The sequence below is a fragment of the Stegodyphus dumicola genome, chromosome 7 (assembly GCF_044657685.1).
Source record: "Stegodyphus dumicola isolate Sdum_Otavi_A_Nest chromosome 7, ASM4465768v1".
NCBI classification, from domain to species: domain Eukaryota; kingdom Metazoa; phylum Arthropoda; class Arachnida; order Araneae; family Eresidae; genus Stegodyphus; species Stegodyphus dumicola.
Window position 1 is genome coordinate 14,698,091 of NC_140774.1, and position 144,179 is coordinate 14,842,269.

A 144,179-nucleotide genomic window follows, 5' to 3' on the forward strand; every position below is an offset into this window, starting at 1 on the left:
AGCATACAGCCAAAAATAGCATAGAAATTTCTTTTCAAACAATTCCTTTTATACCCTAAAAAAATCTGGAGGGTTTCTTTGAAAAATGAGGGTCTTAAAAAACTAAACATGGCTAAAATATATGGACTGGTTTGTGTTGAGCTGCCATCTACTATAAATAAAGAAGGTTCAGAATAACCTATAGTAACCTATAAATCCTTTTTCATTCAATTTTTCAGTGAGTACAGAAGGAAATTTTTAGGTGTGCCCAGACCGTACACACTGTTCCGCAAAAGGTTAAACAACTTTTAAATTATTGATAATTCTATAAATATGGCATGCTAATTTACTAAAGGCATAAAAACCTCAACCGGAAGATAAGAACGTCATAATCATTCTTAAAGCAAAAAATGCACAATTTACAAACATACAAGAATAATGAAACTGAGATTATTGAGCCAAGTAACAGAGTGGATATAATATACATACATATATTTATATACTTTTGCTGCGGCCGATTGCAACTAAAATAGGAGGTGCACATCTACGTGCTATGGCGGTTCTATATACAAAATTTCAACGTTCCGAGGCTACTCGTTTTTGAGTTAGGCGAGATACGTACGTACGTACTCATAGACGCCACGAAAAATTCTCTTCAGAATTCATTTTAATTTAGTTATAGAATTTCTTTTTTTTTTTTTTTTTTTTTTTTTTTTTAGAGAGAGAAATCAGTTATATAATTTTTTTTTGGGGGGGGGGGGGGAAATAGAGTCCTTCATTCAGTTCTAACTGTTATTAAACGTTCTTCTACAAACACAAACGCCGGCTAGCTCTAAAAGCATTTATTAGCAGAGCACAGGAACAGTTACAAATAAAATATACATCAGAACAGCATATACACTGAAACGCAACAGCTTATACTTTTGGATTAATGCTTGTTCAGCGTGTTTATTGTATCTTAATTACTGCAAGTTATTCTCGTCGCCACTAGATGGCGTTCGATAAAAATAGTTCGAATTTCAGCCAAGTAGTTTTGTTACACATTTTTTCGTGAAAGAATGTTCATTCCTGCGTAAGAACTGGTTTGAGTAGAGCTTTTCGAAGGAATATCATATTTTCCTTATTTTTAATTCTTTTTTTAATTTACTCGATAGGATTTAAGTTCGGAGTGTTGGCAATTTTAGGATATTTTTATAATAATCACAAGCGAATATTTAGGGCTGTATGTTAAGGACCATTAGCTTGATAGAACTTGAATCTATTTGCAGTCCAAGTTTTCTTGAAGATGCTTTGTCGTTTTCATTAAGATTATTTATAGATTTATACTAATGCATATTATTTTCGATAAACAGGAGATTTCTAATTCCAAAGACAGCCACAGACATAACCACAAACCATTACATTTCTGGCCTCCGTGCTTAACAGGTGTCTCCAAATCCATTCTTAATTCAGCTTTTGTTGTACATTATTTCATCTGTCTGACCCAAATGTATTAAAATTTTGTTCCAATAATATAAATTTTTGCTTGCTGTAGATTTTGCAAAAGCTAGGAGTATTTTCCCGTTTTTAGTCCGAAGGGGCAATTTGCTCAGAAGGACTGTTAATTCGGTTATGATATTTTAAGGTTATAATTTTGGTTATGATAAGCGTTGTTTCACTTTTCAAATTGTTGCCGCCAAATATTATCGCTCTGTGTTATATCTACAGCAATTAAATAATGAAGAATCTGCATAAATGTATGTATGTTTATCGCATTGTGATAAAACAACGGTATCGAGAGCCATCAAAATTTGAATGACGGGTAATCTTCCATAGAATATGGGTATGTGGAAGCCCTAATTTGAATTTGTAATTTATTTTTTATCAATTTCATATTTTGTAAGATTAACAAACTCGACGATTTGAAAGCGAGCAATAGCAACACTGTACGAGAAAAAAAAAAATTATCTCCAGTACGCGAAATTCTGTATCGAAAATTCTAAAGATATGCTCATTTAAAAATTATTTTGCGATATTGCTGTTGAACTGAATTTTATGGTTTGAGCACGTAGAACATAATACTTAATAAATAAAGGTAACAAACAAAATTAAAAAACAAAAGTTAAAAAACGCCCCTTTGGGCGTATTTTAAAATTTGAAACCTTTCAGATCTTTTTTTTAGGGGGGGGGCAAAGAATTTTCTTTTTGTTGATCGCGAAGTGTATACATATGCCCTAAATGACTCTTCTAACATTTTTTAAGTTAACTTTTACTACAAATAGTTCTTCTAAATCTACTGAACGCTTTACAGTATAAATTCTTAGGTTTTATTTGATTTCTCAATGCATTTTTAAAGGTTTCCATCGTTTTATAACATTAAAGATAGTTAAACATTTTACATGAATGATATGATGGATATTTCGTATATTTTTACTACATTAAAAAAGATGTATAACTAAATTTCTGATATAATTAATAGTTAATTTGCAGCCTTTTCCTATTTTCATTTGAGATACGGAAATATTAAAATATTTTGCTAAAAATGTACCGTTCGTTATGTATAACGTTCAACTCATCATTTTTTGTATTCTTAATTTGCACTATTGCATTAAATGTAAATATCTTTATTTTCAGATAGCAAATTGTGTTTTCATTTGTGTTTTTTAATCTTTTAATACTTTGTTTGCCGAATATCGATGATTTGGCGATATTTAAAAACAAAAGCGCTGAAATCGCCAACTAGCCCCTTACAAATAACTTTAGCTTTTAAACTTAGTTGAATAAAGAAACTAGCATTTACTTATCGTATTTATTTCCATATTTAAAAACAGCTTTTCAGTGGCACCATCTACGAAATAAACTAACTAAATAAAGCGATAGATTCCATACTATATGAATGCCCAGTTATTATATCTAACAATATATATCTAATAGTTTACATTTGCAAATTTGGAAACAGCAAATTAGTAGCAATTTAGTTAAATTAACATATCATAAAGAAGTAATAAAAGTACCATATAAAAATTCAGGGCTATTCTCATAACTCAGTTGTTTCTAGTTTTAATGCAATCTAAATGAATACGTAGCTTCTATTTCACAAATGCTCATGAAATGAAGATGCTCATGTTTAACTGCTTTTTTAAACAAAGAGAAAAATCTTAGATCTATTTCCGATGCTGGTAGTGCTAGCTGGAGGAAGCTTTAATGACAATTAGCATCTAAAATATTCTTAGCGTATGTTCGAAAACTGGATACGAAAAGACTAAATTATATTCAGAAGTAATCATTACATGGTTGCAATGAGCGGGAATTGTACTCTAAGACTTAAAAAAAATTTTAAAAAAATAATAAAAATAAAAAAATAAATAAATAAAATTGCTAATTTTAATTAAAAGAAATTCTGGCACTAAATTGTAATTATTATAAGAAATTCCGGTCCTGGACTTTTATTGGCATATTTACGTTACTATTACGCGGGAGAAAATAAAAATAGGCCAGATTTTACTATCAGTTAACAGACAACCGAAATCTCTTCATTAAAACGGTGATCTAAAGAATTTGGCGGCAAATATTAGATATTTTTACATATTTATTAAAAATTTTATATGTTTTTATTTTGCTGTAACTTGATTGCACAATTAGTATTTATTTACAATTTTGTATGATGTACAACAAAATTAAACTGGAAAGGAATTTCTGATTTATTGCAGAAATAATATTCAAGTAAGATTTCAACTGTTGGTCAATGGAAGCTTTCGTTTTAACAAAGCAGACCGCGTAAATCACACGTAGAATGTCTCTGCTTTTTCTAATATGATAGAAAACATTTTCGGTATTAAATCTAATATGATAGAATATTTCTAATATGATAGAAAACATTATTGGAATTACACTGGTATTAAATCTGAATTAGCTGTTATGAAAAGTTAATTCTTAAAATTTAAGCACTCTGTATTTTCTGCCAAGAAAGTCCTCTTTTGCATCAATTTAATGCTTTTACGTTTAAAATTTTTAGTTAAATTTTAATTTTCACTGCCGCCATCTATGGTCAATACGATGAACTAAATGTTTCACTAATCTTCAAAACCAATTACTTTGTTAGTGTCGCCATCTGTGCGCATAAATATGTATTATTTTAAACAACTTAAATTTCAAATCATTCCAAAACGTTTTGTCCCCGAAAGTCATTCCTTTTATAAACATGCATATTTTATATATAATAGATTAACAACAGCTTTACGTTAGTTACTTGATATTAAATTATTACATATTTGTCAAAAGCAAACACTTATTATTAGCCACTATATGGATATTACTGTATACCAACGTATGCTTTGCACAAAAAAGGGGGGGGAACTGTTCTACATCTATGTATCTTCCATTGTACTAGGCCGACTGACGAAATTGTGCTTTTAATGTCTGGAAAGTGCGAATTAGGCTATATATTAGATTTATATATATCATTGTTCTAACATAAGTATTTTGACATGAAATCGACTTAAAAGTTCATACCGATTTTTTTTTTCCGTATTTCGATTTTAAGCCTCAAATTATGCCAAAGCGCCAAGTTTTGTAAAAATCACGCAAGTAGTTTTTAAAAAGCAAGCTCTCAAAATTTGAACTCCTCAATGCTAACTCAATTTGGAATATATTTGTTAAACTCTCTTTTTTGTTAAACTTATTTGTTTCCTTCTTTCGGAATTCGAAATTATATTAAACCCAAATAAATTTCGCAGAAATTTTCTCATTGATTTCTTAAAATTTTAATCCCAAGAGGCAATTTTTACAGCAGGACTATTAATTTCGTTTTGGCATTTTGCGTCGATTCACGATAACCGTTGTTTCACTTTTCAAATTGTTGCCACTCAATACTATCGCCCTATATTATATTTAAAAGAAATTAAATAATGAAGAATCTGCATGAATGCATGCATTTTTCTCGCACTGGGATATATCAACGGTATCTAAAGCCATCAAAATTTGAATAACGTAATATTCCAAAGAATATGGGCATGTGGAAGCCTTTATTTAAAATTGAAATTTGTTTTATTATTGATTTCATATTTTGTAACACTTCAACGAATTTTTCATTAACAAACTGAACGATTTCAAAGCGAGCAATGACAACACTGTAGGGAAAAAAAAAAAAAAATATCTCCAGCGCGAAAGATATACTCATTTTAAATTTATTTTGCGATATTCTTGTTGAACTGAATTTTATGGTTTAAGTGTGAAGATCATGATATTTAATAAATAAAGGTAACACACACACACACGTAAAAAAAAAAAAAAAAAAAAAAAAAAAAAAAAAAAATCGCCCCTTTGGACGTAATTTAAAATCTAAAATCCTTCAAATTTTTCAGTATATTTTTATGCATAAATAATTTTTATAAAGTATTCAAAACAATTTTTGAATTATAATCCATTAAAATTTTTCCATCTTAAAGTATATATATTTAAAAGCCTACCTGCAAAAAAGTTAGAGCATTTTATTCAAATTTCCTAAGTTCGTGAGTTTACATATTGGCGCGTTCTGAAATCGGACATCTTTGTTTTAAGCAATAATAACGCCAAATGTGGCTTGCGTAACAACTATGATTAAAAATTATATTATGAAGGAAATTATTAGAAAGAATGAACGATGCACACTTTTTTTTTTTTTTTTTTTTTTTTTTTTTTTTTTACCGTTCGTGCACAGTGAAAGAGAAAGGAAAGTACGTTGCCATAAATTAAGAATTTCTCCAAGTGAATTATTCTTAACGCAAACTGAGAAAAGTCCTCCACGATAATTTTTTTAAATTTTTGAATTTCGGGGCAAGTTTTCCACGATATTTTATAAAATTTTGTATTTGGTCGTAATTTGAGTGGTAGAATGGAAGTAAGAAAAACAAATCGGTGCGTCATTTCAGAAAAAGGCCGATTTTGTGTCAATTATATTAGAATAATGCTATATATAAATCTAATATATATCCAAACCCCGTTTTTGAGGCATGAAAAATGCAGGTTAAATTTATTCAATAGGCCCAGTAACGCGGAAGACATGAACCTGTACCTTTTTTTTATTATTATTTTTGTGTGTGTATGTGCAGAGTGTGCGTAAATAATCAGTGAGGTAAATTTTAAATTACATTATTTACGAATATTTTTAAATTATAATAATAACGTATATAAATTGTTATGTATATATATTGATTTTAAATGGTTGAAATTAGGTTATTCACATCGCTAATTGGAAAGATTAATCAAATATCTCATAGAGCGCTGAATGTAGATTCCATGGAAGAAAAATGGTCATTTTCCCACCTGTCGCGTATAAGATTAATGCAGTGTTGGCCCGCATAACTTAACAGCGGCAAAGGAAAATTAAATAAATTATTTAAAAAAACCTGGAACGTTTCAGATTTTAACACTCTCCCAAAAAGGGTTTTTAAGGTTTTATATGCTCTTGCAGTCAATCTACCAGTCTGCTCTTGCAATCAAGCTAGCTAAACGTTTTTTTTTTTTTTTTTTTTTGGGGGGGGGGTCTTCTTAGTTTTATTATTCTTCTCACTTACGTCACATTGAGTTCAACAACAAAATCACAAAAATTTAAAATTCCTAGAGTATGTGTTTAGACTTCCTGATGTACTGTTAAGTGCTGGCATGCAATCTTGTATTTTTTTAGTCCTTTCTCAGTTCATCACGTCACCGTTCAGTTTTCCTAGTAAGGGAGTTAGCAAAAAGGAAAAACTTTTTTGTCTTTTTATTATCAACTGTTTACGTGTCAACTTTATTTAAAAAGTATCACATCTTTCCATTTACGCCACATACAACATATTTCAGCAGTAAATATCAAAATATTTAAAAACAGCATATTTTTCAAATTCCGAGTAGCATTTCAGAGGTTGCCATACATTCTATACATTTGCTATATTATTTCTTTCAACATTAGGCGCTCGCTTGGCAGTCATCTAAAATAGACATCATAAACATTAAAATGTATATAATGATTTCAGTGAGTCTACTTAGTGTAATATCATAAAATAATTGAATATTCCTGATTCGTCATCTCATGATTTTAATTTAGTCACATTATGTAGAAAATATATTCTTAAGAACTATGTTTATTGCTTTTGAATCGGTTAGTTTACCACTAATAAACTTCCAGATTAGATTTTAAAATACCTTAGGCTCTACTGAATGGGCAGATGCTGGACGAAAGATCAAAGTGTTTTATTTCCGGCCGCGGCAACACATTGCGAGTTTGTTAATTAAAATTAAAAGAAAAATTATCTCACATTTTTCGAAAGACAGCACATTCGCGAGCTGAAGGTAAAAATGTTTTATTTCGAACGGTGCTGCCATTGCTCGCTTTCAGATCATTGAGTTTGTTAATCAAAAATTCACTAAAAATTTACAAAATATGAAATAAATAATAAAGCAAATTCTAAATTAAAAATTCAGGGTTCCAAGTGCTCATGTTCAGGTGAAGGAATACGAGGGCATTTCGAAAAGTAAAGATACACCGTACGCCAGAGGAAAAGGAAAGTTTTGGTGAGCAAGTTGGCAACACAGGTGTTAACCTCGAACCGTTAGCTTTCTTCTCGCGGACGTTCGGAATTTCAACGTTGATTCTGGTTGGAGTAGGTCGTGTTTAAAATGGCTGCGCCGATTCAGAATCCCGCCAAATGCGAAGCACGCTCCGTCATACATTTTCTTCATGCAAAAGGTCAGCGACTAGCTGATATTCACAAAGAAATTGTTTCTGTTTATGGGAACATTATGAATCGACAAAATGTAACGAAATGGTGTCGTCATTTCTCTGAAGGTAGGACCGATGTTCATGACGAACAAAGAACAGGTCGGCCATCTGCGATCTCTGATGCCCTTCTTCAGAGAACAGAGGAAGCAATTCGTGCGAATAGACGTCTCAAATTGAAAGAATTGCATCAGATCATACCGGAAATGTCAATGACTACTCTTTATGAAGTTGTGACTGTCAAGTTAGGGTACAGGAAATTGTGTGCGCGCTGGGTTCCAACAGGTGGCAACCTTCTATGACTGTGGGATACAAAAGCTTGTGCACCGACTTAACAAATGTTCCGATTGTTTGGATGTTTGGACTTAACAAATGTTTGGACTCAAATTGGATGGCTGTAGGTACCGTTGTTTTTGCACAGTGAGAAGAGCATACATACATGTATGTAAACGCTTTCTTAGTTAAATTCTTTAGAAATAATAACAGAGCGATGGTATCTGGTGGCAAAAATTGGCAATGTGATATGCCGTTTATCGTGAACCAGCACAAAAAGCCGTTTCGAGAGTAAAACCCCTTTTGGTCTAAAAAAAAAAAAAAAAAAAAAAAAAAAAAAAAAAAAAAAAGAAAACTATAAAGGAAAGGCTATAGGAATTTAAAATGCAATAAAATTAGAATATTAGTACATGAGGGACACATTTCAGTATTACGTAAATATCTATAGCTTGGATGAAATTTAAAGTTTAAATAGCTTTCATTCATCGGCTCAATTTCAGCTTTCATTCATCGGCTTTGCTCACTAGTGCTGTGTGCTTGTGCTACGAAACTTCTGCCTCGAATGGAAAATACTGTTTTCCGTTAAAAATGGAAATCAGTGTAAAAGATTCTGAAGGATTGAACATTTCTTCTTTTATAGGCTGATCAAAAATACGTGTGAAATAATTAATATGATAAAAGCATAGTTATTAACCATAATAATACTTGATGCAATCATGACAGCGTTTTTATTTCTTAACAAAAACAATACTTTTGTTGTAGATAATCACTTACTGGCACCGCTAAATTGGCGTTAAAGGCGTCTGTTCTTTATGCACTTTTTTTATTTTCAACAACAGTTCATTTCGATGGAGGAAAGAGCAGCAGGCAATAAATAAGTTGGCATGAAAGAAGCGAAAATGACTCTGTCGCCCTGTATAATGTTTAATGAAATTAAATAATGAAGAATCTGTATGAATATATGTATGTTTCTCGCATCGTGGAAAAACAACGGTACGAATTTTGAATAACGCAATCCTCCAGTCGAACATGGGCACATGGTGGCCCAAACTTTGAATTTTGAACTTGTTTTATTAGTTTCATATTTAGCAAAACTTTAACGAATTTTTGATTAACAAACTCAAGGATTTCAGGCAAAGGATTCAAAGCGAGCAGTGATAAGAATGTACAGAAAAAATCATTTTTATCTCCAGCGTATGAGACTATCCATCGGAAATTCTAAAGATATGTTGTTTTAAACATTTTGTTGAATTTACTGTTGAATTGAATTTTATGTGGCGTAAGCATCATGAACATGATGTTCAATATACAAACATACAAAACGTTAACACGTTGAGCGCGGCGCCGGTTTTTTGGAACCGGCAGTGAACTTTCCGTGTAGCCGGCGACGGTCCCTGGGGACCGGCAGTGAGCTTTCCGTGTGGCCGGCGTCGGTCCCCGGAATTTTCGTTTGGCTGGCATCAGTCCACAGGACCGACAGTATTAAGGTTAAAAAATAAATATAGTCTGAATGAAATGTGAACAAATTTAGTTTTAATGAAATGTATTGAAACATTCTAAAGAAATATACGGCTTAGCTCGCTGCCAGCTGAACGGAAAGGACAGCAAATTCGGCGCCGTACTCAACGTGTTAATAATAAAAAGACAAGAAAAAAGGTTTGTAAAGCGGTCTTATTAAAAAGCAGAGCTTTGATACCACGAACTGAGGAAAAACTAAAAAAAAATCAGAAAAATGCATGCCAAGACTTAGAAATTGATGCTTAATAATAATGCTAAAAAGACAAAAAAGAAATGGGTTAGTAAGAGTGAGTGTAACAGCGGATTGGTAGACTGCGAGCTTAGCGAAAGCGTAAAAAACCGAAAGCGTAATTTCTAGCTACACTTCAGGAATGATTTTCTGAAGAGAATGAATGCCTGAAGATATTTAAAACCCTCTAACCGACAAGGCCGTATATATACGGCATAAAATATTTTTTGTGACTGTAAGAACGTATATATACGTGCATATTAAGATATGTCAAGGAAATTAAGTCAATGTATTAAAAGCACACAAATCCAAAAATTTTACGAGAAAATAAGAAAATATTTTTTTCTCATATGAGTTTTGGGAAATTTGTGCTTTTTTAGCGAAAACCCTGGCCGGTCAGAGGGTTAAATCCCAATTTCATGTATTTAGATTTTGACTGACAGAAAATATACTTAATATTAGTAATAACATTTCACAATACACATAAATAATAAAATATTTAATATTATGTACATGAAACATAAATATATGAGAATAATAAATACATATTTTCTTTCTTATAATTCAAAATCATATATTAATTCAATAAATAATTGCATCTTTATTGCATTTTCTTATTTGTATCAGTCTTATTTGATATATAAGTAAAATAAATATATAAATCACAAATTTATAATTGACCTTTATAAATTTTAAGCACATATTCGAAAGTTCTGTGTCCACAACAAAGCGTCTAGTATCCAGTTAGGGTGAAATACTGAAAATTCTCGTTATATGTTCCCTTTCTGTCCCCATCTCTCTACGTATACTTTTAAAAATTGTATACAGGGTATTTTTGTTGTTTCACTTGCATGTATGTGTCTCGCTTTCGTTTTATCTTTATAAATATCTAAAAATGCATCTAAAGTAAAGCTTATGGTAGTTAAAAATGAGGTGCCACGTAATACATTTTTCTGGAAGTATTAAAACGCTTGCACAATGGAAATCATGTCTTGCAGTTGAAGAATCCATTTAAAGTTGCTTTCATTTTATCCAAACTGTAGAATCCATTTAAAGTCGTTTAGTTTCTTTTAAAATAAGTGAAAATCCAGAATACGTTATTGGGAACTCGGCTTCGCCGCCGTCATCTGGTGGCAAAGTCTTTTAAGGGCTTATCGCATATCGCGACAGATCCTGCTAGAAGGGAATTTTCTGAAAAACGAGATTCTGGTAGCACCGGTTTAAACGGGAGGATTCCTGGAAAAAAGAGCCCCACTGGAAGCGAAGTCATACCTAGCCACGGAAACGATGTAGCAGGTACGCAGGATATTTTCAAACCTCACCGAAAATGTCTCGGCTGGAGCTCTGTCCCTGGAAGAGATCAACCAATCAGGCGAAACCACTGCTTCTTAAGGATCACGTGATCTCAGTCTGAGCGATAATCGATTACTGTTTGTCGTTCAAGTCTGTTTAGTAAGTGAAAATGGTAACCTAGCTACGTGGTTTTCTTGGAAAGTGTTGGTTCTGAGAATTGTCCCTTTCGACGTCAAGTCCCGCGTAGCCCAAACATAATGTGGTACATTAAAGAGGATGGTGTATATTTGCGCGACAAATGCCTCAATGTACTTGTAAGAGGCTTAGGCTAGAAACGAGATCTGTGGTACAGATACAAAACATCGCACCGCCAAAGGAAAAGTGCACTTTGGCCTTTGTCTCCAGTAATTGGATCTTTTACATATGTGAGCTCTGTTTGATTGCCGATTGGAGCAACATCATAAATAAACAGCAATAAATTCTAAAGTAGAGGTAATATAAGTAACATTTATCACAAATAGCAATAACAAATTCTCTCGACTTGCGTTTCTTCAAGTATTGAAAGCTCTAAATAAATCACCAATAAGTCTAAATACATCACCAACAGAACATCATACATGAAAGCAATGTTTCATCCCAGTAACATATCACCAGCAGTTCATCCGTTACAGTCACTGCAATAAAGTTTGAAGTTTTACAGTGGCAAAGCTCAAGATGTGCAGAACGGTAACATTTATTCATGAGTCAGACATGAGGCATTCAGTTGGATATGAGAGTGTTGCGATGCTTTATTCTGGAACTCTGTGTTATATAGGAAATCTCCAGATGAGTTCACCATTTTCAGAATTTCTGCATTTGAGTTTAGCCAGCATAATGTGAAGGATATTTCCACAAACATTTAAAATACGGCGCTACTTCATGCGCCCTTTTCTGCTGCGCGTGCGCGGAATGTCAGGCGTTAAGTCGTAGCAAATGCAAACACAACAAGATGGAAACCGAAACCAGTCCGAAAATATTCCCCTACATTCATTCTTTGGGTCGAACGCCAGTAAGCGGTGCAAACGGTACTGTTGCTCACAGCGACAGCCCTCGCGGCACAGCATCTGATGGTTCTCGAACCTGAAATAAAATTACAGCAAATAAATAATAATCTTAATTATCTTCATGTAATGCAAAAGAGGTGTAATTTTAGTCACATTTACGAGAGTAAATAAGCCATGCATTTTGCAAATGATGCTTCTGGAAAAAACTGAAGTCCAATTATTGAGACACGTTTAAAGAGGATGTTAAACGATTTGAGATTCTAGCTTTAATGTTGCCAACTCATACTGAGATAAAATTGTGAAAGAAATGATTGTTGATGAGCCAGTTAATGTTTGTTGGAATACAAATTCTGCCTGGGAATATACGAATTCTTGATATGCTTTTTTAAAATTTCTCTGGCCGCTAATTTCCTTGTCCGTCAGACGTTTCTTCAAAAAAACATTTTGTGACTTTAATGAAAATAATCGCATATAGAGCAGCTGCTAAATCAAGCTTACATAAGCTAGGAAAATATTTATAGTAAGAAGTAGTTTAACAAACTTTAAGGATACTGTTGAAGGAGTTAGAAATTTGATTTGGGTAACTATCCTAATTATGAAGATGGTGAAATCTGCTAAGAAAAAGAGTTGCATTTGATATTTATTAATATTCTAAATGTTTTGAATTCTATTCCAAATATAAACTTTAATAATTCTACGTACAAGAACATTACCCGATTGTTCCTGAGGCTGTTCGCACACTTTTTAGACGAATTCGATTCTGTAAAAAAAAAAATCTGCTTGGAGCTTTTTGTTTTAACTGCAGCTATATTTTCGAAAGCATAAATTATCATCTCTTACTTGAGATAGTTTTGTTTTCATGCAAAATGTCTCTTTTAAAGAAGCAAAGAATGGAAAGCTATGTTCGTGTTTTTTCTAAAAGAATTATTCGTATTTAGATATTAAAAAACGCTGTGAAAGCCATGTTTTTTCGATATCTAGAGCTATAATAGGTAATGTTATCAATTGCAAAGTAATAAAACGTCAACATTTAGCTTCAAGTGATAAAAGTGTTCCAGATACGTATACAACGAAAAAATAAATTATTTACAATGTTGAAAAAGTAAGACTTTTAATGTTAAAATAAAAACCATCAAGTCGAAGGACAGTTTCAATATAATTAAAACGATGAGTGTCAACCGTTAACAAAGTGACTAATGCTGATTTGAATCTTAAAAAGGCGAAAAAGCATAATGCGCATCGTTTTTCTCCATGACATACCGCCGAATGCACAATTCCTGCACAATTCTTTATGAGAAACATTTATCTAGACCAAGGTTTCTTAAAATTTTTCCAGTCGAGACGCTCTTTTATTAATGAGATATTTTCGCGACCCCCCAGGACCCCATAATATTTACAAAAATTTTGTGAGACCCCATAAATATTGCGCAACTCCGACACACAAGTGAGTAAAACTGTCAATATTTTCACTTGTACTGTAATATACTATTGCAGTTTTAGGTCATTAACTTTGATTTCTAATTTTAAGCCATAAAACAATGTGAAAATTTTAAATAAGTAACAGACGAAATGACAGCGTCATGTGCAAGGCAAGGAAAATTAACGTTTATATTATAAAAGGAATGCGTCGAAACGCTTTCGTTTTTTAATTTGTCTGTATTGTCTTATCTTTATCTATTTTCAGATACATTGTGTGAAAATGTGAAAACATTTGGTAATTGTAAAATTATTGTATCTTAAAGAATTATCAAAACTGCTAAAAGTTTTGGCGACCCCCTGCTACAGGGCCCGCAACACCCTTGGAGGTCGCGACCCACAGTTTAAGAAAACCTGACCTAGACAAAAACGGAAAAATGTTGTCACAATAGATGATTCTTTGGTGTACTTAAATGACTGCAATAAACAGAGACCCATTTATTTTCATAAAAGAGGAGAAATAAATCTTAAACCACGTTTCATTGAATCTAAAGAAAGTTGTTCTAAAGGATTTATGATAGTTTCAGGTTTTTCAGATAACAGCAAATTAAAAATAAACAGAGTGGAGAAAAATGTCCAGATCGAATCCACATGTTGTCAAAAACATAGTTTTTACCCAATTTGCAAATGTGAAATACCCTCTCTCTTTACACACACTGGGATCAATTAGTAGAACTGCATCCACACGCAGCAGGCAGCGACACGCCAAACTGTACTGTTAATTTCTAAAAGGAATGGAAGAAGAAACGGGTATCTAAGTTTCACTCATACCCCTACGAAATCTCACTCATACCTCTACGAAATCTCCTGATCTATCGCCAATGCATTTTTGCGCTTATGGATTGTCCGCGGGTTGTCCAAACATCGTTCTGCAATCTCCTTAGACTCTGAAAATCTGTTCGAGAGCAATTGGATAAAATACCTCTTCCGATACTACAAAAGTGTTTATTGTTTTGGAAACTGCGGTATAGAAAGATACTTAAGAATAAGGGTTACAAACAAAAACTTTAAAACAGAAAAACTTCAGGTAAAATATTTCTGTAATTGCAATGAAAGTCGTCTAAATATGTGCGAACAGCATTTGTATATTCTACGCTTTTATTAATTTCAACTACAGATTTTTACTTCCTTATACGAAGTAAAAAAGAAGTATTGTAATTGCGAAATATTTCAGGCAGCATATTTCAAAGAAAATATCCATTTTGACCGCTATCGAATGCAATTTAACGATGTTTTTGAGTGGCATCTGAACATAAGGACAGAGTAAAAGACTCTTTTCCTCCCAACAAATTATAAAACTGCTTTAAGATGAATTCTGAAGAGAATTTTTCGTGGCATTTGTGCGTATGTACGCATCTCGCATAATTCAAAAACAAGTAGCCTCAGAAGGTTGAATTTTGTATGCAGGACTGCTATAACATGTAGATGTGCACCTCGTATTTTGGTTGCAATCGACCGCACCAAACGTATATATATATTTCCACTCTGTTACCTGGCTCTCAGTTTCTTTACTCTTATATGTTTATAAATTGTGCATTTTTTGCTTTAAAAATGATTGAATTATGCTGTTCTTATCTTCCGGTTAAGGTTTTTATGCCTTTAGTAAGTCTGCAACCAAATATTTGTACAATTATCAACGATTTAAAATCTGTTTAAGTGCGGTTAAGCCTAATTTTTAAATAACATGGAGAACATATTTGTTTACATTTTTAATATAGATATTTTGAGTTTTTATGTACTATTTTTGCCTTGAAGCGAAGTGAGGACTGTATTAATTGAATGAGAAATACTGAATCGTCTGTGAAAAACTATTTCTTTTTTTTTTTTTTTTTTTTTCTTTGCTTAATTTTTTTTAAACATTATTCTAGATTTATTATAGTATTTAAATAGAACATGTGGCAACGATTAGATAATTCTTCAAATGATATAAATTTTGTGTATTCCGAGTTATAATATGAACGAAATATAACGCTGTTAAGTGAACCTAGCGTTCTAGTGCCGCTATGGTAAAAAAAATGTAGTAAATTTTAAAGAGAGTATTTTTTCTATTGTGGTTTATGCGCTATTGACGAAGTGGATTTAATTCAATCCAATAAGTTTAAATGAAATGCAAGAAAAAAAATGCGTATAATTTAATATTCCGTACAAGGAAGTCATGTGGTGTACACATCAGATTGTTTTTATTACTGTTGCATTTATAATGTTCAGTGTTTAAGTGTAATATACGTTTCTTAATTCATTTTTCAATTAAAACAGCACATGTATTGATATTATTTTGAAAATAGTTGTTTTTCTGCATCTGCTATACCAAAGAGTTGATTAAAACTTTAATGAAACGCAGCATCACATGATAGATAATTATTCATGTCATTAAAGTCAGTTTCGCAATTACGTTTCACTAGGCTTTCTTAAATATTTGATTTTAATATATTGTTATTCTACTTCCATCCTAATACCTGATTCTCACATTTTGTTGCTTTAAATTTGTGATACATTTTCTTATTAATATACGTATAAGGTATTTCTCCCACCTTATTAGCATGCCTTCGTGGTGTGATGGTCTGCACGCTAGGCCGGTATTCCAGAGGTCCGTGGTTCGTTTCCCAGCGAAGGCGGTTGCATGTTTTTCATCTTTCCTGCTTCCAAAATACCTAATGTCTCTACATATATATATATTTGCATGAGATACACTGTCAAACTCTTCTCTGATGAATTTCAGTGGACCGAAAGCTTGATTTGCTATACCCGGTGGTTTGGTGTATCAGATCGGATAAGAAAAAAATCTTATATGCACACTAACATGGCAAATTGTAAATGACATCAAAAATTGCAGATTTTGAAATTAAACACAAATCAATTTTTGTTGTTCCGGATTCAGACGTCTTGTAATTTCATTTTTTCATAACGAGTATAAAAATTTCTCAAATATAAACATAAGAGCCGGTAGAAGGCATTAAAAGATATATTTCACTATTTGTTCAAAATTAGTATTTTAAAAAAGTACGATACTGCCAATTTTCGTGATTAAAACATTTCTGTATTTTTGTTGCGCTCTTAATTTATCAAATGTTTCTAACTTAATTTACAATTTTTTCAAGGCAAGTTGAAAAGGACATCAAAATTTGAAAATTTGGAAATTGAATATTCCGATTAATTTCATCATTTAAAACGCTTCTGTAGCTGGAAGCATATGTTTACTACCAAGGATTGTAAAAATAAAGGTCGTCCTTGGAATTTTAAGCAGGGCAAAGGAATGCATATACTATATATGTATGTGCTTGGCACTGCCGACTGCAATAAAAAAGAGAGGTGCACAACCACATGACATAGCAGTCCCATATACAAAATTTCAGTGCTCTAAAACTAATAGTTTTTAGTCATGAGAGAGACATATATATTATACGTACGTTGGTGCGTACATTCGTATAGGCGTCACGAAAAAAACCCTTTTGAATCCATTTTAAATCCGTTTTACAATCCGCTGTCGAAAACAAGAATTCGGGAACGGTCAAAACGGATATTTTTGTTGAAATATGATACTCGAAATTTTTCACGACTACGTACTCACATTTTACTCCATACATGGAAGCAAAAGTGAGTTAGTAGTTCACATTACAGTGAAAAACTGATTGATGAATCTCAAAAGAAGGCTTGTTACCAATGTAACATTTCCCAATATATTATGGGTTAATTACAGGTTTTACAGTCCTCGCAAAATGACTTACCTACAAATAACAGTTGATCTAAAAATACATCATGCAATAATTTTAAAAAAAATTATTACATGATGAAAATTAAAAACTTTATTGCATGATACGTACATTAAAAAGTTTATTACAGGATTTATTTGTTTTGTAAAATTTTTTTAAAAAAATTATACAAAACACTCGTAATTTTTGTACTTCAAATTTCTTCAAAACTTTAATAAATTATTTATTCTCCAAAGGGGAAAAAGGAATACTTACGCGCATTTCTCAAAATGGACGTACTGTTCGAATGGATGAACATTCAGGAGTGCTAGAGTTTCTCCTCTGGTGTTGTTGGCCCAGTACGGAGCAATGACTTCGTTTTTGACAGGACATGCATTTCTGTAAAAGGGAAAATTAGTAAAAGGTTAACAAAAATGTATGAAAATGAAGTATGCACGTTTATCATATAGAATGGATCTGATTTTAAATTACTCTTGGTGTGACAAGAATGTAATATCGGTCTGCACAAAAGATAGCGTTATATTCGTTTCGTATTCTTCTGTCTATATTAGAATTTTGTTTTCTTTTGAGATTTGGTAGCTGACTCGTTTAGGATGCCATAGAGGAAAATTCCGTGTACATTTGTTTATATCTATTAGTTTACGGTCAATTTCAACATGGGCTGCAAAAATAAACATTTTCGACATATTTTACATTCCCCCCCCATAAAGTCAAAATAGTGGCTGAGGCTCACAAAGAGTATGTGAAGTTCATGGTGTTGATTGCTTAACAGATCGCGTGGGTCAGAATTGGTTTAAAAGTTTTCGGTCTGGAGATTTTTCACTTGAAGATGAACAATGTTCTGGCCCTCCTTCTGGAATTGATGATGGCAAAATTAAAGCCACAATAGAATCGAAGGACCATATTATAAAGTATTTTCTCCTCTTTCCAGCATGCCTTCATGATGTAACGGTTGGCCCGCTGGGCGCATATTCGAGAGGTCCAGGTTCGAGTCCCGGCAGGGGCATTGGTTATTTTTCATGCCGTTTGTTTCAAAATAACCTAATGACTCTACAATATAACTGTGCGAGAGATTTGAAAAAGGTTAAATGTAACACACACAAAATCACTTAAGATGTCGTGAACTCGTTATAAAGCTCGATATTTTGGTTGCACGTGGATTGAAAGAAATTCACTTAACAAATCAATATTTGCGATAGGCACAATGGAGTGCAGTCGATGCAGTCGATTGGTTCATCTAGTTGTAATAAGCTCGTATGATATAATATTAAGAAGTGTAAAAACATGTCAAAGATTCATTTAGACTAAACGCGCACCTGATAAGAAATGAGAAAACTACAGTGAATATATTAATTAGCCATTAAATCTAAATATGCAGTATTTCCAAATTTCCATAGCAGCAGCAATACATTTCCTTTAACGTAACGGCAGTTTCAGTTAAACGCTATAAATTTTATAAAATGACAACCTTAGTTAAAGACTATTAAGACATAAAGAAGGCCTTTTTAAAATTGTAGTGCCAAAAGAACACTATTTGAAGGTTAGAAAAATAGTCAAAAGAACCAAAAACAACGATTTGTTGTGTTATAAAATACTATAAAGGAGCATATCAAATAAAATTTTAAAATTAGTGTCCTAGAAAGAAACAAATAAAAGATGAAAATGCTTTAATGAAAATTTGGTAAAAAAACTGGATATTTTTATTCCTCAAATTGAATAGAATTATTTGAAATAGAAAAACAAAGATTTAGAATTACGAAGAAAGAATTTCTCTAAATTTTATTAGCAATTAATTCCATTCGTAAGTGGATGGAAACGACTATTCGCTGAACACTAGTAGTTTGGTCAGCGGTTAGAAATTCCTGCGAACGGAATGGCTGCATGATTGGGTTTCGAGGTTTTACCTATGTTTTAAGTGTATAGCTAGTTTCTCTTAGAAATTCCTCTACGAAGACATCTCTCCGCTAAGGCAGATAGCACTCGAGTGCTTTACCCTAAGGAGATAAACCAAATAAGCCTACCAATTTCATCTTTGTCGATCAATCGGCGGCTATAAATGGTTCCACCCATTTAAATCAGTGAATTAAAAATATTCCATTTCTTTCATCAAATACCATTATCAGATTTAAGATATTTTTTAAGCTCATCGAACTCAGCTGCCGACCATTGTACGAAAGATGCTATCAAGTAAATGTATTTAAAAAACTGGAATTTTGGGTCTAAATGAAATAATGCTCTCTCCTCATAACTTAAGCTATCAAAAGAATTTGGTGCATTCTTAAAAGCAATGTATTCTAACGAAAAAGGGAACTAAAAAATTGGACTCATATCAAGATAATTTACCTTGAATGTGTCAATCAGTTCCCCCCCCCTAAAAAGAGTGCAGGCGTGCATGAGAAGAACCAGAGCAAAGTTTCTAAGATAGACAAGAAGTATTGATATTTAGCAACATAAACACAGACATCGAAGATCAGTTAATTGATTAGTATTCTGACGTAATCTTAAATTATGTGAACTTAGTATGAATTTAAAAAGTAACAAATCTTAACATCCTCTTTATTTAGTAAAAAAGTATTTTATGTAGACTCCACACAACTTTCGTGTACGGCTTATTAAATTATACACATTTTTTATTTATATGCTTCAAAATATGTATATATTGTATTTTGTTTAATAGAACTACAAATGTTTTATTCTTTTTTATCGCATACGTCGCCATAAAAATTGGCCAATTACGTTATAAAAAAAGAGAGCTACATGCTGTGTGTTCTAATAATAAATGCTTTGTTTTTATTTTAAGTTATTTTGTTTTGAACTTACATTCCCCTTCGAGGTACCTCCTCTTCCTTTTCTTCCTCTTCTTCCAAATCTGCCTCGTTTTCTTCGCGTGACTCTTCTTCTTCTGTTGAATCTATAACTAGATCCCCATCGATTTTAGCGTCATTACTTAATTTTGAAGTATCTGTCCTTTTAGCATTCGAAATGCCGCTTTCATCTTTGTCAACGATTTTCTCTTCCACACTATTCTCGAGAACGGCGGAATCCAGCTTCCTTCTAGGTTCAAACCCATAGTCTTCGCCATAGTCTGGATAGCCAATACGTTCCATAGCTACAGGATTATCTGGTTCACTGACTTTCTCACTGACGTCAACGAAAGGTGTCGTAGTACTGTTTTCTGCTGTGGTTGGTGTCTCCGTGGAAAATCGAGTCTCAAAAGTAGATTCAGTGGTCGTTGTTGCGGTCGTTGTAGTACCATCTGTCATAGTGGTGGCTGTTTGTGTGGTACTAGAAATGCTGTCAGTAGTAGGGGTTTCAAACTCAGAAGCTGGCTCATAAGAGACAACGGTTTCTTGAGAAGTCATTCGCTGTTCTTCGGCTTTCATAGCTTGGGTGATGGCTTCCCCCACTTTGATGGAAGTCTCTGTGACGACTCTGAAAATTGTGGCAGGTTCTCTAGAGTTAGATGGATTCAAATCTTCTTCCTCTTCTGGATCGTCAGGAAAGATTTGGGGTCTAGGTTGGCGACGTGTCGGTCTTTGTCTGCTCCTGGCAGAACGACCATACTCTGTCCTACTATAAGGAGCATTAAAGGCAGCTTGAAGCATATCAAACTTCATTCTGAAACCATCAATTTCATGCATCAGGACCGAACTGTGTCTTTCATCACCATACATGCGACGCACGAGGCCTTGATTATCGTTGATGTAACGCTTTACGGAACTCCTGAAAGAAAAAGAGTTGCATGAGTTACATGACAATTTAAGGAATTATACAGCACTTTCATTGCAAATAAATATTATATATAATTAGACAGTGGAGTGTCTATTACCTACCCTCTCTCTTAGACGACTATGTCTAAAAGTGATCTTTATTTCTTAAAATATAAATAAATATAGATACTAAACAGCACTTCTATAAAGTGGTCTCTTCCAAAGAAGACAAAACAGAGGTGGTCTAAAGTAAACTTCACTATATACAAGATGAGCACACACACACACACACACACACAAAAAAAAAAAAAAAAAAAAAAACAGCTCCTGATTTTAAGATATCATAAAATAGTTACTTGAATAAGTTCATAGATAACAGATAAAGCCACATGCCATGTAGATTAAATTGGTTGTCCTTCTTCATCAGATGCTATGGAGACATCGCCTAGATCATGGAAGTAGGAAAGAAATATTACTTAACCGCTGTCAAGATAACATACTGTGGGCGTAAACAAAAGTACTACACCTCCTTCGGCTACCAAGATTCGGCAATGCTGCATTTGCCATAGTGGGAGGAAAGCGACTTCTATGCCTGCTCCATGAGGAATCGGTTCGCGTTGGTTGATGTATGAACCTGCAGTAACTGACCCTCAAGTGAGACAATAGGACTTGCTCTTTGCAACTTTTCAGCCACTTCCAGTTCTCCACTTCGAATTTGACTGAGTTTGTTACCAATTTGTGTATCCCATATATGTCGCCATTTCATCTTTCTTAATGAAACGTTCCGAAAAGGAATGTGGGAGTCAGAAGTCATTTGTAATGTTATGATATCTACGCTCTAGAATCAATAAAGAGTTCATCTAAATATGATGGTTGGTTACTTTTAGTCAAAATTATGCTTGGTTTTTCTTACCATGGATATGCGCTTCCTGGAGCACTGCAATAGCCAGTTTTACTCATGTCACATGGAATCTCGGCGAGAAGCCGAGCACTTACTCTGGGCCCACAGCTCTGACCGTTCGTCTTCTCTAATAACATCTGCAAAAAAGACGAGTTATGTGAGATCCTAGAATAATTATTTGAACATTGAACTATTAGAACTATTTGCTTGTAGGGTTCTGCTTTATCTAGTAGTTTATGTTAATGTCGTGCAAACCCTTCAAGACTGGAAGTGACTGATAGCTCAGTCTTAAACAAATCATCAGGTATAAAGAAGGTTAAAATAACATTTTTTACTCAAATCTTAAATGGGCAGAAAGGACGGAAATAAACGTAGGCAGAGCCTGCAATAATACGCAACAGCAAACTGAAGCTGCTAGAAATTATAATGCTAAACATTCAAACTCTCAGCTTAAACACACAAACAAATAATTTGCATTCTGAGGACTACGGGAAGGTTCAAATCATAATAGGTAATGGTTCAGATCATAAAGCTGGTTAATTAACATAAAATGTTATATATATAAAATGTTATGTAACTTTAGTTTATGAAAAGGGATTCCTTCGTGAAGAACGTTTGAAGAGAAATTGACTCGTATTTATACTTACACTAGAAAAACCACACAAATCGATAATGGAGCCAGTCCGTTACTGAGTTTAAACCCAAGTGAGACAACTAATATTCAATTCCATATTTAAATGTAGATTACGTTTGAAATATTAACCCAAACTGGTACTGAAAGTTCAGGGGTAAATCCTCCTGGGAGAATTTCACAGCTTTAAGGAGGAACGCGGGCGGCCTTATACTTATCTGTAAACTATTTAACTTTAGTTTATGAAGATAAAAAAACTACTTTTATTCAAGTTTTGTTACTTGACAACATTTTATATAATTTTTCTTTCTTAATTTATAAAACACATTAAAAAGTAATCTAAATTTTATAAGGTATTTTCTTTCTCTTTTCTGCATGCCTTCGTGATATAACGGTAACACTCTCGGTGCGTATTCGAGAGGTCCAGGTTCGATTCTCGGGGAGGCCATTGCTAATTTTTTTGGTGTTTTCTTCTTAAAAATGCTAATGTCTTTACAGTGGCGCTGAACTAAAAGGTGCTGGATGATGATTCTTCACTACCAGGATTTGGCGATTGGGTACCCTAATCTCCAGTCGCTCGTTAGAAAGTGGCCTTCTCGGTGTAAGGGTAGCACACTCGGCCCGTATTCGAGGAATCCAGGTTCGGGTCTCGACAAAGGTATTGCTTATTTTTCCTGTTTCCTACTTTAAAACTCTTAATGTCTGTACAATTTAATTAAATGTATATGCATTTTTTGAGTTTTAGAATTGAATGGGGAATGATCATCTAGCAATGGTGAAACGGGTGCATGTGGGCGAAAATGGTTAAGAACCACCGTGCTAGTTGGAAGACAATTAAAAAAATTTCAATTAGAGATATTTCAATTAATTTTGTTGGTCTTTTATGATGGAAAGTCTTTCGCTTTGAGACATGTGAAGTATTAGATATCATAATTTTTCCTACAAGTATCCCTTTCGCATTTCTGAAATTAATCTTCTGCCATCTAAACGATATGAATCTTTTGAAATTCGATCTGTTGGAAAGGGCACATAAACTCAGGCACGATTACTAGTCTCAAGGAGCATTCGTGAAAGGAATATTCAAATGATGTCATTTCAGTCCCTTTTATTTACGATTCAGTACTCAGCATCTTATTTGCTTTTACAAGAATTCCAGTCTTAGTACTGAAAGCGCAATAACGAAGAGATTCTGCATTGCTTTAGACAGCGGAAATATTTTTTGGAAACGCTGGCATGCACAGCAAAAAGGAAGAAATCTGAATGAAAGAAACTGTTGCTATTAAATTCTTCTATGACTGCGGCGCAGTAATATGAAACAAAAAACAAAACAAAACAAAAAATCCAACTTTAATCCTTTTTTAAACGTTGTCTTCAGAACTTACTTTATTTTTTGAGTACTTTAAATATTTTAAAGTATTTTAAAGTACGGAGATTTTGGTAGTATGTTTGTAAGAAAATGTGCTTTTTTAATCGGAACACTTGTCGCGCAACTGTTTCAAAATTTCAATATTCAAATGGTTATGAAATATATTTTAAATAGCCGGGATTTTCTGTAAGCATTGGAATTCCTTTGCAAATACGAAACCGTTTACTAATACGAAACCCTATTTACTTACCGTTGCAAATACGAAACCCTATTTACTTAATTCAAGGAGTCTTTTTGAGAGATTTTGAAGAATTTTAAAACTGAGGATGAAAAACGTATTATAGATTGAAGACATGATTTGTCTTCAATCTATAATACTGAATGTATATCTATAATACAATGATGTTTCCTGAAATTACATCATTCTAGTTATACAGCTTTTCAATGGATCGTGATTTTGGATTTTCCGTCGGTGGTTTTAAACAGATAATTAAATTGTAAAAACATTTGATATTTTTCATTGGAGAACTTAAAGTGCAACGCAGGTTTACATTTGGCCCAATATCCGGCATTATATGTGGGTATGTTATGATGGTCGACCCATTAAAACAATGTATTCAATTTTTAAGGTAACGGACAGTAACGAGTATGCAGTACGCCTGAATGCTGACTGGAGATAAGCAACACTGTAATTTTTATGGGATCAGAACAAAACCATTCGCTCACTGAACTGAATTGGCCTTTTTTACTTTCTTGTATCATAATCTCGAAACATTTTGGATATCATATCCAATAGAAATATTTATTATGATTATTCCCGAATTCATTTTGACGGTCCTTTTGGGTGATATCTGTACATACAGACAGAATAAAGGATTCTGTTCTCCAAAACGAATCGTAAAATGGATTTGAAAAGAGATTTTTGAGACCTAAACGTTCGTACGTATGCTTATATAGTTTGGTTATCTTTATTTAATTACGGCAAAGCAGGCGAAGGCTATCTGCCTAAAGGGAGGGATGTCTTCGTGGGAGACATTTAAAGGGAAACTGGTTCGTATAGATGTTAAACATGGGATGCTTTGTGGAAGAAAGCTGTAGAAAGGATTTCAGACTTTCATAAAATTTGACAAGCAATGCTCATCTCTGGCAGCAAATGTTCTGAAGCTTCATTTTATACGCATGAAAAGTTTAAAACTCTGGAGACAGTCTTATAAGTAGACAGACATTCAAAGTCAAACACCACCATTCTAAGAACTGCGTACGTGTCATGTGATGATATGTATAATAATATAAAATGCTGTTCAATTTTGTGTTAAATGATGTTTAATGTGGTAATTTAAAATGTTTAATATTTTAAGGATTATGTTAATTTTATTAACAATTAAATTTTCAGTTCCTTTCCCGTCGATTCTTAACTTCAACTTACTACTTCCGGCCAGAACGTAGTTTTAGAATCACGTCTGTATACATAATGAGGAGGATCAGTATTTAAACCGCGAAGTTACTTACAGAGGCAAAGAGAATCAGAGTTTCTGATTTACGTGCGTCTGCCTTTTTGGCCACTCTCTCTCTCAAAGCTGTTATTGCGCTCGGCCGTACTTAGGCCCTTGTTAAGCTTCGTAGTCAAGTAAGTTAAGGGGCCAACTCGGTTAGAATCTTGATAGCTTCGGCTATATCTCTTTAGATTAGTTTTAGTTTACTTCTTAGCCTCTTAAGTTCAAGCCCAAGTATCGGCTTTTATTGTACACTCCAAGACAGAGTTCTGTTAAATCTTATTTGAATAATAAAGGGTTATTTACCCTTCCATCTTGTTGTTTCTTGTCACACGAACTCAAGCGATTATTCGCTTATCAGTTCTTAAGATTCTTCACGTTCAACTGTAACTTAGCATTTACAAAATGAGGAACTCTACAACATGATAGACAGGAAAGAATGTCTAGCGTCAATGAAGTTATTTTATTAAAATGGTAGCAATACTCCAGATGCATTGTAAGAAGATCGCTATGTGAAACGCTTAACAAAAGGGCCTATGTTAGAAAAAAAGAACTAAGATAAAGAATGTTACGTTAGGTTACCTACATATGAAAAGTATTCTACGGTTTTATGCTTAAGAGAGATGCCTTCGTGAAGAATTAAGGGAAACTGGCTCGTATTTTCGTTACAAATAGAGTAAATAAAGAAAACCAGTCATGCAGCCAATCCATCTGCTTGGGCTCGAACCCAAGTCGATAATTACTATTATTCAAACAAGGTAAAGAAATTTTAAGTAATGTCACCAGGACAGCAGGAATAGGAAGGCATCTTTTTTAAAAGGCAGTCCATTTTAAAACACACGGCATAACAGCGATTAAAAAAGTGCAACGGATGCAATACCAAGATTCCCATAAATGCATTGATTTTATTCTGCTTTGTTACTGAAATGGAAATGTTTAGCACATGCATCCTCATCTATTCTCGTAAAAATTCAGTTTTTACGCATGGGTCAACGAGTGTCTTTTAAGTCCCAATCACATTACGTTTCAACTACGAGGGACTTGACGTCGAAAAGGACAATCTCAGAACCCGCACATTCCCAGAAAACCCACATAGCTAACCACATACCATTTACCCTTACTAAAAAGAGTAAACGCCAAACAGTAATCGATTATCGCTCAGATTGTGATCACGTGATCGTTCAGAAGCAGAACTTTCGTCTGCTTGGTTGATCTCTACGCGGGACAGAGTTGCAGCTGAAACATTTTCGACGAGGTTTAAAAATTTCCGCGCGTAGCCGGTACATCGTTTCTGTAGCTACGCTTCCAGCGGGGCTCTTTTTTCTAGGAATCCTCCCGTTTAAACCACTGCTACCAGAAATCCCGAGAATCCCATTTATCAGATAAGTCCCGTCTAGCAGGGACCGTCGCTAGATGTGATAGCCTCTTTACACAGGTGAGGTGCAGTTTCAATTACAAGGATAAACCAGAATTCAAAATTGTCTTATGAGGGATTTTTCACATCAAGTTGTAGTTCAACAAAAGCTTTTACATTGTGATTATATTATTGCATAACGTGAACTGATTTTCATTTCCTCAGAGGCATCGGGAAACCCACATTTGAAGGCCTTATGTGGTGTACCATGAGCGAGAGTTACAGCATGCTGCCTATTTTGCGCAGTTGATAATTTCTTATACTTAAATAAGAACCAAGATGTTAATCTCTACAGATTTAGGGGGAAGGGGTTAGACACAGTTTCCTCTGCTTCAGGAACAAAGAGCTTTTGAACAAAATGACAGTCTTCAAGTTCTCTTGCAAATATTTCTTATTTCTTTTTTAATGCCATTTGCAGCTCAGTTTCTTCATTTGTTACTCAAATTTATTTTCTCGTTATTTACAGTGTGTTCTTGTTTTGAATACTGCTTAATTTATGTAATCAACGGAAATTATTCTCCAGAATAAGCTGCTTAAAAATACAGGCAAACTTTTAATAATACGTTTCTGTTCATTATAATATGGATTGTTTCTCTTTTGAATGTTATTAAGCTGCCTCGAATTAAAAGTGGTTTTGGGTTAACCATAGCCAACTTTGGGAAATCGAAAGCCGGCTATATTAAACCGTATAAGTATCTTAACACTTGAACATGCATACAACTCACCAACAACCGAATGTTAAAATTGATTGATACTAGCAATCTGACCCAGATTCAAATCTCGGGAAATGGACTGGCTACATGGGCATTGATTTCGCCATATGTAAGGTGGATACAAGCCAAATTCCTTTTTTTAAATAAAATCCTTTCTGCTAGGCAGATAACTTTCAAGTGTTTTGTAATAATCAAATAAATCTAAGTCTAAACATACACATAAAGTGTAGCAATAAGATTCCAGTTCTGCTGTTGTTGTCTTGTCTATGTAATGAGATACATTCTGCAGGAGAAGAAGAGGAAGAATGGTCTTGCTTGTTTACATTAGCTGTATATAATTCACGTGATCTCTGAGGTCATCTGCATTGTTCCTTTACAAAAGGCTATACATAAGTCACGTGATCTATGAGGTCTTCGGAATGTATCTCATTCATGAAAGAATGGTTGCCAGAGCCTCATAGAGGCTGGACTTCTATTTACACTCCAGTTTTAAGGGAGAGCACCCCTGGGGGTGGTCCGAGGATCTCCTCTACCGCCAAACCACGCCAGAGGACATTCGTCTAGTCATTCATTTAGAGTGTCCCCATGCCGCAAAGACATTGTACATTTACAAAACAGTTATGCCTTATCCGGGACTCGAACCCAGGCTCTTCGGTACCGCAGCAGGCTTACCTAACCATTATACTGCTTAGATTGCTGCCGTTATGGCATTAATACTAATGTAAAATATGTTGTGTAGTGTCATATTGTAGTTATGCCCTTCTTCTCGTGCAGTACACATAAAGTTTGGGAATAAGAAAGATACAGTCAGCTCTGATGATAGGCGATTTGAAGCATCCTAATTACGTTGTCATGGGTGTCCACAATAAAATACGAACATCAAATTTAGCTACAATTTAGGAAGGCACTTCTAGTGGCATTGAAAGACAAAATTTCTTGAATGCTGAGGACGCCGAAGAAGTCAGATGCTCAAAAGCTATCAGCTATATCATCGATAGTTCGTTTTCCATAAGCCGTTCAAAAACAATTTTGGACAGCTGGAATGATCAAAATAGTGCATCTGGAAGAAAACTGATTATTTTGAATTACCAAAAAATTATACGTACTGGTAGTTACAATATGATGCATTATGTAATATGAATTTGTTAATACATGAACTGAAGTGAAATGTCTATGTTATCCTACAACAGCAAAATCGTACATTCATCGACCAATAGTGCATCTGGAAGTGCAACTGCATTTTGAAAATCGACAATATTTGGCAACTTCTTCCGGATATCACCAAATCGACTCATACTACGAAACATTGTCAAATTCTGAAGAAACATTTCATGACGATTTGTGTTCTGCCATTAGTAGTCTGAATCGGGATGCAACAACGGCCGAGCCAGTTGTAACACTGGTAGTTCGGTTCGGAGTTCGAATTCCGGCAAAAGGGCCGGCTGCATGGGCGTTATCGTGTTTTTCCCCATGTGTAACGTGTATAGGAGACAGTTTTCCTTAGAAAGTCCTCCGCGAAGGCACCCTCCCCTTAGGCAGGTAACCCCCAAGACTTTGCCATAATTCAATATATCTAACCAAACTTTCCGGGTCAGTGCTGTTAACGGGAAAGTACCATTTTTGTTATTATTTCTAATTTGAATAGTGTTTGGAAATTATAAACAAAATTCGTTTATTTCTATTCGTAAAAATCTTTTAAAATTGTTTTTTGGAAAGTGAAACATGTATCCTAATTCTTAAACTTTTTAAATTAGAAACTACTATTTTTGGAAATAAATGGATAGAATATTAAAATAGTGAAAAGATTTTAAAAACGCGCAAATGAGAACATGATCTGCTTTTTAGAGCGCTGTCTTGTTAAAAATATCTTTTACGTAGGCGAACTAAGTTTATTGTGCTATAAGCATTTTTAATCGTTGACTGCTCTAAACATATCCATGAAAAATAGTAGAAAAGAAATTTTAAAAAAGAAATTAAAATTAGTGATTTTATAGAAGAAAAAATTATTTCAAATTTTTAGTTACAGAATTCCTGTAGTCTTTCAAATTTTCTATAAATATTTACACACTAATGAATAGATGCTATTTGTTTGAAGATACATCTTAATAGCCTGAGAGATTTTTTTATGAAGTCCTCCTTCCAATTATAAAGTTATTTGTCCGTATTATCATTATCTTAAAAATCCCGGCGACTTCCAGAACAAGGATCACAAATTATGTGTCAATAATTTGGCATTAAACTTGAAAAGGTTCGTTTTACTGGCGTTTAATAGTATGCAAAAATAGCTGTTGTTAAAGAAGATTAAATAATATTACTATAACTATAAAAATATCTCAATAAAATTGTAATACATAATTCAACTGAATCTACTCTCAAATGAGTATTATGATTTGGCTCCTTGTTATAATGAGAAGAAATCACGTTATAATGCATTGTGCATTTCGTGTATGGTAATTCATAATAATGCATAAAACTGGAAATTTTTCGTGAAATAACTTATTCTGTGTAAAATTAATCATAATTTCAAACAATAGTGGAGCTTCAAAAAACGTATATATAAAATTTCATTATAAATCACTAATACTCCTGGGTCAAAATAATTCGCGATTAAACTATTTCAAGCGCATGAAAGTTGCATAGGGCGTTAGAGTATTCTTTACGGAAGTGAAATCATCCTGAACAGCGGGATTCGTGTGGTAGTACAAAAGCATCTTTCAATATTTAATTTTGATGCCGTCTTTTAAGCAAAGGGTGTATAAGCAAAATAAATTGGATTTCTTTTATCACATCGAGATCTCATGTATCAGTCATCTTATTCCAGATTTCTCGTTTTTATCTCAACTGTTCTCTCTTATCTACATAGTTCGATGTGTTTGATGTTGTGACGTCGTGGATGCTTCAGTGGGAACGGAATCAACACTGGTATTGGTGATGCATGACTTTAATTACACAACATTACACAGATACAACATTTAATTAATACATTTAGAAAACTTTAGTAGATATCCGAGCTGGTGACACGATCAGAGACGTTAACGAAGATGGTACTCGTCATCACTCGACAAACAAAGTCTCCACACCTCAGCTCGCTGGCGGAGCTTCCCAAAAACTCTCTCACTGACAGGCGTCTCAACAGAAGTCTCATCTCTTTACGCATGCGTATTAGTCAGTTAAGTCGTTGCCATTCACAGATCTTTACATAAGGTGTTAAAATGAATTATAGTACTCGTAGTGTGAGGAGTTTGCTAACGACGTTCTCTCTAGTCAAGAGCATCATAGGTCTTTCTAGTAGAGTTCAGGAGCGTTCTTTACAGACTAACTCCTTCCGCCTCCAGATTTTGTTTCCTCGGACACAGAGGAAACAAAACTTTGCAGGATAAAATAGAAGTTCAGGCAGGCGTTCGCTACAAACAAAGACCTTCCGCCTCCAGTTTTTGTTTCTCCGGACACAGGAGAAGTAAACCTTCACAGTTCACAGTTTCTGGTTTCAATACAGATTGTTCAACATTTTACCAGTTAATTTTAAACTACACTGTTACAAAGGCTCTCCACTCTCATAACCAGGCCATCATAAAAAAACACATATAACAATACGTATACAATATATGAAAAACCAAAACAAAAAGTTTTCTCTGTAAGAATAAAGCTAACAATTTACTATATAGTATGAATTTAAAAAAAAAATACAATATACATAATCAAATAACAAGACAACTTAAAAGAAATGATAACTAGTCTATTTAACTGGCATGTACAGAGTTTCTACTTAAGCAGTCTACATTTAAGTTGTCACTTCCCTTTTTATGATGTATCATAAAATTATAAGATTGCAAGGCTAAGGCCCAGCGTAATAATCGACCATTTCTACCTGCATTATTTTTTAGCCATACTAGGGGATTATGGTCCGTTTGAATTGAAAATTTAGTCTGCCCATCTATATACCCTTTCAATTTTTTTATTCCATACAGAATCGCAGCACACTCTTTTTCAGTGGTGGAATACTTCCGCTCACTATCAGTAAATTTTTTACTGAGATACAATATGGGATGTTCTTTTCCTTTATCATCCTTCTGGGCTAAAACAACACCATATCTTTGATCTGACGCATCTGTCTGTAATATAAATGGTTTAGAAAAATCGGGTGCATGTAGCACAGGCCTACTAGATAGCTTTTCTTTTAAGGATTTGAATGATTCATTACATTCATCATTCCAAACAATTTTACCCTTTTAACAAATCTGTCAAAGGTGCGGCTATAGCAGAAAACATGGGTATATATTGTCTGTAGTATCCAGCTAACCCTAAGAAAGCTCTAATCTCAGTTTTAGTTGTGGGAACAGGAGAATTTTGAACCGCCTCGATTTTTAGTTCTGCTGGAGAACGTTTTCCTCGACCTACTATGTGACCGAGATATTGCACTTCTTGTGCAAACTTGCACTTAGAGGGTTTAATAGTTAAATTGGCTTTTCTTATTCTTTCTAAAATTTCATGTAAATGTTGTAAATGTTCCTCCCACGTTTCAGAAAAAATAGCAATATCATCTAAATAAGGGGTCGCATATTTCTCACATCCGCACAATATTTCGCTCATCATTTTACTAAAATAATAAGGAGCATTTTTAAGCCCAAATGGCATTCGCAATGGCCTATATACGCCAAAATTTGTAGCAAATGCAGCGATTTTCTGAGCCCTAGGGGTCAGCGGAATTTGCCAATAACCTTTAGTTAAGTCTATCAAGGTGATAAATTTGGCTGCTGCAACAGTTTCAACACGTTGCTCTATATTGGGGATTGGGTAGAACTCAGTACGCGTTATTTCGTTTAACTTTCTGTAATCAATACACGGCCTAGGATCCCTACCTGGTGCTTCAACAAGGATCATGGGTGAAGTATACTCAGAGGGTCCTGGTTCAATAATCTTGTATTTTAACATTTTTTCGATCTCGACTTTAAGAAATTCGTTCTGTCGATTTGTCATTCTATAAGGCTTATGCTGTACGCGTTTGTCACTGATTAGTTCGATATCATGTTCGACTAAATTTGTTTTCCCTGGAATATTCGAAAATATAGCAGAAAACTTTACCAACAACTTTCCCAACTGCAGGATTTGTTCATCACTAAGTCTTTCTTTAAGATTATCTTTTGCTATTATTTCATTAAAATCAAACACATTGGGGTCAGTTAACATATAAGGAAAATCCTCCTCTAATTCCGAGGGTTCAACTATATCCTCGTTGTCAAGGAGCACCATATTCAAAAGTTCAGGTCTCTTATGATAAGGTTTTAACATATTGATGTAATACACTTTATTTCCTTCCTGATTCCCTTCAAAACTAACCACATAGTTTGTTTCTGATAATCTTTTCTCTATTTTCCCCGGCCCTTTCCATTGAGGAGCGAGTTTATGGGGTTGGTTCACTGCTAATACTAATACAGAATCTCCTTGCTGGAATTCCCTTTTCACGGCATTTTTGTCATACCATTTCTTCCTTTTGTCTCTCACCTCTTCCATTTTCTCTGTAGCTAATTCTCTACTTTTCTTTAACCTATTGATTAATTCGAAAACATATTCTATTACGGTATCTTCTTTTTCCTGAGGATCTAACCATTTCTCATACAATAATGCGACAGGTGTTCTGAGGTTGGTCCCGTACACTAATTCAGCTGGACTAAATCCTGTACTATCATGCGTTACTGTTAGCAGGGCAAAGAGAGCGGCAGGTAATTGTACTTCCCAATTTGGAACAGCTTCAATACATAATACCTTTAAGACCCTTTTTATTAACCTATGGAACCGTTCTACAGGATTGCTCTGGGGGTGATAAACCGAACTTCTGGAAATTTTTATACCAAACCTCTTCAAAAATTCAACGGTTAAGCGACTCATGAAAGATTTTCCTTGATCAGTTTGAACCTCCCTTGGAAAACCCATCCGACTAAATACCTGCAAGAGTGCACTTACAACAGATTTCGACGTTATATCAGGTACCGGGACGGCGTCAGGATATTTAGATGCTAAGCACATAACTGTAATAAGATATTTATTACCTTCAGTAGATGTAGGCATAGGTCCGCAAGCATCTACATTAACCTTACTAAAGACTTCAGATATCACAGGTACCATTACCAACGGTGCTTTCTTTTTGTCACTTGCTTTTCCTACGCGTTGACAGGAGTCGCATGTTTTAACGAATTCCTCAATGTCTTTATAACAATTTGGCCAGAAAAAATGTCTTAGTAACCGGTCTTTTGTTTTCAGAACTCCTAAGTGACCTGAAGTTCCTTCATGACAAATTGCTTTAATTTTCTCTCTGAGGTTTTCTGGAACAACAATTAAATGTTCTTCTCCTCCTAACTTATTTACCTTCTTTTTTACTAAAACCCCATTTTTAATCCCATAACTTGTTTTACTTCCACTTTTTACTAGTTCTAATAAAGGCGCAAGTTCTTTACTTTTTTGTTGTTCATCAATAAAAGTACTTGAGTCTATTTGAATCGCAGGACTTGTGGGGACACAAAGGTTGACAGGAGGTAATATCTCTCTGTTTTCAGACCTCTCATGAGCATCGCCCTCCTCTTCCAATTCTAACTCATTCTGCTCAGAATTTTGATTCGTCTCACTTAAATTTTCCGCTTCCTTAAATTGTCGTGCTTGAGATCGAGTAACGACCGCATTAACATTACCGACATACGACGAATAAGTTTTCTCAGTTCCTCTGAGAAGAGCCGCTGTCTGGTTGCCTAATATATATCGTCCTTGGTCTAAGTGGTCTCCTATAACAGCTGCTTTGGTGGTTACTGTACCCAAATCGCATTCAATATCTACTTCAGCAACAGGTAAACAAGTCATATGATCATACAACAAATGTCGAACCCACACATGTTCCCCCTTCATTCTATCTCTGTCTACATATTTCTGACAAATAATATCTACCGTTGCTCCTGTATCTCTTAGAATAGGTACTTCAAAACCATTTACTCTTCCATTTAACGTATAGGGATCTAACAGATTCTTCTCTGATCTCCCGCTTATCCGATACAAATCTGCCTTTTGGGTTTTAAAATTAGGGCACTGAGGACGTAAATGGTCAAAAGATCCACATTCATAGCACTGGAGTCTTTTTCTCCTATCAAAATTCGAGTCTGACTTTTTCCCAACATTGCGTGCATCATCATCTTTTTTAAATTGTGTACCTTGAGGGTTTTTTCTATTTTTGAAAACGTTACCAGTGGACTGAAAAACACCCATTTGTCTACCTGATATTTTCGTTTTCATTTCACCCAATTTCGTTTTCCCAACCATCGTCTTTTTCGCATCTTCAAATTCCTCTATTTTACCCACCAACAGTTTTGGTGAAGTGATCGTAGCCCATTCATCTATAAAATGTTCCTTAAACTCATTAGGCGTGCGCCTTTTAATCTGATCTACCAACATTAAATCCTTGAGTTGCTCAAATGTTTCGATTTTTAATCCCTTAAGCCATCCATCTAAAAATGTCTTAATTTCGTGATAAAAATCGTACCACGTAGAATCCGGATTTTTCTGAGTCTTAACAAGAAGTTGCCGAAACTTCTCAGCACTTAACTTAAATCTTTTAAGTAGTAATTCTTTAATATGTTGGTAATCTCTAGCCTGTTCTTCAGGTTCCCTAGCAATTATATTATTTACCTCAACCGGAAGGACACCAATGAGATATGACACCCATTGATCGGTGGGCAATTTTAGAACTTTAGCTTGCCTCTCAAAAAGTGCTAAGAATAAACTGATATCATCAGTCTTTAAATTAAACTTGGACATAAGTTTCTGAAAATTCTGATTAAATACCGTTTCACCTCCAGGTTTAGCAGATTCAGTGTTCTGTTTTGCTTTAAGGCATTCTAGTTCTAACTGTTGCTTTTCAATTTCTTTATTTTGTTGTAGTATCTGAAATTCCCTCTCCCTAGCTTCCTGTTCTAACTGTAATTCTTTCGCTCTTGTTTGCTTCTCTAAGTTTTCCTTTTCTATCCTATCAGTCATAATACTTTCTAACAAATTTTTAACAAATTCTTCCTCATAATTTTTACTATTCGTTATTAAATGCTTTAAATCTATTACTTTCATATCTTCTAAAGCTATTTCCCCAAGTTCTGAAGCGACAAGGAATAGATCCCTTTCCTTAGCTTTTCCCAAAAATGCCATTTTCGCAAAAGTACTTGTTCAAAACAAATAACTCAAATAGTTATTCACAAGTAATACACATAAAAATATATCAGAGATATAAAAAAAACACTTTCTTCTTACTTAAAAATTAGGCAAATAAAAATAAAAGGTTAATAAAAGCATTAATCACTGTGGATTTATTTCCATTCAAACATAAAACGAATAAACAACCTTACTGAATACTTCGTATAAAAAAAATAACAAATTCTTTTCATTTAGTACAGCCAGACAGAAAAAAAAAACCAGAGTGGCGCCAATAAATATAAACACCTTTAATTAACTTCGTTTTCATGACAGCTACTTCCGCTGGCAACCATATGGCCAACGCAATTACTACGTAAATTCGATATGCGCAGGTTTAAATCAGAACACTATTAGAACATTTCTTTACTGCTCAAAGTTTTAATTTTTATACAATGAAATGATAAAAATTTAACATTCTACTTATCCGAAAAAACACATCATATTAAAATACAGCACTGGTGTGCTTTCACGAGAAAACCAAAGTAACAAGTTTTTAATATCTTCAACAACTTATTTCTTTCACAAGAATTTAACATAAATTTTCTTCTAATGACTTAGAAATGAAAATTGCAATATTGCACTGATGTGCTTTCACATATACACAAAATAAACAGTTCAGATTCTATTACACCAATTTATAGCGAAACGTTAAACATAAATACACTGATGTGCTGTTTATTTATGGGAATGGGTTTTCGCCATTATCATATAACGTTGCGCGCCTCTAACTAGCACGCAACCAAGAGGTGACTGTGAAAGCTTGTATAAACCACAGAGTCTTATAAAGGGTTTAAGTCCCTTTTTATTCAACGTACTAATTTACAATTGCGTTCTCTTGACGCTTACAAACGGTGCCAACTCGGCAGTCAAAATAAAAATAAAAACCTGAAAAGAAATTAAAGACAATATTCTAACTACGAGGCTCTCTCAAATAACTAACTCACCGCGTTTTACAATACGGCTGCTAATTCAGCAGACTTGAAGCTCACTGGAACAATTGCAACTACTTCCCGCCAAGCACATAGGCCGCAACGCGGGGTTTTTCAAATCTCTATAACTACCTCCGCGCTCGCTAAGTAAGAATAACTCTCTCTCACCGAACTTGTTTCCTTCTATTTAAATCATACTACTTCCGCTGATAATTTGAATGCTTGCGCGTTCTACTCAAATTTACATATTCTGGCATTGGCAGTTCCAGGGGAAAGTAAGGATTGACAGGAAAGATAGTTTAAACTTAAAATAAATGTTAGTTAAAATAAATATAAACCCTACAATCATACAAAGGAAAAATATCTCGTTAGATATATAAATGCAACACTTTGATTGTTTTAAAAAAACTCTTATGCACTGACGTGCTATAAAATACACTGATGTGCTACGTGTTAATGGGAAAATGTTTTCCCGAATATACCACAAAAGGAAAATATCTTGTTAGATATATAAACCAAACACATTGAGTGTTTAAAACTCTTATGCACTGATGTGCTACTTCTGCTTTGGGAATTGATTTCCCGAATAAGTAATAAATAACTACATTATACACTTCAGGTCTGGAAATGAATATTGTGGAGAACACATACCTGGTCTCTTGTCACACACATCTCGGTGGAACCTCCAATTTTTTATTTTCTTTTCGTCTGTGACGTCGTGGATGCTTCAGTGGGAACGGAATCAACACTGGTATTGGTGATGCATGACTTTAATTACACAACATTACACAGATACAACATTTAATTAATACATTTAGAAAACTTTAGTAGATATCCGAGCTGGTGACACGATCAGAGACGTTAACGAAGATGGTACTCGTCATCACTCGACAAACAAAGTCTCCACACCTCAGCTCGCTGGCGGAGCTTCCCAAAAACTCTCTCACTGACAGGCGTCTCAACAGAAGTCTCATCTCTTTACGCATGCGTATTAGTCAGTTAAGTCGTTGCCATTCACAGATCTTTACATAAGGTGTTAAAATGAATTATAGTACTCGTAGTGTGAGGAGTTTGCTAACGACGTTCTCTCTAGTCAAGAGCATCATAGGTCTTTCTAGTAGAGTTCAGGAGCGTTCTTTACAGACTAACTCCTTCCGCCTCCAGATTTTGTTTCCTCGGACACAGAGGAAACAAAACTTTGCAGGATAAAATAGAAGTTCAGGCAGGCGTTCGCTACAAACAAAGACCTTCCGCCTCCAGTTTTTGTTTCTCCGGACACAGGAGAAGTAAACCTTCACAGTTCACAGTTTCTGGTTTCAATACAGATTGTTCAACATTTTACCAGTTAATTTTAAACTACACTGTTACAAAGGCTCTCCACTCTCATAACCAGGCCATCATAAAAAAACACATATAACAATACGTATACAATATATGAAAAACCAAAACAAAAAGTTTTCTCTGTAAGAATAAAGCTAACAATTTACTATATAGTATGAATTTAAAAAAAAAATACAATATACATAATCAAATAACAAGACAACTTAAAAGAAATGATAACTAGTCTATTTAACTGGCATGTACAGAGTTTCTACTTAAGCAGTCTACATTTAAGTTGTCACTTCCCTTTTTATGATGTATCATAAAATTATAAGATTGCAAGGCTAAGGCCCAGCGTAATAATCGACCATTTCTACCTGCATTATTTTTTAGCCATACTAGGGGATTATGGTCCGTTTGAATTGAAAATTTAGTCTGCCCATCTATATACCCTTTCAATTTTTTTATTCCATACAGAATCGCAGCACACTCTTTTTCAGTGGTGGAATACTTCCGCTCACTATCAGTAAATTTTTTACTGAGATACAATATGGGATGTTCTTTTCCTTTATCATCCTTCTGGGCTAAAACAACACCATATCTTTGATCTGACGCATCTGTCTGTAATATAAATGGTTTAGAAAAATCGGGTGCATGTAGCACAGGCCTACTAGATAGCTTTTCTTTTAAGGATTTGAATGATTCATTACATTCATCATTCCAAACAATTTTACCCTTTTAACAAATCTGTCAAAGGTGCGGCTATAGCAGAAAACATGGGTATATATTGTCTGTAGTATCCAGCTAACCCTAAGAAAGCTCTAATCTCAGTTTTAGTTGTGGGAACAGGAGAATTTTGAACCGCCTCGATTTTTAGTTCTGCTGGAGAACGTTTTCCTCGACCTACTATGTGACCGAGATATTGCACTTCTTGTGCAAACTTGCACTTAGAGGGTTTAATAGTTAAATTGGCTTTTCTTATTCTTTCTAAAATTTCATGTAAATGTTGTAAATGTTCCTCCCACGTTTCAGAAAAAATAGCAATATCATCTAAATAAGGGGTCGCATATTTCTCACATCCGCACAATATTTCGCTCATCATTTTACTAAAATAATAAGGAGCATTTTTAAGCCCAAATGGCATTCGCAATGGCCTATATACGCCAAAATTTGTAGCAAATGCAGCGATTTTCTGAGCCCTAGGGGTCAGCGGAATTTGCCAATAACCTTTAGTTAAGTCTATCAAGGTGATAAATTTGGCTGCTGCAACAGTTTCAACACGTTGCTCTATATTGGGGATTGGGTAGAACTCAGTACGCGTTATTTCGTTTAACTTTCTGTAATCAATACACGGCCTAGGATCCCTACCTGGTGCTTCAACAAGGATCATGGGTGAAGTATACTCAGAGGGTCCTGGTTCAATAATCTTGTATTTTAACATTTTTTCGATCTCGACTTTAAGAAATTCGTTCTGTCGATTTGTCATTCTATAAGGCTTATGCTGTACGCGTTTGTCACTGATTAGTTCGATATCATGTTCGACTAAATTTGTTTTCCCTGGAATATTCGAAAATATAGCAGAAAACTTTACCAACAACTTTCCCAACTGCAGGATTTGTTCATCACTAAGTCTTTCTTTAAGATTATCTTTTGCTATTATTTCATTAAAATCAAACACATTGGGGTCAGTTAACATATAAGGAAAATCCTCCTCTAATTCCGAGGGTTCAACTATATCCTCGTTGTCAAGGAGCACCATATTCAAAAGTTCAGGTCTCTTATGATAAGGTTTTAACATATTGATGTAATACACTTTATTTCCTTCCTGATTCCCTTCAAAACTAACCACATAGTTTGTTTCTGATAATCTTTTCTCTATTTTCCCCGGCCCTTTCCATTGAGGAGCGAGTTTATGGGGTTGGTTCACTGCTAATACTAATACAGAATCTCCTTGCTGGAATTCCCTTTTCACGGCATTTTTGTCATACCATTTCTTCCTTTTGTCTCTCACCTCTTCCATTTTCTCTGTAGCTAATTCTCTACTTTTCTTTAACCTATTGATTAATTCGAAAACATATTCTATTACGGTATCTTCTTTTTCCTGAGGATCTAACCATTTCTCATACAATAATGCGACAGGTGTTCTGAGGTTGGTCCCGTACACTAATTCAGCTGGACTAAATCCTGTACTATCATGCGTTACTGTTAGCAGGGCAAAGAGAGCGGCAGGTAATTGTACTTCCCAATTTGGGACAGCTTCAATACATAATACCTTTAAGACCCTTTTTATTAACCTATGGAACCGTTCTACAGGATTGCTCTGGGGGTGATAAACCGAACTTCTGGAAATTTTTATACCAAACCTCTTCAAAAATTCAACGGTTAAGCGACTCATGAAAGATTTTCCTTGATCAGTTTGAACCTCCCTTGGAAAACCCATCCGACTAAATACCTGCAAGAGTGCACTTACAACAGATTTCGACGTTATATCAGGTACCGGGACGGCGTCAGGATATTTAGATGCTAAGCACATAACTGTAATAAGATATTTATTACCTTCAGTAGATGTAGGCATAGGTCCGCAAGCATCTACATTAACCTTACTAAAGACTTCAGATATCACAGGTACCATTACCAACGGTGCTTTCTTTTTGTCACTTGCTTTTCCTACGCGTTGACAGGAGTCGCATGTTTTAACGAATTCCTCAATGTCTTTATAACAATTTGGCCAGAAAAAATGTCTTAGTAACCGGTCTTTTGTTTTCAGAACTCCTAAGTGACCTGAAGTTCCTTCATGACAAATTGCTTTAATTTTCTCTCTGAGGTTTTCTGGAACAACAATTAAATGTTCTTCTCCTCCTAACTTATTTACCTTCTTTTTTACTAAAACCCCATTTTTAATCCCATAACTTGTTTTACTTCCACTTTTTACTAGTTCTAATAAAGGCGCAAGTTCTTTACTTTTTTGTTGTTCATCAATAAAAGTACTTGAGTCTATTTGAATCGCAGGACTTGTGGGGACACAAAGGTTGACAGGAGGTAATATCTCTCTGTTTTCAGACCTCTCATGAGCATCGCCCTCCTCTTCCAATTCTAACTCATTCTGCTCAGAATTTTGATTCGTCTCACTTAAATTTTCCGCTTCCTTAAATTGTCGTGCTTGAGATCGAGTAACGACCGCATTAACATTACCGACATACGACGAATAAGTTTTCTCAGTTCCTCTGAGAAGAGCCGCTGTCTGGTTGCCTAATATATATCGTCCTTGGTCTAAGTGGTCTCCTATAACAGCTGCTTTGGTGGTTACTGTACCCAAATCGCATTCAATATCTACTTCAGCAACAGGTAAACAAGTCATATGATCATACAACAAATGTCGAACCCACACATGTTCCCCCTTCATTCTATCTCTGTCTACATATTTCTGACAAATAATATCTACCGTTGCTCCTGTATCTCTTAGAATAGGTACTTCAAAACCATTTACTCTTCCATTTAACGTATAGGGATCTAACAGATTCTTCTCTGATCTCCCGCTTATCCGATACAAATCTGCCTTTTGGGTTTTAAAATTAGGGCACTGAGGACGTAAATGGTCAAAAGATCCACATTCATAGCACTGGAGTCTTTTTCTCCTATCAAAATTCGAGTCTGACTTTTTCCCAACATTGCGTGCATCATCATCTTTTTTAAATTGTGTACCTTGAGGGTTTTTTCTATTTTTGAAAACGTTACCAGTGGACTGAAAAACACCCATTTGTCTACCTGATATTTTCGTTTTCATTTCACCCAATTTCGTTTTCCCAACCATCGTCTTTTTCGCATCTTCAAATTCCTCTATTTTACCCACCAACAGTTTTGGTGAAGTGATCGTAGCCCATTCATCTATAAAATGTTCCTTAAACTCATTAGGCGTGCGCCTTTTAATCTGATCTACCAACATTAAATCCTTGAGTTGCTCAAATGTTTCGATTTTTAATCCCTTAAGCCATCCATCTAAAAATGTCTTAATTTCGTGATAAAAATCGTACCACGTAGAATCCGGATTTTTCTGAGTCTTAACAAGAAGTTGCCGAAACTTCTCAGCACTTAACTTAAATCTTTTAAGTAGTAATTCTTTAATATGTTGGTAATCTCTAGCCTGTTCTTCAGGTTCCCTAGCAATTATATTATTTACCTCAACCGGAAGGACACCAATGAGATATGACACCCATTGATCGGTGGGCAATTTTAGAACTTTAGCTTGCCTCTCAAAAAGTGCTAAGAATAAACTGATATCATCAGTCTTTAAATTAAACTTGGACATAAGTTTCTGAAAATTCTGATTAAATACCGTTTCACCTCCAGGTTTAGCAGATTCAGTGTTCTGTTTTGCTTTAAGGCATTCTAGTTCTAACTGTTGCTTTTCAATTTCTTTATTTTGTTGTAGTATCTGAAATTCCCTCTCCCTAGCTTCCTGTTCTAACTGTAATTCTTTCGCTCTTGTTTGCTTCTCTAAGTTTTCCTTTTCTATCCTATCAGTCATAATACTTTCTAACAAATTTTTAACAAATTCTTCCTCATAATTTTTACTATTCGTTATTAAATGCTTTAAATCTATTACTTTCATATCTTCTAAAGCTATTTCCCCAAGTTCTGAAGCGACAAGGAATAGATCCCTTTCCTTAGCTTTTCCCAAAAATGCCATTTTCGCAAAAGTACTTGTTCAAAACAAATAACTCAAATAGTTATTCACAAGTAATACACATAAAAATATATCAGAGATATAAAAAAAACACTTTCTTCTTACTTAAAAATTAGGCAAATAAAAATAAAAGGTTAATAAAAGCATTAATCACTGTGGATTTATTTCCATTCAAACATAAAACGAATAAACAACCTTACTGAATACTTCGTATAAAAAAAATAACAAATTCTTTTCATTTAGTACAGCCAGACAGAAAAAAAAAACCAGAGTGGCGCCAATAAATATAAACACCTTTAATTAACTTCGTTTTCATGACAGCTACTTCCGCTGGCAACCATATGGCCAACGCAATTACTACGTAAATTCGATATGCGCAGGTTTAAATCAGAACACTATTAGAACATTTCTTTACTGCTCAAAGTTTTAATTTTTATACAATGAAATGATAAAAATTTAACATTCTACTTATCCGAAAAAACACATCATATTAAAATACAGCACTGGTGTGCTTTCACGAGAAAACCAAAGTAACAAGTTTTTAATATCTTCAACAACTTATTTCTTTCACAAGAATTTAACATAAATTTTCTTCTAATGACTTAGAAATGAAAATTGCAATATTGCACTGATGTGCTTTCACATATACACAAAATAAACAGTTCAGATTCTATTACACCAATTTATAGCGAAACGTTAAACATAAATACACTGATGTGCTGTTTATTTATGGGAATGGGTTTTCGCCATTATCATATAACGTTGCGCGCCTCTAACTAGCACGCAACCAAGAGGTGACTGTGAAAGCTTGTATAAACCACAGAGTCTTATAAAGGGTTTAAGTCCCTTTTTATTCAACGTACTAATTTACAATTGCGTTCTCTTGACGCTTACAAACGGTGCCAACTCGGCAGTCAAAATAAAAATAAAAACCTGAAAAGAAATTAAAGACAATATTCTAACTACGAGGCTCTCTCAAATAACTAACTCACCGCGTTTTACAATACGGCTGCTAATTCAGCAGACTTGAAGCTCACTGGAACAATTGCAACTACTTCCCGCCAAGCACATAGGCCGCAACGCGGGGTTTTTCAAATCTCTATAACTACCTCCGCGCTCGCTAAGTAAGAATAACTCTCTCTCACCGAACTTGTTTCCTTCTATTTAAATCATACTACTTCCGCTGATAATTTGAATGCTTGCGCGTTCTACTCAAATTTACATATTCTGGCATTGGCAGTTCCAGGGGAAAGTAAGGATTGACAGGAAAGATAGTTTAAACTTAAAATAAATGTTAGTTAAAATAAATATAAACCCTACAATCATACAAAGGAAAAATATCTCGTTAGATATATAAATGCAACACTTTGATTGTTTTAAAAAAACTCTTATGCACTGACGTGCTATAAAATACACTGATGTGCTACGTGTTAATGGGAAAATGTTTTCCCGAATATACCACAAAAGGAAAATATCTTGTTAGATATATAAACCAAACACATTGAGTGTTTAAAACTCTTATGCACTGATGTGCTACTTCTGCTTTGGGAATTGATTTCCCGAATAAGTAATAAATAACTACATTATACACTTCAGGTCTGGAAATGAATATTGTGGAGAACACATACCTGGTCTCTTGTCACACACATCTCGGTGGAACCTCCAATTTTTTATTTTCTTTTCGTCTGTGACGTCGTGGATGCTTCAGTGGGAACGGAATCAACACTGGTATTGGTGATGCATGACTTTAATTACACAACATTACACAGATACAACATTTAATTAATACATTTAGAAAACTTTAGTAGATATCCGAGCTGGTGACACGATCAGAGACGTTAACGAAGATGGTACTCGTCATCACTCGACAAACAAAGTCTCCACACCTCAGCTCGCTGGCGGAGCTTCCCAAAAACTCTCTCACTGACAGGCGTCTCAACAGAAGTCTCATCTCTTTACGCATGCGTATTAGTCAGTTAAATCGTTGCCATTCACAGTTCTTTACATAAGGTGTTAAAATGAATTATAGTACTCGTAGTGTGAGGAGTTTGCTAACGACGTTCTCTCTAGTCAAGAGCATCATAGGTCTTTCTAGTAGAGTTCAGGAGCGTTCTTTACAATGTTTTCAGACAATTCAAGCTGTCCAAAACGCTGAGATGGGTTGTCTATTTCAGGAAAAAGGATGCATTTCTGAATATTCCAAAGGACGTCAGAAAGGTAGAACTTATGAATACTTCAAGTCGAGTTCAGATGCTGGCGAAGGGTTAGGTTTGCCTGGTTTATTTCACTATGGCAAAGCCCTCGAGGGCTACATGTCTAAGAAGAGGGATGCCTTCGTGGAGGGGCCTTCAAAGGGCTTGTTACACACGGAGAAAAACACGGAAAAGCCCTTGCAGCCAGCCCATTTGCATGAATTTGAATCCGGAGCTAATTACTAATGTTTAGCGACTTTACTACTTTGCCGTTGGTGAACTCTGGGCGAGCGGTGTATTTGCCAGAAAAATTTTCACTTGTTCAAGAGTAATGTGAATGCGAACAAAATATGCTAAATGAAAATAATCCTTGAAAATTTCTTTTATGAAAGCATCCTTCTTCTTCGGCAGACAGCTCTCGAGCGCTTTGCTATACATCTCCTCGAGCGAAAAATAGGTTTTCAGAAAAGCACAAGATATTTAACTTTTCTTTCAAATTTAATCTATTAGTTATTTTTGAAAAAAACTAAGCAGTTAAAAAGTTCTTCAAATCAACTATTATAAATTAGTAGTTGGACGCGTTAAATAATACTAGCAGAACTCATTAAATTAATTATATATATGTAATGTTGTAGGTTTTATGGAAGATGAAAACCAATTCACTTCTTAGTCATGGCCGAGAAGTGTTCAGCTTAGATGACGACTGGTGCTGAAATCACAAGCGGCTTGATGATTAAAACATATTTTTTATTTGCATAGTTATTCAGAAATACAGCTTTGCTTAAAGCTGGTACACCACTAATGATTCTAAACCCGACCCAAAATTTCCATATACGAAGTTTTCGAAAAATTTATAAAATTACTAAGAAATAAGAATTTTAAAAATAAGCAAGAAAACATTTGCACAATTTATTTGAATTAAACCTAAATTTCGAACTGCGAAAGAAGGAACCAAATAATTTAATAAAAAAGATATTTTAATTAATATATACCAAATTCAATAAACGCTGAGGGGCTAAAATTTTGAAACTTTATTTTTTAAGACCTACTCATACGATTTTTACAAAACATGGCATTTTGCCATAATTTGAATTGTGGAAAAATATCAGTATGATGTTTTTGTGTCAAAATACCCATGTCAGAACAATGCTATATATAAATCTAATATATATCATAAATCGCGCTTTCTAGACATGAGAAACGTCAGTTAAACTTAATTAATCGGCCGAGGTGAATAGGAGATTTGGAACTGCCCCCCTTTTTTTTGTGCTGAATCTACATATCAGACACTGTTGTTTCGGAATAACTGAAAATTATTAAAAGATTAGAGAAACTTTGGCTAATCGATATTTAAAGCACAGCATCGAAAGAAGAGTTGTTTTTCCTATCGATATAGCATTTAAGCTAAAAATATCGCGTACTCATTAGGCTTATTTTTTTCTCTGGGGATATCGTAAACTGGCGTTTTGAAGCTGCGCTCAGGAAATCTAATTTACTTTTTTGTGCTCCTCGTTAAAGAAATTTCACTTTGAAAATTTTAGCATGAGAAAGAAAGATTTTAGAGTTATCTAATTTTTTCAAGTGTTTTTCAATCTCAGGGATTTTTTTCTTTACCTTAAAAAATATTTAATGGTTATAGGGGATGAATTCGACGCCATAAAAACATAACTGCATTTTTCTAGGAATTAATTAATTAATTAATTAATTTTGAAAAAAAGAAGCCAGATCAAAGAACTTTACAATTAACGGATGACAAACGGACATAAATTATATTTTTATCAAATTAAAGATTAATTCTCTAGAATCGATAATTATTTGCGGGAGAATTAGCAGTTTGAAGAAAGAACATTCAAACTTTTTTTTTTCCATTTTTTGGGCTGATCTTGAATCATATTTTCTATTAGTAAGCAGATATAATTCTTTGTGGTTATAATTAGCCAGATGCTCTTCATCAGTTTGGTAAACGAAATGAATCCAACATATTTTTCTTTCTAAAACTCATTAAATTTACCAGTTAGCAACGGACAGAAGAATACTTAATTATGCTAGGGGCAAAACATGTGAACAAAGATGAGAGAGAACTTTATCTTTCGTTAATCAATAATTTATAAATCTAATTTTTATTTTGATGTTATTGGGAAGTTAATTTTTAAAGTATACTTTAATTAGCCCTTTTTACTTCCTTGTACGAAGCATTGTGATCGTGAAAAATTCCGGGTATTATATTATTTCAAGCGATCTCGAGACCATTTGAACTATGTTTTTGCTCGACATCTATACGTACTGACAGAATAAAGGACTGTTTTCGTCAAAAAAGGATTGTAAAGTAGATTTAAATTGGATTCAGGAGAGTTTTTCTTGACGTCTGTACGTACCTACGCATGTATGTCTCGCATAACTCAAGTAGGTGTAGCCGTAAAATGTCGAAATTTTGTATATGGGACTGCTATAACACGAAGTTGTGCACCTCCCTTTTTCGATGCAATCAGCTGCACCAGTCGTATTTAAATATATATGAATATATATTCCTACTCTGTTACCTGGCTCGGTGAGCTTAATTTTCTTATCCTTATATGTTGGTAAATTGTGCATTTTTTGCTTTATACTTGATTGAATTATGTGGTTTTTTTTTATATATACCGGTTAAGGTTTTATGCCTTTAGTTAATCTATATGCAATAGTTGTAGAATTATCAACAGTTTTAAAAGTGGAGAGTTAAAGCTAACGAACCGCCAGTTGTTTACAATTTAAAATTAGTAGAATAGTCAATTCAGTTTCTGCACCTTCAATTGTTGTTCAATGGGACCAAAAGTAAACTTTCAGTTTTGTGCACCGAAAAATCTGCCTTCTTGCCCGCTGGTCGAAATGCTTGTTTCTGCTTAGAAACTCTAATTTAATTATATATTTTTTTAAAACTCTTTTAACCGTATTTGGTGTTTTATATTTTTCTGTAGTTTAGAATTTTTATAATAAGGATGTTTTGAGTTTTTATATATTTTTGCTTTCTTTATTTATGTATTTTTGCCGCGAAGCGAGAACTGAATTAATTGAATGAGAAATATGTCTCGAATGAAATTAGAGGAAATAAGTTTAAATAAAATGCAATAAAAACATGTGTATAATTTATTAGCCATAAAAGAGAGTCATGTGATCTCCACATAAGTTTTTTTTACTTATGTTAAACACTTTTTTCACTCCTACTTTCCGATGCTTCCACCAGAAATGCAAAGGAGTTTAAATAACGAATGAGAATCGAAGTTAAGAAAGACAGTACTTGTGACTAGAAGCGATGTACTAATTCTTAAGTTCTACTTGCCGTTGTGCCGTGTTGATTCTTGATGAATTAAGGCTTTTGCATTTTCTTATAATTACATTAGAAGAAAGATTAACATAGTAGTCAAGTTTCTAGTATTTAAATTGGTATTTGTTTTATAGAAAACATAAACGTTCGTTTATAAATTCTGCTAAATATTGTTATGCCTATTTCAACTGTAATTTTAATTATATATCTATATACGAGTATATATAATACATTTATATATCTCGATGATTATAAGATAGCTGGCATAGATACATAACATGACATTTATAGAGATGTGTGGCTAAACAGCAAGACATAATTTATTTCTGAGCACTTAATTGTTGATACATATCTCATTCATACATCATTATGGGGGCGATATACACATAAGAATTTTGAATCAATCACATGTTTCTAGACATTGGACGAGGAGGAGCGGCAAACGATGTTGGTTAGCAGCAGTGGGGATGATACTAATATTAATAAAAATATTTTTATGAGTAACCATATAAAAATTTGTTTGAAGAGAAATATTTATGGAAATTTTTTCAAGAGATATTTAGATATAGAGATTTTGAAAAGAAATTACAAAAGTAGAAATGATGCACTAGTTTCAAATTCTCAGTAATATAAATGATAAATTTCGACACCCTTTTTATTTACTGAAATTCACTTTCAGGCAACCCTTAAAACCCATGTTTTTTTCGTTTTACTTTATTGCATAAAAGTAGGATAATTTTGGGAAAATTTTCAGGATTACTTCTGATTAAAATAAAATCAACACTTTCGGGGAAGTTCTCATTGAGAGGTAAAACATAAAATTATTAATAGAAACTTCATTTCTGATGATCGCTAGACATTTCGAATCAGTTAACATTAAAATCAATATTGCTAAATCCAGGATTCTAATCACTTGTTTTCTAATTGATAGGTGGATGTGATTACCACTTACACTGTGAAAGCATTCATAGGGGAATGCGAGAGTTCTTTACATTTCTACCCATTTAAAGAACGAGTGGGGTGAGACTCAAGACTCAGTCCTCATTAGGCGCTCTTATACAAATTTTCCCACCAGCGGCCGAGTGGTTAATGACTATTGAATACTGGCAATTTGTCCGGGTTCAAATCCAGTTGAATGCTTTTGAATTTCGTAATTTACCTATGTTTGTAGCATGAATACGAGCCAGTTTCCTTTAGAAAGTCCTTCTCAAAAACATTCCTTCCATTAGGTAGTGAGCCTTTGTACGATTTACCGTATTTAAGTAACCAAGCTGTGGAAACTATTAGATATTTTGTGCTAAGAAACATGAAAAAGGCTATTGTTCCCACATCAGGATTCGAACCACAGATTTTCTAGATGGTAGCTGGACGTGCTGGGTTTTCACACTAAGGGTGGTGTTTGGTGTATTTAATTATGGCAAAGCACACTAGGGCTATCTGCCTAAGGGGAGGGATGCCTTCGTGGAGGACTTTCTAAGGGAAACTGGCTCGTATACACGTTACACATGGGGAAAACCACGAAAACACCCATGCAGCCAGGCCGTTCGCGGGATTCGAACCTCGGACCGAACTACCAGTGTTCAGCGACTTTACCGCTCGGCCGCTGGTGGGCTTTTCACACTAAGGGAGCACGTGATATAATCATTCTTTGTATCTCTGTAGCGGGACGTAAAATAATTCAATAGACTTAAATTGGCTTAAATAAAAAAGTTCATGAGGTATTTAGTTACATATTCTCACCGTGTATAAAGCAGCGCCATTAAACGTAAAATACATCGGCGACTTAAAAAGCTGTACCCTCAGTAAATCACATATGAAAGAATACTTGCAGGGCTGGATGGGTTCATAGAAATTAAAATCAGTCAAGTTTTGTTATCACTGGGTTAACAGTGCGTCCTATCCATTGTTATTCATCGCAGAACAAAACTGCGCATTTCTCCTTGAAGCGTTACCGCCCACCATTATGAATACTCCGCTAGGATGATATCTTTGACCTCATAAATTCCGCCTGAATGTTCCAGAATGTAATACAGGCCTCTTCTGTTTTATAACAATAGAAAGATCACATGACGCCTTTCGTAAATGATACCAATTGAAAGATCCGAAGTGGTTTAAATCAATTTATATGAGAGACAAGTTTAAACTTTCTAAGCTTTAAAAGCTAGCCCATCAAATGATACTAATTTAAAGATCTAAAAGAAATTCTAGTGTACAGTAATAGTAAGTTTGATATGATAGATATACAGCTTATATATAAACTAGTCACTTTCTTCCTTACCTGCATGCCTATATCTATCAAAGATCGAGATATGGGCAGGCAGGTATGGAGTAATACCAATTTTAAGATCTACAATAAATGCTTATGTACAATAACAATAAGTCTGATATGCTAAGATATACAGCCTATATGTCAACTAAAATATGTCACTTACTTCCATACTTGCCAGCCCGTATCTATCAAATACAGAGTTTTTTTAATGCTTTTGGCTAATGTGCGTTTCTTGCTCGTTCGGAATGGTACAGCGGTTAGGGCTGCTAGTACAATATCGATAAGTCTGGGGTTCGAAACCAGGAATAGGAATGGATGCTCCTATATGTATAGTTCCTTTGCGGCATGGGGGCACTTTGAATATTGGTGGTTCGAAAGTCTCTCAAGGACATTCGTCTCGAGATAGATGGAAGACCCTAAGACTGCCATTTACCTGACCTGAGGATCTTGATGAATAGATGGGAGGGTATGGGAGAACATTTAGGGGAAATGTGTATTGGGAGGGAACATTTTCGTTCTCGCATGTGTGAAATTGGTTGCCGTATGTGGTGCACCTTGGAAAACGTTCTCCGATATGAGACAACTAAATGACAGATGGAATTAGGCCAATCTGGACGAATGCAATGAGTTTCAAGTGTCTAGCCATTTGAAACAAATGCGTGAATTAACTTCAAATGCTCCCATATTTGAAAAATACACGGATAATATGTAAAACGCAGTAGAATTTGAAATGTGAAAAATATTGCTTGTTTCGATTAGGATTATTTACATTACGAGAAAGTCACACGAGCTACTTGCCTAAGGGAAGGTATTCCTTCGTGGAAGACGTTTCAGAAGAAACTGACTTATATGCGAATAATACAAGGCGAAAACTGCGAAAATTATCTTGCAAATAGCCCATTCGTCACGGTCAGAACCCGTGTCGAGGTACCGGAATTCAACGATTTTATCCGATCAGCGACTTGTGATGCTAAACACAGACACATTCGATGTGACATTCGTGGGAACATATACAATTACTCTGCATACCTGAAACATATTGTCGGAAGTATTGATAGGATGCGTCATAAAGGGCGTCGCAATCTTACGTAATCAGACACCAGAACATGTGCACCCTGGAAGAACGAATTTTGAATTTCGAATTTACTTTATAATCTCTTTCAGATTGTAAATCTCTTGTAAAACTTTAATGAATTTTTTATTAACAAAATCAAAGACTTCAAAGCGAGTTGTGACAACGCTGTACGGAATAAAGCATTTTTGTCATCATTGTGCAAGACTGTCTATCAGAAATTCTAAAGTTGTGTTGGTTTTAAATAAGAGACATCAGTTTCTTTATGTCTGGTTTAAGAGACATCAGTTTCTTTATGTCTGGTTTAAGAGACATCAGTTTCTTTATGTCTGGTCATATTTCATTTAGCTTTAACGGTAAATTAGGATCTACTTTTAATTTTGTTCTGTGTTTATTTTTTCAAGTATAACATGGAAGAAAATCCTTATTCACACAAATAGGTTGTGCAAAAGGGAAAAAATTTCATAGCTTTATTTTATTTGAAATACCCTTTTTTCACTAACGTCAGCCAGACGTTAACAAGTGTGTTATTTTTGAAATCTTCAGTTAAAGTTCAATCACAAGAAATTTCTCTCAGTTGTTCCTTTTCTTCAGAAAATTTTTGGATTTAATAGTCAAAATACGTTTCTTTACGTACCACCTATTTTTCTCTTACGTACCACCGGTTGAGAATCTCTGGTTTATAATGCTCTCAGGAAGCGAAAAATCTTTTATAATCGAAATTATTGTTCATTTTAATGAGAGAACGAACAATAAAACTTCTTTATAGCTAAATTTCTAGACAGTTCGCTTTATTCCGATTAATTCGGAATAAAGTATTCGTAGATGTATATATCTCATAAGCTTCAAGTACTAACGTACGCTTTAATTTTCATAATGGGATTTCGTATTGTTCTTTTACAAAAGCTACATTTTATTGTTAATACGATAAGACTAAATAGAATCATGAGTCTGAAAACTTTGTTATTTTCTCAGCCGACTTTAGTTCAAGCGGAACTAATATACGAAATGGTTGAAGAAGGGAGCCGTAATAAATGCTTTATAAGAACAACTGAAAGAACAATGATAATTCTTAACAATAACAACTGCCATGCAAACACGTGAGTTGGAGATTATACTTTTAACTAAGTTGTTCGTAAATTTTTTTCCCAGCTGGTCAGAATCCTGTCTCCAACGGAATCTGGGTCAAAAGTCCAAACTGCAGACTTGACCCAAAGTTTTTTTTTTTTTTTTTTTTTTTAATTTACAGTAAATAAGGAGTCAAGTTCCATGTCAAGGTTGGCGGGATTGCATGAATACGATTATTACCAACTCGAGCTCATAAGCATGTTGCGAAATATACGGAAACTGAAGAAAACTTTCAACTTCAAATATTAGGTATTCATCTTTTAACACTTTAGCAGTAACCAGAATAAAGAAGTAAAAAAAAAAAGCTCAAGCGTCTTTAAAAAAATACTTACTTTACATCCAATATCGAAACAGTCTTTGAACGCTAGATTTCTAACAAAATATTACTTCGAAAAATGAGTTCAAATTCGAAATGAATTTTTTTTTTCAGAATTATACTAGCCCCTTCCTATAATAATAATAATAATTATACATAATATATATATGACACTGTAGTTTTTGCGGAAACTGAAAATTAATTCACGCTCGAGTCATGGTCGAAAATTGCGTCAAAACTATAATTTAGAAATGCAGAAATTTAGAAACTTACATTAGGAAAGCAGTAAATAAAAATCTGATGCGGACACCACATATAACTTACTGGTATGGCCTATTAAATTATGCGCACTGTTTTGCTGCATTTCATTTCAACATATTTCATTAGAGATATGTTTCTTATTCAAATAATTCAGTTCTCAATTCGCGACAAATCAAAAATACTTTAAAAACTGAAAATATCTTCACTAAAAATTTTAAAATACAATACGGGTTAAATACCAAATACGGGTAAAAGAGATAAAAAAATTACATTTAAAATTAGAGTTTCTATGCAAAAACAAGCAAATCGGCTATCGGGCAAGAAGGCAAATTTTCCGGTGCACAAAATTGAATGTTAATTTTGGTCACATTCGGCGAAAACCTTAAAGGTGCAAAAACTGACTTAATTCACTAACCTATTGAGGCTCAAATATAAACAAACGGCGGTTTTTTAGGTTTAACTCGCCACTTAAAGTTTTAAATTGTTGATAATTCTACAACTATCGCATGCAAATAACTAAAAGCATAAGAACTTTAACCGGAACATAAAAACCGCATAATGCTTTTAAAGCAAACAATGCACAGTTTACCAACGTATAAGAATAAAAAACTACGATTGGTGTAGCCGATTGCAACGAAAGCAGGGAGAGGCACAACTGCATGTTTTAGCCGTCCTATATATAAAATTTCTACGTTCTAAGGCTACTCATTCTTGATTTATGCTAGATGTATTTATACGTACGTGTCGTCAAGGAAAAAAAATCTTTTCTGAGTCCATTTTAAATCCATTTTGTAATCCTTTTCGGCAAGAACAGTCTTTTATTCTGTTCGTACGTGCAGATGTCACGCAAAAACATCGTTCAAATGGTTTCGAGAGTGGTTGAAATGGATTTTTTCTCTCACGTTTATTTCATTTTCGCGAAGTATGACACCCGGATTTTTTCGCGATTACAATATTTCCTTTCCTTCGTATAAGGAAGTAAAAATATGTATATCACAGACCATTTTCCCCATGAGCACTGCCGACGCATTGTACTCTGAGAAACATCTCCGTGATGATATTGTAGAAATATTGATGGCGTAGATGGGCAAATGTGGCATTACATTTATTGTAATGAAGCAAACTAAGTAATGATATAGAAACAATGATAGAAAAGTTATAAAACAAGCTTATATTGACTGCGCAGTGTGTTGATCCATCATGATAAGCAATTTAGCAGAGGTAAATAAAATATTCATCTTAATTTTAAAAATTATTTAAAATTATGTAAATTATTTACAAATTATGAAAATTAGGTTGCAGCCACAAGCAACCTGACGCAGTACTCGTGCCTATGTCGAAACTTTTACATTTTCGATAGTTTTGCTGTAAGAAGAGAGCTGGAAGTAAGTAGCGCTTAGAATGAAATCTTAATCCAGAAATGAGTTAGTCACGACTCTCAGTGTATTTAATTGGATAATTGATATTGCTATAAAATTATTATTGGCTAAGACACAACAACACGCCGAGTAAATACTAATTCAGAAGACAAACAACAAAAATCAGCGTTATGTTTACAAAATTTCACAGGACTAGTTTCGATGGTTTTACCGAACCACCATCCTCAGCTGCAAATCCGCAGCTTGCGCTTTTGCAGCTGAGGATGGTGGTTCGGTAAAACCATCGAAACTAGTCCTGTGAAATTTTGTAAACATAACGCTGATTTTTGTTGTTTGTCTTCTGAATTAGTTATTATTGGCTGTTTGATTTTAGGGCAACTTATATCATTAAGTGCTATATAAGAGTCACATGACATGGACTAGGCTCGAAAGTGCAAAGTGCAGAAAACGATTACTATTTTTAGTAGAAAGAGCCCATATAACCAAACACTAAAATTGAGCATCAAGGGGCTGGGTCTATTGCAAACTTAAATTATAATTTATCTTTTACATATTTTTAAACACACACACACACACACACATATATATATATATATATACTAGAAAGCCAGCCGGCCATACGAAATGATTGCTGTTCTAGATATTATAAATTGTAATTAAAATGATTTGTGCAAAGGTGTCTGCTAATTTAAACTGAATTACCCAGGGCAGGCGGCGAGGACGCCCCTTTGCTTACTGCCTCACGGGGTTTTCCCCCTTCTACTTGCTTAATTGCTTAGAATGCAATGAAGGAAACCACTGGTGGTACATTTCTTAAGAGTCACCGCTAGCTCAATAAATAAAGGTGATATAAATAATGAAATGTTAATTCACATGTCAAAAATCTATTTCTACACAACATTTCTTGTGTAGATCTTTCCATTATTTTTAAGCTCGCCTTGCAAAGGACCATTAATTATTTTTAATTTTACGTCCGTTCTTTCACGAATTCTTGAACAGGCAACATAAAGTTGACTGTGCCCAAATGCAGGCTCAGGTAAAAAAATGCCAACACGCTTAAGTGTTTGGCCCTGAGACTTATAGATGGTCATAGCAAAGGCAAGTTTTACAGGAAATTGTCTATGTCTCAATTGAAACGGCACCCCTGTGCCCCATTGGCTAGTACAGTTACGCAAGCAACCAATAAACTATCGGTGGCAAACAGACACTTAAGCAGCATATATATATATATGGGGTGAAGTAACATTATCTCCTCCGAAACGGCAGGCTCCCGGGCTTAGCGAAGCACACCGTTGGATTCCGCAGGTCAGCGGCACGCCATTTTAACCATTCGCGTCTTCGTGGGACTTTAATCAGCCGAGATAGTAATTAAAAACTAATTTTCCCCTAAGTTTTCCCTACATTTTCAACTTTCTTTCTCGGGTTTTCCCTATTACAAGGATTTGGCAACGTGCTAAATTCTTTTTTCTCGAATATCTATGGAACGGCGCTGAGCTGAATTTCGAGACGCGTATCCTCGGATTCCAAAACATTCTCCGAATCCATCGATACCGTTCTCATCTTCGTACGACTTTAATCGGTTGAGATATTAATTAAAAACTACGGAAACGTTAATTTTCGCGCTCATTTTTTAGAGTGGCAACAATAAACTATCGGCGACACACACTTTAGCCGCTTATATATAAAGAAGATATATATATGTATGTATGTATAATAAATTAAAATAGCACGTACAAAATCCATTCAATTTGGAGAGAATCGTTTGCAATAATATCTAACCTGAAGTTATAAGGTATTTCGTTCCTCCTACCAGCAAACCTTCGTGGTATAACGGTTAGCACACTCGGCGCGTATTCGAGAGGTCCAGGATTCGAGTCCCGGAGAGAGCATTGCTCATTTTGTACTTCTCCAGCATCAAAATATCGTAATGGCTCTACAAAGTACAAAGGTAAATTGTACAAAATATGCAAATGTGGAACTGATTTTTAATTTAGCCAGGTAGTGTAATTATGTAGGACCAACTAGTAATTAGCAATGACAGAGGCCAAAAATTGCATTTATTGCTAAATTGCATAGTTTGTTTTCATAATTAATAGATTAAATATGAAAGAAAAATTAAGTACCTTATGCTTTGCCGAAGAGTAGCACAGTGGCGCATGAGAGATAAAGATATTTCATTTCGGACAGCGGCAACACAACTTTTTTATTCGCTGAACTTTTTGTTTAAATTCGAACGAAAAATATCTTGCGCTTCGCCGAGTGGCAACGCATTTCGTTTTAATCGCTGCATTTTCTCATTAAATTTGAAAAAGAAAATATATTATGCCTTGACGATCTGCAACACACTGTTAATCAAAATTCAAATCAACACACTGTTAATAGTTTGTTAATCAAAATTTCATTAATCTCGGAAAAAACATAAAAGAAATGAAAAATCAATTTTAAAGTTCAAAATTCGGATTTCGAGTTGCATATGTTTTGGTGGAGGTCTACACGTGTTCAAAACTCTGTGGGTCTAGATGCCTTCGTTTTTCCATGATGCGAAAAAACATACATGCTTACAGATTCTTCATTATTAAAATTAATAGAGATAATTTTAATTATGAGTCAATCTAAAATTTGCATGATGACTACCCACCAGTGGTCGAGCGGTCTAAACCGCTGAATGCTGGTAACTGGACTCGGGTTCAAAGCAGGCAATGAGGCTGATTTCATGGTTGATTTTCATGGGTTTTTTCCTCTCTCTCTATACATGTGTGTGTGTGTAAGATATAACAAAATACGATGGCTACGTTACGAAATAATTGACAACCTCAAATTTGACTATTCTAAATTTGATGTTCTCCCCTTAAGTTCATCTTTCCTCCGCAATTCGAGATCTTTCCAAGTTAAATAACGCTGTTTGCAAGGAGAACAAAAACCTCAAATTAACCAATCACAACTTAGCTGTACCACAACTGTTACTGTAAGTTCTATGCACTTGCCTAGTATAAATACTGCTTCGCGAGCAATTACGTCATTATTTTAACTAACTTCTGCTGCCCTGCAAAGCCTCTGCGCTACTTTGCTGAATTCTCCTCTTTTTTTTTTCTGTACCTAAAACTCGTGTACATAAAAATTAGTGTACTCAACTATGATTTAAAAATATTTTGTCTCCAAAAGGATGATTTGATTTGAAGAAAATAAAGATTGTGAGTCGTCGAATTCAGTTGTGTCAGCGTCATCTTTATGCATCTATGCTCACCTATGTCGACTGTCAAAAATTAAAGTACGGAGTTCCTTCTACGCATTTAAATATCACACACACATATATATATGTCTATATAATTCATATAAAATAGAAAAAAATTCTGATAAATTTGAAGATAAATCACACGATGAAAGCTGTAGTAGCATTATTTTAAAATTTAGCCAAAATCAACGAAAAATTTAAATATTATATTCAGTTATGGCGAGCAGAATACATTCAATTGGTACGAAAAAAGGCGCAAAACTATTCAATATATATATATATATATATACAATAACTTAGAAGAAGCTCGTTGTAATAGCTTGGCGTGGTTGAAGCGGAAGACAGCAAAGAAAGGCTGACAAAAAAGAAGCGACCAAAGAGAGCGAGATTTTATAGCATTAAACAGATTACATTTCGGATCACATCCATGGAATTTTTACATTAACCCCTTAACTGCCGCCGACGTATATATACGTCTTGCTCAGCCGCTGCGTTAACTGGCCCGGGCGTATATATACGGCCTTCCAAACTACTATTATTTGCTTTGCCCTGCTACTCGTAAAATTATTCGCAAAGCTTTGGAATGCAACACCACAATGACCTTGACAAAGTATGCAAAGAAGAATACTATTTTAGAGAAGTGTGGGGAGAAATTGAAGAGAGGGGTGTGTCTAAAGCGGTGAAAATAATGACTGCACGGTATTGGCTGGTGTAGTTTGAGTAAAACGCATTTTTTTTATTCTTTCGTTTAATTTTTGTAGTAGTTTCCTGGAATAAAGAAAGATATAACGGATGTTTCAAGCCCATTTTATCTTTTTTGAGTTATTTTTTGATGAACTGCTCGTGCTTCATATTGTTACTGAAACTACCCGTTTTGTAGACGAGTATATGAACCAACACCTTGCAAACGAAAAACCAAGAACAAAATCGTGACATTCAACCAGTTCAGAAGAAATATATGTTTTTTTAGGCATACCGATTTCACAAGGTATAACACTGAAACCTGATATTGCACTTTACTGGTCTAAAAATTAATTGATCGAAACACCGTTTTAGGGATCTTTTTTATTATACTTACATCTTTTTATTATACTTTTACTCAAAACATTAAATTTTGTGCATTTATTTTTTTTCTTTAAATCTTTCTTTTATTATTCTTTATTTTGTGAAAGTAAACAGTTTTTAGAAAGTAAAACTTGCACTTATTTGTCCCCTAATACATCGCATAACTACGTGCGCCTGTGTGAAAATCCGTGGCACTGGGAAATGAATCTTGTATGTTTTTTCCCGGCAGTTAAAGGGTTAAGCGAATCAAATTTCGGATACTTAACAGATATTCGGATAATATTCGGATACTGGATTAAAATTTCATCCCATTCCAGTAATAATTGCGCGATAGAGATCAGATGACGGAGGATGACTTTTTAGAATTACAAGAAAGAAAGATTATATTGGAGAAGTTATTGCTTTGCTATTTTTAGAAGGAAGAGTGGAGCATGCTCAAGTGGAAAAGTGGGCTATTGCTGATATATTATTAGAAAGCCAGATATTTTTACATTTTACACACACACACTGACATACACATATATATAAACAATTAGTACACAAAACTGGCACAAAGAATAAACTTTTAAAATGAAAGAATCCCGTGATATATAAAGTTCTCGAAATAATCAGATGGAACTGAATAATATTAACTGGAAAAAGAATGTGATTTCGAAAGGCTTTAAGGTAATCTTACGTTTGAGTACCTTCAAAATCTATAGAAAGTATAATCAGATGAAAATATGCTATTCGAATATTATCCTTGTGCGTAAATTTTAAATTTTGTATACTATTTAAATTAATGTAACAAAATTTCTATACTTCGAACTTTCATAAGTGATTTCTCGCGTTTGTGAAACAAATGAATTCTTCCTTTTATTTTGCTCAAAAGATAAGGAAGACAATTGTTATTCTAATCTTCAAGCTCCAATAAGCTACTGTACACCTAAACTCCGTTATTGTCAGCTCTATGACGGGAAACCAGCGTACCATAAAGTTTTGCTGCAGTAATGTCAAGCCTTCGCTTTGTTGCTTGGGAGCGTTCTTACGTGTAAGATGATATTTTCTCTGAATTTGAGCAGCCGAGTTTTACGTGAAGAATGAATATTTGCGTGATGCCATAAAAACGCACTGCTTTTGCTGAAGAAAATTGATGGGTGCTTTCTGCCTTCAAAATGGTAAATGTTTTTTTTTTTTTTTTTTTTTTTTTTTTCCCTTTCTGTTTACAAAGCTAATTCAACTGAAGTGAAATAACGGAGCTGTTATTTCTTACGAGCGAATCGAAAGCCTTAAATTTCACGTGAATCTCCTTTTATTGATATATGAATAAGATTTCACGGTCTAGAAGTTCTTATCGAGTACAGTTGCAGTTAACAAATGAATCTTTTTTCGATCCAAAGAGGAGTGGCTTTTTAATTTCCATTCTTATTTTGAAATTCCGCAGTCTTTTCTTCTTTTTTAAATAATAAATTATGCACAATTTGACGGAAGTTGTAAAACCTATTTTGATTAACACTTTGTTTCTTATGCTGAATATTTTCCGCATTTCTACGGTTTCGTTTACTTTATTAGAAAAGGTAAGTGAAGTGAATTTAAATATATATCTGAAGATATAAGTTCAGAGAGAACTTTGGCTATATAAGCTCACATGCAGTGATTTTGTTTCTTCTTGCTGATGCGCTGACTGTTGGTGAGTTAACTGTACCTGTTTAGTTGCGGGAGAAGATGCATTAGATTAGGAAAAAGCTTCTTTATTAACACTGTGCATTCTTAACACACAGTTGTTATTGCAATATTAGGACGCAAGCTACAGAACTTTAGTTTTATTATTTTCCTTAACTATTAACAACAAACCGAATCTCTACATATAATAAAAGAAAGAGGCTATCTGTCTGTCTTTCGTTCGTGCTGCGCGTACGCTGATAGATCCAGCGTGACGAAATTTGGTACATAGGTACATCTAGACAAGAGTCAGTGCACGACGAAGCGAATTTTTCAAAATTCGAATCAGACTTTTTTCATGAAATCGCATCATTTTGAATAGTTTCATTCTTTCAGAAATGTGGTTTTGGCAACAGGGTTTCATTCATTGCTTTGGATACTACCCTACTGACTGTTTACTCTGGAAAATATGAGATTTATTGCTTATTTCATTGTAAATTTTTTATATTATGTTTTAATTATATATAAATTTAATTATATAAAAAGGTTTGCATGACTTGTTTTAGGAAACAAAGTTCTTAACTTTCTTTATACCATTTGAATTCTTAAGATTTTGCAACGGGAAGTTGGTTAATTTATTTATTAGATAATTAATATTTGTGTTAAGGGATATTGCATATTTCATTGTATTTGTTTTATATATAATACATTTTCATTGATACTTATGTTTTTTTCTTTTTTTGTTATTTCTCTTTTTGATAAATTGGTTCTGCAGAGTAAAATTCTGTGCAGTTTTTAAGTTTAATGTTTGGTGTTCCCTTTAGGCGTTTTTCTGGTACATTTAAAAGCTAGACGAAGGCTGGTCGCTTAGCGGCTAGTATACAATAATCAAACAATAAAAATATTCGGTGATTCTACATAAAACGTTCGATTTGGGGAAATAAAAAACAAATTTTTGAAAATCTGTGTCCATTTGTCTGTTTGTTTGCAACATCATCCACTCTGGATCTACGGGGAGTTGAATTTCGAGAGATTCGTGTTCCAAAAATTCGTGTGAAAATATTTCGATCATTATCATCTTCGTACAAATATTCTCTCTTAATCCGATGAGGTATTAATTAAAAACTCTGAAAAGATATTTTCCCCACTTATTTTTTCGAGCGGCAATAGTCGCGCGCGCTGTAAATAAAAATGCTTTTTTTTTTTTTTTCTTTTTAAGTGTTGCCACTGCTTGTTTTGAAATACCAGAACTTGTTAAACAAAAATTTGTAAGTTTTATAAAATATGAACTAAAAATAGCATTGCCAAGCACTAACTATATTATTTTTATGTAAGGTCACATTCTGATGTTGAAGAAAGCACGCGATTGCCTGTGACATCATTGTATGTCGAAAACATTTCGTTGATGTCAGCATTTTGAGTAAATAGCTGCTGTTGGCAATATTTTTTCCTTCAGATTAGGAAAATGGCACGATACGTAATTGCCGCGTTAATTCTTTTATTGATATTGAGAAAAAGGTTGTTATATTATACTAGAAAGTCGGCGGTCATACGAAATGACCGCTGTTCTAGATATTATAAATTTTAATTAAAACAATTTGTGCAAAAGTTTCTGTTAATTCAAACTAAACTACCCAGGGCAGGCGGCAAGGACGCCCCTTCGCTTACTGCCCCACGATATTTTCCAATTCTACTTGCTTAATTACTTAAAGTAGAGTGCAATGAAGAAAACCACTGACGGTACATTTCTTAAGAGCCACCGCTAGCTCAATAAATAAAGGTGATTTAAATAACGAAATGTTAATTCACATGTCAAAGATCTCTTTCTACACAACATTTCTTGTGTAGATCTTTCCATCATTTTTTATCTCGCCTTGCAGAGGACCAGCCATTATTTTTAATTTTACGTCCGTTCTTTCACGAACTCTTGAACAGGCAACATAAAGTTGACCGTGTCCAAATGCAGGCTCACGTAAAAAAATGCCAACACGCTTAAGCGTTTGCCCACACTTATGGATGGTCATAGCAGAGGCAAGTTTTACAGGAAAATGTCTACGTCTCAATTGAAAGGGCAAACCTGTGCCACGGCAGCTTCACCTCATTGGCTAGTACGGTTACGCAAGCAGCCAATAAACTATCGGTGAAAAACAGACACTTAAGCTGCATATACAGTATATGGGGTGAAGTAACATTATCTCCTCCGAAACGGCTGGCTCCCGGACTTAGCGAAGCACACCGCTCCGCAGGTCCGCGGCACGCCATTTTAACTATTTGCGTCTTCGTGGGACTTCGAGATGTTAATTAAAAACTAATTTTCCCCTAAGTTTTCCCTACGTTTTTAACTTTCTTTCTTGCGTTTTTCTCTATTAGAGGGATTTGGCTACGTGCCAAATTCTTTTTTCTCGAATATCTACGGAACGGCGCCGAGTTGAAATTCGATACGCGTATCGTCGGACTCCAAAAAATTCTCCGAACCCATCGATACTGTTCTGATCTTCGTACGATTTTAATCGGTTGAGATATTAATTAAAAACTACGGAAACGTTAGAGTGGCAACAATAAACTATCGGCGACACACACTTTAGCCGCTTATATAAAATAAAAAGATTAAATTTATATCATGACGACATACGTATTAGCCTGAAGTATCAAACGTTTTTGTTTTGCAATAAAAAAATTATTTACGAGTTATTTGCAAGTTGAAAAGAATGAACTGATTTCATTCATGCTGAAATGTTTTTATGCATTTTCCATTCAGGTGTAACATAGAACTTATAAATTTTATCTTGCCCGCAACATGCTCATCTGACTGGCTTTCCCACTATTGCAATTTAAATTTTGACGATTGTTTACTTAGATAGCAGCAAGTAATAGATCAATTCTTTATTTGAAGAGCATTCGTAATAACTCCATATCCTACAATAGGTTGAAACGGCACAATTATTACCAGGGAATATAACTTTTGAAATGGACAGACACCATTGCTTAGTAATTACAGTGTAAACGTAGACACAACAACATTACGCTTCACCTTCTCTGACATAGATATGTAAATTGCCTACTATGGATTCGAGCCTATTTCGTTAAACTCCGCATTCAAATCTAAGGCAATATTCTAACATTTATAAAGCTTTTTGCTTCTGCGTTTTACTTTGAATTATTTATCAGGTAATTTGCTATTGTTTTCGATTCTAATTTACTTTCGTAATAATTTAACGGCACTGTTGAGGCAACCTTGGCAAACGGTCTTTGAAGCTGCGTGTCTTCAGAATCGAATTTAACATAAAACGCATAAATGCACATCGCACAGAGGAAAAGACAACATTGCTTAGTGAAATGCAATTACTGCAGAGAAAGTATTCTGAAGTGTGTGGAAACAATGCAAAAGAAAGCTGTTATAATGTTGAACGTACGAAAGGACAGGAAGAATCTATAGTTGTACGATAGCAGCATCTCCCGATACGGTTTATTATTTAAAGTTCTGCTTTTTATGGGTCTTGTCAACGAGTCGAATCTTACAAAGAAGACAAGAATAATCGGATATGTTTTTGGAATTTTTGTGGTCGTACGTCTAGTGGACCGTCTTGTGATGTGGTTCACATTCTTCGCAAAAAACAGATCCAGCTGGCAAAAGGTTTTTGGAAATCTTATACAGGAAATGATAAGCGTCTTTATTTTCATTCTGCTGCGTTGCAAAAGGCAGCAAGTATCTTTCCTACTTAGAGCTAACCTGAATTTTCCTGAGCAACATCGGCGAAAATGTTTCAATTATATAGTGTTATGCTTGCTCATTTTGCCAATTTCGATGTGTTCCGTTTTTGTGTCGTTTGAGATAAATCAGCCAGACGGAAGCAACTACTTCTATTCATTCGGTATGTCATTACGAAACGACGTTCTAAGAAACGCTGTTACATTTATTCAGTTTTCCGTTACAATGTTAATCTATCCAGTGTTCAATAATTTAATAACTGTACTGTATTGCGTCATATGCTATCGCTACGCTAGATCAATCACCCATCTCAGTGAAACAGTAAAGACCTTTGAACCAAACGCCTTTTCAGCAGCAGAGCAAATTCGTGTTGTGAAATATCATACCAGAATCATGCGTCACTTGGAAAAAATCCAAAACACATTCTCGGTAATAACATTTTGCCTTTACTCGTCCAATTCTTTTATTTGCTTTGACAGTTTATACATATTAGTGAAGGGATTACCAGTAAGAAATACATTCTTATACAATATAATAGCTTCTCTCTCGTTAGTGAATTCCTTGACGTACTTGGCACTGTTATCTTTTATCCCGGAGCAAGTACCCCGCGGGTTGAATCAGTTGAAGGTTGAGTTCAACATCAAATGTGACTGCAGAGTGTATTTACGCTTAGAAAATGATCCGGTGGGAGAAAGGGTGATGCAACAGCCGAATTTCGTGTTATCGGGATGCGAAATTATCCCACTCAGAAGATTTTCGTTTTTAAGTGTAATAGCGAATATCATCACATATGGCCTCCTTGTCATTAATCTGAAGTGAATTTTTACCTCGAGTCAGTTTTACAATTTGGTTCTTCAGTAACCACGCTTAAAAATTACAATGATCTGCGGACACCGTCTCCTTCGAAATCAACTACTTCGCATATGTTACTACCAGTGTACTTGTATTTTGAAAGTACAGTTCATAAAAATTCATTTAATTCTTTCAATTAATTATTTATCAAAAGAAATTAAGCAAGTGTTTTAAGTATTAAGTTAATAGAAAAAATTATATTCGTTTTTTTGATAATTCTAGGCTATGAGTTTCTGGACAATATTTATCGTATTAATTAAATGTTAAACAAACGCTAGTGTTCACATTAACAGATAGATCAGAAGTCCATTCTTGCTCAGCTGTTCTAAGCTGGGATATATGCTGTTGAACTTAAAGTCGGACTTAAGCTGGGATACGTTAAATTCAAATCGATACTTTGTCTTTATGAGTTGGCGATGTTGACCCTTTCTTAACCAGATAGTAAATTAAAAAGAAATTATAATTTTCGAGGCACCACTGTACAGTGCAATGTATTCAGTTTTCAATGTAATGAGATCGAGCAGTGCGATGAATAATGTAATGATATAAGTGGTAATGAGATAGAGAAATCTGTAGAATCATTACGTTATTTTGAAGCAGGGGACGTGAAAAATGTGCAATTTCCTCGCCTAGACTCCAACCCTGAACATCTTGAATACGCGTGGAGTATGCTTCCAAATGCACCACAAAGGCATGCCGAAAGGAGAAGAAAATACCTTATATACTTTTCCGTTTAAAAGATTAGAGGACACAATCGCCAAATCCTGGTGGTGACGAATTATCGTACTCCATCTTTTTTTTTTTTTTTTTTTAATTCGAGCGCCACATGTAGAATTTTTTATTTTTATTTATTTATTAGCGCAAAGCGGCAATTTGCACAGAAGGGGTTTTAACTTCGATTTTTCATTTTGCGTTGATTCACTATAAACGGCGAATCACTTTTTAAATTATTGACACCCAATATTAGAGCCCTGCATTATATTTAAAGAAATTTAACAATGAAGAATCTGCGCATATGTATATATGTTTCTCGCACTATGATAAAACAACGGTACCTACAGCCATCAAATTTTCAAAAACATAATCATCCACTGAATATGGGCATCTGGAAATCCGAATTTGGAATTTGTTTTATTATCTGTTTCATATTTTGTAAAGCATTTATGAGGTTTTGATTAAGAAACTCAACAATTTCAAAGCGAGCGATGGTAACACTGTACGAAAAACAAAACATTTTTTCATCTCCAGCGCGCGAGACTGTGTATCGGAAATTCTAAAGATATGTTCATTTAAATATTTTGTGATATTGCTGTTGAACTAATGGAAAAATTCACGGAACCATGAAAATTCGCTATTTTTAGAACCTGTAATATGAGTTCTAAATAACCTCAGAAATTCGAGAAGCCAAAGTATGCCACTGCATAATTCTTTTCCAATAATGGAATTTTCTATTAATTTTCTATTAAGAAATGTTAAGCCTGAAAATGTTTTTCTGTGTTGTATAACCGCCTCATACACAAAATGTCCTCTCAAACCAATGTATTTTCTCATGGGCACTGAAACAGTCTGTTTTTTGTCTTTTCTGGAAATCTAGGAAAATCACAATTGTAGGCTTCGAGGACCACGTGAGGTCCGTGGACCAGAGAATAAGAAACCTTGCCCTGGGTATATATTCCTAATAACTTACACTTTAAAGTTTACTGCTTTTTATAAGCTATTATTAAGAGCAGTTTTGTCATCAACCTAAAAGATTTTTAACAGTGTTTTGCTCTCTTCATTTCTATTCCATTTCATAAAGAAATTTATACAATTCGAAAGCACAGTTAATGACAATTTTGAGTTTTCCGTAATTTATTATCAGTGTGTTTGAAAATTTAAAAACAACTACTCAGAAAAAAAAAATACGTCTCTTCTGATTCTTTTTAGTCTAAATCCACACCCCAAAATTCTTCATGTGTATAATGTGTAATTTATTGGCAACATCTAAATGATCTGTGATAACTTCATAGATGTAATCTGAATCACTTCAGTAAGGATGTTCTCTGGTGAAACTTATGTATTTCGTATACCTTTAGGAAAATTTGTTTTCTGTTTCACGCATAAAGTTTGACTCACTTTAGCTCATAATTTATTGTTCGTGTACTGTACTTTATATTTTTATTCCTGTGGGCTAGAATTGGGGAGCAAGATGGTTGATGACATAAATATCAAACGCTAGGCATTTTAATGACTATTACAACTACTATTAACTAATGTATATAATTACTATTAACTAATTAAATACTGTAAAAAAACAGTATTTAATTTTGGCAAATAAAATTGGTCTCACGGATAAGATGGTTTGGATTACGAAAATGATAAACATAAATTCAATCGATGTAATTTAAAAATCGCTAATATTATTTATTACGACTTTTATACTCAATGTGTGTATTTTTGGTATTATTACGTTTTGTTTTATTTCCTGTTTGCATAATTAGATCCTGTGAGTACTCGTAAGTTGAAAATCATATTATAATATCCAACAAATAATACATTATTGGCTTACGGGGATCCGTGAATATGTTTGTGCAAAATCCAAAGCCTCCGCAAAGAAAGTGAAATATACTATCCAACAGCGTGAAAAACCAAATTCGATATCGAAAGTTTAAAGAAAGAAAATGATGAATGACAAATGAAGAGGCGATACATTAGCTATACGGGACAATTACCAAGGTCATGTATCAACATTAAGCTTATAATGACCATCAGTACTTTGTCTATGTTAAAATGTAAAGGAACTTAGATGTAGATTAACTGTAGAGGATTCCTTTCGCAGGAATCGAACCTCGGACCGAAGCACCAGTGTTCAGCCGCTGGTGGACGCTTCTATCTTAGTCTTACCAGTTAGATTTAACAAAAATATGAATTGTAACTCTGTGAATTGTAAACTGCATCGGACAGTTTCTGCTTCACGAAATTAATTGCTTCAGTGCCAGTATTTAAATTGGAATAATGTCCAACCTGCTCGTGCGATTTTTCGAGGATTCACTATTTATGCAATATTTGAGATGTATAATTCAATTATGAAAATATTCCATGAATCCTTTCATAAAATATTCCATGAAATAATGTACGTTTAATTATTCCTCTGGGACATGACAAATGCAATTTAAATTTTGATGATTGGTTACTTAAGATATTAGAAAATAATAGATTAATTCTTAGTTTGAACAGAATCCGTAACATCTCAAAACCCTACAACTGGTTAAAATGCCTCAATTATAAAGAAGGAATTTAAATTTTGAAATCAATACATTTTATTGCACACTAAACATAGGTAAAAAAAAACATCACTATTAACACTTCAGACAGACTCATAGATTGCATAATACAGGTATAATAAACACGCATACAAAAGCAATATTAGAGAATGGCATTTAGTAAATTTCTTTTCGCTTCTATGTTTTACTATGAATTCTTTATTAGGTAATTTGCTTTTTCCTTCGATTGAAATTTACTTCCATCCTTAACGACACTTTTGGGGTAACTTTAATAAACCACTTTTGAGTTTAATGCGAGTTCAAAATCAAATTTTAAATATAATGAACAAATAGATATCGTTATTAGGGAAAAGAATTATAATCTTGCCAAGTACATTTATAGGAAACAAATATATTGTCGTTTATGGAAATAAAACAAAAGAAAACTATTATAATGTTCAACGTCTCGTAGAATAATCGAACTTTGCAAAGAAAACAAGAAGAATCAGTTACCTTATAAGGTATTTCTCCCACTTCCTTAGCGTGCCTTCGTAGTGTAACGGTAGCACGCTGGGCCGGTATTCCAGAGGTCCGTGGTTCGATTCCCGGCGAGGGCGGTTGCATATTTTTCATCTTTTCTGCTTCTAATTAGCCTAATGACTCTACAACCTTTTTTAATTTTTGGTGATCGTACGCCTAGTGAACCGTCTTGAGCAATAGTTCCTATTCTTTATGAAACACCTATCCATCTGGAAAATGGTTTTTGCGAATCTTACTCAGAAAATAATAAGCATCTTTATTTGCACTATGATGCGTTAAAAAAGACGACAAGCAGCTTTTATACTTAAACCTTGTAGAGTCATTAGGTTTTTTTGAAGCAGACGATGTGAAAAATATGTCGGTGCTCGAACCTGGACCACTCAAAAACGCGTCGAGTGTGCTACCGTTACACGACGAAGGCATGCAGATAAGATAGCAGAAAATATCTTATAAGCTAACCTGAAAATTTCTGATCAACGTTGGCAAAAGTATTTCAGTTATATAGTGTTATGCTTGTAGAATCATTAGGATCATTAGGATTTTTGAAGCAGCAAACATGAAAAATGAGCAATCCCCTCGCCGAGACTCGAACCTGGACCTCTCTTATACACGCCGAGGGTGCTACTATTACACCAAGAAGGCATGCTGGAAGGAGGGAGAAAATACCTTAAATGCTCTCCCCTTTTTAAAGGCGACAGGAATTGGGGAACCGAATCGCCAAATCCTGGTGGTGACAAATTATTGTCCACCATGTTTAAGTTCGGGCGCCACTGTAGAGATCGTGAATTTTAAATTTGTTAAACATTTTTTTTTTTTTTTTTCTGCTGAATTGTATTAGGTGCAAATGTGAAAGAAATGATGCTTAATAATGAAACTAAAGGACTTAATGTGCAGGAGCGAGTGCAATAGCAGACTAAGTAGACTGCGAGCTCTGGAACCTTTCAGATTCCTTTTTATTCAATTTATTAATATTCATTAAATTTAGTTTCAGCAATACAACTTTATGAGCATAGCTTTCACTAATTTCGTTCTGTTTGTATTAGAGGTTATTTGAAAGAAGGATAATTCACTTGAAATGACATAGCTTCAAGTGACCACCAAGCATTAAATATATTCTGTAATATTATTAAAGAAAATATTAATCTATCGTACAGTATGGCTAAGTAACTCTCAAGAAAATATATGAAATTTCCTTATGTTTACGTTTAGAAACTAATTTATAAGCGAAAGGCTAAAAATGCATAACCATTTGAATTAAGAATTTCAAGGAATAATCGTTTAAAGTTAATAATACAGGTATTTATTTAGAAAGCATAAAAGATTAGAAAGATTTTAGAAAGCATAAAAATGCGAAATAATTCGTATTTTTATGCTTTCTAAAAAGAATTATTTTTATTTTATTTATTAGAAATAAAATTATTTTAATTTATTTTATTTATTTTTATTTATTTAGAAAGCATAAAAATTTAAAAGCTATTAAATATTAAACAATAGAAAATTAAATTTTAGAAAGCATAATTTTTTTTATTTATTATTTTAGAAAGCATAAAATATTTTTTATTTATTTTAGAAAGAAATTTTATTTATTTAGAAATTTTATATTTTAGAAAGCATAAAAATGCGAAAAAAAATATAGTTTAAAGGAAAAAATCTGAACGCTTTCGGATATTATGTTGTGCCTAAAGGGGCATTTTTTAACGCTTTGTGTGTTACGGTTATTCATTAAATATTATATTTTTCGAACTTAAACCATAAAATTCAATTCAACAGAAATATCAAAAAATATTTAAAAAGAGCATATCTTTATAATTTCCGATACACAATGTAGTGCGCTGGAGGTAAAAAAAAATTTTTTTCGTAGAGTGTTGACATTGCTCGTCTTTAAATCGTTGAGTTCGTTAATCAAATATTCGTTAGAGTTTTACAAAATATGAAATAGATAATAAAAATTCCAAATTTGGGCTTCCAGATGCTCGTATTCAAATGAAGGACTACGTTGTTCAAAATTGGATGCATCTAGGTACCGTTCTTTTATCACAATGCAAGAAACATACATACATTCGTGCAAATTCTTCGTTATTTAATTTCTTTAAATATAATGCAGATGCCTAATATTTGGTGGCAACAGTTTGAAAAGTGAAACGACGCTTTATAGTGAACCAACGCAAAATGCCAAAACGAAATCAATAAGCCTTCTGGGCAAATTGTCCCTATAATAAATATGAAATAATAAAGTATGAAATAAACATAATGATTAAAATATAAAATAAATAAAACTCAAACAAATTTCGCAGTTACAGACGAATATGAACAGGTGGGAAAATTTAAAGTACTGCCATACTAGAATATTTTGTCTTGATTCGTTTGAAAATTCATTAGCAAAGCATTGCAACCCATATAAGAATATTATTTATTAATTAAAGAAGACTTACCATAACGGTGACCGCCAAAATCCATGCAAGATGTATCAATATACTGAAAAAATTTGTAGAGTCCATAATCAGATACAACGGGATTCCAATTCTGAAGTTCTTAGGAAAAGCACAGATGTGAGCATAAACAAGCAAGTTCTGATGATTACGAAGAAACTAAAATATCCTTTGAAACTGATCCGCGGACTTTTGAAGTATCCTTCATTATCGAGATAGTAAATTTAATTACATGTCAGTATACTGCTGTCTCGGATTTATTTTACAACCGCTTTTAATACCAGCTGCTGTAGAATAGGGTTACTCTTATTATCTCTTCTAGCAAACTTTAATTGTAAGATTAATGTAGCAGTGAATTGATATTTGATATGTCCGGTACGTTTAGTGTTCGTGGTATTATTTTCCTCGTTTTATAAGTCCTCAAGATTGCATTATTGGTGCTCGGTTTCTAATAGTTAGTTCCAGATGGCGGGGGGAATAATTGATTTTGAAGAAATTATCCACTTTTTATAAATAATTTAAATTTTAATACACTAAAATGCGTATCTGAAGTAAACAGCTTAAATAATTGAAATGTTATTTTGTGAAATTGTGTCAAATATTAGCCTAATATTTTCTTATTTTGCAACAGTTTTAATTTGAAATAATTCGATTTAAAAACAGTTGTAAATATAACAGAAAAATATAAATTAGGAAAGAGATAGATTTTATAAACGCCTTACGCAATTTTATATATTCAATTTTAAATTCTACCAAACTAATTATTTGACTTATTGTCTGAGGATTTTTCAGTTTCCATAAATTACGGAATTATTGAAATGTAAATATATATACGGAATATAAACGGAATATATACGGAATGTAAACGTAAAAGAATTTTGCATGGGAAAATATAATATGAAAATGTTGAAATATAAACAAATACGAACCGGCGATAAAGGAAACTAATATAATTAATTAATTATTGTTAAAAGATTTAAATATAAGCCTTATTTTTAAAACTTTCAATGCAGTTACCAGCTTTATTCCATCTGCCGTTAGATTAAGCACAGTAAATTAATGTCGCAGAGTATTTGCTTTACTTCAGTATTTATGTTTCGGACGTCTCAAGATTTAATTAGCGAAAACAACGGTTGGAGTTTAAATAGGATAATTATAATTTTCTACATGCACTACACGGATAAATGTTACGTTTTCACAAACTATTATTCGAAATTATGGAATTGGTTATATTTCTAATCCAAATCTATTAAAATTTTGCGGCGAAATATTCACTTAGTCTTGGTGCAGTCAAAAGAAAGTTATCACTGATTACCTATGAAGATTTTAAAATACAAAATACTAGTCACCCACTACAAATCTCGCACTCTTGTTGCACTTGTTTCTGGATGCTTATGATTCACCTTGGGAGTTGAGGAACGAACGGACAGTCATGGTCACTTCAAAGAGAATTGCGGTCGCAAATGCATACACCAGCAGAATGTTAAGGTATCCACTCTGCCCACCCACAACACTACGGTGTGGATAACAAAAAAGAAACACAAACAATGCGTACAAAAAATAATATAATCATCTGCACTTGGTTGGTTAACTCCAGAGTTCTTCAAGTCACTGCACCATTTAGCGAATGCTAAGAAGTCAAAGAGGCAAAGCGGGTAATAAAAAATAAGAGCTAAGGTGTTTCTTCCACTCTTATGAAACGAATAAAAAAAAGTGAAACAAAAAGAGCATGCGGGAACGGGATTTCTGTAAAGGTCTTGTGTCGTCAGGTTGCCTGGTCCGACAACTTTGACGCTTCCTGCATCACCATGACCTACATGAACCTGAAGATGGAGTGACGTCACGATGGAACGAGTCCGTCAGAGTTCTATGACCTTTTCAGAGGAGATTGCAACACACATTTGATTGCAGTGGGCAAATAATAATGAAAAATTATCAACAAAACAGCTGGGTTGAGGCTACCGTTTACACCACTCGGTGCAGAGGTGGTGCTCCGTTGGGTCGGACTATCGCGAGAAAATAAGAGAAGTAAAACAATCGTCAAATCTTTTTCTTTTGCATCTAATTAGTCATCCAAATAATGTGTGTCAGATTCTAAGTTTATGAATGTAGGTCGTGGTATGCGGGTGAGGTTAGATATTCGATCTATGAATAACGTAGGCTGATGTGTTTTCTTAATGGGAAATGTTTACGTTTTCTGCGACCTGCTTCTCGAAAACACCCAGCGGTAAATGAAGGCACTTTTTTTCTTCGCATCGGTTTTCCATCAATTCCCAAAGTGGCAAGCATGGGTTCCCAAGGGTCGAAACGATTCACTAGATTCTAAGACGATGGTGTCTATTTAATTTGCGAAATTAAAAACTGTTAAATATAAAAGAAATTTTCCGCTTTTTTTCTTCTTCGAGTACTAAACCAGAAGACCTTTGTGATGAGAAACAGTTCGGCTGTATTCGAATGCGGTAAAACTTTGTTGAAACTTAGCGTTACGTCATTAACACACTCTCCGAATGACAAAATTGCGTTCCGTAAAGTTAACTTTCTACGCAAAAAACGGGTTATATTTATTTCACATTGAGAAAGTATGTTTAATTTATAATTACAGTTAAAAGGGGAAAATGAAATAAATATTAATAGAAAGGATTTCTGTTGCTGCTTAATAAGTAGGTTCATTGTAAATGGTTCTAACTACTTTTTCTATGCTTAACATAGTAGAAGCCTCGTTGAACTATGTAGTGACTTATCCCTGAGTCCAAGTGTGTAAATGAAAAGTCCAGAGAAGGGTTAAACTCATCCTTTATCATCTCAAACTAAGAACACAGATGGCCCCTTTCTCGTGTTTACAGAAAAGCCTACACTCTTGCTTTAACAAGACAAGTGGTGTAGGCTTTTCTGTAAGCACGAGACTAGAAACTCAAGACAAGAAAATAAGAAACTAATCTTAGGCTAAACTAAACTGAATTTAGCCGAAGCTGTATTAAATTATCTAACGCAGTTGGCCCTCCTTTAAATTAACCGGTGAATATCAGGAGGCATGTAATAGGAGCGTAGTTAGTTTTAGACAGCAAAGTAGCCTGACGGCAAACACACTAAGGACTCCTAAGCTATTCTGTTGAAGTAAGTAAAACCTTCCTTTAAATAATCTTTTACCTCATTTATACGTAACGTATAAACTTATTCTGGTTGGGTATAGTAGGTGGGAAACGAGAAAAGACAGTAAAGCATGTTTAAAAATTAAAATACTGTTACAAACTTTAAAATAAACTTAACTTAAAATAACCTGCACGCGAAGCAATAATTTTTAAATAGCTGTTGATTTTTGCTTGGGGCAGTGTCTGAGGCAATTCATTAAAAGTTTTACGGTAAAAAAGGGGCAATTTTTCAATCCATCTAAAAAAAATGTGATTTTCTTTCTTCCTTCGGGTCAATTTCTATTACAAAATCAGACAGTCTCGTACCTTTTTTAATAAATTGTTTAACTTTTTGTTCGTTAAAGCCTCTTTTTCGCTAACGCTGCTTTCATTGCCGGCTGCTGTTGCAAGATCACCCACTTTTTTATTCGGTATTTCACGATCGTCAATCTCAACTCATTCTTTGATTTCGTGGCCTCATTAGGTGGTGGATGAAGATTCCGCACCACCAGAATTTGGCGATTGGGTTCCTTAATCTCCAGTTGCCCTTTAAAAGAGGGAGTATATAAGGTCGATTTGGTAAAAGGGGTATATATAAGGTCGGTCGGAGTATATAAGGTAAGAATTATAAGAATTGTAAGATTTGGAAGCTCCCTTCAGCCCACCTGTACACGAGTGTCCTATACCTCAAAAGAAAGGACCTCGTCTTTCCACAAACGAGGGCAGCCAGCGACCCAGCTGCCCCCAAACAATAAATAAAAAGAACTAAATTAAAAATAAGGAAGCACATCTAACACAAAACTAACAAACAAAAACCACAAACACAAAATCACAACATTGAACAACACCACAGATATTTAAAACCCACATTTAAAACCCAGTGTAACGGTTAGCACACTCGGCACGTATTCGAGAAGCCTAGGTTCGAGTCCTAGCACGGGAATCGTACATTTTTCACGTCTCCTGCTTAACAAAATCTTTATGTCTTTACAGCCTCATTTTGAATTGCTTCCAAAATGTCATTAGTGTGTTGTGCTTTTTTCGTTTAATGCTTTATTTGCAGAGATGTAAACATGCCTGATTTAAGACGCTTTTATGTTTATTTTGAATGTTTTTATGAGTCCTTGATCCGTTGTTTCGATTATGAAAGTGGTGTTCGGTGGAAAGAGTAAAACATCTATATTTGGATGCAACATTGCGAAGACATCGGTACATGTTCTGACAGTATGATCGAGAATTAGAAGAAACTGAATAGAGACAATTAAGGTAATGCCTATACGCAAAATCGCTTTTCGCATTGCTTGAGGATCCACTTAGCTCTACAGAATGTGCTTACAGTATTAGATGTATCATTAATTAAATGATGTAGCTTCGATTCAAACTCCTGTGCTTTCACTACGAACTATAAAAGACTTCGAACAAGGATATTCCACTCTAGTGCTTTCGCTAACAACTATACATTGCACCACATATATTATGCGTATAGAACGTACGATGAAACCTCCATTATTAGATAAGCTGTATTTATGTATGAATATTTGTTTCTCGCGTTAGAGAAAAACTGCAGCATTTAGAGCTAAAAAATGTTCATTCCGAATTTCCTATTAAAATCCTGATTTTTGTTTTAAAATTTATTTCACGATTTGCCTGAGTTTAATGAATTTTTAGCAAACAAACCTAGGCAATGTATTGCCTTTCCACGGAAAAATGTACTTTTATCCTGCCCACGCCAGTGTGTCTGCATTGAGGAAAGTATAAGACATTCGACTTTCAGATTCAATCTGTCTGTTATATTCGACTTTCAGATTCAATCTGTCCGTTATAAAGTAACTAACTAGGTTCTAAGAATGAAGATGGTATTGGAGCGGGCTTTTGCTCTTTTAGGAATGGCACTTGTCAAGAACAATTTATGTATCAATTAGATAGGAACTGCTCAGTATACCAAGCCGAAACTCAAGCATTAAAATCGGCGTTAGTATGGCTTAAAGCAAATCACGGATCTGCGCATATATACTCGGATAGCCAAGCCATACTAAAGTCTATAGGTAAATATAATATCTATAATAAGAATATTATTGAGATAAAGGAATTATTATCATTTACAAACGCAAAACTCTATTGGATACGTGGACATCAAGGATCTACCGGTAACGAAAAGGCTGATGAATTAGCCAAACAAGGGATCTATTCCACCAATCAACTACAATGCAAGATTCCTATGAGCTTCATCGTTAGGATGGCCAAGATTAAAATATCTACTATATGGCAAAGAAATTGGAATAATGAAGGAACAGGACGCCACGCATATATGCTCTTACCAAAAGTGTCGGAAAAACGACATCTTAGTGATTTCTTCCTACATCAAATTATCACTAATCACGGAGCCTTTCCGGTCTACATAAATAGATTCAAGCTTAAAGCAACGACTTGTTGAAGTCAGTGCGGATATGAATCTGCAGATGCTCTTCATATGATCGTAGAATGTCCAAGCGTCTCAGCCAAACGACGAGAAATCTTCAATCAAGCTTTGACTCTGGAAACTTTGAAACGCTTAGTAATGAACGACAAGGGACGTTCTCTACTGGCAACATTTATGGAATATATTTATCACAATGAATTAGAATTGTATCTGTAATTTGTATCTCCTTTTGAAATATTACTGTTCTTATTCATTGTATCTCTTATTTCAACTTATGTTATATCATTTCTAAAATATCTTTTGTAACGATCAATGTTCAATTATTTATAGAATGTATTTTTAATACTTAATATTTGTTATAAAAATTCCTCATAATACAGTAAGACCCCGCTTAACGCAGGGGATACGTTCCATCAAAGTACAGCGTAATGCAAAACAGCGCTAAACGAGGCTATCTTTACATGTAAATATTGGGGTTAGGGGAAGATGGCTAGGAAATTGGTTAGGTATTAAATTTAAAAAGTATGTTTTTTAATAAAAATAAAACCAAACATTTATTTCTTAAAGCCCAAATTAATACCACATTATTATTTCTTGCAAAAATAAAAACAAAATATAAATAACAAAACGAATATTCTTAAAAAAAACAAATAAAATTCTCAGTCAGTCATATTTAGTTAGCCTTCCGCGTTTTCAGTGTTCTGCCTTTTTGTGACAAAAGCATCTAATGTTGTTTGCCTTTTTCTTTTGCGTTGTTCTCTTAAAAGTTCTTCATAAACGGATAGAGCATCTCTAACACCACGCCTTATTTTTGAGCTCCTGTCAAAATTCGGATCATTTTCAATGAATTGATCCATTATTTCAGTTATGGTAGACAAACTCCTTTTTACAAACGCCATCGAAAGTTCTCTTTGCTCTTCTTCTGAATCACTGCTGTCAACATTTTTGTTTTCTTCTTGTTCAGTTAATTCCTTGAAGCCTTGAAGCCGCTGCTTCTTGAATTATTTCTTCGACATCTTCCACATTTACCCCTTCAAAATATGTCTGTACAATACCGCACCAAACAAGAAATACAAGTACACTCTTTCGGATATGTATTTGAAACCTATCGCTGCATAATATTTCGGGGAATCCCCGTATGCTGCGAGCGATTTCGTGGAATCCCCGGGTTGAAATAAAAGAGCGCTAAACCGAAACAGCGTTAAGCGGGGTCTTACTGTATTGTATTAAGATTCAATATACTGTAATGTAATCTCAAATAAAGACGTTGGTGAGGCCAACACATCTCCTAGTCAGAAGACTTCAAAATTCATACTAGGTATTTTAAATTCATGATTTGGCTTTATTATATTCATTGAGCTTTTGCTTTAAATAGAAAAATTTCTTAGCCTATGGTTCTGGTGATACCTCTGCTTAAGAGGGGCGGACCAGATACTCCACTTTCGTGTTATAAAGTAATTAACTAAGCGGTTTAAAAACAATAAGCGCATTTTTAATAATATTTTTTTTTCTTTTTAATCTGAATGATTTCAATAAAAGTGCATTTATTTCATGACATAGCAACTTAAAAATTCAATATTTTTCAAAATGTTTCAGAAATATTTGTATGGATAAAACCAATCTTGCCTATTTCTGCTTAGGGCCGCCCACCAGTGGTAGTTCAGTTTGGTGTTCGAATTCCACTGAACAGGCTGGTTGCATATTTCGTCGTTTTCCATATGTCTAACGTGGATTCGTGTGAGTACCCTTAAAAATTCATCCACGAAGGCATCCCTTAGGCAGATAACCCTCGAGTGCTTTGCCATAATTTAACTAAACCAAAGCTATCTAAGGTTTTTCTTTTTAAATAAAATTTATGAACCATAACCATATACATATATACCTTTTTCTCAAGCTGAAATAACTAAAAATATGCGAAATCCCTTTTGTAAAAGAATTCATAGAACTCAACATGCTATAAGATTTTGTTTTGAAAGTAGAAACGATTCAATAAAATTTTGTTTAAACCGTAAAGTATAGAAATTTAGTGTGAAACGCACATTCCTTATAAAATAAAGTAATATCTATACATCTTTGTTAGTTGATTTCTATTTCTGAAATAATGTTTTTAAAATAATGTGAAATATTTATTAAAAGGCATTCAAAAAGTATATCAGAGCACTTTATATTTACAGAGAGGTATCAAATTTTTATACTACTGCTTTTCTTTGAACGTTCAGACCCTCTCCTGTTGAGTATACTTTAACTTTCCTCTTTAGAAAGCTGTCAAGTTAAGTAAGAGTGATCTGTTAAAATATTCGAAGATTTCGTTTTAGATGTCAGTCATATGCTCCATGCTAGAAAGAAGCTCAAACAGTTTTAAGATATTGTAAAGTTTTTTTTTTTTTTTTTTTTTTTTTTTTTTTCATACGGAGCTAAACTACACACTTGTTCACATAAGTCCTGTAACCGGTCTTTATTTTCGTAGTCTTTCGTCGAAGATATTTACTTCAAGTTACAAAAATATTTTAAATGACGCAAACTTCATGTTTTGGTGATTTTAAATTTAAAGAAATTAATTTGGTAAGAGTTACGAAATCTAACTTTTTATACTTTCGTTCGTTTCCTACACTGACATTTAAGAAAATTTCGTACCAATTGGAAAATTTAAGAAACTAAATAAAAATTTTAATTTAAATTTAAAAAGTCTGAGAGGTTTCAGATTTTAACGGTCGCCCAAAAGGGTCTGTTAAGGTTTTTTACGCTGAGCTCGCAGACTACCAGGTAGGATTACGGCCCTCCATAATGGTCTGATAATAAAGCAACAATTAACACGCTATTTGAGGTGTGCGGGAATGCTTATATTTTCACAACTACAAAACTTTACAATCGATCTAAATACACCTTTAGACAGATTAACGGCATAATAGCAAATACAAGCACATATGGGAAAAATTTAATTGGCTAAAGGGTATATACGCTTCTAAAATGGCAAAATTTTGGTAGAGGGAAAGCTCCGTGAGCATGCGCGACCTCGTGTGAGTGGCTTTAGTCCTAATTAAAAGAAAATATATTGCTAACATAAACTTTTTTTACTACACCTGTCAGCAAAAAATATTGTTACGAAATGTACAGGCGCGGTGAGATGGCTTCCCCGCAAAGTAGTTTTGGAGTTGCCATAAAATGGCAAGTTGTGCAGGGTTGCCACATTTGGCGAGAAATGGCCCATTTGGCTATAAAATTGGCGATATTCCATGGACGGTTGGAGAACCTTCTGGAACGAATTCTTACCGGCTTAGCCCAGAATGTTCCCGAACACAAGCTGAAAGCTATATAAGCCCTGCTGGTCTGCAGTCAGTTAGTGAGTGCGTCTCAGAGAGTGTGCCTCGTCTAGAGAGCGTGCGGAGTCGATCGAGTTGTCAGCAGGGCAACGAGTGCCGAGTGGGTCGTCGAGTGCATCGCGAGCTGTAGAGTGGAGATTCTCGAGAGTACATGGAGTTCCGAGAACGACCAAGCAGATTCGGGAGCTGTACTCCGGAAAGAAGAGTCGGGTGCTTTGCAGGAAGCTGTCTCCACCGTGATAGCATGATAACTTGAAGGCTGTGTCGCTGATCGTGTCAGCGTGTTTATAGTAGTTCATCGACGACTGTAAAACGTGTTTTGGAGCTGTCCCGACAATACTGGCTAATAAAGTGTGTTTCGATACTTCATCAAGTGTCGTCGTTATTTACTCCAAATCCACACAAACCCCGTGCGAACGTGAAGGAAGAAAATAACGCAACAATATATAAGAGGGCAGAATACTTTTATATACACTATATTCCAGTGTATAAAAATGATAGATTTAAAAGTAAGGAATGAGCATAAATAAATCAGATTTCTGTATGTATCTATAGGCTGCTTATTTTAAAGAAATAGCACACAATTTGAACTTAAATAGTTGCATTATTGGATAGCATGGAAAGTTGGTCATCTTATAACGTATTTCTCCCACTTTCCTAGCGTGCCTTCGTGGTGTAACGGTAGCACGCTGAGCCGGATTTCCAGAGGTCCGTGGTTCGATTCCCGGCGAAGGCCGTAACATATTTTTCATCTTTTCTGCTTCCAATTAACCTAATGACTCTACAATCTTCGTCTTCCGTTATATCTCCAAGCACATCATCCAATTCTGTTTCATCTCCGCCATCACAGTTATTCTGATTTATAAATAAATAATCATCATCATCTGTTCCATCTTTCAGCTGCACCAAACACCCTTGCTCCAGCACGATTTACATTTTCTTTCTCAAAATGAATGTCGGCATTTGAAACGAGCACTGTGTTTGTTTTCGCGGGAGCCATATTTACTACTAAAAGAAACACTAGATCAACTGTATTTCAACTAAAGCAAATGCGATTTACTAAAGGCCTTCGATTTTTCACTTCAAAATCACAGCTTCAAATAAGTGAAAAACGAGAAAACATCTGACTCCTAATTCCGTTGAATAATCCTCCTAATTCCTGCATTGAATACAATCCAACCTCTTTGAATATAATCCTCATTGAATAAAATCCTCTCCACATGCATCTTTAGGGTTTCTTCGTGAAGCATTGAGTGTGCGTTATACGACGAATATGCCTAAAAATTAAAAAAATGTAGTTTGAAATTATAGGTGTGCGTCATACACCGGTGCGCGTTATAAGCCGAAAAATACGGTATTTGTTATTATATATTTAGTAACAACTTTTACAGCCCAAAAGTCATTTCGAAATAACTTCAAGTTTTTGACTAATTCTGGTGAGGAGAAGAAAAAATCAAACAGCTATTTAAAATTAATTTTTTCAATCTATTTTTTTCTTTTTGGATTGGCAGGTTTCTTAGAGAAAAAAAAAAGACAAATGATATGCATTTATTTTGCATTTACATTCAAGAAGAATACAGAAACATCATTTTATGGGCAACAGGGTAATTAACATTCAAATTCTTTATTAAGATGAGCATGATTGTATCTGATGTCAAGGAATTGTTTAGAACACTGAATAAAAATATTTAATTAAAAAAAAAGTTTTTTTATTCATGCGGCTTATCAGCACCGGAGGTGCTATTGTTCTCCAAACTCTTTTCATCCGCATCACGTTTGTCTCCAAATCACTTTTTAAATTGTTGTTGTCAAAAATATTGTCACGATTTATTATTTAAAAAAATAATTAATGAAGAATATATGTATATGTATTTAAGCTTCTCCATTGTAGTAAAATGACAGCACGCTCCAGCCGCAGAATTCTTAACATGTCCGTCCGAACTTGGGCACCTCAGAGTCTGAATTCTGAATTTCGAATTTCATATTCTGTACACTCCTAATGAATTTTTGTTTAACAAATTCAGCGACATGAAAGCGGCCGTTTGGGTAATATTAAAATAATGTGTGTTTATGGTAAAGTTTCGAGGGCTATCTGCCTAAAAGGAGGGATGCCATCCTGGAGGGCTTCCTAAGGGAAACTGGCTCGTATACACTTACAAATGGAGGAAACCACGAAAAAGCCCATGCAGCTAGCCAGTTCGCTGGATTGAACCTCGGACCGAACTACCAGTGTTCAGTGACTTTACCGTTCGAACGCTGAAGGGCCTTAATATTAAAGTAGCAAGTGAAAATTACTGCATGTTCAATCGGTAGAACGCAGCTGCAAATGCCTGAGTATATACTAGGCACTTTCGTTTAAATAGTCTTCCATGAAGGCTTTCTCTTAGACAGCTAACCGTCTTGTTTTTCACCGTATTGCTAATAATCCGGTGCCCACCAGCGGCCGAGCGGTAACGTCGCTGAACACTGGTAGTTCGGTCCGAGGTTCGAATCCCGCGAACGGGCTGGCTGCATGGGCGTTTTCGTGGTTTTCCCCGTGTGTAACGTGTCTACGAGCCAGTTTCCTTTAGAAAGTCCTCCACGAAGGCATCCTTCCCTTAAGGCAGATAGCCCTCGAGTGCTTTGCCGTAAACTAATGAATGAATGAATGAATGAAATGCTAATAATCCGATCCAAACAAGTTTTCTTGTTCTACTTCTTTTGCAAAGGTTTAATGTTAATAAAGCAGTTTTTATTAACAGTTTTGGTATTTATATTAAATAATTCGCTCCTACCTACTTCAGTTAAATACACAGCCAAAAATATTTTAGCATTTTTGTTATATGAACGTTAAGTTATGCGAACGAATCTGGTTTTCAGCGAAAACAAAAGAACCAGACAAGACTGTTATTGTAGGTTCTTCTTCTCACCAAGTTCCGAGGCACCGCATCTCAATAACTTTCAGCCGGTCAGCTCTGAGAAGGAGTTTTCCGGATGTAAAGGATTGCTCGAGAACTTTCCGAGTGATAATAATTAAATCTGTTATTGATTTAGACTGAGACGTGAGAGTTATCTTAATTAATTTATTGTTTACTTTAGGAGTTGTTGCCTTTATGCTGTATGTTTTTATCTTAAATGTCAAGCGGATAGTACGTATTATTATAAACAAATGTAGGATGCAATGTTTTCTTCGTAAAGTTATTAGATTTTCCTCTGTAAACAAGGTTACGGTGAATAAAAATATTTTTGTTTCAGGAAATAAAGTAGTCAATTTAGGCCAGAACTCTACAGATTCATAATTTGTATAAATATTCACAAGTAAAACAACTAGTATATACTTTTGTAACCCTTGCTAGGCCTTTTCGAATTACAGCTATATTTTTCATAGTTATATTTACAGTTACTGTTTCTAGTCATATTTTGCTACATTTTTATACAATTGCGAATATATCTTTTACAATTAAATAAAACATTTTCAGTCGTTGAACTAAATTATTTTGCGTAAGACCGAAGAGTGTGATATTTGATGAATAAAGTTAACACGCAAGAAGTTAATAATAAAATGGCAAAAATAATTCTTATTAGTTGTCTTACTAAGAAAAGTGAATATTGATATGATGAACTGAGAGAAGATTGAAGAAAATATAGAAATATATGTCAGCACTTGACACAATGATACATCGTAATTGTCTTTATTAAATACTTTTGATTCGAGTGTCTGTATAACTATATTTTTATATAAACTGGCAAAGAGAAACCTGAAACCTGGATCTACTACCGACATTTAACTCAGCTAGTGCTTTGACCAGTTACTTCTCATGTTGCTCTAGGTTTTTTTATGAAATATGAGAGACACAAAAAATCAAAGAAACGATGTATAATAAAGTGCTGATATATTAGATTAAGCATATGAGACTCACGACCAGTGGGAATCATGAGGCCTTTGAACATTTTTCTTACGAACGTCCATTCATTCGAGAAAATAGCAAAAAAACTATAGCTAATAAAAATTGAAAATTTTCAAAATATCATTGCATATATACAACCTTTGCTAAAATACTTCATCAGCTTATGATAAGAAAACACCAGCCTGTTTACAGATGGTATTAACAGAAATACAGTGCGACTAAACTCTGCAAAACACAGTGAGGAACAATAAATACTTAAGGATATGATTATCATAATTATCATATAAGAATCATCATATCACAGGGAAAGCAGGGTTGGACATCATATCATAGAAAGCCCTAAATTTTGCATCATAATTGCGCTTCATGTTCGGTAGCATGTATTTGTGTAAACAATTAATAGGACCAGCCCTAGATATGTTGTCGCCCATTGCAACATATGCAAATCCTAAGTTTAGTTGCCCGGCGTCTCTCTAAATTCTAAAAATTGTGCCTCTTGAATTTCTGCTGCTCAGTGTGTCCCCTGAATTCTAAAAAATATTACCGTCTCTAAATTTGCGTGAATGTTCTTCTCTGAAGTGTAAAATGCCGGTGCGCGTAATGGCAAACCGCACATTGAGTTGATCAATGTTAACGAGTTTCGCTTACTGCGCGTGCTCAATGGTCCACCGTTGGCGTGGAAGGAAATGCTGGCGACTAAGGCATAAGCAATCCTACACAAGCCTGTTCATCATGTAGGTCTTATCGACTGTTTACAATTGCAATACTACCGAAATTTGTTTGTACTCAATGCATTTGCTTTCTGTTTCATTTCATTTTGGTTTATTTTTTCCATAAACGTTATATTTAGTATCAGTTAATTAAAATAATTTCCTTGACTTTAATTCAATAATTTAAACTGAATTTATTCCTTAATTTGTTAAAATATATACGAATGGAACGTTTGGTAAATACGCAGTTGCTTTTATCCCTCGGAAGTATGATCAATAAAGATTCAACTAATAATATCCTATCATGTTTCCTATTTTGTAATCATTCTTAAACGAAGATTTGCTTATTTTATAATCGATATTTACACTCTAAGTAATGAAGCAACTTAAACCTAACAAGTTTGAAAACTCCGAACGCCCAGATAACAGAATATTGTTGCGTTCTGTCTTACTTCTGACACCAGTTGCTGCGTTCTTTCTTACTTCTGACACCAGTTGTTGCGTTCTTTCTTACTTCTGACACCAGGTGTTGAGTTCTAGCCCACTTCTGACACCAGTTGTTACGTTATTTTCTACCATCACGTTCGTACGGGGTTTGTGTGGATTTGGAGTGAATAACGACGACACTTTATGAAGTATCGAAACACACTTTATTGGCCAGTGTTCTCAGGAGAGCTCCGAAATCCCGTTTACACAGCCTTCGAAGAACTACAATAAACACCCTGGAACAATCAGCGACACAGCCTTCAGGTTATCAGGCTATCATGGCGGAGACGGCTTCACGGCAAAGCACTAGAGTACAGCTCGCGACTCTGCTTGGTCGTTCTAGGAACTCCACGTACTCTCGAGACTCTCCACGCTACAACTCGCGATGCACTCGATGACAGACAGAGCACGGCTCCCGACTCTTCGGTTCAGTCGTTCCTGGAGCTCAACACCCTCGACGATGCACTACGAGACTCTTTCGGTGCACTCGACGACCCACTCGGCACTCGCTGCCCGGCTGTCAACTCGATCGACGAGACACCAACTCGATACTAACTATCTCGCGAGGCACTCTGACTCGCCCTCTCGACGAGGCACACACACTCTAACTGACTGCGAACCAGCAGGGTTTATGTAGCTTTCGGCTTGTGTCCGGGAACATTCTGTGCTAAACCGGTAAGAATTCGTTGCAGAAGGTTCTCCAACCGTCCATGGTATATCGCCAATTTTGTCGCCAAATGGGCGTTTTCTCGCCAAATATGCAACCCTGCCCTTTTTTGTCATTTTATGACAACCCTAAAACTGCTTTGCGGGGAAACCATCTTACCGAGCCTTTACATTTCATAACAATATCAACCACACACCGTATTTATCTTCTTTCAAAATCATACCAAAGCCATAATTGCGCCAAATTTTCTTCTGGGCATGCGCAGCATGCGAAATTCGTTTAACATTGATCAACTGAATGTGCAGTTTGCCATTACGCAGCCGGTGCGGCTCTGGCGCCAGACCTGCTCACTTATAAAAAAGAGTACATCTCCAGTGAGAATGCAGGCTAACAGGCATTTATCTGACCTCTGTTCTAGAAATTTCTAGTGCGAACAACATCTCTCCAGACATCCGAAGCCTACCAATGTCCGAGCGTTAAAGTCACTGAACACTGATACTTCTACCTGGGATCGAATCCCCGCGAGCGGGGTGGCTGCATTCTTGATTTTCGTGGTTTTACAGGTATGTAACGTGGATACGAGCCACTTTCCTTAAAAAGCCTCCGCGAAGGCATCCCTTCCAATAAGTAGATAGCCCTCGAGTTGCTTTGTCTTAATGAAGCCTAACCACATATGCGAAAGTTTCTTGTCAGAAAAAGATGTCTCGTATTGTGTTAGGTAAGAACTCTCCCCCGTTACGAAGAACTGCAGTATTAAGATTTTATGTATTTACTCACTTCATCATTAAGTGTTTATTTCTCACTACATCATTCAGTATTTATTAAGTGTTAATTTCTGTTTATTTCTCGCTGTTTGCACTCTTGTACATTGATGTGCCCCACCCTGAGATACTGAGCTCGACATGCGCTATTAGACAGTGAAGAAACGGAAGCTGTAATCAAAATGTTTCGGTTTGTGATAGTGTTGAATTTTACATGCATGATCTGTATTATTTTAAAGGTGAATTAATGTAAATAAAAATTTGACATAGGCACCACATGACCTTTTTGCAAGGTGTATTAAATTATTAAAATTTTTTCCTATATTTCATTCAACCTATTTTTTCGATTTTTTATTAATTAAGCGAACCTTTAAGGCAAGTTGAAATGAGATAAAAAATCCAAATTCTGAAATTAAATACCCCGGTCAATTTTTGTGATAAGGGAGTCAAACTTCTTATAATTTTATCTTTTCATAGCAAGTATAATACTTTTCCAAATATAAGTATACGTTTAAAAATTATATTTCGTAATTTTCGTAATTTTTTTTTAAAGTTTGCACGCCCGAAACATGAATATATTCGTCACTTTAAAGACTTCTGTAAGTGGAAGTATATGACTACGACCAATGATTACGAAAATAAAGGTCAGGTAAAGATTTTTAAGCCGAGTAAGGAAATGCTTATATATATATATATATATCAACGGTTATATATACGCAATATAGCAACGGTTATAAATACGCAATATAGTAGCAACGGTTATATATATATAAACTAATAATCTATAATTATAATACTTTTTATATACCATCACCAAGGAACAAAAATTCAATTAAAGCCACGATTCATGATTTGCGTTCCTTGGAGATGGTATATAAAACGTTTTACAAAACTGTTATTTATACAGATATTTAAAAATCATTTTCTAAAGTAAGGTAGCCTTTTAAACTGTTGCTGTATTGTATCTGAATAAGATGATATTTTTCTTTCACATAATTTATTTCAGATCATATGAATACGGTTAAACAATAATTTAATAAGAGGCAGGGAATTCATTGCTAGACTTACAATTCTTCCTTGGGGAGTTTTCTGAAGAGCTATTTCAAAATCTTATCATCCATTATATCATAACTAAATTTTAGACACAATTTTATTTTAAAAAATTAAAAAAAATATTTAAAAAATAATGATGTCCCATCCTGAAACAATTTACAACACAAATTTCGAAAATTCGCTTTTCAATTTAAATCGGTTTATTGACTGTCCGGTTCTGTCCCATCTGCTTGCTAGTTTCCTGTAATAACTTTCTCCCCGAGGTTTAAAAATAAATTTTCTAAGTAGAAGATTGCAAATTTACCTCCACCGCAATTCAAAATATTAGTATTCATCGTAGTTCAAAATGCAAAAACTGACAGAAGTTTGGAAGCTACCTGCTTGAACCCACTTTATTTAAGTCAACCGAGTTTACTTAAATTGATTAAAATAGGAACGATAATCATATTAAATGCATCAGTGTTGTTATTTAAATTTTTACGTAAATCGATGAATTACGTTAGTCTGTTTTATCAATACAAAAGATGGAGCTGGTAATCATGAAAAATAACACCCTTTTAAAAGAAAGAAAGTTTATTAACTTGAGAGAAGTTTAGTCGCTAGATTTTTATTCGCAAAGGAGACTTGAATATTTGCATGTGTAATCTTATAACTTATCCTTCCGACTTAAAATGGTTTATTTCGGAAGAAAAAAAAGTAAGAATTTATTCACGGTAATAAAAGTCTTCATTGCTCTGAAGACGAATAATCAGATAGAATTTTATGAAAGCTATTTAACGCTTGGCAATGTGATAACCAGATATTTCTCTCAAGAATAAAAAGAATCATTTGTCTTTTAGCAATTCATATAGAGATCCAACAAACAGATTAAACACTTCACCTTTTTTCCACGTGACAGATACATCGGTTTGAAAAGTGGCATCAGTTTGGTTTATCTAATTACAGCAAAGTACATGAGAGCTAAAGTTTTATGCCTTCGTGAAGGACTTTATAAAGAAAACTGGCTCGCAGACACGTTACACATGGGAAAAATCACGAAGCCATCCATGCAGCCAGCCCGTTTGCTAGGACACGAACTCCGGACTGAACTACCAGTATTCAGCGACTTTACCGCTCGGCCGCTGTTGGGCCCCATCAGGCGTCAGAAACGAGACACATTCCGTTCGGGTCAAATGTGACCTATACTGTTACCCCCTATAGAGATTGTCGCTTTGTGTTTTTTAGCACGCGGCGAAGATAATAAGAGGGCATTACTGGCCTAACTGGCTATGATATCTCTAGAGCGGTGTTGTATCAGAAACATACAAAACACTTAAAAGAAAAAAGAGTAGGAATACACTTTTATGCCGTTTTCGGCTAGCATTGCAGTGGGAATTACTGCTCATTTGAAAATTTGTCTCTAGGAGATTTTCTTCGTTAATTTCCAGATAAGAACCAGGGGATACAAAATAATTTTTTCCGATGGGTAGAGTGACGCTATTCAACATCCTTGAGTATGATAAGTAGGCGGGTTTTTATATAAATCTTGAAAGCTGATGAAAGCAGAGGAAAGAAACATTTAACCCCAGTTTATTTACCCCAACAAAAATTTATCCTTGGAAGAAAGGAAACGGAGCAAATTCTTGACTTTTGTAGGACGGTGAAGTGATTAAGCAGAAGTGTAAAAGGAGTCACAAGAAAAAGTAGTGGGAAAGTAGAGCTCACACGATGTTCAGTTCTTGCTGCTATTATTCTCTGTGTTTCTATTCTTATCCGTTTTTCAAGTTGCTCAAGTAATAGTAATGTATCAATGGTTTATTTAGGTTTATTTAGGAAAGTATTGTATCAATGGTTTATTTAGGGAGAAAGATACGGTCATATAACTCAAGCAATGTTTTGTTAGGTATTCAAACTAAAATGGATAATTAATTATACATGGAATATTCTATCAAATTATAGAGGGCGTTTGCACATTTGTTGAACAATTTCGGGGCCTTTCAAAAATGCTCACGAGTATTTTTTTAATATTCGATCTGATAGCGTTTTTCCTATACTATAAGTTTGCGTCTGGATTTCTATGATAGAAGGGATTTTCGTAAAATTTATAATCGTTGATTTCTTTCCTCTTCCACTACTTTCGAGAGCGCATCCATCGCGGTGGGTTTGCGCTTAGAACGAAGTCTTTCCAAGAGACCAGAGATACACTACTCCATAAATGAAACATCAGGGAACTTTGGAGAAATGCGCTGAAAAGGTATATATGCGATACCTGTATGTGTCTTTACTTTATCAAGGAATGCAGTGATATTTTTCGAAGCATCACTCTCTGCTTTGTCTTGATTTCTACTTGTAAATATCGGACGCAAAGCTTGCTCTTGATAGTAAGTTGAGATAATTGGATCTTGCAACAGTCTTAAATTACTTTCTCTACATTGACGGAAACAGATCTGTATATTTTTTCTCTTTCATTTTCAATAATAAACATGTCTCTTTTTGTTGCAGTCATTTAAGCAAATAGATGCTTCGTCGAGGTCACAATGTATTTCTACTTATTTCCTGCTGAATGGCTCCTCAAACAGAGTTCTAGATATTGTTCTGCGTTGAGCCCCATACCTCGGCAAAAGATGGCAAACATTATGTTTTGTTGCTTTCGTTAGTAGCAAATTTTAGTTTATTATTTTATTTGTTGTCGCTGCAGATGTATTTACAGATTTTGCAATTGATTTCTGCGTCGGCCGATTTTGTTTCATGAACAATTAGGAAGAATCACGGACGTTCGCCTGAATATTCCTGGATAATAATATATCTGTATATTTGTCTGGGTATTCTATCTTTCCATGTAGAAAAATGACTGGCAGTTTTCTCTTTCGGATTTATATTATTTTCTGCAGATGTATTTTTAACTTGCTTATTTTAGGCTTCCAAATTTCAATACCATGCATTTCACGACGTTTTGAATTATGGAATAAGATTATTTTTCTTGGGAAACCGCACAAGCAGATGGTTCAATCCACAGATTGTTGACACGCTACATTTTGATAGGGGGATAAATTTAAAAATAGCAGAGGATAACTCTTATTTCGAATAATAAGCTGTTGCTAGAATTTTTTATTCCAAAGCATTTTCTTTTCTTTTTAATTTATAACGTATTTTCTCCCTCCTTTCTGTACGCCTTCGTGGTGTAACAGTTAGCACACTCGAAGCGTGTTCGAGAGGTCCAGATTCGAGTGCCGGTGAGAGCATTGCTCATTTTTCAGGTCTTCTGCTTCAAATTAACGTTATTTCTCTTCAGTGGTGCCAGAACTAAAAGGTGGTTGATGATGAATCTTCACCACCAGGATTTGGCGACTGTGTCCACACATGCCCAGTCGTCGTTTAAAAGAAGAAGTACATTTTCTCCTTCCTTTCTGCATACCGTCGGGGTGTAAGAGTTAGCATACTCGGTGCGTATTCAAAATGTTCAGATTCGAGTCCAGGCGAGGGGCCGTGATCATTTTTCTTCATTGCTTCAGAATACCTAATGTCTCTACAAGTTCTTTACCGAAATCGTCCTGTGCAAACACCCTCTGTATTGTTACGAAAAGTACAGGCGCGGTGAGATGGCTTCCCCGCAAAGCAGTTTTACGGTTGCCATAAAATAGTAAGGAAAGGCAGGGTTGCCACATTTGGCGAGAATCGCCCATTTGGCGATATTTGGCGACAAAATTGGAGATATACCATGGACGGATGGAGAACCTTCTGGAACGAATTCTTACCGGCTTAGCTCAGAATGTTCTCGAACACTAGCCAAAAGCTATATAAACCCTGCTGGTCCGCAGTAAGTTAGTGTGTCTGAGAGAGTGTGCCTCGTCTAGCGAGCCGTGCGGAGTCGATCGAGTTGACAGCCGGGCAACGAGTGCCGAGTGGGTCGTCGAGTGCGCCGAAGGAGTCTCTTACTATATCGCGGTTAGTGCATCGTCGAGAGAACGTATTGAGCTCCGGGAACGACTGAACCGAAGAGTCGGGAGCTGTGCTCGTGTGTCGTCGAGTGCATCGCGAGTTGTAGCGTGGGGAGCCTCGAAAGTACGTGGAGTTCCGAGAACGACCGAGCAGAGTCGGAAGCTATACTCTGGTGCTTTGCAGCTATCTCCACTGTTATTGCCTGACAGTGTGAAGGCTGCGTCGCTAATTGTTCCAGCGTGTTTATAGTAGATTTTCGACGACTGTAAAAAGTGTTATTGAATCTGTCCTGATTAATATTGGCTAAATAATGTGTGTTTCGATACTTCATCAAGGCCCACCAGTGGCCGAGCGGTAAAGACGCTGAACACTGGTAGTTCGGTCTGAGGTTCGAATCCCGCAAACGGGCTGGCTGCATGGGTGTTTTCGTGGTTTTCCCCATGTGTAACGTGTATACGAGCCAGTTTCCCTTAGAAAGTCCTCCACGAAGGCATCCCTTCCCTTAGACAGATAGCCCTCGAGGCTTTGCCGTAATTAAATAACCTAACCTTAAACATAAACAAGCATGCAATGCTTGTTCAGCTTATCATTCCATTGTTTTCCAGCCCTAATGCTAGTCTATATATTTAGTATTGTATTTATGTAAACGGTACGCAAGTGCAATTGTACTAATTACAAGCATCTTTCTCACATAAAAGAGCAATGTGGCAGATTTTTGCTATGTGGCAATGTGGCAGATATTGCCATACAGAAGTGAACTACATTTTCACGGATGTTATATATGAGACAAAATACATCTCACCCTAATTTAACTGGGAAATTAGAAGGAAAACGAACCAGCTTAAAGGAAAATATTATAAGAAAACATGGCACTTACAAGTTACACCAATCACTTTAGTAGAAGTCACCAGATTCTCAGAATGTGACAAACTCTGGAAATCATGCGCATAACCATTCTTCAGGCAACTAAGCTCATAACATTCGGAAAGTCAAGCAAAGTCGCCGTTTCCCTGTGCGTTTATTTTGTTATTTTGTTAAAGTTCCAAGGGGTTTTATAAATAAAACTTGATATTTTTTGCCTTAAACATAATTTTGAAACAGGTGCTCCTGGAATAGACCAGAAATAGAAGAATCAACCAGAAATAGAGACACTTTATTGGCATTATTAGTTTTCTACGTCTAGAACTCTTCAAGGATAGAGTCATGTCCCGTAACTTTTTAAGTTTTGCGGCCACCGCGATTCCAAGACCTCACTCAGATGGATTTCTTGTTCTGGCGTTATCTGACATCTAAGGTGTATGCCTCAAATTCACGAGATTTGTCTTAACTGAAAGATGATATAAAACGTGAAGATGTACAGATTCCTCCTGCGATGTTAGGTTCATTATTGGCGTCAATGATCTCTGGAATTCAATGCGTTATCGGGTGCGAAGGTGAACAAGTTGAAAACTTGTTAATCTCAATAAGAAGTTTTCCCCTTCTGCTCTCTTGGTGCTACCACTGGCCCTTTATATTGCTCTTCTTTGAAAATGGTTCAGGCTGACAGTTTTCGTCATACTTGTATCGTTCCAGAGACATTATTGGTTTTTCAATGCACGGATCGAATTTCGCAGGCAAAAATAAGTATCATTCGAAAATTTCGGAATTTTTTGGTCGGTAACCATAACCGTGAGGTCTCTATTGTTTTAAATAATCACAATCTCGAGCGCATAGCTTTAAGTAACAATATTTGAAATCTCATTTAGATTGGTTCAATTCCTATACCGGGGAAATTCTTTTTTATAACCGTCCTGTACTTTATCCCAATAACTGATTTTTATTACCAAGCAGCATTCACAGAACCTTTCATTTTAAGCAAATTTTAAAAATAAAACCTTTCAGTAGTGTTGCTAAAGTATTTTTTACACTTTTCGTCATTGAAATATTGACATGGCTATAAAACACATCAAGAGAAGTTAGTTTTGTTACTTGTAACTTTGCTCTCGAATAATATGAGGTAACGCGTTTTCTGGCCTTTCGTTTCCAACCTGTTTATGTATTCAATAGTCATGCGAAACGAGGGTGATGTATGCAAAGAAGAATGACTCCCCAAGGCCATTCTATCGCAGCTGATCACAGGTCACCCAGTGTCCGGAGGGCCCGGTCGTCTAGTCGGAAGTTCAGACCAGACAGACAACCCACATTCGATCTTCTAGAGATTAATTGACCTTTTCTTTTTCGTGAAGTCTGACCAATTCACTGTAACCTATGCCCCCAGACGCTGGTTTCGCTTTTTCATTACCGCTCAAAGCGCCTCATAATGGAATTCTTTCTTGTCCAACAGATTTTCTTTAATTTCGTACGCAACGTTCATCATATGTGAAACTATTTTGTTGAAAATAACAAACTAAAGAATAAAAAAACTGCTTGCAATTGTTCTATAGGACCCGCTTGGCCAAATGCATATATTTAAAATGAAATTAACATGTATAGCCAAATAAAATGAATGCTGAAATTCCGTATGTTAATGTTCCAAGTTTTTTTTTTTTTTTTTTTTTTTTTTTTTTTTTTATGAAGAAAACCATTTTTAATTCAGCTGATAATAACTAGATCAACAGATTTGCGCACAAAGTTATGAGTGCTTTTATTACTCATCATTATTTATAACATTTACTCATTTAAATTTATAACAGTTTACATTTTTATTAAGTGATATCTTTCATATTTATACAGATGTATATTTTTGCACAAAGGTTCTCAATGCTTTTGTTATCCATCGTTATTATTTAAATTTTAAAATAGCTCATATTTTTATTAGGACTAATATTTTTATGTATCTAGACTATAATTTTGATTTAACTGGGTAGAAATATTATAAATTTCCTATTTCGTTAATTTCTTGAAAAGGATTCTTTCTTGATATCGATAATTTTTTCAATTTCAATCATTTATTTTTTTTTCCTTCTTTCTAGTTGAATATTCAAAACTTTCTTTTTATAAATTTTGATGAATGTTAATTTATTTAGTATTGTGTTCCGAATAAAAGTATACTGAAACTGAACTGAAAAGTCTGTCATTTGATTTGTAATTATACAGTTAGGAACATTTTGCCTTTTCTTGTAGTAATTGTTACACATGCCACACTGCAGGGCAGAATATGTTATTCATACGTGCGTATTGCATATATCCATGTTGTATAATAAAACATTATCGTACCGAAGTTAGATCTCGGACTCCTCTTTTTCATTTTTGAGAGCAAAGTTTATCTTATTCCAGTGGTGGTACACTGCAGGCTTGCAAAACCTCTGCAAGATTAATGAATTTTTGTGTTAGGTAGTGTTTAATGAATTTTTGAATTGAAGTGTGGCGGTTTCAGTTGCCCAGAAAATTTATTGTCTTAAATGCGCAGTGGTCCGACTGGGTGGAATTACCGGAACCGACTTCTTATGGGAGGACACTCGAGGTTCTTCCAGATCACTGGCTAGACTTGTTTCTAGATAACTTCGTCCTGCAGAGCAAATAATCAGCCTGCACATAGATTAGAACTATCGTATATTCGGTGGTTGGTTAGGGCTCGGCAGGGTACTGTCACGTCTGCCCCAAAGCTGTGGGGACGTTATATCGTAGATACGTCGGTCGTTCGAGGGGGTTGGGCTCTTCTCGGTCGATCCTGAGGGACGACATTTGTCTCTTGTAAAAATTTCTACTTGTCTAGTACCGTCAGTTGAGAGGAGTGGTGACCCTCTCTTCTGACCAATCTCGTTAACGCGGAGCTGGCCCTATCGTCCTTGTCATAGTGCCGTGGATGCTGCCAGCTCCCTCTTTAATTCGCACTGGGCCCGTGGCATTGGGCCTTCGTCCGTTTGCACCATGGTAGCGTCCCCTCTAGCGGTAGAGACGATTGACCATGAAAGGATCGCTTTTCAGCATATGACCCAGGACAGGGAGTCTCGATCAGTTGGGGTTCTGTCTTAAATGCGCTTTTTCTACGAGAACTGTATCAGAGCGATCAGTATGAGCACTATGCTACGAAATAAAGGTTTGCAGCTCCAACCTGACGCAAAGCAACCATAAAGCCCATCGGCATTCACTGATGCCATCCATGGGTGAAAGTTGCTATTTGTAATGACATTGCGAAGACTAAAAACAAATGTTGCGCATTACCAAGTACAGATGGAGCCACGAGACCGGTTTGGTCTCTAAAACTAACGGTGGTTAAAACCCTCCATTAAATCGCCGTAGCTGTATATTTTCGTACACATTTCTTACGTATAACAAATATACGTACAACTGTTATACAGATTTTGATTAGTCTACATTTTAGGGTACCCCTGGATTATCGCCAAGATGTTGTTTCATTTATGGTAACCTGAGTAGTTGAATGGTTTTAAAACCCTATTATGACGTGACTGGTTATAATGCGTGACTGCAGTGATTTTGACTGATGGGAAAATATTTGTAAAGGCTTATTTAGGTATGGATGTTGGTTAGCAAGTAAGTTGCTTATTTTGTGCTTCAAAACGTAAAATGCCTGCTGGTGGTACGACTAGACTAACCTGAAGTTTCTGTGCACTTTGGAACGATTGGGAAAGAAAACATTGATTGACTGTTGTGTAAATGAAGATATAAATGGCTTCGTTCACCTTTCGGTAACATACGCAGTGAGATTTAAGGATTTCGAAACCGGAGCTCATATCAGCACTATGGTAGGTATGTGGGGTGTTATTAAAAGGTATTTTCGAAAATATTCCACCGACAGTCCGGCAGTAAGGAGGATAATTTTCATTTTTACTTTTGTGAATGAATGTGGCGACGGTAGTACACAGATTCTAGTTTAGATAATTTAAGTAGCTTTTGGATGCTCTTAAGGAAACTTGTGTGTCACACATATCGATGGAATAGAAATTTTTGAATAAGGTAAGCCGATATTTTCTTTTTGCACTTCGTAAGATAACATGTATTTTCATTCTTATGTTATTTCTATGTTTGATTTAAAATGCAGTTTATTGAGATTATATATTTTTTGTTCTAATTATGTTTTATTGCATTATGTTTTGGACGCCATTTTACTGGGGTGGGCGTTGGACGTAAACAGGAATGGCGCCAAAAATTTCGCCAGTTTTCGCCAAGGGGTACCTTAGTATATTTTTACCCGGATTTTTAGTAGAAAACAATTGAAAATTTATTTCGTTGACTTTTTTGCTTTGAACATATCCTCATCGACTTGAACCATATTTTAATTTTAATTAAATGTATTAAGAATAACACTTCAAATTTTCTGCTTGTAAAATTTTACAACTGATCTCATTGTTAGTCTACCAGCAAAAACTGTTTGCAAAGCTCAATTTAAGTTGTTGTTAAAAATTTCATACGATTAAACTTGATTAGCTATAAGAAACACCCCCCTTTTTTTTAGCCCAAATGGGCAATTTATCCTGAAGGGCTATTAATTTCGTTTTGGCATTTTGGTCGACTCACTATGAACGGCGAAATTTTTAAAATTTTTTTCACCAAATATTAGAGTCCTTTATTATATTAAAGAAATTAAATAATGAAGAATCCGCATAAATGTATGTATGTTTCTCGCATTGTGATAAAACAACAGTACTTAGAGCCATCAAATTCTGAATAATGTACGTCTCCACCCGAATATGGGCATACGGAAGCCCAAATTTGGAATTTGTTTTATTATCTATTTTACATTTTGTAAAGAAGTTATAAGTTTTTGATTAAATTGAACGATTTCAAAGCGAGCAATTGCAACTCTATAGGGGAGAAAGAACATATTTATCTCCAGTGCGTGAGCCTATGGGAAATTCTAAAGGTATGCTCTTTTTAAATGTTTTGTCATATTGCTGAATTGAATTTTATGGTTTAAGTGCGAAGAACATGATATTTAATAAATAACGACAACACACAAAACGATAAAAAAACGCCCATTTGGGCGTAATATAAGATCTGAAAGCTTTCGGATTTTTTTTTAAACTTAACATTTTTTTTTGTTTTGTTTTGTTTTGTTAATTCTAAATTTTAACTCTGTTTCACAAAATGTACCTCAAAGCTTACACAAACAAGTTATAACACTAACAAAATAAGTACACAAATGTAAAATAGGACTGCAAATGGAATAAAAAGCATTAAAAAATAAGTAAACAAAAACTAATGAAGACAAAAAAGGAGTAAAAGAAAAATTATAAGTAAAGAAAGTAATAAAATAAAGAAAATTCAATAATCTAAATTGAAAACGAAACTCCGAAAAGCAGAAATTGTCTCTATAGTCCGAAAAAGCTCAGAAAAATTTGGTGGCCAAGATACAGACAGGCGCTTCAGTATTGCGTGCAATATCTTTCTCTGCTGTGCGGCTTCTGCGCACTGCAGTAGCTGAGATTCTTGTTCCTGTTGCCACTAGATGATCTGCCATGAACTGAGGCACAGAAATGTGACTCTTCTTTCGGCCTAAAAGAGCTAAATAACGGTCTCCCGCAGGTGTTGTAACTCTAGATCTGCCTGGAACTAGATGTCTTTTAGACATGTTCCAGGCAGATCAGATTGAAAGGTATCGGATCAGTTCGGATGCAATTTTCTCATGTGATATGAGATATCGGAAAATAGTTACATCTACTACATAAAATACAAAGTGTATAAAATTTAAAATGATGGAATACAGTTTTTAAAACGAGTTTAGCAAGAAACAAAGTTAAGCATCTTCGGTTCCTTGCTAATAGCAAACACATAGTTAAAAAAATCTGATGTGTACACCACATGACTTCCTTGTACGGAATATTAAATTATATGCATTTTTTCTTGCATTTAATTTAACTTATTAGATTGTATTAAACCTACATCGCCGACAGCGCATAAACCACAATAGAATAAATGCATTCTTTAAAATTCACTTTGTTTACCATAGCGACACTCTGGCGCTAGGTTCACTTAACAGTATTATATTTCGTTCATATTATAACTCACAATGCACAAAATTTATATCATTTAAAGAATTATCTAATCGTTGCCACATGTTCTATTCAAATACTATAACAAAGCTAGAACGATGGATAAAAGAAATTAAGAAAACAAAACGAACAAGAAACAGTTTTTCACAGACGATTGAGTATTTCTCATTCAATTAATTCAGTTTTCACTTCGCGACAAGGCAAAAATACATAAAAACTCAAAGTATCTGTATTGAAAATGATGAAGTCAATCTTAAACACTTATTTCCTCTAATAAATTCCAGAATGGATTAAGCATGATTTTATTTGCAATAAATAAAAGAAGGCATTATCTTTGTTATTGCAAAGCTTACTTTCTTTAGATTGGCAACAAATCTACAATTCTGCTGTTTCAAATGTAAACAAGTATGTCCGCCATGTTATTTAAAACTTAACCGCACCTAAACAGCTTTTAAATTGTTGATAATTGTACAAATATTGCTTCCAGAATTACGAAAGGCATAAAAACCTTAACCGGAAGATAAAAACGACATAATTCAATCATTTTTAAAGCAAAAAATGTACAATTTACAAACATATAAGAGTAAAGAAACTGAGATCATTGAGCCGGGTAACAGAGTGGATATATTTATAAATATATTTATATACGTTTGGCGCGGCCGATTGCAACCAAAATACGAGGTGCACATCTACATGTTATAGCAGTCTTATATACAAAATTTCAACGTGCTGAGGCTACTCGTTTTTGAGTTATGCGAGATACGTACGTACGTACATACGTTCGTACAGACGCCACGAAAAATTCTCTTCAGAATTCATTTTAAAGCAGTTTTTTAGTTTTTTTGGAGGTAAAGAGTCTTTTATTCTGTCCTTACGTATAGATATCACGCAAAAATATCGTTAAATTGCATTCGAAAGCGGTCAAAGTGGATATTTTCGTTGAAATATGCTGCCTGAAGCTTTTCGCGATTACAATACTTCCTTTTTACTTCGTACAAGGAAGTAAAAAAAGCAGAAAAAGCAGGTTTTATCTTATTACCAACACGCTAACTAGAAATCTTAAAATGCTGCAAAAAGTATGTTATGTTCAGGATCTGCATAATGCGTCCATTAATTTTGAAAACAAAATAACGTTTTCTTATATCAATTGCTCTAGTTTCATTTATTGTTTCTGTCACGCAAGTGTTATTAAACTATCGATTCTTACTTAAGGAAGAAATAAGTGCTTATAATATTCATCAAAGTAACATTCTCTAAAAGAACTGTGTAGCTTATTTTTTACTTTTTGCCTATTCCACGTAAATCAGTTCAAACAAAAATATTTTCTTGTACTCAATAGATAAATCTCTTTTTCAGAACAGAGACATTGATTTCTTAATGCAGAAATCATTGCTCTACAGTACAGCAAACTTATTTAATTTTTTTCGATTTTTCGAATCCTCCATATGTGATTTATGCAGAAAAATTTCTGTATTTGTGAATTCTTCGCAGGAATCACAGAACTACCGAAAGAGTTATCACAGAACCCTTCCATTTTTCCCGAGAATCGATCAAAAGCTAGTAAATCGGTTTTATCATAAGTAACATATTGTGTGAGTAAAATTTCGTGTTAAATTTTCAGGAGATGAGTTCCTGTCTTTTATACAACTTGTCAAAAGGAAGATTTATTATTTTTCCATACGGATATTAGCATAAAAATTATTTTATCATTTTCATTTTACTTCCTTGTTCGAAGTAAAAAGGGAGTATTGCAATCCCGAAAAGTTTCAGGCAGCATATTTCAACGAAAATATCCATTTTGACCGCTATCGAATGCGATTTAACGATGTTTTTGCGTGATAAATATATAGAGATAATAAAGAATAAAATACTCTTTCCTCCAAAAAAATTATAAAACTGCTTTAAAATGAATTCTGAAGAGAATTTTTCGTGGCGTCTGTACGAACGTATGTACGTACGTACGTGTGTAAGTACGTATTTCGCATAACTCAAAAACGAGTAGTCTCAGAACATTGAAATTTTGTACATAGGACTGCTGTAACGTGTAGATGTGAACCTCGTATTTTGGTTGCAATCGGCCGCACCAAACGTATATAAATATATTTATATATATATCCACTCAGTTACCCGGCTCAGTGATCTCAGTTTCTTTACTTTTATATGTTTGTAAATTGTACATTTTTTGCTTTAAAATGATTGAATTATGTTGTTCTTATCTTCCGGTTAACGTTTTTAGTCAATCTGTATGCAATATTTTTAGAATTATCAACAATTTTAAAGTTGTTTAAGTGCCGCTAAGCCCATTAATTTTTTTTTGATGGCGGCCATTGTTTGTTTACATTTGAAACAGCAGGATAGTGGATTTGTTGCCAATCTAGAGAAACTTAGCTTCGCAGTAACAAAGATAACGCTTTCATTTATTATTGCGAATTAATATTATTAATATTTAAGATTTACTTCGCAATTTTTAATACAGATATTTTGAGTTTTTATGTATTTTTGCCTTGTCGCAAAGTGAGAACTGAATTAATCGAATGAGAAATACTCAATCGTCTGTGAAAAACTGTTTCTTTTTTGTTTTGTTTGCTTAGTTTCTTTTATACATCGTTCTAGATTTATTATAGTATTTGAATAGAACATGTGGCAAAGATTAGATAATTCTTTAAATGATATACATTTTGTGTATTCTAAATTACATAATATGAACGAAGTATAATACTGTTAAGTAAACCTAGCGCCAGTTTGTCTCTATGGTAAACAAGCAGAGTGAATTTTAAAGAATGCATTTATTCTATTGTGGTTTATGTGCTGTCGGCTAGGTAGATTTAATTCAATCCAATAAGTTTAAATGAAATGCAATAAAAGATGTGTATAATTTAATATTCCGTACAAGGAAGTCATGTGGTGTACACATCAGATTTTTTATTTTTGATATTAACTGAATGAAATCAAAATAAAAATATTGAAAGGTTTCAGTTTCTAATGGTAGCCCAAAGGGTTTATTGATGCTTTTTTATGCTCTCTCTGAACTCGGAATCTACCATTTTACTGTTGAACTCACTCTTCCTAACCCAATTTGTTTTTGTCTTTAAAGCTTATTGTTAAGCACCATTTTCTTCGCACATTCGTCATATACAATTCAACAGGAAAATTACAAAAATTTTAAAATCAGAAGAGAAGTATATGTTTAGAATTCTGGATGCAGTGATGTCATACACTTGCCCTTTTTTTAGTCTTTTCTCAGTTCATCATATCAATGTTCCGTTTTTTTACTAAGATGGCGTTTTGCAAAACGTTTTTAGCCTAAAAGGGACGTTAGTCCGGAATGGGATATTTGTCTCGAAATTTTAAGTTGATTCACCAAAACGGCGTATCACTTTTCAAATATTTTCCACCAAATATTATCGCTCTGTATTATATTTAAATAAATTATGTAATGAAGAATCTGCATGAAAGCTTGTATGTTTCTCCCAGTATGAAAAAACAACGGTACCTAGAGCGATTAAATTATGAAAAACATCGGGGCATCTGGAAACCCGTATTTTGAATTTCGAATTTCTTTGTTATCTACGTATTTCATATTTGTTAAACTTTAAAACATTTTTCATTAACAAACTCGACGGTTTGAATGCGAGCAGTGGCAACTGTGGACTGATTAAAACATTTTTATCTCCATACAGTGCACAGACTTCTATCGAAAATTATGCAGAATGCTGTTTGTATATATATTTTACTGTTAAATCGGATTTTATTTAGCGTAAGATCTAAGAATGGGATATTTAATAAATAAAGAAAAACATAAAAAATGTTTTTTAAAACCATCTTAGTAAGAAAACTGAACATTGATACGATGAACTGAGAAAAGACAAAGAACAAAAAAACAAACAAACAAACAAAAAAAAAAAAAAAAAAAAAAGCTTATGCCAACACTTAATGCTGCATCGGGGAATTCTAAACGTGCTGTGCTATACTGGTTTTAAAAGTTTTGCAAATTTAGCTGTTGAACTGTATATCGCGGAAATGAGAAGAAAACCATGCTTAATAATAAAGCTAAAAAGACAAAAAAAAAAAAAAAAAAAAAAAAAAAAAAAAAAAAAATGGTTTAATAGGGATGAGCGTAACAGCAGATTTCTAGACTTCATGGTCAGCGAGAACGCAAAAACCTTAACAGCCCCTTACGGGCGACCGCTAAAAATCTGGAATCTTGTTATTATTATTATTATTTTCGTGCTTTTATTATTTACATTTTGTACGTTTGCTCATTAAAATCACGTTCTTGGTGCTCACGCCTCATAAAATGCGATTCAACAGCAAATCACAGAATATTTAAAAAAAAGCAGCATATCTTTAAAATTTCCTACAGACACTCTCACACGCTGGAGATAAAATTATTAGTTTTCATATTTTCTTCTCCGAAATACACCTGTGATGTTAATTTAATTTGAATAACCAGTTATTTTTATGTTTTGAATCTGTACTTTTACTTTTCTCTTTCAATTTTTCCGCCATAATGCAAATTAATTCACGTGTATTTATAAAAAGATTGCGAAGCTAGAGCGTGTTCTGCCTTTTGAGGCCACGTTACTAGGCTTGCTACTTTAGATAAGGGTTTTTGTCATCGACCTGGCAGTACATTTTCCAATATTTGAAATCTACGCCGGTGAAGTTCTAAACGAACTTCGCGTTAAATTGTTCTGTGTAGCCTGTGGCTATAAAACTAAGCTTTACATTTGATCTACTGCTTTTAAGCTCCAGAAGTGTCTTCTGTTCATCTTATTTAGATTTAAATAAAGGTTTTTCCACACCTATCTCAATTTTTGTTGTGGTTTTAGACTTAGCGATAAATCGCTCAATGTCTACATAGAAGTTTAACATCGGCAAACTGGCTTTTAACTAACCCCTATATAAAAGGACCGAATGCTTTGAATCATCCAGTTTCCTATAGACTTAATGGTGTTTTATGCGTCTGCAATTAATTTACAGAAATCCTAACGAAGGATTAGGATAATCGGATATAACGAATTTTGTAAATAGCTTGGAATGAAAAGTTTTCAAATTTTCAATCATTTTTTTCAGATTTCCAGTTGTTTTTGGATGAAAAATTAGTAACCCTTAAATTCATGTTGCTTGGGGCATTAGAAAAATGAAAAAATCTTTAGGTTACTATACTTTTAGCTTCGACCCTGTCTTTTTCTGTATTATAAATAAAAGGTTACTCGAGGCAGATGTAGCTCTTATTTCTTGAATGTCAAAATAACATTTACCCAAAAAAAAAAAAAAAAAAAAAGTAGCTAGAATCGTTTTTTTAAAATTCCATTAGAGTTCTTTGACTGAATCGTCAGATGGCACCCTGTTCAAAGCTGTTGCTTATTCATAATCGTAAATGCGTACTTTAGATGGAAATATGCGACTGGATGGGCAGGTCTGAACTACGTCATTAATGCCAAATGAATTTTTATGTAAGATTATTAACATTTGGCGAAAGGTAAAATCAAGGGAAAAAATTCATAATTTCATGCCAATAACCATTGTAATTTACTTTAAATATTTTTAATGAAATTTATTATTAACATCTTTTGGGAGATATGACATTGCTAATCATCCTTTCTGTGAAATTCAGCGAATTTTTTAATTAATATTTTATTATATAATATATCATTTTTCTCATCAGATCAAATGTAGCTAGCCATCGGATATAGCAAACTCTTTCGGTCTCTTGAAATTCCTTATAATGAGGTTTGACTGTATTTTTTTATTTCGCAGATCTTCTGTACCTAAAGGATGATTGTGGAGGAGAAAAAATATTCTGTCGATCAATCCAATTTGAAGAGGAAGTACTGACTAGCAGTTTCAGTTCACGGTCTAGCAAACTGACAACAAGATTTCCGGAGGAGAATTTCTTAAACACCTCTCTTATCTCATCTGGATTTTAACACGGAACTTCATAATACCGAATTAATACCATAATAACTATTTGACAGAAATAAAAGGAGTTTTTTAATTCTTAACGTAAACAAAACGCTACAGATTAAACTGGCGTAAAAAAGCTCTGTTATGGTAAATGTTTGCATTACCGACGTAGCATTAAGAATATTATATTCAAATTTTAGATATTGAGCAAGGGGTTGAAAGATCACCCCTGTGATTCTAGGGATTCATATATTTAAAAATTAAATATCGGTTATGTTGTTCTTTCCAGTAGTTACAGGAAAATATTGTCACCTTCCCCATTTCTAGTTCCATAGTTAATTGAAATAAGAAAAACTGCAGTAATCATTTCAATTTCTTTAAAGAATTCAAGAACTCTGCTTATTCATAAATTTGGTTAAATATTATTATAATGTTTTTCATATCTGTTAAAAACAATAACCTTAGATTTGTTATTACTAGCTTGCAAAATAAACGAATCCAAAAAATTGTAATTTTCTGAATTACAAACAAACCAAGTAAAAAAAAAAAACTGAAAGAGCTCAGATTTTAACGGTTGCCCAAAAGTGTATGTTAATGTTTTTCTACGCTCCCGCTGACCTTGCAGTCTACTAGTATACTGTTACAATTACTCCTGTTAACCTTTTTACTTCCTTGTACGAAGTAAAAAGGAAGTATTGTAATCGCGAAAAGTTTCAGGCAGCATATTTCAACGAAAATATCCCATTTTGACATCTTTCAAATGCAATTTAACGATGTATTTCCGTGATATACGTACGTAAGGACAGAATAAAACACTCTTTTCCTCAAAAAAAATTATAAAACTGCTTTAAAATGAATTCTGAAGAGAATGTTTCGTGGCGTCTGTACGAACGTATGTACGTACGTACGTGCGTAAGTACGTATTTCGCATAACTCAAAAACGAGTAGCCTCAGAACGTTGGAATTTTGTATATAGGACTGCTATAACATGTAGATGTGCACCTCGTATTTTGGTTGCAATCGGCCGCACCAAAAGTATATAAATATATTTATATATACATCCAGTTTGTTACCCGACTTAGTGACCTCAGTTTCTTTACTCTTATATGTTTGTAAATTGTACATTTTTTTGCTTTAAAAATAATTGAATTATGTTGTTTTTATCTTCCGGTTAAGGTTTTTATGTCTTTAGTAAATCCGTATGCAATATTTTTAGAATTATCAACAATTTTAAAGTTGTCTAAGTGCAGCTAAGCCTTTTATTTATGGCGGCCATTGATGTTTACATTTGAAACAGCAGACTAGTGGATTTGTTGCCAATCTAGAGAAACTTAACTTCGCAGCAACAAAGATAACGCATCCATTTATTATTGCCAATTAAATCATGCTTAATTCTTTCTGGAATTTTTTCGAGGAAATAAGTGTTTAAGATTTACTTCGTAATTTTTAATATAGATATTTTGAGTTTTTATGTATTTTTGCCTTCTCGCGAAGTGAGAACTGAATTAATTAAATGAGAAATACTCAATCGTCTGTGGAAAACTGTTTCTTTTTTGTTTTGTTTGCTTAATTTCTTTTATACATCGTTCTAGCCTTATTATAGTATTTGAATAGAACATGTGGCAGCGATTAGATAATTCTTTAAATGATATAAATTTTGTGCATTCTGAGTTATAATACGAACGAAATATAATACTGTCAAGTAAACCTAGCGCCAGAGTGTCGCTATGGTAAACAAAGTGAATTTTAAAGAATGCTTTTATTCTATTGTGGTATATGCGGTGTCGGCGAAGTAGGTTTAATTCATTCTAATAAGTTTAAATGAAATGCAAGAAAAAATGCGTATAATTTAATATTCCGTACAAGGAAGTCATGTGGTGTACATCAGATTTTTTTAGCTTTATTTTTAAGCATCATTCTTTTCGCACTTACGCCAAATACAAATCAACAGCAAAATTATAAAAATTTTAAAAGCAGTGTAGCATTAGCTTTAAAATTACCGATGCAGCTTTAAGTGTTGGGGTATATTTTTCTCTTTTTTCAGTCCTTTCTCAGTTTATCCTACCAGTTTTTAGTTTTCTTAATCATATAAATGCTCAGTTTTCTAAATCATGTCAATGCTCAGTTTTCTTAGCAAGATTGTTTGCGAAGCGTTTTTTTCTCTTTTTATTATTAACGTTTTATGTATTAACTATATTCATTATGTATCACCTTCATCGCATTTAACTTACAAAACTTTAAAAGATTGTATCATTTTTCAAATCGTTGCCACCAAATACTATCGCCCTGCATTATAGTTGAAGAAATTAAATAATGAAGAATCTGCATGAATATATGTATGTTTCTCGCATTGTGATACAGCAACGATACCTAGAACCATCCAATTTTGAATGACGTAATCCTACTGCGAATATGGGCATCTGAAATCCCAAATTTGAAATTTGGAATTTGTTTTATTATCGATTTCATATTTTGTAAACTTTTAACGAATTTTTGATTAGCAAACTCAATGATTTAAAAGCGAGCAATGGCAATACGGGGGAAAAAACATTTTTATCTCCAGTGGGCGGAACTGTGTATGGGAAATTCTAAAGATATGTTCATTTTAAAATTATTTTGCGAAATTGTTGTGGAACTGAATTTTATGGTTTAAGTGCAAAGAACATGATATTTAATAAACAAAGGTAACACACAAAGCGTTAAAAAAACAAAACGCCCCTTTGGACGTAATTTAAAATCTGAAGCCTTACAAATTAAATTTTTTTTTCCTTTCTTAAAGAAGCTTCTAAATCCTTGTACTGATGCAACACGTGCTCCGGAGCTTCTAAGATTATAAACTGCGCCACCAGAGGGCGTCTTCTGGATAACCGGCTCAGGAATCGGGAACGGGCACATCATCCTCTAAACTGCTCGAGAGGAACAATTTCTCTTACATCTTCGAATAATCCTCCCTCTCTTGCGCTTGCATTTTCTCCTTTTCATGCTCTGTAGCTATTATCAGAAACAAAATGGGCGATGTCAATAAAGATTCGGCGGAGTTAAGTTACGCGCAGTGGCCAGTTGTTGGACCATCCACAGATTTCTTTGGAAACTTTTCAACGGTCAACAACACGATCCAATGCTCCATCCCCGTGGGATGTTTTTTGAGATACTCCGTCCCACTTACTGCCATGTACTGTGTAGCATACGGTATCGTCCTCATCATCGGAATTATTGGCAACGTATGCGCCTTTTTGGTGGTTTGGAAGGACAGGACACTGCATTCCGTGTATTACAGACTCATGGCAAATTTGGCAATTGCTGATCTTCTAGTTTTAGTGTTTTGTCTGCCAGTGACGTTACTTGGGAATCTTTTCGGACGTAAGTATAGAACGAAGTAAGTTGCATGTGATAAATCTGAAAATAATATTAAAAATAATTCCTATAGAGCAATAATTATTAGTTTTACTATATTCTTGTATATAAGTGCTATATTACTATAATAGTCTAATAATAAGTTTAGTATATCCTTATAAGGAAATGATAAATTTTATTTAAAGATTTGCAAAACCTTTTAATTTAGCTTTAATAAGATTAATTTTTAAATTTGTTCTTACTAATATAATTTTGTTTATATGTACACATATAAAAATGCAATATTTTATCTTGCACACGGGTTATTTCATTAGCAGCAAGTTAAAAAAAGGAAGTCAAATCAAAGAAAATTTATTTAATATTAGCTTGTGAGCAATGCTTTGAAAACAAAAGCAAGATTTAAAGGAATCTAAACAACAGTGTTAATAAACACTGGTCGTAAACAGTAATAGAGATAAACACTGGTATTTTTATTTTAATAATAAAAAAGTAAAAGATGCAGATTCAGAAATATCATAATCTCCTGTCTTTATAAATTCAATGGTAAAAATCAGTGCTTGGTGGAAAATATTTAATAAAATGCTAATTAAAAGTCTGTGTTATAAGATCTAATCCTTTATTAGCTTATTTAATATAATGAGATTAATCTGTTACTATACTGAGGTTAAAACTGCTATTTTAAGCTGAATGTATATATTATGTTACGTTATGTAGAAATGAGGGGGGCCGCCTAATATTTACCCTAAGTAAGTAGGTATTACTACACACTAACTAGAAAACGAACAACATTCTGGCATCATTCTTCTAGTCGTGATGGAAATTGTGACTCCAGCGAGCACCATAAGTACTGCCACCGTCGGCGGCGTCAAGGGTACTCCTAACCTTTCAGCGTTAAATTAGCTCAAGTAAAAGGTATTAAATTACATGATATACATTGCGATTTACATAGTTGTGCAGGTATATGTATATATTGCTTTATAAGACCACTAATGTATAGTAAATATGGAATTTACTAATTTACTAATATAATGTTATTTTGCCATAACTCTCAGAACTGGTTCTATGGCTAATATCAAATTATTCAGAAAGGGAAGACATTTTCAGTTAAGTTAAGGTACAAAGAGAAAGAAAAGGTCTCAGTCTTTTATTATTTATACTACACTGTGGGAGCGTCGGGGAATGTTTCTTTTAGAGTAAGGATGTTACTTAATTCAGTTCTCAACAATTCTTAAATTAAAAAGAAAATCTTATTCATTTTTCCGGTTCTGTTTATGACAAAAGTTTTGGCTTACACACACTAATTATCCTTCTTATTTTTGAATTTTGTTCGTAGCTTATGATTTAACTCTAACAAATGAACTAATCTGGTCTTTACTTGGAAAAAAAGACGGAACACACTCACTTAATTTGGTTATTGTTAGTTGATAGTGGATTGGTTTGTTCCGCTCGACAAATCAATTCATTTACGGTCAACAACAACGGGTAACGTTTTAGTACTTTAAATTTTACTTTTTAATTTTAATTTTAGAATTTGTCCGCTTTAAAACAATATTTATGTTATCCAATAATATTATTTTACTACAATAGACATCTTAACTTATGAATGCACTTATATTTAAATACAGACTCAGATTTATGTTAATTGGAGCTGATAAAACACTTATCTAATAATAAATTATCAAATTATTACTTGGCATCTTTAGTTGAAGTATTCAGCTTTATAAATTACTCATAATTACTTGTTTACTTAGAATTTTTATTACATATACGTACATATCTATATACCCACACATATATATGCTACCGGAAAAGTATGAAACACCGGCATTTTATAGAATGTCTAGGCATTCTATATAATGCCGGACATTTTTAGACAAAGTATGAAATATGAGAATTATCGCATACTTTTTCTACGCATTGTATATAATACCTAGGAATTTTATAGAATGACAAATACTATTTAGGCAAAGTATGATAAAAGGTCTTCATAAGGCTCTTACACAAATGACCTGCATTCTTCAAATATACAAATGTTATTCTGAAAAAAAAATGAGAGTGCCATTAAAAAATTAATCAAAATACATAAAGAAAATGAAATTGTACAAAACAAAATTTATGCCTTTCTTATTAAGGGAAACAAAATTTTGATATAAAAAATAAGAAATTAGAAACTAACCTACTTGTTGCAACATGGTAGGCTTGAATGGCATACTGAATTACATTTCATTAAATTTTTCACACAAAGACATTTAATATTTTGGCACTTTGTTTCACACATACATTTGACTAATCCTTGGCCGCTTCCACTGGACTGAGCAATTGCAACTGACCGGAGAGGAATTTCTTGATCAGGAATATCTTCAATTCTAAGCAAGTTTTTAGGGCTTAAAGTGAAATGTGATCTCGCATACACTTGTTTTAAAATTCCTTCAGAAGTTGAATGCCAATTATTCTAGTCACAATAATGAAAAGCAAAAATTTAGTAAAAATAACGAATTATCGACCAATAAAATAAATATTTTAATAATGTGACCTTTTTTAGGTTTATTTCCTTGTAACAATATCGAGGAGACCGATAAGTATGGATAAAAGGGGAAATTAATATGATTTCAATAATAAAAACATAGGTAGAAAGCATTATATAACGCTCGAAAGAGGTTTCCGTGTTTAACTATTTTCACTTCTTCCGTAATACATTCAAGTCACAAAATGAGATCCTTTAAATCTGAATCTCGTAACGCCCGAGTCCCGAAGCTATAAGCACTTTCATGTAGAGCGAACTTTTAATAAGTGCGAATTAATATGCACGAGGTAAGTGCGAAAAGTTGAGAGCAGAATACAAACTACGTGGAAGGCGATAAGACAATATAAAAGGGTCTCTTCAAAACATAGAGGAAAATTTAATAACTTATACGAAAACATGTAAGAATAGCAGCAATAAGCAGTGTTGTAGAAGATACTGGAAGATCGTCTAAAGCCGTTGATAAAAGGAAGTAGAAAGTAGAAAAGTGCCTTTAATCTTTAATTCATTTTCACTAGTATAAATACATATTTGCTTAGTTTTTTAACTAACTACCAAACTACATTATTTAAAATGGGCAGAATTTTTAACTTTGCTTTTTTGCTTTTGTTAACCTTCTAGCATGCGTGCTTGGCAAATTTACATGACCGAGCGCGCGTCGTAATTTTTACGACATTCGTTATTTTACCTTTTTGGCACGAAAAACGACAGATAGATTACAAATTCGTTAAGAAATAAAATATTAATCTTATACAAATGATATCACATTCAAATATAAGTAAATTATTTTTAAGTTCTTATGTTAGTGAGATGGAAAGGCAATGATGTATTTCATTATAGAAAATTTTAATTTTATTATTTAATAATTATATTTTAAAATCGAAGCTAATTTTTATATTCATCAAAGACAAGCATAGACAAAAAAAGGAAAACGCCTTAATAGGAAAAAAAGTCAGTTTAGCATTACTTACTTCTGCAAAGAAATTTATTTCTTACTGGCTACAAAAACGCACTTTAAACTAACTTTAAAGTTTTTATTTATTTCTAAAAAATAGAAATAAAAGAAAATAAGGAAGGGAAAGAAAATAAGAAATGGAAATCGCTATTGCTTTCCCATCCAAAGGTTTTCTTCATCAGATAATTCTTGGGGAGAATGCGAGCAAACTCAGCTGGTTGCACATATGTTTTTGCCATGAAAACCGATATAAAATTTCCAGAGCCAAATTTATTCAAATTAAAATAATACACGGCAATTAATAACAGAAAATTACAAAACTATTTGAGAAAAAAATATTTTCCGAATTTTAAAACACGACCACTCGCGTGTCTTAACTTTTACGAAAAAGCGGCCACGTGGCACAAAAGCCCAGTTAAAAAAAGTCAAATGACTTCCTGTTGGCACATTCCATGATGTGGGGAAGGGTAGAAATGAGGAATAGAATTGACCTTCAGACGTCTCAGCTTTGATATGCGAAAAATGTGCATTAAAAACTGAATTTGTCGTAAATTTTGCACATACGCGCGTGCTAGAAAGTTAATATTGTAAAGTTTATTTTTTATTTACACGTTATTTCCATCGCTTCTATTGCTTCGTTTACTCCACAGCAGGCAAATAAAGTAAGATTAAATAACGAGTGAAACATCTATGTTTTTATATAGAGAGAGCTTTTACATCTTAACTCTAGAACGCAAAGATATTGTTTCTTTCCTGCTGGATCGTTTATCGTTAGTGAGTTAAATTTCCACGTATAGTTTAGTCAAAGGAAGGAATTTTGCAAACATGTATAAGAGGTTTTATACAATATGAAAACAAATCCAATTAAAAAAAAGAATTCATAGTAGAACAAACTCGAAATATAAAAATTCGAAAGGGAAAATATACAATGTTATACGAAAAAAAAAAAAAAAAAAAAAAAAAAAAATCTCCTTTTATTGAAACTCCAATTCAGAACTTATCAGGGAAAAGTGAATTAAGCTTCGTAAAAGTCGATTTATATGTTTCGAAAATAATCTCTCTACATATATGTAGACAATAAATCGTAAGAAATTTAGACTTAGAACCTAATTCAAAACGACATGAAAAAAAAAAAAAAAAAAAAAAAAAACAGTAAAATCCCCAAATTCCCCACCTCACCTTCCCCCCCCCAAAAAAAAACAACCAATGAATTGCTTTCATACCAGAAAAACTTTCGAAAACAATAGAAATATAAAATACGAAAAATAGGAAGATGAATTCAATTTAATGTTATCAAGAGGATGTAGATCAAATTCAACTGAATCCCTCCCACAGGAAAAACATTGCGTTTCTGTTCATTCAAAATTAGCTCATGAATCATTTTAAATAATTTAATTATAACAGTTCATCTAAAAATTCTGAACCCCTTCCCGGCTCAACTACTATCTATTGATATGAAATGAAAATGTACAAAAACACTTCCATATGAAATAAATTCAGTGTTGTGATGTAGCCGTTCCTCAATAGACACAAATGCCGGCTAGCTTTAAAAGGATTTATTAACAGAGCACACAGGAACGGTTACAAACAAAAGAAATATACATAAAAATGAAACATATACCAAATGGAACATCAAACATTGAGAATAACATAACATAGTAAGCTATCATCATGGCGGCTGGAGGTCGACTGACGTTTTTTCATATCGCCACGAGATGGCGTTTAAATAAAATAGTTCGGTTACAGTTCATCAGTTCATGGCGTGAATAAAATAGTTCAATTACACTTAAATAGGTCTGTTACATCCTCCCCCTCTGACTTCGTAGACGTCTCGGCAAGAAGTCAGGAACTGACATTTGTCTAGTTTGTGCAGCGGGCGGAGAATCAGATGGACGGGCTCCAGTTTGACAAGCAGGAAATTTAGCGTCACCTGCACCTTGTGCAACAGGTGCAGATTCGGGTGGTATTACACGTTTCGGGCGTCCTCTTTTCTTTAAGGGAACCACTGGAGTTACACGAGCTGAGTTTTGAAACTTATTTCGATCTTGATATGGATTCAAGGCTGAAACATGATACTTGCCGAGAATTTTGTCTGGTTCATGAGGATCGGCAATATCATAAGTGGTTGGAGATCTTGTAGTCACTATCACATAAGGACCATCTCTCTTGGGCATGAATTTAGCAGTTTTCTTCAGTGGACCTTTGCTGATTGGATGGAGGGTGACCCAAACTTTATCTCCAGGAACGAATTTCGGTGTTTCTCTTCGTTTTTTGTCAGCATATCGTTTCTGCTTATCTTGATGCATTTCGACTCTTTCTCGTACCTGTTGTACATTTCTTGCAAAACGTTTCAAATATGGAGTAATTTCGGGAACAAAATTATCGTTCTCAATTACGGCTTTTATATCATGCTTTACATCATCTAAGGTTCGTAACTCTCGTGCAAATTGAAGAAAAGAAGCAGAATGTCCAGTTGAATCACATTTGGCTGTATTCAAAGCAAACCTTATTAATGGCAGTTTATCCTTCCATGACTGATGGTCGTTACCAACAAGTATTGCTAAACGTGGTTTCAGGTCTCTATTCTTCCTTTCAACTGGATTAGATTGTGGGTGATAGACAGGAGTAAGAATTTGATCAATGTTCAAGATATAGCATAGTTGTTGCATAACAGCACTAGTAAACTGGGTACCATTATCACTTATTATTTTCCTGGGTAACCCAAATCGAAGGGCGACTTCCTCCAAAAGAATAGTGGCACATTCTCTGGCCGTGGCTTCCTTTAAAGCAAATAGTTCTGTCCACTTCGTAGCACAGTCCTGCACAATAAAAATCCATTTTTCACCAGACGGTGTTTCAGGAAGGGGACCGAAAAGATCAATTGACAAGGTCTCAAAACGTTGAGCATAGACTGGAGTTTGAAGTAAACCAGATGGCTTTTGATTAGTGGCTTCTCCCCCTACTTTGAAGACAGTGTGATATTTGTTAAGCAATGCATCAGTTGCAAGCCGTTGGGCTGTAGTTAATTGCTGTCCTTCATTTTCTCGTAGTCGGCAGTTGTTTACAATAACTGGGGTTTCTTCCAGTACTTGGGATTGATGAGGTTTCACGAAGCTATATTTTCTTCGAGGTTCATCAGAAAAGTTCCACTTATTTTCAGCAAGATTTAAAACAATTTTAGCTTTTTGAAGAAAGTCAGTTCCTAACAGAGTCGAGTTATTTTTGGCATCAGGCAACACAAGGAGCGGAGTTTTGAACTCTCTGCCTTCGAGAAGAATGATTTGTTCGGTGCGAAGTACCTCTTTTTCAGATACCAAACCATCAGCGAAAGACACCTGTAGTGTTGTCTTTTCAAATACTGCATCTTGTTTTTGCAGAATATGATAGAGGGATTCACTTGCAATTGAGTGACTAGCACCAGTGTCGGCGAAAGCTGTACCGGAAACACCACCAATACTAATTGGAAATACAGCAGTCCGAGTGGAAGATAAACAGGATCGGATTTGGATAGTGCCAAAATTTGATGAATTTGAAGTCTTTGGGGGGTTACAGTCTGGACATTTAGACTTGATAAAACCAGTTTTTCCGCACCCATAGCATGTTAAAGAAGGTCGCTTTTCCTCTGTTTGTTGCTGAACACGATTTGAAAAGGTTTTATGAGTTCCCTGTATGTCACTTGTTCGATTTTCTACTTTGTGTTTGGATGGATTAGTCGGTTTGTAAGAATAGATTCGCCTGCCAGGAAGTTGAGTTTTATAGTTCGTATTTTTAACACGTACAGCTTCATAATCATCCAATTTCTGTACTAATTCAGATGAACTCTTTATTTTTCCCCAAGTATCAATAAAATGCTCCTTAACGTCACTACTGACTCTTCTTTTAAGCTGATCCGTCAGGACCAAGTCTTTGAGTGATTCAAAGTCTGTAACATCGAGACCATGAAGCCACTCTTCGAGATAATTGTTTAATTCGTAAGCAAAATCTTTCCATAAAGACCCAGGGTGTTTTTGGTGTGTAGTAAGTTTAATTCGAAATGATTCAGCATTTAATTTGAATCTTTGTAGCAGAATCTTCTTGATGTAAGAATAATCTTCTAATTTGTCTTTTGGTTCTCTTAAAATAATTTGCGAAATGTCTATAGGCAGCAGAGGTAGGAGATGAGTGATGTAATATATTTGTTTTATATTAACTTTCTCACATTGTCTTTCAAAAATTTGCAGGTAGGTTGCAATGTCAGAAGTTCCTGTAAATTTAGGGATTAGGTGTTGAATATTTGTTCCAATAGCTGCATTTGAAGCAAAGGCGGCATAGTTAGGGTTTGAGCTAGCAGCTGCCAGGTTTAATTTTAAACGTTCCAATTCTAATAAAAGTTCTTGTTCTTTTCTTTGACGTGTCTCCAGATCGTTGCTTTCACGTTGTTTTTGTTGTCTAGTTTCGATTAAAGTTTCCAGAAGATTCCTGGTAAAAGCCTCATCATAAGTGTCAGAATTGACAATAAGATCTTTAAGATCTATTACTCGCATAGTGTCGTTTACAGTGAAGCCCAGTTCTGCAGCGAGAGTTTTTAAATCCTCTTTTCGTGCTTTTGGCAAGGTAAGCCATAATTATATGAGAGGTCGGGGGGGGAGGGAAAATATGAAGTTGAATTTGTTGTTATTTCGATTTTATTCACAATACAGTATTTTAGAATTAATAATTATACCTTTAAGTAAAATGTATATACCTCTAATAAACAGCATGTATGAATGTAAACAATGTTACTCGTACATTTATATACCACTATTAAACAGTATTTATAAATGTAAACAATAATACTCACAAAGTTTATTATTTCGAAGTCGTAAAAATATCATAAAATGCCCTCATAAATTCAACTTGTATCAAGAAAATAACATATAATAAATTGCTCAAAAATTGTTTACTACTTAGCAAAACATACAAAAACATAGATAAATGTCTTACCATAAGCTTTTATATTTAAGCTGAATTCTTCGAAATCTTAATCTTAACAAAATATTAAGCTGATTAAGGAACACACACTTAGTAACTCTTTTACTTTATTTAAATAGTCATTCGATTTTATTCATAATTATTTTCTTTCGCTTCAAGAAATATTTTCAAGACATGCATTCATTAAAGGAAAACAATCGTATTTTCTTAAAGTATTATACTATAATCATTTTCTCAAAATGTTCGTCGAAAGATAAATCAACAAGTACAATATTTTACTTTATGTAGAATAAAACATTTAATAAGGAACAACAGCACTCAAAGGAAATAAAAATAATAAAAGATTTGACGTAAATACATCATAAATCATCGCTAGTCTAAACATTTCCGCGGGGGGAAAAACATCTGCTGCTGTATGTCAGAAGCGAAACTAATAAATTCTAATGAACAACGTCCATGAATATATTCAAACTTTAACATCAAAACATGTATTCAGTGAAACAATATTATCTACAAATTAATTTAATATGCGCATTAACATTTTAAAATAACAAATTACAATTCAAGAAATAACGTTTGGTTAACAGAAAGCCGTTTGCTTTCGTTTAATACTCTTATGTAGTATCAATAAATGAGATTTCAGTAAAGAATTTACATTTGCTTTAAGAAGTAGCTTATAATAAATAATCAGTTTAAAAGAACTTTAAACTCAGATTAAACGATAATGTAAACGAAACTTATCTTTTCCGTTGAAATTGTCCAGTTGATGATTCGATGTGCTAGCAGCACGGTATGACAATTTTAATTCCTGAATTGGTTTCCAGAATATTTGACCAGTAGTCCACACCTGAAAAGAAACTGAGCCGATCTCCAGCAACTAAAAGTTAAATTCGGGAGTAAGAGCTTGTTAAAGCCAAACAGAAATTCTAAACATTTTGTTGCGCCATTTTGGATTCAAATTTAGTTGGGCGCCAATGTGATGTAGCCGTTCCTCAATAGACACAAATGCCGGCTAGCTTTAAAAGGATTTATTAACAGAGCACACAGGAACGGTTACAAACAAAAGAAATATACATAAAAATGAAACATATACCAAATGGAACATCAAACATTGAGAATAACATAACATAGTAAGCTATCATCATGGCGGCTGGAGGTCGACTGACGTTTTTTCATATCGCCACGAGATGGCGTTTAAATAAAATAGTTCGGTTACAGTTCATGAGTTCATGGCGTGAATAAAATAGTTCAATTACACTTAAATAGGTCTGTTACATCGTCCAAAAACGTAAAAGGAAATAGACACTATATGTATTGATATTAAAATTCAAATTAAAATGTAATAATTGCAAAGTATACAATAAATAACAGAGAACTATAATTTTAAAACTCAGCACAGTTAGAACAAAGGAACAAAATACAGCAAAAGGCAAGAGTAGACGATAATGGTTAATTGTTTGCTTTAATATTGGGATATTTTTATTTTTAAAAGAATACATATAATATATAACATTCCAGGGTCGTAATTATTTGAAAGATTAATTTTATAAACCATATTTCATTCTAAACGGAATTAACTGTTATTAATTTTTCTGTGTCTAGAAAAGCTTTAATTTCATTGAAATGTTTTCATACTTTTTCGTTAATTACATTACAAAGAATTTTATGCAGTGTCTTTTTCTGAAATACCCTCGTATAAAAAATTAAGAAAAATTGTAAATTATGCTTAGTTTTATGAACAGTTGGCAATAAAATAGACATAATTTGAACAGCATTAATTATGTCGCCTAAGAATTATGCATATATTCAAAGTCGAAAGCGTAAGTGTGTCTCTGTATATCTGTGCGTCTGTGGAAATGTGATTGTAGAGAGGACATAAGTGCACTAGTTGTTTTATAAAATTCGTGTGCTCATAATCCGTCACTACATTCGGGTTGTTTCGGGTAAATTTTGTAATGTATCAGGTGAAATAAGTAGCTACGAATGCATCAATGACGGAATGAGGTGATGCATTTTCAGTAGATTGGAAGCAAGCCATTCAAAAGCGTGGGTGGCGACAGAAGTCAATGTAAGGACCACTGTCAATTGAAATTCGTGGAAACAATTTCAGGACACTAGACACATATCGCGAAGACCTGAAAAAGGTCGACCAAGATCCCCAAAGATAAAATACTTTCAACACAGCTGTATAGGACAGGTACAGCTTTGCAACTAACTCTTATGGGAGCTATACTTTACCACTAGAACCCAATTCTGCGGTCTAGAGTTGCCCGAAGCTTCACGAGATAGAGTTATATGCCAGAAGATTTGCTGTTTGCATCCTGCTCGCTGAAATACACAAACATGGTGCAGACAATATGTGCTTTGGACCAGACTTCAGGAACGCACCATGAGTTTTACAGATGAGTCATAATTTCAGCCTGGATACCGATTATCGGCATATCTGTACCTGGAAAGCCTGAAAAACGATACCATCTTTCCCTCATCAGGAAAAGGGATCATTACGGTTATGGAGGTGTACTCGTTTTGGCAGGCATTATATTGGACAGTCACACACACCTGCAAGTGTTGGACAAAGTCATTCCGACTACTATAAGGTATAAAAAGGAGATCGTAGAGCCCTTTGCTTGACTTAGGCGCAGTTGGTTTTTATTAATAACGCCAACGCTCGTCCATAAAGGACTCAGCTGGTTGAAGATTATCTGGTAAGTGAGGATATTCACCGTACAGATTGGCCAGCAAGATCTTCTGACCTTAACTCTATAGATGAGCTCTATAACTCTATGGTACACTCTTGGGAGAGCAAAAGTTACCTTGCTGCAGGAGTGGGATCGACTGACACAGGGTCTTCTCACCTGCCTCTTATCTAGTATACGGTCAAGCTGCTCGACTTCTCTGTCTATAAGGATAGGACCATACCCCACATTAAACTCAGTTCCGGTTCGATGCCACATTGTAAACTTTGGATATCCCTGGAATGTGAGCTTTACTGATAATCATGTGATTTTTTAACGAATTGTGAAAAGTATATTTCTTTCACTGTATGTTTCTCAAATATAAGATCATTTTAGCTTTTCTAAAACCTTTTACTGTTGATTTCTGATTTCTATGTAGTTGTATTTCTATAAGAGTTAAAGAAGCGGAGAGTTATTAATATTCTTTAAGACTTAGTTACTATAACCTGAAAAATGAGTTTTTATTAAATACACGGAAATAATTATTTTAATACTTATAAAAATGTTGTTCTTATATTTAATATTTATGAAAATTCTACTTTACAACTGTTTTAAGTATCCTCATCATTTCATACAAAACATAATAAAAATCTAAACAAAGAATGTAATGAGTAAACAAAGCATGATGGGTCAAAATTCAAGGCACATTGAATTTTGCCTCAGTAGGAGAAACGTGCAATACCTATGCTTGTTATGTAAGTCACGAAGATTAAATAACGAGTTTAAGTAACGTATAAAGAATAAAGAATGCAAAATGTTTAGATGTGAATATAAGGATGATGGGGTAAATGAGTTATATTAAATACTGGAAATGTAGAAATCTTTCATATGGGCTGGAAAAGAAAGGAAAGGAAATATTTCATACTGGCTTGCATGCGACTTAATGAAACAAAAAGTAGATATAAAAACCACTTCCACAGCTGAACTATCAATGTGCACTTAAGGGGGCTCATACACCTTAAACCCCTCACGATCTTCGAATATGTGACTGTTGCAAGAATTGAGAATTTTTTTTTATTTTAAAAGCAATTACTTCCAAACATTTACAGCTGACTACATAATACAGCTGCTTTGGAAACTAGTAACCAGAAAGTTTGTGTTGCCACAAATATTTTTGTAATTTAATCCTCTTTGTGAGAAAATATTTCGCCATGTTTTCACCTTGCGCGCATGATATTTTAAAAATGGCTAATGGTACATACTTGAAATTGGATGGAATTCTTTATATGGGCACTATTTTCTAACTGAACCAAAAATCTGATAAATATTTTAATACTGAAAAATTTTATGGACGAAAACATTACAAATTTTTTTAATAAAATACATTTTATAAACTCATATCCAAATAAAATAAAAATTTAACATAAAATTTTTAGAATTTTAGGTTCACAGTAGTTTCCAAATGTTATAAAAGCTATATATTAAATATGGAAATAAATTATGAAACGGAATGTTTTAAACTGTGCGCGCAAGTTGGAAACATGACAAAAAATGTTTTCACGAAGGGGATTAAATTATAAAAATATTTGTGGCAACACAAACTTTCTGATGACTATTTCAGAAAGCAGCTATATTATGTAGTCAGCTGTAAAAAGTTGGTAATAATTGCTTTGTAATTTTTTAAAATAAATAAGTTATCCCAATTCTTGCAACAGGCACCTATTCGAACATCTTATGGGTTTTAAGGTGTATGAGTTCCCTTAAGAAAATAAATTCGCTCCTGGGAAACGGGCTGGCTGCACGGCAGTTTCGTGGCTTTTCCCATGTGTAATGTGAACACAGGCCGATTTCTCTTTGAAAGTCCTCCACGAAAGTATCTCTCACTATAGAGAAATAGCTTTCGTGTGATTTACCATAATATAATAAATCCAAATGCAATTCATCAGTATATCTGACAAAAAGCTTAAAATTTCAAAATCTGGCTACGTTTGAATGAAAACAAAGTTATTTACTAAATAGTAAAATGAAAAGAAAGTCTGGCGCTTATACAAATATCATTAATCTCTTAGAAGATGAGATCTTTATAGTTGAAGTAATAGTTGAAAGTATGCAGTTTAAATAAAAAAGCGCAACGAAAGAAAAAAGGAAGTTCATTTATTAATATCAACAACATAATTTAATGCAGGAAATACGATGAACAAGTATAAAAAATTGGAATAAATTTCTTTAGAAGACATATGAAGTGTCGCGGTTTTTGAAGCTAAAGAAGATAAATTTAGGAAGTTCCGACTTAAGATTATTCCGATGACAGTTTTGTTATTACTCTATTATTCAAAAAGTAAGCATGGAACTTATTTTTTGAACAAAAAGAACATATTGCAAGTAAAGTAAAAACTAGTTTCCAACAAATTTCTAGAAAAGCTTTCAGTTACGAGAGTGAAACGTCAATCTATTCAAATGTTCTGATTTGTCTGAAGCATGTTGGTTCAGATCTAAACTGTAACCTTTGTAGTCGCAAAAGCATTAGATACGATACTGTGAATTCTCGATCTATAGTTACTGTTTAAGATGTGTGCATGTATTTTTGAAGCAGAAACGTAAAATATTCCCTATATCAAAAGAAACAAAATCGCAGACTTTTAATAAAATATAGAAATGAAGAATGTATATTATTCTTTTTTAAATCTGTCATTTCAATTACAATAGGGCATTTACCCGAAAGTAAGATCACCTGTTTTTGCTAAATTTTTGTTCTAAAATTTGGCAGGATCTTATAATCCGGTATTTTAATAATTATAATTGCAGAATCAGAGGAAGGTGTTTAATTATTCTACCATATAGAATACTTTTACATTTTAAATAGTAATTATAATATTATAATAAAATATCAAAGTTTTCAGGTTTTAACTGTCTCCTAAAAGTGTTTGTTAAGGATTTTTACCCTCTGGCGGAGCTCCCAGTTCACCAATTTACACTTACACTCATTCCATTTAGCTTTTGTCTTTTTAGCTTTATTATTAAACATTGTATTCATCGCACTTACCTTACGTACAATTCAATCAACGAAATCACAATATTTTTAACAGCAGTACAGTAGCATATGTTTAGAATTTCCGATGCAGTGTTAATTGTTGGCATGCTATTTGCTCAAGTCTTTTCTCAGTTTATCATATCAATATTGAGTTTTCGTCATAAGGAGAACTTTAACTTCAACTTTTTTATTATTACCTTTTCGTGTGCTAACTTAAGTTTTTTAATAATCTTCGCACTTCTGCCACATAAATTTCGATTTATTTTGAAGATTGTTGCCACTGCTTGCTCTCAAATCGTTAAACTGTTCAATAAAAAATTCATTAAAGTTTTAAAAAATATGAAATAAATAATAAAATAAGTTCGAAATTCAAAATTTGGCCTTCCAGGTGCCAATATTCGGCTAGACGAGTCCGTTAATCACAATTGGATGGTTCTAAATAAAATCATTTTCACAGAGTGCGGGGAATATACATACATGTATACATGAAGATTCTTCATAATTTAATTTATTTAAAAATAATACATGGCGATAAAATTTGGTGGCAACAATTTCGAGAGTGAAACAACCATGAAAGTGAACTGACATTTATAGTGATACTCCGCAAAATCTCTTTTCCAGACTAAAAATCTCTTTTGGGATAAAATAATGAACATTGTTGTTTAGCTATATAAAGAGAGTATGAGCCAAAATTTCTCTACATCAGTTTCTCAAGAACTGCTAAAATTCCAGTATGGCTGTTAGAGGCAAATTGTTTCAACGGATGTCGCCCCTATTCTGCTTCAAGTAAACTTTCACTTGAAATTTCAATTTCAGTTTATGTTGTTAGTTTTAAAAACGATTTCTTCGGTTCAAGAAACAGATCGGTTTTTCTACGCAGAATGAACTTTTAGGATTGAACATTACTTCGCAAAGTCTTATTATGGAAAGTTTTTTGCAGAGTTTAAAGAAACCTTTCTAAATGTTTGGGAACTTAACTATATAATGGTTTATCGGCTGATAATCTGATTTTGAAAAACTGAAAGCGTTCATCCTAAGAAAGGAGGTGACAGCCCATCTTTTCCGAGTTCGACATCACGAAGTCCATGAATAAAATTTTGCAGTCACCAGCGAAAATGTGAGTAAGATGGTATCGCAAACAAATTTAGGCGTTTCGTAGTAACGCTTATTTGTAAAAATTCCTTCTGCTTGGCAAACATTTTTAAGGCTAATAGCTTGATAAACGCTTTCTAAGGCTAACAGCAGAAAGTGCACCTGAAATTTCGAGCGATATATTATGTGTAACAGCATATGCTTAACATTCATTTAAACAATTTGCCATAAATATCCATTCTAGAATTTCTACGATTTTTGGAAGTTTAATAGGCTTGACTTCTCTGCATAAACTGCGCGATAATTATAATAGCTGAAAGATTTATGTTCAGGTTAGCTTCCACTATTCTACTTACTGGTATGTCAGAAGTCAAATGAGTAAGAATATAGTTCGACCGTCTCAAATGCAACCTTGGATGACATTCTGCCAAAACACATAGACTCGTCCAAAAGGGGGCTCTATTACTTGCTGTGACGTAAAAGGTCACGCGAAGACTTGCGGAAAGAGAAAACTGATATGTTCCACGAAAAGAAAATCCCCATGCTTCCACCCTATTTAAGAATATTTCGGTTCAAATGGCGCATGTGTCTTTGCGCTCATGGTCGCGGACGAGATGTTCGAACTATATCTTATAGAGTCATTCGGTTTTTTTAAGCAGCAGTACATGATTATAAGCAGTGCCTTCGTCGTGATTCGAACCCGGACCTCTCGAATATGCGTCAGGGGTGCTAGGGAAGGATGCAGAAAATACTTATAGTGTTCCCCTTTTAAAGGGCGACTGGGAATTGAGGAACCCAGTTGCCAAATCCGGCGAATTATTTTTCATCACCTTTACGAATTATTTTTTACCACCTTTTAGTTCGGGCGCCACTGTAGAGTCATTACGTTATTTTGAAGCAAGAGACACGAAACATGAGCAACGACCTCGCCAGGACTCGATTACGCGCCGAGTGTTCTACTGTTAAACCACTAAAGTATGCTGGAAGCAGGGAGAAATTACCTAATAATATCATTAATTTTTTATAATTCTTCTTCAGATAATATGGTATAACACCGCATTTAATTAGATAGTTTGCCTTTCGTTCTAATCAGAGGCAAAAGAAATTAATTTAGAATCAAATATTAATTTAAATTTTTATACCGTAAAGTGTATCTTAAAAGGCAACGGCTGACTTAATTTCGAGTAAATACAGTAAATCAAACTTTGAAATAAACCTTTCAATCTTTTAAATAAAAAGTGCCTTTAAATTAATAATAATCATTCCTCCCGACCACAGGCCAAGTAGTATAAGCCGCTGAATAATTCATAGTTCTACCCGATTTGCAATCGAACTTAAGCGAAACGGCTGGCTGCATGGTTGCTTTTCGTTGTTTACTTCATCTGTAACCTAAATACGAGTAAGTTTTCCTCAGACAGCCCTTCACGAAGGCAACCTTCGTCATAGGCAGATGCTCTTTGTGGCTTTTTTATATTCAGATAACCTTATAAGGTATTTCACCCACCTACATGGCGTGCCTTCGTGGTGTAGTGGTTCTGCATGCTGGGCCGGTACCCAGAGGTCCGTGGCTCGAATCCCGGCGAAGGATGTTGCTAATTTTTTTATCTCTCCGGCTTTTCCAATTAACCTAATGTCTCTACAACCTAGGCTGATAATATTTATCTTTCAATTTTAAGCTTATGATAATGATAAGTTAATAACCAGTTCTTAGTACTAATTAATTAATAACTACTATATCAATATTTAATTATTTTATAAGTATTATTAACGTCAATAAATATGAATTATTATCACACATTACTGTAAATGAGTAACTAACAATAATCTAACTGATAACAATAATCTGTAATTAATAAACTAATAAAATAACATTTAAAACATTTAATGAAAAATATCTCTTTTGAGTTAATATTTCGTGGGCCATAGTATTATTAAAATTTTTCAATAGTACTTTTAAAATCTTTTGAGTTAATGATACTATTATTACTTTTTTTATAAACTGTTGACGTAACGCAAGTATTTACGATTGGTTTAACCTTTTAGAAGAAAGCTTTTTGGCTTTAATTATATAGTTACGTATGAAGTTAAATGTTAAAAGGCTTTCTGAAAAAAAAAAAAAAATAAAAGTGTTATTTACAGATAAGAATTTTCTCTTATTTAATTCTCTTAAATAATTATCTATTCAATTGGTATATCGTAGCTAAAGCGGAAGAAAGCGTTTTATCCTTTCAAAACAAGATAGTGTGACAAGTTGCCTTGGAAACATTTCAAGGTAAGTTGAAATGAGAGTTTTCAACCTGAAATAGTATCTCCAAAACAATTATCGGCGAAGAGAGGAATGCGACGGCTCAATGAAAGAAGATGTTGAGATAACTGACTGCCTGCAAGATATTGTCTTGTAATTTAATCCCTTTGATCGCCGCTGGCAGAAATGTCAGACGACAGACAGACTAATACTACTTGACAGTATGTTTTATGAAACTGTCTGTTGGAATGTGATTCTTGATATTTAGGACATAAAGTCTCGCTAGATGACGACAAAAATTACTTTCGTATTTTGTGTGACAACGACTGAAATTTTATCTTCAAAAATTTTCTTAGCGTGATCTAATATCATTTAATAAGTTAATTATACAAACTTCCGTGACTTCTTGATCTTGTGTTTCCTTGCTAACGTAGATATTTAGACGATAATTAAATCCGGACATAATAAAATGTAAAGCATTTCCCAATGAAATAAATTAAGTATTTCTAAAATTAAAATGAACACACTATTTCTTATTTATAGTGAAGTTCAAAAAGTATTTTTATGCATTTCAGTTCAAATTTATGTAATACAAAGACTTTGGGAAAATTTTCTAGATGATTTTGCTTTGCTATAAAAAATCGTCTTCTTACAATTTTTCTAACTGCAACTATATTTTTGAAAGTAAAAATTATTGTCTGGTACTTACTTGACAGTTTTGTTTTTATCCAAAATGGTGCTTTTAAAGCATCAATAGATGGAAGAACATGGGATGGAATTATTATCGTATCTAGTTTTTGAAAAACGTCGTGAAAGCCATGGTTTTCGATATATAAAGCTACAATAGGTGATATTGTTAAGAAGAAAGGGAAAAAAATCAAAGTTTGGCAAGTGGAAAAATTGTGCCAAATACATATCCAAAGATAAAACGGAATTAAGACACAATAACACGCCGAACAAATACTAATTCAGAAGTCAAATAACACATCTTCCATTGGAGAAGTGGATTTTCTAGAGGCATTTCACATTCAAAAAAATCTTTCTGTTCTAGTTAAAGATCCTAATTCCAATCCATCTTTGCACTTCGGCCTTTAAAGGAATTATGTTTTAGTTCTGGTTTCATCGACAGATGGCGCAACTAGCCTATTTTCAGTCCAGGCTTTCTTATTTTATCTGATCATTATATCCTATCTCGTTTATTTGCGCTTTTGCAGCTGAGGATGGTGGTTCGGTAAAACCAGTCCTGTGAAAATTCGAAAATATAACGCTGATTTTTGTTGTTTTACTTCTGAATTAGTATAAAACGGAATGTTTCGAATGTTCCAAATTTAAGATTTTTAATATTAAAAGAATATCCGCCAAATCCAAAGACAGTTGCTAAATCATTAATATGCTGAGTGCCAACTATAAGCGAAGTGATTAATGCTGATTTGAATCTTAAAAAGGCGAAAAAACGTAATGTGCATCGCCTTTCTCCACTACATATCGCCAAATGCAGCACGCGCTGCAGGATTCTTTATACGAAACATTTATGAGGATAAGAATGGAAAAATGTTGTCACAATAAATAAATCTTGGGTGTTCTTAAATGACTGCAATAAAAAGTGATCTATTTATAATCATCAAAGAGGAGAAAAAAATCTTGAAACAGTTGTTCAAAGAATCAGAAGAAAATTTTTCAAAGCGATTTATGATTGTTGCTGGTTTTTCATGTAAAGGTAAATTAAAAATAAAGAATATAGAAAACATTTTAAGATCTACTTCGCATATTATCAGGAATATATTTCATACCCAGCTGTCCTACATGAAAAAACTTTTCTGTATTCACATTTCATTGCCAGCAATCTAGAATTGCACCAATACTAAGCAAGCGGCCACACGTCAAAATCCACTGTTATTTTCCTGAAAAAATGGAACAAAATGCGAGTATTAAAAGCTATACTCTTCACTCATATTCCTACTAAATTTCTTGATGTACCATAGATGGAGGTTTTGTGCTTTCGGACTGCAAAAAAACTGGATTGTCCAGACGTCGACCTACAATCCTCCTTGAACACTGGAAAGCTGTATCAGGTTCAATGCTCCGTCTTACTTTCTTTGGGAACATGCACAGACCTGACTCGGAACAGGGAGCTTACTAAAGCTATGTTCAATAAATGTGGGAAGTAGACAAGATACACAGGAAGGGTATACAAAACCCTTTATTTTTCACTCTTTACAATAATTTCCGTACTTCGGAATACAGAGACCAACTACTTGTGGTCTGAACGTAAGAATATAAAATTATTTAACTAAACTCTAACTTAACTTTGGAATAATAAACGTGGAAGATTGGCCGTATATTAACAGGAAGCCGTATTAGTACAGATAACTGTTAACACTACAATACGTTTAAAATTATTAAGAGGATTAAACTTCTGGCCTGGAAGGCAAACAGCAACTGAGTAAAACTTCTAAGGCCAGCGGCCTGCTTCGACTAACTCCATCCTCTCTCTCGCTTGGCAAAAAGCCACAACTTAAGTACTTGGCGTTCGCCAGACAAATTTTGCATAAATAAGTTAACGCTTTTAATTCTGGCCGGAAGTAGAAAATAAGAAGTGATAGTAAAGATTTAAAATAAAATAAACGTTAGTAAAACTTAAGATCCTTACATACTTCCCGCCAGAGTTAATTAGTTTGAAACTAAGGTCTAAAACGACCTTGTTGAAAACTTTTAGCTCTAGAATCTAACCCGAGGCCAAACTTTTACAAACATTTCTCACTAGAAACTAGAAATTAAAAAAAAAAAATGTTTTTACAATAGCAGTTCCATGGACACCCAATTTTTCATCTGTACTGCATCTAAACAGGAGCTTTTATTCAAATCTGGTTCCTTCCAGAGATCTGGAAGGAAAACAAGTTTAATGAAATGTTACACAAAGAAATGGCAAGTAACATGCATATTTATATTTCTCTTAACATTCTTATTTCATTCATGACTTTAATTATCTCTCCCCCGTGCTCTCTGACATGTGTTGTAAAAGAACACCAACCACGAATGTGTTTATGTATACGTGTTCAACACTGCCTCCTACAATCAAAACACTAACGTGTTAAAATTCAACATGACAAGACCTCGTAACACACCCTATCTTCAACTCTAAACCCTGAGGTACTATTCTGAAAGTGGCTAACTCTGAAGTGTAGCGTCAGAGAGCCTAACTACATTCATTCACCCTTTAACACATATTCACCATAATTTGGTCTTTTTACAGTCACAGGAATAAAAATTTTTTTGGCATTACTTTCACTTTTACCACATCACAGTATTTCTTAACATTTAAAATAACAGTTCACATTGTATATAAGAACATATTAACATGCCGTTAATTTTATACATTTGAAAACATACATTAGTAGTACATTGTTAACTTCTATTCTTTTCAAATCAAGTGGCAATTCTTCTACATTGAAATACTACATTTCAAAAAGTCTTTCAGACTAAAACTTCTTTCTTGCCAGAATGTTTTAAATAAAATTTATACAATAACTTTTACAATATTTAAGTATTTACACATTCCTATTATACATCAACTTTAGTTTTACGCGCGAGTAATTGAAAACCATAATACCAAAATCGGTAACAACTCATTTCTCGCCCTTTTGGCGATAAAGGTAGACCACACATGAGGTAAAACTTTTTGAAATCTGCCACTTGCAGTAAGAATGAAAGATTAACTTAACTTTACAAAGTAACATAAAATTTTACTTATCTTTGTGATATTCGGACATTCTTTTCTGAGCCCAGTCCTGGAAGGTAGCGCAGATTCTGGTTTGATTTATCCTCCTTCTTGTGCGGGCTCGCCCTTCAGTGCCTTCCTCTAGACGCTTTCTTTTTCCTCCAGTTCGGTCACCCTTGAATACCTTCTTTTTCGCCTCTGCCTGTGGTCTTGGCCGTTTGATGGCAGCTGGTCTTGGCGGAACCGGGACACTTCTTTCGCGTTCCTGCTTGGACCTCGTTGCTGGCCGTTCAGATTTTCCTTGTAACTTTTCCACCGCCGCTGGTGGCCCTTCCGCAGTTCGGCGACATTTGCTGCGGAGAGTCCTGTCCGATGAGTTGATCTTCCGTTTGGGAGCCGGGTTATAGTTGCCGTTATTTCTCCTGGCCTTCTTTGCATTCGTCGTACTTCTCCCTTCTTCATTCTGGGGGTGTTCGTGAGCTCTCTTTTCTGGACGGTGGAACGGCTTCTTTTTCTTGTTACCTTCAATTTTCCGACGGGGAAACTTTCTTTTCAATTGCTTCTGCCTCCTTGTGCTTGACGTTGTTCCACCTCTGGAGCTTGTGCCTGCCGTGTCTGCCGTGCCGGATCCTGCAAAAGATCTTTGAAAATTTGCATTTTATTACGATCATAGTAGGGTTTTATTTGATAAACTTTTGCGGAGCACGTTTCACCATTTCTGGCTTTTAACACCACTACAGCCTGAGTTATTTTTTCTATGACATATGGTCCTTCAAATCGTGGAAAAAATTTTGCAGTTTTATCTTCTGGTGCTGAAGAAAGTGAATGCTTAATTTTTAACACTTCATCTCCTACTTTATAAGTTACTCCCCGTCGTTTCAAATCATAATAAAGCTTCTGTTTTCTCTGTGCTACTTCAGTATTCTTCTTTGCTTCTTTAATTAATTTTTCTATATCACCCATTTTAAATTCTGGGGCTCTTTGTTGCACATAAAATAATTTATCTAACGGCGTTATAATCTTTCTGCCTAAAAATAACTCAGCAGGAGTTTTGCCCGTTGTATCATGTTTTGCGGTCCTAAGGGCGAAAGTAAATTCATTGACATAGTTATCCCAGCTTTTATGAAAATTTTTAACATAACTACGGATAATTTTCACTATATTTCTATTGACCCGTTCCGCTATATTTGATTGCGGCCGATATGGGACCATTTTTAAATGACGTATGCCCAGTTTTTGGCACATGTCTTCAAATACATTACTTACAAATTGAGGACCATTATCCGATATAACTTTTAGGGGCGCCCCGTATTTTAAAATATATTTATTTAAAATAGAATCAGTAACTACTTTCGCGGAGGCTCGTTTTAAGGGAACAATTTCGGTCCATTTACTAAAATGATCCACCATAACAAGGAGATAGGGACTTTTATTTAACTGACTTTTTGGGAAAGGGCCCAATAAATCGATGCCAATTATTTCATTTGGAAATTCGGATTTAATACTATTTAGAAACCCGGCCGGGCCGAAATTAATATAATTAACTACTTGACATGTTGGGCAGGACTGGACATACGCCCTTGTTAACTTTTACAGTTCAGGAAAATAGACTGCCTCGCGTACGCGTTGTATAGTTTTTCGAATACCAGCATGAGAAGCTGAAGGGCTGTCATGCAACTCCTGCAGGATATTTAATCTAAGACTAGCTGGGATAACAGGTCGAAATTTGTTGTTGGAATTCGTATATTTTGTATAAAATAATAGACCATCTATTAGTTCGTAATGGGCCGCCCTATTTCTTATCGCCACAATATCTTGGTGGCTAAAATTTTCAGGATCCTTTAAATACTCATAAATGCTTCCAAACTCAGGATCTTTACCCAGTTCGGTTATTACAGTTTCTGGGGAATTTATTGTACATGCTGTGAGCATTGCCACCTTTACAGTATTACCTTCTTCATCTATTTTAATTCTGGATAGGGCATCTGCTACGATATTTTCCTTTCCGCGGGTATGCTTGATTACCAGATTATATTCTTGTAGCTTGAGTGCCCATCTTATTAACCTTGGGGATAAGTTTTTCCCTGAGTACAATCTAGTTACCGCCGCATGATCAGAGTACACTGTTATTGGCGCCTTTCCAAAATAGACTCGGAACTTTTGCACTGCTAACAGAACTGCAAGTGCCTCTCTCTCGGTCGCGAAATAGTTTCTTTGTGTTTGATTTAAAGTTCGGCTAAAAAATGCCACGGGCTGCTGATTTTGCGAAAGTACCGCTCCTACCGCATAATCCGAAGCATCCGCTGAAATTTCTAAATTCTCATCCTTTTCAGGAAATTTCAACACAGGGGCTTGCGTTAATGCTTGCTTTAATTTTTCGAACGCACTATTGGCTTCGGCCGTCTACGAGAATCTTGCCTTTTTCCTTTTTAATTTTAACAATGGTTCAGCAATAGCTGCAAAATCTTTTATAAAGACCTATAATATGAACGAAGTCCTAGAAAAGAAGAGAGCTTCTTCGCCGTGTTTGGAGTCGGATACTTTTGTACAGCAATTATTTTTGATTCGATTGTCTGGATTCCTTTCTGAGATATTTTGTACCCTAAATATTTTAATTCAGGGGCTGCAAATTTGCACTTTTCGACATTAACTTTTAGACCGGCCTCATTTAATAAAGAAAACACCTGTCTTAAATCCTGTACATGTTGGTCGAGATTATCACTAGTAATAATGATATCGTCTAAATAGATAAATGTGGACTTTCCAAGAACAGGCCTTAACACAATGTCCATACATCGCTGAAATGTTGCCGGGGCCCCTGAAAGGCCAAACGGCATACGCAGAAATGAATAAGTGCCAGACTTGGTTATAAAAGCAGTTTTAGGTACTTCCTCAGGCCTAACCCCTATTTGAAAATAACCAGTCGTTAAGTCTAAAGTCGTCATATATTTGGTCGATGTTATGTTCCTTAGAATTTCTTCAATAATAGGTAACGGATATACCGGATATTTAGTTATGGAGTTTAATTTACGGTAGTCAATCGCGAATCTCCACCTTTTTGGATGTGTCAATGGATAGTCATTATTTTTCTTACAAAAAACCACCGAGATAGCATAACTACTTGAGATGGGCGTTATGATCTTTTTACGTAGCATATCGGTGATATGCCATTCTATAATTTTTTCCTTATTCTTATCATACCGGTATGCTTTGTGGCGAACTGGCGTTGAATCTCCAGTGTCAATACTATGGTTAGTAACCTGAGTAAATCCTGAAATATCACTAAATAACGAAGCAAATTCACTTACCACTTGTTGAATTCTTCTTTCCTGTTCATTAGGCAGGTGGTCAAGGTTTAACATCGGCGGTTGAGCCTTTTCTTCTCGAACTGGTTTCATCGTCAGCTTAAGGGACGCTTCATTATAATCCAGCGTTGCTTGTGCCTCTGAAAGAAAATCTATTTCTAAGATAATATGTGCTTGCAGATTCTTTACTATGAAAAACATAACCTTTACTTGTTCGTCCTTGATACGGATGTATAGTGGTAATTTACCTATGCACTTACATCTTTCTCCTTGCGCAGCTAACACTGTCGTATTATCCGAATTATATATGCGATATTTACGAAAATACTTTCTAAAAAAATCTTCTGCCACACAGGAACACTGCGCGCCTGTATCCAGGAGTGCGGTGGCTGGGATATTATTCACCAACACTTCAATCTTCGGAAGAGTCAAATTTTTCACCATTACTGTATTTAACTTGAAGGAAGAGGGGTTTTCTTGGCCTTCGGATTTCCGCACCCTCCCGTCAGCAGAAATCCGTTTTAGTTTAAATCATTTTTCATTTCCATGCTTTCCTTCTTTTTCCACTGGCCTTGAAACTTTTTCCTGGATTGCTATTGAACCAGGATCCAGACTTCCTGGATTGCTATTGTTTGACGTTCGCCTGCTGTTTTTGAATGCTCGGGTTTCCTTGCCCACTGATTTGCTTTGCTTCCGTAGCCGTGTGCTTGACTTTGCTGTAGTCTTGGCGCACCAAATTGGTTTCGTTGTTGATATTGGCGTCTTCTTTCAATGTCCGCCGTTCTTCTACTTTCAAACTGGATTGCTAGCTCAAATAACGTTTCCAGTGTAGTCGGATTCCTTAATTCAATAAAGTCTTGCACATGGGGAAGTAACCTCGGCAAAATTACTTGAATTATCTCAAGATCCGGACGGTTTCCATACAAGAGTTTGAAGACGTGAATGTTTCTTAAAATAAAGCTTGAGAGATTTTTGATTCTTTGCTGATATATGCTGAAAAGTTCCGTTTCTAATTTCGCACGATCCCTTACAACAGGGAAGGCTTTTACTAGGGCAGTCTTGAAATTCTCGTAAGTATAGGTGGGACTTCCTGCTTGACCCAAGAGACTTCTGCCTATACATTTGAACCAGTTAAGCGCTTGGCCCCTCAAAGCGCTGGTAGCTAAGGTAACTTTTTGAAACTCGTGCACGGGGTAGAGCATGAAGTGGTCCTCCAATTTTTCCAAAAACCTGGTTACCGGTGAGTTTCCATTAAATGTTGCTTCTGGTTTCATCGAAGCGCGCATGGTCTGGACGATGTAACCAAATCCTTCCAGGGCGGCAGCTGGCATTTCTGGATTCTGAGCCGCTTCTGCAGGCAGCACAGGTTCTTCTTGAAACTCGGCCATGGTTATTCTTCTTCGTTGGGCGCCACTATCAGGTTCAATGTTCCGTCTTACTTTCTTTAGGAACATGCACAGACCTGACTCGGAACAGGGAGCTTACTAAAGCTATGTTCAATAAATGTGGGAAGTAGACAAGATACACAGGAAGGGTATACAAAACCCTTTATTTTTCACTCTTTACAATAATTTCCGTACTTCGGAATACAGAGACCAACTACTTGTGGTCTGAATGTAAGAATATAAAAATATTTAACTAAACTCTAACATAACTTTGGAATAATAAACGTGGAAGATTGGCCGGATATTAACAGGAAGCCGTATGTAGTACAGAGAACTGTTAACACTACAATACGTTTAAAATTATCACGAGAATTAAACCTCTGGCCTGGAACGCAAATAGCAACTGAGTAAAACTTCTAAGGCCAGCGGCCTGCTTCGACTAACTCCTTCCTCTCTCTCGCTTGGCAAAAAGCCACAACTTAAGTACTTGGCGTTAGCCAGACAAATTTTGCATAAATAAGTTAACGCTTTTAATTCTGGCCGGAAGTAGAAAATAAGAAGTGATAGTAAAGATTTAAAATAAAATAAACGTTAGTAAAACTTAAGATCCTTACAGCTGTTCAAAAGGAATTGGATAAAACATCTCTTCGGATATTACCAAAGGCTTTATTAATTTTAATCTTGAAAATTCCGGAGTAGAACGGCATTGAATAATAAAGGTTACCAAGCAGATAATTTAAAACACAAAACTTTTAAGAAAGATATTTTTATAAATATGATCAAAATCGTCAAAACGTGTGCGAACGGCCCTGTAAAAGTGTAATAACAGATGTAAGAAAGTAGTACACGACTGAAATTTCAACTTCCAAAGTACCTTATCTCAGCTAAATACATCTATTACTTTTACTGAAAAGTTTCCTTTATCTTTGGTTTATTTTAGGCTTCCTCATTATAAAAAATAATGTAGAAATTTATGTTGTAATACAATGTAGAAATATATATAAGAAATATCAAATATAATGTAGAAATTTTCTTATAAAATATAATGTTATTATATTAAATATAATTATAAAATATAATAATCATAATAAAATATGATGTAGAAATTTATGCTTTAAAGAAAATTAACCTCAGTATTCTGAATGTAAAGTTTTCTCGATAAAATTTCTCGATTAAATTGAGTATTTTAAAATTATAAGGAAGAAAGTAAGTCTTCGGTTATTTAAAAGGAAAGATTTAAACATTTAAGTCGCTAATTATTTTCAATAAAAGGACTATCTGATATAAGAGATAAGGAACAAAAACTGATATTAAGAAATTAGAAATTTAGTATATATTAGAGAGAAAACAAGTACATACGACTATATTCAATACATACATAAAAACAAAATCTCATCATATAAGCATATTTTATAAATGTTTAAACTATCTATTTTATTTTTCATTATAAAATTACACTGTATATGGGGTAAAATAATGTTTTTAATCTAGTCCATCTTTTGAGCTTCTAATGTATAGGGTATTTATTATATTTCTTTGAACCAGGAAACATAAGACATCAATTAGAATTTTACCGTGGTTCAAGCGTCAGGTTTTTGAATTATTAGCTGGATGTTCAGTAACCAAGGTCACTAGACAAATAAGGATATGTTCTTCCCAGCGCTGAGCAGACTATGAGTCAATGATGTCACATGCTGAACGATTTCTGTAATTCAGTAGTGCTGTTAGTAAACTATGGCTACTCAACGTCGTTTCAGGTACAGGTAAAAGTATGGGGATACCAGTGATGTATCAGGGGTCAGCTGGTAATGTCTTTCCATGCTAACTAACTATAAAAAAATGTTGCAAGCTTTAGAATTTACAAAGAAAGGTTGAGTAAACTCAAGAATTCCAAAGGGTCTAGATTTTACCTATCATGAGACATCTTGCAATCCCACCGTACGTCAAAATAAGTATAAATTAGAATTGTCCATAAACGACGTGGTGAAAATGTGTTGCGACTGGTACCATTGCCATAAAAGAGGCAAACAGTATCCATTAGCTATTAGGTTAGCTTTAAACATTTTCAGAATTTTCAAAAAGCAACATTATTCTTGGGGTTAATTATCAATATTCTGAAGAAATGTATTGTAGAGAAAATATGAATATTTTTTTGGATTTGCTTTAGTACCGAGACAATTTCTGCAGCGAGTTTGTTTTCATGTCATCTATGTTAATTATTATTCTTTTAAGATGCTGTATTTTTAATCTTATTAGGATGTGATAGCACTATTGGCATTTATTTCACAGCCAATAAGCTTTTTCTGAATCGATTTATTCTTTATTTCTTTCTCTCCCTCTACGGAACTGGAATCGCTGAGAAAAACAATTGAGTCATTATTATTGTTTAGTCATTATTGAGATTCTTCCCTTTCTTTTCCAATTTGTCAGTGATCTCATTACATTCGATTTAGACATGGGCAGAAAACCAATACTGTATTCAATTGACTAATTAAATTAAGTAAGTGATGAAATACGAAAAAGAAGCTAGCTAAAATATAATTCAGTATTAGACAAGTTTAGGTTCACAGTTAGGAAAGAGAAGTTTAATTTTCTATAATTTTGAACAAACGAGGATTCTCTGCGAATCTTGAACAAGCTAATAGGATGATAGTGAGTATATAGAGATAGATGAGTTAGGTTTACAACTGGATGAACTCTAAACTCAATAGTATATCATGCCGATGTTTAATCTTAAGGAAAGAACTGTTGTTGGCCATTATGCGACAGGTTATAAATTAAATATATTAAATTCTAAATGCAACATGACAGTTGCACTTTCAGATATTAATTTATTCCAGAACAAAAAAAAGTGCTCTCAGCGCAGCTCTGGCGGCTGAGTGGTGTTGTAATAAACTTAATATTTTCGAGTCCCATCTTCAAGAGTTCTGTACGAGTAATCGGTACAAAATGCCAAGCAGATAGTACTCTGTATATAAGTGAACCGCCCATGTTTTTCAGTGAACACATCAATTTTCACCTCTACACACTGATTTATATTTCTCAGCGTCATCTTCAGTTATCAGCCAGACTATATACAAGTATAAGTGAATCGTAAGCGAACTGTAAATAAGGTGAATAACACAAGTGAGTACTATGAATGTGACAAGCAAATATTAGACAGGAACTCTGAAAATGTGTGAACAGCACAGATGCACATTTATATACCCAGTTAATACTTTTCAGTATACTGCATCTGAATAACTTATATCCAAGTTACCACCGACTTCTAGAGTAAATGTTCTCTGTAAACTCAGAATCAAAATGAGTAGAGCATTGTTAAAATACCCATTCAGCACAGTCAAAATCTTGACAGGGTCTCTTCAATAACTTTAATAAACACAGGTCATAAATACCAATCTTCAGAAGTAAATTTTAAAAAAATTCCACTACAAATTCTAATATTTCATATAGATTATTGGCCGGGCCTAGAGACAACAGAATGCTCCACCAATTGAGTAGAAATACTGATAGTCATCTAACAGACAGTGCAGCAATTCAACCGTGGTAAGTAAGTAAGAAGAATGCACTAGTTATTTCCTCACATTGCTGTGAGCCTCTAGCTTATAAGGAATTTCCGAATATAGATCGCCTAAACACTTTTTAACGCACACCCATATCGGCACAAGTCCTTACCCGGGTTTTATTTTCGCAATCATTGGTCCCAGACGTATGCTTTAACGCAAAAGTATTTTAAATGAAAAAAAATATTCATGCTTTGGCAGTTTTAAATTTAAACAAATGATTGTTGTATAAATTACGAAATTTAATTAAACTAAATGCACCAGTTAACCAAATTTATATAAATTAGATGTCAAAATTTAAAGAAATGAGTTTTGTAAAAATTGCGAAATTCGAAATTTACGATTTTTGAAAAATTGCAAAATTACGACCAGAAAATTTTAATGCTTTTCTTGGTATCTGTATTTGTATTTCGAGTACGTACCTGAGCTATCCTACCCCAGTTTGAAAAAAAAAAAAACAAGATACTTCGCTGTAGTTTTGTTTTCGTAAAGCTGATATAGGTGAAGAATTTCCTTAACTTATTTTTTATCTGAGGTACATAACCAAACTAGCATTTCTTCTTTAATCACTTGGAGACACTGGTATTTTAGACTTAGTTATAATACTTGCTGCAATTTCTGCAAGCTGAGAACAAAAGAAAAGAAAGTTCGCATAAACGACGTATAAATTTGTATTTGAAATATTATGCGGAAATACATCGCCGAGCGTGATTTCGCTAGCCAGTGCACATTAATACACTCATGTCCATAAATTAAGGATAATGCAAAATCAGGCAAAGGAAGAGTTAGAAGCAAAACAAATTTGACTTATTTGTAAAGCTTATATATTAAACAAAAGGTAAAGAGCAAAAGAAGATGCTATATGTTTGATATTATTAAAAACATTAGCGATTTTTTCTCCCTGTAGCAAATTACAAAACAAAACCTATTTACAAAAAACCAATATTACATGGTTGGTATGATTGTTAATACATTGTATGTCTCCCAGACGATGCAATACAGTCCGTACAACGCCTAGGCATGCATGCTAAGTATCAAATTATCGATCTGATCTTGGGGGATATTACAACACTCAAAAAGCAGTGCTCTCTGAAGTTCCGGTAGACATGTACGAGGAGGTTGACGGGCTGCAACTCGTCAGCCAAGCATGTTCCACACGTGCTCTACTGGATTCAAGTCCGGTGAGAGAATGCTATCTAGTCCATACGTGTGATATCCTCCGATTGAAGGCATTCGCTTACGATGTTTGCACGGTGAGGACGGGCGTTGTCTTCCATAAACACAAATTGTGCGCCCATGGCGCCCCGAAACAAACGTACATGTTGTTCCAGAATGACGTCTCGATAGATTTGGCTTGTCATGGTTCCAATTTGAACATTCTGGAGCCCAGGCGACCGTGAGTTGCAGTGAGTGGAACGCATCTGACAGGTCTACGAGCATATAGACTAATCTGCCCTAAGCGTCTGTACACGGTCTGCCTTGAAATTGTCGTACCAATGGCTGAAGAGAGCTGACGAGACAGGTCTGAGGCTGTGCTCCGCCTGTTTCTTTTGGCAGTAACTGCCAAATACCGGTCCTCATTCGGCGTTGTAACTCTGGGGCGACCTGTGCTGTAACGTCTACTCACATTACCATCATCTTGGAATAGTTGCCAAAGCCTGGAGATGACACTCTGGGCAATTCCGAGTTCGTCTGATACTTCCAGGTGGATAAGCCCATATTCCAGACGGCCGATAATTCTATTACGTAAAAAATCATCCAAATGCGTCCTTTGTGTCATAACTATTCGGTTATTGCACTGAAATGCTTATAAAACGCCTGCGAACAATTTTACTTCTTTGCCTGTATTCCTTATATATCACTCTCTTACACTCTCGTCATTGTGATGTGCCATCGGTGTCATTTGGTTATTTCCTGAAATTTACATATGATTGTTGAAGATGTGTGTAGTGATTTTACAGGTGATATATTTAATTTAGAGTTCGATTTCCGCGTGACTCCGAATTATCCTTAATTTATGGACATGAGTGTAGATTGTCCTTGCTGCTATGTTGAGTTGCTGATAGGTCTTTTTAACCATTTAATAATTATAACGCTGTATAGGTTGTTGAGTCAGCCTAGTTAGCCTTAAATTAAATTGTTAGTCCAACACTACTTCTTATCTTTGAATTTATTGCGAAACTAATCCACAGCAAGTCGTCTGTGTTATTGTGCACGAAGTGCGTGGGTTAGTGTTCAGAGGTTGACGAATAATAAATGGTTGTTTTACCCTTTTTTCTGTACTGATATACTTTTACGCCTTTGCGAGAAGTCACCAAGCTACTTAGTGAAATCTACCAAGGTTTACGATAGCAAAGAGGGTTAAAGCCCACAAATTCATGAGCATTTTCAGATTTCTGATATCACTTTAAAATACACTGGTGTGCAAACATTAAGGACGAAGTCGAAAAATTAGCATATCAGCTGAACGAAGAGGCAGAGCGGACAGAAAGACCAATCAGGAGATTAAGTAAGGTGATGTACGGTAGCACATACGCAGATATGCAGGTAGACGTAATGGGGGAGTGTCTGAGTAGTATAAAGCATGTTGTCGGTGTAAGATCAGTATTTCCGGCAAAGAGATTGCACGCCGTATAGCAGTTAAAATCACACCGAGTTGCTGCCTCAGCGAGAAATGGCGAATAATCAGTCCGTTAGACGACATCTGGATGCTTTTACCCGAGGTCGAATCATTGGGAAGTTGGAGGAAGGCCGCAGTGTGACAAGTGTGGCTGCAGAGTTCGGAATTGCTCACAGCATCGTTTCACGACTTTGGAGACAATTTCAAACTACAGGAGCAGCTATCCGGGGGTTTAGTAGTGGTCGTCCACGAGAAGCCACACCCGCAGATGACCGGTATATTGCCTTACAGGCCAGAAGAAACAGGCGGCAGACAGCGGGAGAAATCGCTAGACACAGGCGACTGGACGACCGATATCGCGTTTTACTGTGGCCAGAAGACTGCACGGTGGTGGTCTGTTTGCACGACGTCCTTTACGGTGTGTACCTCTAACGCCTGCCCATCGGAGAAGGCGTTCTCTGTGGTGCAGGGAACACCGGAATTGGAGAGACAATGAATGGGGACGAGTACTCTTTACAGATGAGAGCAGATTCAGTCTGAGTAGCGATTCTCATCGCATACTCATCTGGAGAGAGCGGGGAAGCCGCAATCATCCCTCGAACATCATTGAAAGGGACAGGTATGGAGGTGGCGGTGTTCTCGTTTGGGGAGACATCATGCTTGGTAGTCGTACAGACCTTCACATCTTCAACGCAGGTTCAGTCAACGGGACCCGTTATTGTAACGAGATTCTTCTTCCATATGCGCGTCTTTTAGAGGCGCTATGAGTCCGCAGCTTCTTTTCATGGACGACAATGCACCATGTCATCGCACAGTAGCTGCCGAACAGGTCTTAGAGAGTGAGGATATTGAACGTATGGATTGGCCGGCACGATCTCCGGATCTCAATCCCATCGAGCATGTATAGGATTTTCTAGGCAGACGCTTGGCAGCTCGTACCTTACCACCAGAAAAGATTTCGGAGCTTCGATTGGCGCTGCAAGGCGAATGGGCAGCAATGCCTCCACAACTCATTGACACCCTCATTCTCAGCATGGGCAGACGCTGTGAAACCTGCCAAGCAGTCAAAGGGAGATCATATCCCCTATTGAAGACCAGATGTTTCTTGCTGGACACCCATCTCAGGGATGTTTCGGCCTTCAGTCGCATTGCGCTCCATGCTACCTTTTCAATAAAGCTTCTTTTTATCCCTCTGATTTCTCTTTTAGTATGTGTTGCTTGCATTACTCATGTCCTTACGGATTGGGGATCTTACGGTATTAAATGTGTTGATTTGGAAAGCTTTTGTACAAAGTTATATTGAAAAAAACCGTCTCGTCCTTAATTTTTGCACACCAGTGTATATGCACGTTGCTCGTGAAGATGAGATTATTTCTACCATTTCTATGTGAAATAACGCTTGTCACTTGCGGGAATAAAAGGAAAAGATTACCTATGTGTTTTAGCACGCTCAAATTATACATTGCTGTGTTAAATACAGTATCTTCAGCGGAGCCATCTTTAAACAGTTTCTTTGTTATCAATGTTTAACGAACGTAAACGTTACTTTATAACTTCTTGTTTAACTTTAGAAGGAACTATAGGTATTGATAATTTTTACCTTGATTAACTTAGGTTTAAAATATAACAGTTCATATGTTGTTCATAACTCAGTATGAGGAGAGTGTACTTGTGAACGCGCGAGGTTAATGCGATGGAAGCATTAGCATAATGCCCAATAAATATTCTGATTTTTCAATTTTGCAAACCGGAATTCTTGAATTGCTGTCAAAAAAAATCTTAAAAGAGTTCGTCTGAAGATGGGCATACATAGGAATCGTCAGCATAAAAGAGAACTAAAAAAACATCTATAACGGAATCTGAAGTTATGAAAGGAATGAATAGGGGCGAATTTTATGAATATGATAGAGAAACATGAATAGAATGCATGTAGAATTCTATACTATCTCTACACCAACTCAGAATAACACCAGTTTGGAAAAACGGCGAAACGTAAAGTATTAAAAATGTACAGTGAGACATGCAGTACTCCTCGAGTGAAAATTGAGTGAAAAATTGAAGATTATGTGTATTATGTGTACTTCCCCCTCCATCAAAACATGGATAGAACTGTATAGTAAATGGAATGAGACGATACTTGGAAAACAAATAGCGAAATTCTGGCACTTTCTTCCAGTCTCACCTTGCATATTTTACGCGATATAGTAAATAACTTAGGAAAAGAGAGGGTTTTATTCTAGGCAAAATGTTTTAAGCACTAGTAAAAACTAAAAATTTTATTTGTTGTATATTTGGTATTATAGAAACTTCTGAAACTGTACACAAAGTGAAATAATGCCATATACAGAGAGATCTTAATTTAAGGTTTCTTTTCATTTCAACTTTATAGGCAGATAATATAATATTAAAACTTATTTCAAGGAGATACATTTGGAATGCAAAACAGGTTGATAGAAACTTATTTTATTACTTACCATGTAAGGAATAAACTCGTCCCCCCCATGCGTCATGCTTGTAGTGTAAATGGTTAGCATGTCTAGCTAAAACCGGTAAGATATCTGATTCGAAACTTTACAAAGCTATAAATAATTTTCAGGTTTTTCATTCTAATCTAGTTGTCTGTGTAGTTGCATTTGGGTTAAAATGAGGTGGACGATGCTTTCTCTTTACTCTACAGAGTCATTATTATTTAAAAAAAAATTTTTTTTTAATTTTATGCTGGGGATGTGAAAAATGTGCAATCCCCTCTCCGGGGTTAGGACTCCGGAAACGCATCGAATGTGCTTCCAGTTACCTCACGAAGGCATGCTTGAAGAAGGGAGAAAATACCTTACATACTCCCCCTTATAAAGAGCTATTGGTGATGAAGGGATCCAATTGTTAAATCATGGTGGTGAAGAATTATCCTCCACTACGTGCTTTTAGCAACTGTAAAGTCATTATGTTGTAGAGACATTAGATTATTTCGAAGCAGGAGACATGAAAAATGAGCAATACCCTCGCCGGGACTCGAACCACGGATATATCGAATACGCTCGGAGGGTGCTTACCACTACACCACGAAGGCATGCTAAGAATATGGGAGATATATCTTATACACTTCCCTCTAGGCGGCCAGGGTTTTCGCTAAGAAAGCACAAATTTCCCAAAACTACTACGAAAACAAATTATTTTTTTTTATTTTAATGTAAAACCTCTACTGGTATTTCATACCTGGATTTGTTTTCTTTTGATATATTGCCTTAATTTCGTTGACATATTTTAATATGCACGTATATATACGTTCTTACAGATATCACAATAAATATTCTAGGCCGTATATATAGGGCCTTGCCGCTTAGAGGGTTAAAGGGCAACTGGGGATTAGGGGATCCAGTCGCCAAATCCTAGTGGTGAAGAATCATCATTCATTCCCTTTTAGTTCGGCAGCCGCTGTAGTGACATGACATTATTTCGAAGCAGGAGACATGAAAAATGAGCAATGCCCTTGCCAGAACTCAAAACACGGATTTCCCGAATACTTGCCGAGTGTGCTGACCACTACACTGCGAAATCATGCTAAGAAGGTGGGTGAAATACCTTATGACTTTTTTAATGCTGGAAACGTAAAATTGTGCTTTGCCTTCGCATGGATTCGAACTCTGAACCCCCCGAACAAGTGTTAGTGCTCCCAGTTACCCCACGAAGGCATGCGGTTTTGTGACTCTTTCTAAACACCGTTAAAAAGGAGAAGAAAGTAAAAAATTATCTCACTTTTCATGCGTGTGCTCGTTATATAAGTGATTAACAGATTCAGCAAACATCCATGGTGCAAATCCCGACTAGAGCTCAACTGATATCCACGTTTCGTTTTTTTGAAGGTTATAATCGTATGGAGAGAGAAAAAAAACACCAAACTATTTCTTTCAAATGTACAAATAGTATTTTTACCTGAATGTTTTATTATAATTAATAAAAGATTTCGGAAACAAATTTAAATGCATTAAGTATTTATCATGTAATTTTAGCAGTAAATTGTCATGCCGTTGGAAAATTTCACTTGGTTTCGCCTACAGTCCCCTAAACAGAAACGTTACTAATGCATAAATACATTACTACAGTTACTAAGCACAAATAATTTAAAATTGTTTTTATTTAATTACATAAGCTTTTGCTTCAGACACAGTTTTTCTTTCGCTAAATATTACTTTATCTCATATTGATGTTAAGGTATCGGTTAAGTTTCGATTAGTTAACTATTCATTATTAGCTATTCAAATATTGTTGGTTTCTTTTGATTTATGAACCTCGGATAAAGAAAATTCTTTGTTAAAACTTTTATGAT

The 144,179-nt window shown here is 34.5% G+C and overlaps 1 protein-coding gene across 1 annotated transcript; it reads right to left on the reverse strand.

Annotated features, from left to right (window-relative positions):
• Nucleotides 1-10,194: 10,194 nt before the first annotated feature.
• spz4 (Spaetzle domain-containing protein 4) lies at nucleotides 10,195-73,025 on the reverse strand. Its single transcript, XM_035352801.2, has 5 exons — nucleotides 71,254-73,025; nucleotides 21,862-21,986; nucleotides 20,059-20,961; nucleotides 17,494-17,616; nucleotides 10,195-12,128 (listed from the first exon to the last, which is right to left on the reverse strand). The coding sequence occupies exons 1-5, from the start codon at nucleotides 71,317-71,319 to the stop codon at nucleotides 11,921-11,923; spliced, it is 1,425 nt and encodes a 474-aa protein (XP_035208692.1). The 5' UTR covers nucleotides 71,320-73,025; the 3' UTR covers nucleotides 10,195-11,920.
• Nucleotides 73,026-144,179: the final 71,154 nt, after the last annotated feature.

What these genes read in the sequence shown, in the direction of transcription:
- spz4 (XM_035352801.2), bottom strand. Translation starts at nt 71,319, where the DNA reads ATGGACTCTACAAATTTTTTCAGTATATTGATACATCTTGCATGGATT. An exon ending in TTTTGGCGGTCACCGTTATG is followed by an intron (nt 21,987 to 71,253) that starts GTAAGTCTTCTT and finishes TCTTTTTTGCAG; the next exon opens with ATGTTATTAGAGAAGACGAA. An exon ending in GTCCATTTTGAGAAATGCGC is followed by an intron (nt 12,129 to 17,493) that starts GTAAGTATTCCT and finishes ATTTTATTTCAG; the next exon opens with GTTCGAGAACCATCAGATGC.